General features: G+C 53.6%; 2 protein-coding genes across 2 annotated transcripts; one reads left to right on the forward strand and one right to left on the reverse strand.

Moving 5' to 3' along the window:
- Positions 1 to 30,022: 30,022 nt before the first annotated feature.
- Ptchd2 (patched domain containing 2) lies at positions 30,023 to 74,803 on the reverse strand. Its single transcript, XM_005404001.1, has 21 exons — positions 74,614 to 74,803; positions 56,015 to 57,089; positions 55,113 to 55,332; positions 46,394 to 46,530; positions 45,411 to 45,545; positions 45,033 to 45,193; positions 43,772 to 43,911; positions 42,899 to 43,047; positions 42,582 to 42,743; positions 41,541 to 41,702; positions 40,180 to 40,293; positions 39,423 to 39,559; positions 37,770 to 37,954; positions 36,211 to 36,341; positions 35,958 to 36,130; positions 35,061 to 35,187; positions 34,640 to 34,785; positions 32,954 to 33,113; positions 32,450 to 32,563; positions 31,958 to 32,124; positions 30,023 to 31,192 (listed from the first exon to the last, which is right to left on the reverse strand). The coding sequence occupies exons 2-21, from the start codon at positions 57,084 to 57,086 to the stop codon at positions 30,830 to 30,832; spliced, it is 4,155 nt and encodes a 1,384-aa protein (XP_005404058.1). The 5' UTR covers positions 57,087 to 57,089; positions 74,614 to 74,803; the 3' UTR covers positions 30,023 to 30,829.
- LOC102019702 lies at positions 56,733 to 75,290 on the forward strand. The gene is made up of 7 exons (XM_005404303.1): positions 56,733 to 56,797; positions 57,435 to 57,507; positions 60,570 to 60,762; positions 61,196 to 61,408; positions 74,126 to 74,197; positions 74,255 to 74,813; positions 74,912 to 75,290. The coding sequence occupies exons 2-7, from the start codon at positions 57,454 to 57,456 to the stop codon at positions 75,288 to 75,290; spliced, it is 1,470 nt and encodes a 489-aa protein (XP_005404360.1). The 5' UTR covers positions 56,733 to 56,797; positions 57,435 to 57,453.
- The last annotated feature ends 65,976 nt before the right edge of the window (positions 75,291 to 141,266 follow it).

The following is a 141,266-nucleotide window of genomic DNA, read 5'->3' on the forward strand; positions in this document are numbered from 1 at the left end:
TTGAGAATGATGCTGTATTGAATACGGTACCTTCTGGACCTGGTCTTGGGGGTTTCTTCAAAAAGTGTGCCCTCTGAGCCTCCGTCTTTGGGAGGCCAGCCCAGGCCCCTCCACTTTTCTGATTGGCAATTCGGCTCTCTCCTGCTGCTATGAGACCCCCAGATGTGCATGTGGACTGCAGCAAGGGCGGAAGGAGCTGGTGTAGGGGGGCTCTGCTGTGATTGTGCCCTACTTTGAGCCCTGATTTTGCCACTCAGTTATCAGCTGTGGGCCTGAGCTCCCTTAGTAAGTGGCTTCACTTTCCCAGCCTCAATTTACCCATCTGTGAAATGGGATGGCAATAGGTATCCACATCAGCAGGATTGTTGTGGAAATGACAGAGATGAGGTCGGCACTGTCCCCCTAGCCCTAGGTACATTATCCAGCGCTTTCTGAATCCATTGTGAGCTCAGTTTACCCTGAACTCAAGGTAGGATGTGATGACCCAGAGGCATCCCTGCCCAGAGGGGAAGAGAGGTCAGAGGTGTCCAGAAATGGGGTGGAAGGGAGCAAGCAGGCATGCAGACCCCAAGGAGCGTGGCTAACACAGTCCTGGGGCTCAGGCCTGGCTGGCAGGCTCCAGGCTCAGTTGAACTCCAGCAGTTCCTGCAGATTTCTTCACGGGCCCCAAGATCTGCTTGCTGAGCCGGGCACCTGGAGGAGCCATAAATCTAGGAGACCAACTGCACGATGGCCTGGGGCCAGGGGCAAAGAGGCAGAGGTACTGGGGCCCCCTACTTCCCACCCCAAGATTCCACCCTAGAAGCCTATGATGGGGCCGGGGGGATCCTGATGGACCCAGAATCCCAGCTTTCTGTATGTCCTTCTCTGACCCACAGTTTTCCTGGCTTCCTGGAGCCTTAAGAGAATTTATTTGTTTTTCTAATTACGAGATCGATCGCTGCACGATGTAGGAGGCTTGGAAGAAAGACAGGAAAACCCACACACAGGGAAACAGAACTGCTGCTCCCCGGGGGAGCGCTGGCATTGCTGGCGATTTCTCAGAGCCTTTCTTTTCCGTATAAATGACACAGACCAGCATTCCACACCGTGCAGCCCAGCCAGCTCTGCAGCTGAGGTACCCTGCCCTAAATGCTCTCCTCTGGAGGAAGTTCAATGTCAGCCCCCAGCATCCATCCCACCCCACGTGCCCACCCTAAACCCTCTCTCCTCATCAAGCTATTTCCCCAGGTTTGTTTTTTTGGGGGGCGGGGACAGGTACTGGGAATTGAAGCGTGCCCTTCACACAGAGCTATACACACAGCCCTTTTTATTTTTTATTTTGGGACAGTCTTGATCAATTGCTAAGTTGCCAAGGTTGGGCTTGAACTTGTGATCCTCCTGCCTCAGCCTCCCAGAACCCTGAGATTATAAACTTGAGCCACTATGCCTAGCTTCTTTTTAAGCTTTACTGTCAATTTTCTGAAAAAGAAAAAAAGAAAAAGAAAAAAGCCGTCATTTTCCTGCTTCCCTCCAATAGTCTCCTTTTGAGGTGTTCATTTCCTGATCCCCAAATTTAGGCTCTTGCCCCTCTCTGGCCTGGTGTGCGTGTGTGTGTGCGTGTGTGTGTGTGTGTGTGTGTGGTAGTCTAGGGCAGCCCTGTAGGATAAAAACAGAATGCGAGCCATGAATTTAAAACGTTCTCATAACCATGTTAAAAAAGCAAAAGGGAACAGGTAAAATGAATTTTCATAGCATGTTTGATTTAACCCAATTATCATTCCAACGTGTAACATATAATCAATACAAAAATTATTAATAGGCTATTTCATTCTTCTCTCTCTCGTTTTGTTCCAGGTTTTGAAATCCAGTGTCTATTTTATTTGCACTTGTAGCATCTAGGGACTAATGGCATTCCAAGTGTTCCACTGCCACACGGGCGCAGGGACCATCGTAAGGGACAGTGAACGTCTTGGGGACTTCAGAGGACCCCATGATAAACTTCAGCCACTAAGATTCCTGGAGTTTATTCTCGTGCCCAGCCCAGAGGCCTCTGTTTCATGTTACATTCTCATTTCTGCAGCTTTTCATTATTTCAGTGAAACACGGCCATTGCTTCATGTCAGGAAAATCCAAACAGCACAGAGCTGCCACCATCCACTCCTGAAGAACTGGTACCTGCGCCCTGTGTCACAGCTCCAGGTCCCTGGACCTCCTAGGAATGGGGCTGTGACCCACCAGGCTGGCACGGCCAGCAGCCCACCTTCTCTGACCGTAGATCTAAACACAAGCCATAAATGGTCCATCTTGGATCTGAAGGGCCATTCAGCTCCAGCAGTGACATGCAGCTGCTCCCCAGGTCTGAACACACTTAAAACCTAAAGCAGGGGTGCGTGGGAGCCATGTGGGCTGCAGAGGGGTAGACAGGTGGAGCAGAGGGGTGCCTTTGAGGAAATCAGGCGTCCACGATAGCTGGAGCAGGGAAGGAGCCCGGGCTGTGATGTGTGACTCTGAACAGGGCTGTGTGTGGGATTAGCACAGCGGGGGTGACCTGACTTAGGAATTTGCCAGATTCCCCGGCTGTGATGGGCGAGTCCAGAGGGCTGCTGTCTGGGGTGAAGTTGGTGTCCTGGGGCCGCTTGTCACCAAGGGCTGCAGGCGGACAGGGAGACAGCAGAAAGCGCCGCCTCAGCCCCGCGGGCTGAAGTCTGAGGCCGAGGGCCTGAGGCTGGGAGGTGGGATCTGCACCGTTGCCCTGAGAAGGAAGGGGGTTGGTAGGGGTGCCCAGGAGCCCCCGCCTTCCCAGGAAGCATCTCTCCCCTTGGATGATCCTGAGCCGCCTGGATCCTGTGATGGCCGGTTCCATGTGTGGCCTCGGCCAAGCTGTGCGCTCAGTGTTCTGCTCAGACCCATATCCAGATGTTCCTTCAAAGGTGTCTGCAGCTGTGCAATCACTGACAGTTACCTGAGTTCAAGGAAAGTAAATGACCCTCTTGGCATGGGTGGGCCTCACCCAATCAGTGGAAGGGCTCAAGGGCAAAGGCTGAGGCTGCCTGCGGAAGAAGCCGCTCCACCTGGGGACTGCAACGCAGAGCCCCTGTCTAGATGTCTAGCCTGCAGGATGGCCCATAGAGTTCGGACCTGGGCCTGCAGCACGAACCCTGGTCTGGATTTCCACCTTGCCTTGTGAAGGTCACACTTGTCAGGCCCAGCTGCACAAGGCAGTTGCTTGAGACACCCCTGCCCCTGTCTCTAACACAGTCACGCACTGCATAGTGAGGCTTCAGTAACTGGGCTGGGTGCATAGCTACTGTCACATAAGATTTTTTTTTTCCTTTTGGAGTCCTGGAGATTGAATCCAGGGCCTTTGCACTGAGCCACATCCCTAGTCCTTTTATCATTATTATTTTTTTGTTTTTTGAGACAGGGTCTTGCTATGTAATGCAAGCTGACCTTGAACTCAATTATGTAGCTCAGGCTAGCCTCGAACTCAGAGTGATCTTCCTGCCTCAGCCTCCCAAGTGCAGGGATTACAGACATGTGCCACCATGCCCGGCTCCCTAGTCCTTTTGCAAAAAAAAATGTTTTGAAAATTTGAGCTAAGGTCTTGCCAAGTTGCTCAGTTGCCCAGGCTGGGCTTGAACTTGCGATCTTCTTGCCTCAGCCTCTCAGAGTGCTGGGATTACAGACATGTACCACCACCCCCAACTACATTTGATTACAGCTCTGAATCCCTATAACCAGGTGACTCCTATGTCAGAAGGGCACATATTCCTCACGTGCTGAATCAGTGCGGGTATGAACAAACCCACACAGCCCATACAAACTGTAGTCCCAGGCTGGGGTGTGGCTGGAGGTGGCGGCCTGCCCGCCTTGGGGGTGCGCGAGGCCCTGGGGGAGCTGGGCATGGTGGCACATGTCTGTAATCCCAGCACTTGGGAGGCTGAGGCAGGAAGATCACTCTGAGTTCAAGGCCAGCCTGAGCTACATAATTCCCAGTTCCTACAATGGTGCACAGCCCGGCACACTTGGCAGTGATGACAAACAACTGGGCCACTTCGCTGTGTGTTAACTGCCGTTCTAGAGCGAGTCCCTTCTTCCATTTGCTCTGCAGGCCAATGGGGAGCAGGGCCCGCGGCGGCAGCCTGGCCCATGCGGGTCCCCTGCATCTTCTGCTTGCTCTGTTTGCTCGTGTGCTCGAGCTAATCCTGTGTTTGTGCCGGTCCTCACACTCGTGTTTGCACAGCAAAGAAGTGGGCTGCTGACGTCTGTCTGCCCACCGGCTCTGCTTCTTGGGAGAACCTGGCCCATGCAGACTTCTCCAAGCTTGCCAGAGCCCCCAGGTGACAAGACGAGGGGACAAGGTGACACGTGGCAGGAAGCAGGGATTCATCACGTGCAAAGCCCAAGATAGGCGGTCTCATGTTTGCCAGGCAGTGTGGAGCAGCGGCAAGGATTCTCTCCCGAGCCTGCGTCACTTCCTCGCTGTGTGACCTTGGGTGAGCTATTCAACATCTCTGAGCCTCCGAGCCCCGTCCTTACTGAGCCTACAGGGCTTTGCACTCAGGGTTTCAAAGATCACTATTTCCAAAGCTCCTGGTGCAGGGATCGAGTGCTCTACTACAAGTGTTAGTGATGATATTTTAAAATAACAGAAACAAACTCAAGTAAATATTGGGCAAGGAGAACAAATTTAAACCCTATTACTCATGGAATGATTGATCTGGTTTTAATAGCACTGCCAGCCCTGCTGAACCTCAGATGCACATCTGAGAGGGGTCCAGTGATGCTGGTTTTCAGACAAGAGTGTCCTAGGTTGGAGGTGACACTGGAGGCCCCTAGGCTGCTCTCTGCCTCTTCCCTAGCCGCTGTAGCTTAGTGAAGAAAGCAGTTTCCTGCCGCCCTTCCCTCCCCGAGGTCCTACCTTCCTCTCCGCAGGAAACAGCCCCACACCACTCATCTCAGTATAGGATCTCTTTAGAGATCTTTTCCTTGTGGGCTCCAGCTCTGGGGCCGCTATGCCGGGGACACTTGCCCAGGAGCTTCCTGGAGCCCCACAGCCACATGAGAGCCCGGTGGCCAGGGCCCCGTTGGCCCCAAGGCATGGCACAACCTATGACCCTGGCCAGGGCACATGGCCCTTCGTGCAAACCCAAACCACTTTCTCAAGGTAATGTAGCGCCGTCTGACAGACAGCTGTCCTGATTCATACACAAACCTATAAACACACCTGAGCAGGGCGCCCTCACCGTGCACGGCCTGCAGAGCTGCCTGTGACAATGCTCGGAGCATCATACATTTATTAATTGACTATCGCTGTACTTAAACAGTCATTCAAATGCTCCAATAATTGAAGTGACAGAGTTTCTGCTTGGGGCAGGAGAGAGTCCAGCCTTTGGAGCAAAGGGAAGAAACTGGGCCAGGGATAAACAGCCAGACGTCAAGAGACTGTTTAGAAAGGCAAGACCCAAAAGTGGGTCAGGGCTCGGTCCTCGCAAATTAGTTACTGTTTATTTAGCCACTTTTCTCCAGTGTGTGTGTCTGCACAGTTGGAGACTCAAACTCATTTGAAGATTGAGTTTGAATAGAATAACACAATTCCTTTTTTAAAAATAGCTTTCCCTTCTTAAAGGGAAACGATTTCTGTTGCACTGGGGCCTGGGGCTGGAGGGGGAGGGGACGGAAGGGGGCAGCAGGGCTCCTGTCGGGGTTTCCTGACCACTCAGAGCTCGCCCCGGCCTCCCTGCCATGGGACCAGGCTGTGGGAAGCTCTGTCCAGGCCCCTGGTGGCCGATGAGCACCCGCGAGGGGCCGTGGTGCTCCAGGGTGTGGGGCAGATGGACAGGAGGGAGGAAACAGGGACAGCGGCTGTGGTCCCTGGCTACGTCCAGAGCGCTCCCTGGACCCACTCACAGGTGGTCTGGCTCCACTGTGGCCCGTCAGAGCCAGGAGCTGTTGAACAGGCGAACCTCTGAGGTTCAGGACCAGGGCTCTGCTAAAGTTTTCTATAAAGCGCTAGAAGCTAAGTGGTTGAGGCTTTGCAGGCCTAGACCTCTACAGCTGTTACTCAGCTCTGCCCCCATTCCACAACAGCTGCCACAGATCATGTGTGAGCAAGTGCACACAACTTTATTTACAAAACCTGGGGCCTGTGTTCCAATAAAACTTTATTATGACACTAGGCAGGAACCAGATCTGCTGCATCCAAGTTTGGGTTCCAATAAAACTTTATTTAGAAAAACAAGGTGGGGGCCAGATCTGCCTTCTTGCCCAAGCCCAGGCTGGCTGACTTGCAGAGTGGAGGTCAATCAGTGAGACAATGTGGAGGACCAGATCATGGTAGAGGGTGCTTGGAGTTGAATCCAGTCTTCCTCACATGCTAGCTGACCCTGGGCCGATTTCATAACAGCTTTGTGCCTCAGTTTCCCTCTCTGAAGAATGGGCATGATATCCTGCTGCACAAGATTGTGTGAGAACGGGGTAAGGGAAGCAAAGTGTTCAATACCACACATGTAGCTCCCCTTGTCCATGGAGAACATAAGCCAGGTGCTCGGTAGTACTGAGTTCTAGAGGTGCTGTGTCACTTCCTACATACACACATGCCTGTAAGAAAGTTTAATTCCAAAATTAAGCACAGCGGCTGGGGATATAGCTCAGTGGTATAAGCACCTGCCTGGCAAGTACAAGGTCGTGAGTTTGATCCCTGGTACCACACACACAAAAAACCAAAACCCAAAAAAACACCAAAACAAAATTAAGCACAATAAGAGATGAATAATAATTAATAATAGAACTATTATAATAATAGAACTATACTGTAATAATAGTCTTTCTGACTGTCTGTCTGTCTGTCTTCTTTCTAAGACAGGGTCTCCCTGCATTGCTCAGGCTGGTCTTCTACTCCTGCATTCAAGTGGTCTTCCTGCCTCAGCCTTCTTCAAGTAGCTGGGACCCCAAGTATGTTCCACTGCCCAAGCCTTAATTTATTTCTGGAAGTTTCTATTTATGATTTCTGAGCTATAGTTGACTGCAGGCAACAGAAACCATGGAAGGTAAGACACAGATGAGGGAGAGCTGGGGGTTGGTGGTGCTGCTTATGATCTGGGGCCGGGCTGTGTGCCTTCGAAGCCAGTTCCTTGTCCCGCAGATGGAGGGCGCTGTGCTGCTCTCACCCCTCTCGGCCCCTCCCATCATGAGGACAAAGCTGACTGCTGAGGATCCCCAGTCCAGGAAATTTCCCTGGTACCGAGCTTGCCCCAGTTCTCAAACCCCAAGACAGCCCTGGAGGCGGTTTCTGCTGTCTCCAACTAGTAAATGGAGAAACTGAGGCTCAGAGACACCGAGTGAGTTGTGTGGGGTCACACAGCCTGTAAGGCACTCTGAGAGCTGACAGTCCAGGCCCCATCTGACCGGTCTGCTGTGTGACCTTGAAAAGTCACCTGCCTCTCTGAACCCCGTTTTCCTCAGCTAAGGAAGAAAGCGCTTATCTCATCAGACACCGTGACGGGATAAAGGGCTGCGCTGCCGTCATCAATCGCCACCACCCAGAGTTTACAACAGAGGAAATTCACCCTTCGGTTCCCACACTGGAGGTCCCGCACTGGCCATCACTGGGGGCTCTGTCTCCCCATGACCTTCTCCCTGTGTGTCTCTGAGCATCGGGCCACCCAGTTAACCCGGCAGGATCTCATCCCAGACCCTTTTTCCAAATAAATCTTCCTTCACAGGTTGTGGGTGGCAGGTCCTTTGGGCGTCTCCACCCACCCGCCGGAGCCATGGACAGACTCAGCGACGTGGTCCTTGTCATCCTCCGGGGCTTGGGAATCTCCCCTTCCCCTTGGAGCTCTGTTCTCCGGCTTTGCAGCTGTGGGTCTCGGGCTGAGGACGGAGCTGTCGTCTCCCGTTCGTCACCTCAGGCCATCCTGTCCTCCACTGTGGGGCGGTGGGTGGGGACCGGCTGCCCCCTTCAGGGTCACTGGGCTCCCAGGGAGGGCCTGGGCCCGGGCAGCTGCACCTCCAGCTCCTGCTTCTCCCCGCCCAGCTGTCGTCACCTGGGATGTGGGGAGGGACCAGGTGCAATGCTTTCCATTTTTAAAATAAATGCTGATGCTGTTCAAAAAGCAATTGTGCTCAGTAAGGGAAGTTGAGGAAACATAAAGGAAGAAGACAGAGGAGATCACTTTGTCCCCATCACCCAGCGGCAGCCATCATCCATATTTCAGAAAGTGTCTTCTCAGCTTGCTCTTTTTTTTTTTTGACATGTAAAGTTCATTTCACTGGGTTGATACTTTGGGTATAATTTTGCATCTTGCTTTTTTCTTCATTTATTCCTTTTTTTTTTTTTTTTTTTTTTTTTGAGACAGAGTTTCTCTGTGTAGTGTAATCTGGTCTTGAACTCACCATGTAGCCCAGGCTGGCCTCAAACTTACAGCAATCCTCCTGCCTCAGCCTCTTGAATGCTGGGATTACAGGCATGTGTCATCACATCTGGGATCCCCACTTACTTTTAAGAGTGTTTCCTTATGTATGTCTTTTTTTTTTTTTGAGACAAGATCTCAGCATGCAGTTCCGGCTGGCCTTGAGCTCGCTTTGTAGCCCAGGCTGATCTAGAACTCGCAAGGATCCTCCTGTCTCAGCCTCCCGAGTGCTGGGATTACAGGAGTGTACCACCATGCCAGGCTTCCTTATGTATGAAAAAGCCTTTGCAATATCATTTCAGTGGCCCGAAATATTCCCCAGAGAAAAGGCTGGCTCATGGCCCTGGCCCCTGGCCGGTCCCCCCCTACAGGACATCTTGGCTGTTTGTAGACTCAAGGTGTCAGGCTTGAGGTCTCAGGCCATCCAGCCAGGGCTGCGTCAGGAAGGCTGGCTGAGCTGTGCTCAGGGGCCAGCTGAGCGGCCAGGGGCCCGGCTGCCCCCGCTGTTCCCACGGCCCCCGCTGTCAGAGTCCTCTCTGCAGCAGCTTCACTCTCCTTTCTGACGGATGCGCAGCATCTGGCCTGACACTTCCGCTTTGTGTCCTTTGCGCCCTGAGCTTGTCTGTCACGCAGCTAATGGACTGTAAAAGGACACTCTGGCGCCCAGCGCCGGAGCCCTTGGGACATGCACACTGCTGCCCTTCTGCCTGTCCCTGCTGAGGACACGGGGCACAGGTGCGGGAGCCTCTGACAGCTCCTGCTTTAGCAGCCCCAGAAGCCCCTGTCCCCGCCTTCTCCACACCCCACCACTGAATGGGGCGGGGGCTGCTTTGGGGAAATGCAGATTCCCAGGCTCCCGGCTAAAGACCAGGGCACATGATTAGATGGCCAGGCTGCTTTGAAAGCCACTGGGATGGGCTAAGGACACCCCCAAAGCCCCCTCCTCAGCTGGGGCTCATGGGGCTCCAGTCTGGGATGTGGGTGCTGCTCTGCAGGGCCTGGGGAGCAGCAGGTGCTGTGGCAGCCCCCTCACCTGGACCGGCCTCCTGGCCCACGACTGCTCATCCCCATGGCTCCTTATGGCCTAGGGCCCTGCACCTTCATCCCCAGTTTACAGATGGGGACACTGAGGCCCAGAAACATTCTCTAACTCCCCAGAACCTGTGAAAGGGGGTGTAAACTCCAACCTCTCCCTTAACTGCTTCCCTGAAGAGCGAGCAAATCAAAAACCCCAGAAGCATCAGAGACGCTCATTTCTTTTCCTGCTTTGAACAGCTTCACTGACATTTGATTCACATGTCATTCCATGCACTCAGTGTGTACAATTCAGTGGTTTGTAATGGATTATAGAGAGCGTGACTGCTGCTACCAGCTACTTTCAGAGCACTGTCACTGTCCCACAAAGAAACCTCACCTCTGTTAGTGCTCTCTGCACTTCTCCCAAACCCTCAGCCACTGGCAGCCAGTACTCTATTTCTTTTTTTTTTTTTTTTTTTTTTTTTTTTTTGTACCAGGAATTGAACTCAGGACCTTGCGCTTGCCAGGCAGGTGCTTGTGCCACTGAGCTATATTCCTGGCCACCAGTACTCTATTTCCTGTCTCTATGGATTTATCTAATCTGGATATTTCCTATAAATGAGATTATGTAATACACGGTCTTTGTGACTGGATGCTTTCATGTCTTCAAAGTTCACTCATGTTGTAGAAGAAGCTGGCCCTTCACTCCTTTTCATTGGTGAGTAATATTCCCCTGTATGCACAGAGCACATCTTACTTATCCAGTCAGCAGCTGGTGGACATTTGGGTTGTTCACACCTGGGGGCTTGTGTGGTGAGTGCTACTGTGTTTATTCATGCACAAGTTTTTGTGTGAAGTCTGTTTTCTTTTGGATGTGCACTAGGAGTGGAGATGTGGGGTCTTATGGTAACTGTATGTTTTATATTTTAAGGGAATGCTTCTCAGAGTGGCTGTACCATTTTGTATTTCTACCTGATGTGTCTGGGTGTTCTCATTTCTCCATATTTTCACCAACACTTGTTGTTACTCTCTCTTTGATAATAGCCATGCTAGTGCAGGTGAGGTGGTCTTTTGCCTTTTCCTAACAACTAATCACCCTGAGCATCTTTTCATGTTTCTTGGTCCTTTTGTATATAAATTTTGAAAAATGTTCATGTAGATTCTTTGCTCATTTAAAAATTGGGCCATTTTTCTAGTGTCAGATTATAATATTATCAAGTTATAAATTCTGGATATGCGTTCCTTATCCGATATACGATCTGCAAATATTTTTTCTCATTCTGTAGGTTTTTTTTTACTTTCTTAATGGTGTCTTCTGAAGGTCAAAAGGTTTTAATTTTGACAAAATTTACCTTTTTTTTTTTGGAGACAGGGTCCCACTTGTAGCTCAGGTTGGCCTTGAACTTGAACTTGCAGTGATCCTCCTGCCTCAGTCTCCCAAGTGTGGGGATTACAGGCGTGCTCTACCACGCTTGGCTTCAATTTACCTGTTTTTAAACCTTTTATTCTTGGACTTTTGGTGGCGTTTCTGAGAAGGCTGTCTAACCCAAGGTCATGAAGATTTAGCCCCATATTTTCTCCTGGGAGTTTTGTAGTTTAGCTTTACATTTCGGTCTGCAAGTCATTTGAGGTTCGTTTCTGTGCGCAGTGTGAGGGAGTCCCCCCGCCCCTTGCGTGTGCATGTCCAGCTCCCCCTGCACCACCGTTGAAAAGGCCCTCTGCTCCCACTGAAGCCTGTCTAGGAGCAGGAAGGGGGCACAGGTCCCCCGGTGCTTGTCACCTTACACGGGAATCCCATTACCCAGCTCTCTGAGGTCCTGCAGAGATTGTGACAAGCTGGGGGGGACGTGGGGGATGGAACGGGCAGGAGGAAGACCAAGTCTAGGACTATTTCTGGGGCTGTGCTGCCCTCTCTCTGGAGGGAAGCTGGAATGTCTAGGGCTCCGAAGGACCACCAGGGATGCTTCCTGCCATGTTGAGAAGGGGACACAGGATAGCCGGAGTCAGCTCCCCACAACGGCTCCACGTGGCCTTCTGACCTTGATCCTAAGTCCCCAGGGGGCTTGTTTGTATCAGCATGGCCCTTACCCACGCCATCCATGTCCTGCCCCAGGGCCTTTGCACCAGTACAGTCCAGGATGGTCTCCCCCAGGTTCCCTGCTCCCTGCCTTCCTGGGACAGCAGAGTCCTGACACCACCAAGCCTGAGGTCTGCACACCGCATTCTTTGGGGGCTCTGCAGAGCCGGGGTGGGACTCCGGGCTTCCTCCCCAGCCACCACCTGTCAGACCCATTTCCCAGATGGAACTTCCACTGAAGCCCGTGCCTAGCAGGGGATGAGCGATTCGCAGAGTTTGAAAACGAGCTGATCTAATCCAATTCCTGCTCTTCACCTAGGGGAAGTTGCAGTCCAGAGATAGGCGAGGCCTGGCCCCAGGGGAGCTGAGTGGAGCTGCGGGGGACAAGGGTCCCCAGGTCCCTGTGCCCTGGACACTCAGGTCCCCAGGCCTGCCCTGTGTGCATTCGCCCCGCTTCCCCTGTCCTCGGCTGCCATCAAGACAGTCAAACCCTGCGGGGACAGCAAAAGCCATCGCTCTGCCGCTGGTGAGAGAGAAAGGAGAGCGGCACCCTCATCTCTCAAGCCTCTTCCGGCTTGGACTCGTCTCCCAGATCTGCCGCGGGGGTGGAGACAGCGCACCCACCTGTGCGGACTTGCCGACCTCATCACGTTTGCGCCAGGCCAACCTCCGGGTCCCCGGGGGTGTGGGTGGAGGGTGGGGTGCGCAGGAGTGGGATGAGCTCCTCGGTGGAGGGGTACCCCGCGTGACGCTGTGGCGGGGGACATTTCTGTGAGGGGCTGGCGGCTCGGAGCCTGCGTGGCCCCTTTGCTTGTGGACCTTCTCCAAGGCAGGGAGGTGTGAAACGGGCGAGCAAGGAGGCGCTGGCGGTGGGGGCTGGAAGGCGGAGTGAAATATAGATCAGGCTTTCTAAACGCTGCTGAATCGGTCACTGGGCCGTGGGCAGTGCTGACCACAGCCTGCAACTTGTCTGAGCGGATCCTGGCCATTTTCAGTGACTCCCAGCTATCCGTCTGGCCCCTCCCTTTGCAAGGTCCCGGGGGACCCGGAGAAGAGGTCTGGGGCCGGCGTGAGTTCCATTCTGGGCTGCAGTGTCCCAGGAGTCCTTCGGTCCTTCCAAGGACAGTGACAGTTCCCCAGCACAGCGCTCGCACGTGGGCTCCGCTGGCGTCGCCACCCAGATGAACGAGTGACTTCCGGGTTCCGCTCTCCCCCACGTGTTAGCACAGCGCACGGGTCAGGCTAAGCTCTGGGCTTTGTTAGTGGATGCTGGTCCATTCCTCAGCCAGTGTTTACTGAGCATCTATGAAGTGCTAGACTGAGTCCCTGTGGGCAGGATGCTCACACCCAGGGCAAAGAATTGCCTCTGTCCGGGACTTGTGTGTGTGTCGTGGGGAGGGGACTAGGCGGCCAGGGGCACAGGAAGAGCTCTGTGGGGGGGGAAGGGAAGCGGGATTTGCAGTGTAGGACCTCATCTGAGCCTCACGTCCTCCTGAGCCAGACCAGGCGGCAGTGAGGAAGAGGAGACCCCAGGGACCTGTCCTGTGTGCCCCGGAGTTGGTGGCAGGGCTGGCTGAGACAGAAAGCCCGGCAGGGAGAAGCTGCCACACTTCCTCCTGCACCTACCCACCCAGCTCTGCGCTTTGCTGCAGCCCCGGTGGCGGAGCAGGGTTGGGGTGATGGATGACGATGTCCGGGCCGGAAGCTGGTGCTGCTGGGATAGGAGGGATGCTGGAGCGGGTCCTCACCCCTCTGATGGGTGTGTGACAGGACAGGAGGGCTTCCTCCGCTGATGTCCCCGCCTACCTCTTCCCCTGCATGCTAAGGAGGGTTCTGGCCTCCTCTCCTCACTTTCTTCCACCCCCTCACCCTTCCCTTTTGGGGCCCTGGTGCCCTTCGAGGTAGTCAGGGAGACTCGGGGTCACCACAGAGAGACCCGGAAGAACCAGGGAGAGCCCATGCTGGGGGATTTTGGAGGAAGGAGGCGGGAAAAGAATCAAAGAGAAGATGAGACAAGGAAAGCGGCTTTTCTGATTATCTGCTCCTTTCACCAACTTTGAGTTATTGCTGGGCAAGGTGAGGCATGGCCATGATCTCAGCATTCTGGAAAGCTGAGGCAGGAGAATGGTAAGTTTAAGGCCAGCCAGGGCAATTTAACAACTTGGCGAGACCCTATCTCAGAATTAAAAAAAAAGAAAACAACAAAAAAAGAGGCGAGGAGGTAAATCTGTGCAAAGGCCCTGGGTTCAATCCCCAGTACTAACCCCCCCAAGTTATGAGATGTGCAACTGAAGAATTAAAAATAAATGTCGATCACATTTTGGTGGCTGGACCGTGTGTCTTCAGTGGTGGTAGTGTTGGCCGTGTGGTCTCCGGTTTTATGGGTTGCGTGCCCTAGGCACAAAAGCAACGATACTTAATAGGTAGCAAACGTTATGCTGTGCTCTGCATGAATAAAAATTATTAAACACCTCGCATCTCACTGAGTAAAAGCATCTGCCTTTTCCTCTTTCAGAGTGCGAGATCTGCCCTCCTAGGGCCACTTTCCCCCTCAGAGCTAATAGAATTCCGATATCTGGTCTTGACACTGTGGGTCCTTAGAACTGCTGGCAAAGAGATTTCAGCAAGATAAGAATAAAAAAAAAAGTCTCCACTCTCCCTGCAGCTATTAGAAAGCGGATTCTCCTCACATCAGAAATCCATCCTTGCAAACGGCGTTTCTCAGGAAGGACTCGCCGCAGAGTCAAAGCTTCTCCACTTTTCACTCCCGGTAGCTCCCGTGGACTGTCTGGCTTAGTAATTTACCCCTCTGGCAATAATACGTAAGCGATGTTCCTGCTTTCGGGAAGGTCTAAAGCCTTGTAAGGGCGGTGACGGACAAGGGTTCCTGAAACCAAACCCCGGGCTCTACTGAGATTCTTATTTCCACAAGGGTCGCAGAACCCTGGTCTCCTGTAAAGGAACACGAGCTGGGCGCAGGGCCCCTTACCTGGTTATCCTTGTAATCCTCCCAGCATCCCTCAGACGCATGCTGCTGTCATCTCTCCTTTGTGGACAGGTCAGTGAGATTCAGGGAGGCTGATGGAAATGTCAGAGGATGCACAACTGGAAGGTGGTGAGCCCAGAGGCCTGACAGCGCTGCCTTATTAATTAATTTGTTTGTTTATTTATTTATTTGCAGTACTTGGGGATTGAACCCAGGGCCTGGTGCATTGGGCTACATCTCTGGGCTTTTAAAAAATTCTTGATTTTGAGACAGGGTCTTACTAAGTCACCAAATTTCCCAGAACTTGCTATCCTCCTGCCTCAGCCTCCCAGAGGGCTGGGATTCTAGGCCTGCACTATCAGCAATCACTGCACTGCCTTCTTCATGGCCGCGCAGGGCTCCTGGGAAGGGGGTTTTATCTCTCGCTGTGGGTCGCTGGCTCAGGGAAGGAGAGGATGAGGAAATGGGGTGTGGGGGCTGGTGCAGAGCTTAAGCATTGAGAAGAGAGCGGGGAAGGAGCCTGGGGTGGGGCAGGTCTGGAGAGGCCGGAGGAAACACAAAGAGACCCTGAATCAAGTGCTCCCAGGTCATGGTTCAGGAGCCTGCGGGAGGTGGGGAAACGGGGAGTGGGGAAGAAAGAGCCCAGCAGCAGCTCCGAGGACTGGTGTGGGTCTGCAGGGTGAGAGGGCTGTCAAAGCCAAAACCACAGACAGGGCCCAGCTCAGGGGCGCCGTTGGCCAGGAAGACCAGGTGAGCGGGCAGCAGGAGCCCCTGAGTGGTGAGACCTTGCTTAGAGGCGGTCTCACTGCCTAGGAGGACAGGATTTGTAGATGAGGCTGACGAGGGCTTTGACTCTCTGCCAGGCCAGCGGGGTAGGGGAGGCCCAGGACCTGGAACGGCACTGCCATGCCTCCTGTTATGAAAGTTGGCATATTTAAAAATGGTGAGCATAGCTGAGCATGGTGCGTCTACCTGTAATCCCAGCTACTCGGGAGGCTGAGGCAGGAAGATTGCCACGAGTCCAAGGCCAGCCTGAGCTACATAGTGAGTTCAAAACCAGCCTGAACTACATAGGTAAACACTGTCTCAAAAAAACCAAAACCGAACCTGAACCAAACCCCAAACCAAAACCAAGTCAAACCAAACAAAAAATGTCAGCCCAGCAATTTACAGAGACCCTGTCTAAGGTGAAATCGGGGCCAGGGCTCTGCAAGGGAATGTCTCAAGAGGCACGAAGTGGAAGGGCCAGAAATGAGCACAGTGCCACCTCTGACATTCTCTGTTGGTGAGGAAGCCACAAAGGTCGGTCTGGCTTCAAAGAGGAAAGAGCGTAAACTGGCAGGGGGGTGGGAGGGGCCGTCGGGCAGGCTCACCAGGACGGTTCCCTGCTTGTCTGCGCTGGGTGAGACGGGACACCCCGACACGACACGCAGCAGCTTCCATGCAGCACGGACGGGCAGCGAGTGGAGAAGCCGGCACCCACGGGGGCGCACTCACCCAGGCGGAGGAGTCTCAGCCACTCGTGCCCGCTTGCACCACAGCTGGGTGCCAAAAAGTGGCAGCCAGGGTTATAAACTCCCAAGTGACAGGGCTCACGGGGCGCTTAGGTTAGGAAGGATGTTCTTTTCCAAGAGGGATGACCACGCCCAGTTGTCCCAGGGAATTTCTCCCTAACTCAAGGTATTATGTTCCCCGAAGGGACAGGAGCAGGACCGGGCTGTTTCCTCCCGATCTCAGGACACCACACTCTGGCACATTCTGCAGTTGCTCCTGAGACCACCTAGTAAGAAAGAGGCATGGGCGGGGTCAGCCGAACGTCACCCGGAGGACTGGGCTGCAGACTGTCTCTGCCATCTCATAAGAAAAGGGTGTGGGATGGAGATACTGTGGGGTCGTCTTTGGAAATTAGAGTCCATATCTTAGGCACACTTGCCGACTATAGCGTCCTTCTGTCCCTGTGCTGATCGGTCACAGTGCCCATCACTCTAGCAACAAGGACCATTTTAGGGATGGACAGGTGACTCACAGAGCAGAGGTCTGTGCCACTGCCTGAGGTCCTGGGAAGCATCGCGCCCCACACGTGGTCCTGTCCAGGGGTTTCGACCTCCTGGCGCAATGGAAAGGATTCTTTTTGTTTTGAGACAGGGTCTCGCTATTTCACTCAGGCTGGCTTGGAACTCATGGAGATCCTCCTGCCTTACAAGGGCTGGGATTATAGGTGTGCGTCACCACTCCTGGCACAACTGAGAGAATTCATAACAGTCAAGCAAGGGAGAGATGATTATACCACAAAGGAAGCAAAAAGACCGGGATGTTGAGCCCCAGTACTTATTCTTTGGAAGAGAGATTTCCTTCCTCTAGGGGAGGCACGGGGCCAGGGGAGAAACAGGGAGAATGCTTTGGGGGCGTCTCCACCCCCAGGCACATATCACCCCCATCCCTTCCTCTCTCCCCACCATGATTTTTGCCCCAGAGAATCCTGGGAAATCCTGGAAAAGAAGCAGGGCAATGAACGGCAGCTGCTTTCCACCCCAGTGACGAGCACATCACTTAACTCTCCTATAACATCTCGGATCATACAAAATGTGGAGATCTGGTGACTGAGGAAGAAATGGGCTGATGCATGCGGAAGCCTGAGGCCAGCACTGGGCACACAGCGTGCTCCTGGGGGCTGGAAATTGTCACACATGCTCTTTGGGTCGCCGAGACCCCTCTGATGTTAGCACAAGGATGAAGGTCTCAGCATCTCCAAATAGCCTCTGCTCTGCTCCGGCTTCTCCTGGTGCAGCCTGTGGAACTACTGGGAAATGACAAGAGGCTCTCTTGTAGATTTATATGTATGGGTGAGTGTAATTTCCATAACAAACAGCGTGCACAGGCAGGATGCAGATTCCTCCAAGGCCCAGTTGCTGTGGAGGGAACACCTTCTAAATCAGCACCGCTGCAAAAAGCCCTCAGTGTCCTCCTCCCCTCCCCATGCTAATGAGCTGACAGATTCCAGCTACAAACCCTGTGGCAGGGCCTGCATGATGGGCTTTGACAGTGGCCCTGAAACCAAAATAGCAAAGCACTGAAAGAGGCGGAATGGGGCCCCGGCATCTCCATAGCCCTGCACACTTGTGGATGATGCCCAGGGTTTGCAGGAGAGCTGGGGCCCAAGGGGAACCTGAGAGGTTGGGAGCAGGGGAAGGGGATGTCTGCAGGATGAGGTGAACAGAGCCTTGTGAACGTGCCCTTGCCAGCCCCCTCTGGGGAGAGCTAAGCCTCCTCTAGCTCAAGCAGTTTGCAAATTTGTGAATAGTATCTCATAGCCTTGAGGTCTCAGTGTTCCATCCTGAAAAATGGCACAGTAATACCAGACTTCTATCCTTTTTTAGGGGGATTAGGAGGACCAGAGGAGACACTTGGGGTGCAAAGAGAAATCATACAGGGCCACTTGCAGACTTACAGGCTGCTGGAGCTGGAGGATCTGGGAGCACAAACAACTTCCCTTGTTCTACCGGGGAGAAGAATAAGAGAGAGGAAAGGATTTGCCTGATATCCCTGAGTGAGTTAGTGAGCTGGAACCAGGAACCAGGGCTTCAGTACTAAGCCGAGTGGTTTTTGTTTCCCCTCATTATTTAGTTTCCTTCCTTCCTGGCAGACAGCCTGGGCTAAGCTCTAAGGTGCCAATGATGGGGGGCATTGGGGAGGGTAGAGCATGAGTTTGCTCTTGCATCTGTGGTTTTCCTGGGTCCTGAGGCTGGCCCAGGAAGTGATGCTTGTGCTGTGATAATGCTTTAAATATCTTCCACATTGCCTCTTCTGTTCACTGCATAGCTGAATGTGCATAGTCTGAGCTCATACCTCCCCCGGGCTGTGGTGAGGTTCATTTCTCAGATGAAGAGCCCTGAGGAGTGGATTAATTGCCCTGGATATCTTTCCTCCCAATGTGGTAGGCCATGAATTAAAAGAGTTTGAGAAGAACTGCACAACGGCGGCAATCGATTCTATTTCTAAATGAGCCACATGGTTTTGAAGCCACCATTCATTCATTCTTTCAGCAAGAAGTAACTAAGCTGTAAGAGGTGACCCTATGCGTGTCCTCTGGCATCCTATGAATGCCTGGCGCTGCTCTGGAGGAAGGGAGCCAGTGACTCAGAGAAGCACATTTTTAACCCTGGAGATAAAACTGCACCTGGTGGGAGGTAGGGAGGGTGGTTAGCAAGCATTACTTGCATTGCATAGTGGATTGAGTCACTGCAACAGCTTTGCTTGGTCTCCTGGCCTCCCTCCCATCACTCTGGTTTATTCTTCACTTGACATTGTGTTAGAGCTCTCCAGAAACCCAAAAATTTATATTTTAGAAAGAATCCAATATTATAAGTCATTAACTCACATAGTTGTGGAGGCTAAAAAGTCCCACAAGCTGCAGTTGTCATTCTAGAGGCCCCCAGGAGAACCGATGGGGTAGTTCCAGTTCCAACCCAAAGGTCTTAGGACCAGGAAGGCCAGTGGCAAGGCTCAGCCTGAAGACTAGTAGGCTTGAGACCCCCAAGAGCCAACATTTCAGTTTGAACCCATAGCAAGGAATAACTGAGGTCCCAGCTGAAGGCAGTCAGCAGGAGGCATTTTCTCCTTATGCTGTTAGGGCTTTCAGCAGATCGGACAGAGCCAGTCCACATGAGAGAAGGTAATATGCTTTATTCTGTCCACAGTTCAAATGCAAGCCTCACCCAGGACACATGCAGAATAATCGCTGACCAACCACCTGGGCACCTTGCAACCAGTTTTATTTGCAGACCCATAAAATTAACCATAACAGCAGCTTGAAAAGCAGGTTGTCATAAACATAAATCAGGTCATAGAGGGCCCACGTGACCAGGCTGCCTCCCTCTTCCCACCCTTATTTCCTTCGTGTCTTCCTCTCACCCACTCTCTTCCACCCACGCTGGCCTCCTCCCACACTTGGGACATACTATGGATTCCCACCTCAGCACCCCTGCAGTTGCTGTGATCTTTCCCTGGGATGAATTTCTGCTAGATCTTCACAAGTCTGGCTCCTTCTCATGGGTCAAGTCTCAACATCAACATTGCCTCCTCTGAGAGGCCGTCCCTGACCACTACTCAGGGACTAGATAGCTCATTATTCTGTTTATTTTCTTCACAGCACTAAGGACAAACCAAAATGATCCTAGGCACTGTGGTTTGTTTTCCCTAGGTATTGTTTTCGCTTTTCCCTTGTACTAGAAGGTAATTCTATGAGGAAAGAGACTTATTTGGCTCATTACTATATGTACAGCATCTGGCACACAGTAAGGCTTTGATAAAGTTGAATGAGTGAATGAATTGATGGCGGCACATATTTTAAAGGAAAAATTAAAAATGGCCTCTTTTTGCCACTATCTTAGAAAGTGTTCCTGAGTCTAGGTTTTGGGAAATAAGGTGAATCCCAGGGGTTCTGTTCTTTTTTCACGTATTCCAGTGGCAACTGCTACTAGGAGAAACCCCCATTCACCTGGGCTTTTTCCCTGGAGGTCCCTAAGGAAGCACCTGGATTGGAAGAAGGTGACAGCTATGGGCTGTAAATGTTGGGTATTTTCCAAACCAATCTTTCCATCTCACATACATTTTTAATGCTTTCACAATTTAATTTGTTGTGTAAAGCTCGGAGCGGTAGCATTGTGTGTAAATTGCTAACGATGGGCAGACGGTTCTCTGCAAAATATGCGTTGCCAAACTAGTAGTGTGTTTTGCATATAGAGTGAAGCCCCGGGTGCTGTCCGCGGTGCTGAAAAAGACGGCGCCTGGAGGGTTGCCTCTGTCCAGGGTGCTGAAAACTCGCTCCGCCTGCCTCCACGGCCAGAGCTGCGTGGTCACGGTGCCCCACCATTGTTAGGTCATACTGCAGTGAGAGCTTCTGGAAGTCGTAGGGTAGAATAAAATTTCCACTGTCATTTGAAATCTCTTGAAACTCATCCAGCAGATGCTGCCACCGTCCTATTCTGCTCTAGGGAGAGTGGAAGGGCTACAGGGATGCTAAGGCTTTTGGCACCTCCGTGGTCTGTGTTCAGCCTCAGGTGTTGTGGATCACATCTACAATGCCCCAATAAAGGGCGAGAGTGTCACAGATCTCAGTCCACAGACTCCACCTCCCATGAAACCTGCCTGTCCAACCTTAACCTGCATGGTGTGTAGTGGTACATGTGCCCTGGGAACCATGCCTAAGTATGCCCATGTGTACAGTGATGGAGAGGATCCACTTCCTTCAAGATGGAAAATAAAGAATAAGCTCTGTAAATCTTGTGTTTCTCAAGAAGCAGCAAATGATTATTTAAATTTTAGAGTGACAGAGTGACCATTTAAAGACTTTTGTTAAAAATATAATATAAAGCACATAGATTTTAAATATACAGCTTAAAAATGTGTGTAGATGTGCTTGTGTGTGTGTGTATACCCACCATTCAGATAAAAATACACATTTCCAGCATGTCCTGCTGTCTTGTGCTGACCCCAAGGGAAATAATTTCTCTGGTATCTATCATCATAAAGTAGTTTTTCTTGTTTTTGAACTTCATATAATTGAGCTTATTCAGTATGCCTTGCTCTGAAATTGATTTCTTTCATTCACTGTCTTCAAATTCATCCATGTTGTCGCATGCCAGTATTTCATTCTTCTTAATTGCTGTATAATACTCTTTTATGTGAAGAAGCCATGGTTTATTTATCCATTCTGCTGATGGACACTGGGGATGTTTCTAATCCGAAGCTCCTTGGAATAAACCTGTGAACCTCTTGTGCATGTCTTTTGATGAGTAAAACACTCATTTATTTTTGCATATATATCAAGGAGTGCAATTTCAGGATCATACTGTATAAATAAGTTTCCAATGTGGTTGGATCAATTTACCTTCTGTGGTAGTCAGCTTTGCATCACTGTGATGGAATACTTGAAACAAGGAATTTAAAAGGAGAAAAAGTTTATTTTGGCTTATGGTTTCACAGGTTTCAGTCCACGGTCACTTTGCTCTGTTACTTCTAGGTCCCTGGTAAGGCAGAATCACCACACAGAAAGGCACAGCAGAGGAAGGGTGCTCACCTCATGGCAGAGGAAGCAGACAGAGGTGGAAGAGCCAGAGATGAAGTGGCTGGGGACCACATAAAGTCTTGCCCCCACAATCTATTCATTTCAACTAGACCCCATCACCCATTTCCATCCCCTCTCAATAACGTCATAAATTATGGGCTCATCAGTGGATTAATGCACTTGGTGAAGTTAGAGCACTCAGGACCCAATCATCTTCCAAAAGCCCAGAAGCTTGCCTATGGGTGGGGCAGGACATTTCAGATCCAAAAGATAACACAGTTATTAAAAAATTAATTCCTCTTTCCTGATTTTGCCTTTTCTATGTTCTCTTGATCAGTGGAGAACTGGTTTTGGGATAAGGCTCTGCTGAAATACTTGTGGTTTTAGTTTTCTAAGGCACTTTATTGATCAATATTGATTAAATCCCTTTTCTCTACTAATCTCCGCCTGCAATTCAGAGACATTCTTCTTTCCCACTTCTCTTCTCTTTGGTTATTGCCACGGCTGACTTTGCAGCGGCATCTGAATGAGATGATGCACGGTTTAGGATGAATAACTTCTTCCTCTTCCTCCACACCCCGGGCTAGAAAATGCCTGAGAGAAGAAGCCAGCCAAGGAAAGCTAAGGGCATGGCCTCCACCCCAGAGCCCTGGGGGAGTCCTGGTGGCTCCAGGTGCTCAAAGGATGAAGCTTTTTGCTACAGGAACGTGGTGGAGACAGACAGGCAGCACGGAAGAGAGCTCTCTTCTCTTTGTTCATCTCACTTCTCACCTTTCTCCCAAATTCTGAGATCCAGGAGCAAGACAGCTCCAGCTAATGTACAGTGGTTAGGTGGTTTTAAGGTTCAAAGTGGGTCTGTATTATAGATAGCTCAACAATCTTTGGCGCACACATAGAGCACTTCCCAGGTTGTTTGTGAAACATTAATTCACTCATGAGAGGACTCAGTCTCCTTCACCTCTGGCTCTTCTCTGACATTAGTGCCATGAGATTTCCCACTACTCAGTTACTCCTCTGTGAAACCTCTGTCTCTCTCCTCTCTGTTTCTCTTTGTCTGTGTCTCTGCCTCTGCCTTCCCTTCTCCCTGTTTAATGTTCAGTTTCTGGCATCTCCTCCTCCCTTTCCTCTGGTCCTCCCTTTCTCCCTCTCCACGGCTTCTCCTCCCACTTCCTCTGCTCTGACATATTCTTTGGAGAAAAGATCTCTGAATTCAGAGCATCCAGAATGGCTGGTGCACCAAGAAATGAGCCCCTGGAGCTCTCTTCAGAGGAAGCTCAAAGATCTCCGGCTCTGTTGGGGAAAGCAGTAGAGGTGGCAATGCCCTGTGTTGCAAGGTGAGAGGGATCAGGCTATACCGGTGGAATCCCTGATCTTCCACTCTGCCTCGGGTGAGTTGTGGCCAAGGGACCTCTTGGCTGGGCTGAGAGGTAAAGGACTGGAGTGTAGGAGAAGGAGAGGGATCAGGTTACACTGCAGGGGGGCCTTGGTCCGAATTCCTTTGGCCTGGACAGTAGAGGTCAGACAGGCATGGTGGGACATGCAAAGAGGCAGTGTCTCCCAGGAATCTGGGAATATTAGAGTCTCAGAGAGCACAGGACTGGGAGTGCTGCCTGATCAAGGTGAGTCAGTTCCCCTGCCAGCCAGTAAGTATTTCTGCATCCAACCGGCTGCAGTTCGTTAGACTGTTCCAAAGCTTCTGTCCCAGGATACCTGCGGGTCATATAGGAAATGGTCTCCAAATGCGCTGTGCTGCAGGAGTCTCTCTGAGCCCAGCCCACCCCTCTGGCCTGAGGATGGTCGCTGTCAGCACTTTCCCTCCTATGCAGATCAATAGGGCCCTTGGATATGACCTCTAGTTCAATTATGACTTCAATTATGGAATAAAGAGGCTGTTATCGTACACCTACCTCTTACAGAAACACTGCACTGGGGAGGGGGGCCCGGCTGAGACAGGTCCTGGGGGAAATCATTACCTCACTAATTTGAAATCAATTTAAAGCACATTTGCTTAATGGTATGAGCATTGAGAATTATCTATAAATTGTTAATTTAGTGGAATGTCACACCAGATTTTCATTTTATAAATTGCACTTTTGGGTTGGCCGATGTGAGTGTGGGTGTCCTTCTCCCTGTCATCCTTGCTCTTGTAAAAAGGATCTTCCTTCCTGTGGTCTCAGCTTGCAGCCTTCCAGTCTTCAGAATCTGAGACAGTGAGGGCAGGAGAGGGATGCTGGGAAGAGCTTGCACACCCGTCACCCACCCCTGCCTTGGTGACACTTTGAGAAGAAGAAGGGGCGGAGCAGGGCGCGCTGGAAGAGCTGACCTCCTTCTGAGCTGCCTCCGCCTGGCTCAGAGCGAGGGGTGGCTGTGCCCTCTTCTCTGTGGGTCATTACCTCTGTCTGGAGTAGAAGACAGGAGCAATGCTGGGAAAGAAGTTTCCCAGGGTGAGTGAGCTCTTCGTGGCTGAGGGCTTGTATGTTCTCCACAGAGGGTGTCCAGGGAACCAGGCTGTTGTCTGAAGCAACAGCTTTCTCCCTGTAGATGGGGCATCTCCACCGTCAGGTATGAGGTGGCACTGGGTAGGCCCTTGTGGGCGGGTAGGTATTTCTGTATTCAACCAGCTGGAATTCGTTAGACTTCCAGGGCTTCTGTCCCAGACCTGGCACTGTGCCAGAGACTGGAATAAGGAACCTGCCCTCAAAAACATCCACCCAGACAGGTCATCACTTCCTTTTATGGAGCTCTTTGTGCTTTGATCTGCTCCCTAGGCTTACTAAATGCTTGCTGGAATACTGAATTAGAGATATCATCAGCCCCATTCAACAGATGAAATTCTGTGAGTGGCTGATTGTTTGAAAAACGTGGCCATCATAATCTTCTCCCTGTGACCCCAGCCCTTTCAACATGACTATGGGGTTCCTCCAGTTAGGAGGTAGGGATTGTTCCATGCCACTGGAACCTGGGCTCACCTGGGGCCCACAGTGACACCAGAATGCAGCAGAAGTATTGTTGTACCGGGCCTGGGGTGCTGGTTCCCTTGGGCTGCCATAACAAGATGCCATAACTAGTGACTATTAAGATTTATTTTTTTTCATAGTTCTGGAGACTGATGTCCAAGATCCTGGTGTTGCCAGAGCTGGTTTCTCTTCTGGGCTGGCACACTGTTGTTTTCTCCCTGTGCCCTCACATGGTCTCTCTGGGCTCATCTGCCCTTCACATCTCTGGTGTCCTAATGTCTTCTGATAAGGACAGCAGTCAGATTGGCTCAGGGACACCCTAACAGCCTCATTTAACTTCACCATCTCTTTCGAGGCCCTCTTTCCAAAAACAGTCACAATCTGAGACACCGGGACTCAGACCTTCAACATAGGCATTTTGGGGTGGGAGTGTGTATCATGGTTTATATCTAAAATGTTTCCCCAAGGTCTTATATACTCAGAGGTGGGGCTTTTGGGAACGTTGGATCATGGGATGCTATACTCATTGGTGGATTCCTCCGTTAATGAGTTAATAACTCACTGTGGTGGTAGGAGGTAAGGCCAGGTCACAAGAGGTGGGTCATTGGGGGTATGAACTGAAAGGGTGTGTTCTCGTCCCTGGCTCCTCCCTTCTCTCGCTGCTTCCTGGTTGTGGTGGGTTGAGCAGCTTTCCTCCACCAGCCCCTTCCATCATGCTGTTTCTGCCCCGGAGCTATCCACCTTGACTGAACCCATGGTAACCATGAGCCAAATAAACATTTCCTCCTTTACAGCGTGGGTGTCAGGTACTGCATTTTACCCCCAATGACAAGAAAGTGACTAACGGGGGAAGGGCAATTCAGCTCATAACACCAGTCATACTGGATTAGGGCCCCCTCTAATGACCTCATCTTAACTTGATCAAGTCTGTAAAGATCATATTTCTAAATAAGGTCACATTCTGAGATATCAAAGGTTAGGACTTTAACACATCCTTTCTTGGGGACTCAGTTCACCCCATAACAGAGGCCACACGCATTGGCACATATTCTCCAGGATATTGTGAACAAGCCTAAGCTAGCCCACTGCAAGGCAAGTGATGCACGGCCCTCTGACCGCGATTCGCCAGCCTAACAGCCAAGGTCCCCAAAGCAGAGCTACCAGCTAACCTACAGCTGGCTGCAGCTATACGAGGTAGTCCTGCCAGGGTTGGAAAAATGACCCAGATGCTGCAGAGTATCTCACTTAATTTTGAGAGCCCAACTTAATTTTGAGACCTGACAGAATTATGAGGTGAACACAAGATTGTTTTAAGCCACTAGAATTTGAAGTGGTTTGTTAGGCAGAAGAAAAAAATGAATAAACTGAAGCTTGATTCCTGGGGTCAAAGCAGTTCCATGGGTCCCTTAGCCTCCTGAAACCAGGGGATTCTGGGGGACATATCCTTCCCCTGGAGAGGCAGAAACAGAAGGCCAGTTTCAACATGGCCCATTTTAAGCCTTCGCTTGCTTTACACTTGCCAAATCCCTGTGGGCAACAAAGTTCCCCTGGGCAGACCCACCATCAATAGGACAAGAACACATATTCCACCCCTAGCCAGAGAAGGACACCTGGGTGGGGTGTTTATTGAGCTTTGCAACTCCAAGCACACGCACACCATCCTGAGTTGGGAGAAATCTGTTTGATAACAGAGATGAAGACAGTGATCATGGTGCAACAGGGGTCACTGTAGCCAAGGCCCGGACAAGCATTATCTCATTAAAATGCAATCACCATGCATGGTTGGTATTATTCTATTTAATGGATGAGCAAACAGGTAAAGATAGATCCGTGACTTGCTCAAGCATGTGGTGGGGGAGGGTGCTTCTGTGACATCGGACCAAGGTGGCTGCAGAGCCAACTCCAGCCTCCTGTTACCCAGGCTGCCCGTTCTAAGCACCCCACTCCCTGAGACGGCCAGCCTGAGGCACTGGATAATGCCACTCTTTTGATCTAAGGGCCCTTGATCTAAGTGTCCCGGCTCAGAAAAGGTATTCAGAGAAGTGCTGGTCCCACCAGCTTTGGTACAGAGAGCTGATGGTTGCTGATGGTACAATCCCTAGGGGGTTGTACCCCTTCTCTCCTTCCTCTCTGCTCCCCTTGCCTCCCTCCCCCGTCTGCCCTGCAGCCAGGGTGCGCTTTCTAAGGAGCAAGTGACAGCCATCTCACTCTCCCCTGCTTCCAAAAGCATCTAAAGCAGTGGTGGCGAACCTATGGCACATGTGGTACAGTGGGCTGTTTGTATCATTGAAAGCTCTAAGAGGTTTGCCATTGCTACACTAGATGATATAATCCTGCAGTTAAAACCCCGAGCGTGCAAAGCTTCAGGACAAACGCCTTCCTCTGCTATTCCCTACTATTGGACAGGCTTCCTGCTCCGCCCCTGCAGACACACATAGATAACTGCACTTCTCATTTTTCTTGTACTTTCGTCAGAATTACTTTATGGATATACAAGCAAAAATGAATATAGATTCTTTTGCCTGCCCATTTTTTTCTAAACACATAATCTAGCCTATTTTACATGGCCTTCCCAGCTCTTCTCCCCCACTTAATGCACCTTGGCAGCTTTTCCATCTTGGCACAAGGAAAACTCCCTCGTTTGTCCTTAACAGCTGCAGAGTATCTCACTGTCTGAGTGGGCCGTCACTTCCTTTGTGGGTCCCCGTGCTGAGGGACATTCGGGGGCTACAGTTCTTTGCTATACCAAAAGCCTTCAGTGAGTGACTTCTGCACTTGGCCAGAGTAAGTTTACCTGCAGGATGAATTCTCAGAAGCAGGACTGCTGAAGCAAAAGGGTCGTGTGGTTATAATTTTGATCGTTACTGCCAAATTCCCTTCCAGGGCTGCACCAGTAAACAGTCCCACAGGCAATGCACAAGAGGACCCGTTTCCTGCACCTCACCAGCTAATGTAGCTTCTTGCCAATCAAATCGGTAGGAAGTGTCCTGCTGCCTTTAAAATGCTTCTATTGTCTCTCCAATGCCCTCAGGATAAATCCCCGCTTCCCTGGGCTTGGGGTGGGCACAGCCCTGTGCTTTCTCAAGGGTCACAGTGGCCAAGAAAGAGGACAGGGACACAACTCCGATCTTTGGCTTCAGCCTTAGCAGCAGCACCGGGCATTTCCCTCCACGCAGGCTGAGGATTCCCAAGAATGACAGACAGGGCCCTGCAAGGCAGGCGCCCAGAAAATCTGGCTGTCACAGACATCTCCTGGACTCCAGGCGCCAGGCAGGGCGTCCACTCCCTTGGCTTCCCTAGTGCCCTCGGTCTCTCCTCCATGCAGGGCCGTGCCATCTTGGCACCAGGATGTCTGCACATCCTCGCAGACCCCCAGCTGGCTGCTGTGCCTGAGTGAGCAAAGAGCATCTCATTAAGCTTAGCAAAGCTCATTAAGACTGCAGCCGCGCATCGGCAGCAATCAAAGGTCAAGGTTCTCTGCATGGGAGTTGGTGCCTCTGGGACCCTGTGGCATCAGCAGTCACTAACCAGATGACGGGTGACCTATTTGTAGGTGAGGAGGCAGCCAGTTGTGTGGTCAGAGTTCCCAAATCATCACCCAGGTCCTTCCCCCGGCTTATTCCGCCCTGCTTGGGGAGGCAGGCCGGGAGTGGAACAGATCAGTCACCACTCAGCCTCAAGGGACAAGGACAAATCTGTTTGGGTGAGGAGATGCAGGTGGGAAGTTGAGAAAGTGTCTCCTCTCTGGGCCCCAAATGTAACACGCAATTCACCTCGCAGGGGTCCTGAGGATCACAGCAGCTGAGCAGTTGCCAGGGAGCCCTAGCCACTTTGGAGGACAGGGTAGTGGCAGATGGTGTGGCCTCTTCCACCTTGGTTGCCTACCCACTGTCCCCATGGCACTGAAAAGGTTAAAAGCCAAGGGGAAGGAGGAAGAGCTGTCCCTTAAAAGTAAATGGGCCAAGAGAGGGCTCTTGATGAAGCAGCTTCCTGCAGGCTGCATGCAAATGGTATGCAAATAGACCATCTCCACATCAGAGCTGGGTTATTGGGAGGGTCTCAAGACAAGGACTTGAGATGACAGCCCTTTCTTCAAGCTCTTCCTGGGAGTCCTGTCAATTTGTAGGCCCCTCCCACCTCCCCTGGCCTCCTCCCATAAGCTCCACGCTCTGCAGGGAGGGGCGGGCATTTGGGAGAGATGGGCCCTGCTAACGTGGCCCCTACACAAGGGCTGCCTGGCCCTGGGTCAGTGCTGCAAGTGCGCCCCAGGCCAGGACTGCTCCCCTCTGCTGTGGGTTCTGGGCAAAGAAAGAAAATGCAGTCTTTCACAAACATAGGGGGTTTCCTTTTGGACTTTAAGAACAGCCTTCTGGTTCTCACCACCAGCCTTGGACTGCCCTGTAATCACCGTCAGCCTTTGTGACAATTGCATTGAGCTGTGTACACTGGGGCCAAGCACGGCTCACGAGTGCCTAGCTGCGCAATCCAGGCAAGTCAGCGTCTCACGGCCTTGGCTTTGCCACGTGTGGAATGGGTGTGACAGCAACTATCCCTTAAAGTGAGCCCATGAGCTGGTAGGTGGTGAACCTGCTACGTCACGGTGCCCCCCCACGGGAAATGTTGACGTCTTTGCCCTGGCACTCCTGAACAGGAGTATGTTCAGAAACGGAGTCTTTGCTGCTGATCAAGTTAAAAGGAAGGCATTAGGGTGGGGCCTGACCCAGTGTGATTGATGCTCTTCTTCTAACAAAGGAAGAAGCTGTAAATAGAAACACAGAAAAGACGCATATGAAGGTGAAAGCAGAGCCTGGAACGATGTGTCCGCAAGCCGATGATGGCACCAGCAGGAGCTGGGGAGACCCAGAACCTCCAGAAGGAACCAGCCCTGCCAACACCTTGACTTTGGACATGCAGCCTCTGGAACCAGGAGAGGGACTCGCTTTGGCTGTGCAAGCCAACAGCTGGTGCTTTGTTCTGGCAGCCACAGAACCGAACGCCAACCCGCAGCAGAGCGCCCAGTGCAGTGTTGGGCACCAGTTGGTACCACCAATGGCTTGTTTAATTTCCTCCCCATGGAGGGTCCATAGGTCTGATATTCCTTCAACCAACACCAAGCACTGCTCCCCACCAGGTGGGACAGTGGTGCACATCTGTCCTGGAGACCACCCTGGGTTTCTTTCTCACCCTCACAGATTAGGCCCCGCTCAGTGTGTCCAGCTCTGCAAAGCTCAGAGGGCACTGTGCGCCCACAAGAAAGACAGCTATTTAGAAGGCTCATAAACAGCCCAGATGGACCCGTGAAGACAGAAGCGGCTCGCGCCCACCTCCCACGGCAGAGGTCTCCCGGGCACCTGTGACCTTGTTCCCAGGGCGGCCGGGCACACTCCCCGCTCCACACCCGTCCAAGGCCAGGGCCAGCTCCGTACCAGCTCTGGCCGGGCAGCAGCAAGCACTCAGCTCTTTCAACTGCAGAATGGGATGGAGCCAACGATGCTTCAAATGCTCGTGTTAATAGCGGCGGTCTGCAGTTTCATTTCACTTTAATAGGAACCATCTGCCGTGAGCAGGCGGCAGGCACTGCCAGCTCTCCCCACAAGGGCTGCTCCCCCCAAATCCACCCTCAGAGCCGCATCAGGCGAGATGGGGCTTGGGCCTATGGGGAAGGTCATGCTGAACCCTGCACCCCAGGAGGGCCTCAGAGGCGGCCCCAGGTTGGGGCCAGGACTGGGACATGCACAACCCCAGGGCAGTCCCTCTGTCCTCACTGGCCTGCAACAAAAGAGGGTGCAGGTGTCACCCAGCACTGGCCAAAGAGGGCGGGGAGGGGTAAGGAGCAGGGTGTGAGGTCCCCACCCTTAAGCCCACTGTGCTCTTTCTGCAGAGGCCCTGGGGAGGCCGGGGCTTGGCGGCACTGCTGGCTCTACCCTGACCCAGCCCCAGGACAGTCACTGTGCCTATTGGTGCCTCAGTTTCCACATCTGTAGAATGGGGCACCCAAAACTGCTACCCCAGAAGGCTGTGAGCACTGAACATATGAGGGGAGACCCCCAAGGCGATCCCCTGCTCCCATGGTGGCCAGGCACTGAGGCGGGCTGGACCTGGCACTGTGAACAGAGCCCAGCGAGGCGGCCTGTGGCCCAGCTGGGCATGGTGGCAGCTGGTGGCAGCTCCAGCTCAGCTCTGGCTTCAAAGACCACGATGTGGGCCACGTGGTGTGGACTCCAGTGTGGCCAGGCTGGGAACAGGTGGAGCTGGGCTGGGAAGCAAGGGCCTCTGGGGTGGGCTGGTTCCCAAACCAGGCCGAGGTGCACAAGTCAAGAGCCAGCGGGGCTATAGGGCCGCCCCGCTGGGCAGGGGGATCTTATAGCCGCTGCGCAGGAGGACAAGGCAGGCACCCAGCCCCAGGGCCCCCGCCAGCAGCACGGCGCCCAGGGCCTTGAGGAAGGAAGTCCTGGTCCGGGTGAAGGAGCCGGGGGCCATGACGCCCAGGAGGGCAGTGCTGACGGTGAGCGTGTAGAGGATGGACACTCCCGTGTTGAGAGCCACGATCTTGCCGAACTTCGCGAACGGGGCGATGACGCAGAAGAAGAGCGGCACGGTGGCGATGACGGTGGTGAGGGCGCTGGACACGATGGCCACGCCCACATGCCGCACGGCCTCCAGCGTCCGCCATTGGCGCTGCGCGCGGGGGTCCTGGGGCAGCAGAGAGTGAGCGCTGAGTACCCAGCCCCGTGGGGACCCTCCCGCCCAGCGCGCAGCCCTGCTCAACGCCAGCCCTGCCCCCAGGCCCCGATTCCTGCCCTGTAAGTGGATGACGCAGGGTGACTTCACAGAGTGCAGTGAATGCTGCCCGTTGCTGGGGTGATCTGCAGAAACGGGGGTCCTGATTGGAACTTTTTTTGTTTGGTTTTTTTTTGGTAGTACTAGGGATCGAATCCCAGGCCTCCTGCATGCTAGGCAGGCATTCTGCCACTGAGCTACACCCCCAGCCCTTTTTGTATGTTGAGACAGGGTCTCGCCAAGTTGCCTAGGGTGGCCTTGAATTTGTGATCCTCCTGCCTCAGCCTCCTGGTAGCTGGCATTATAGGCGTGTGATACCACACTTGGCTCAATTTTGTTCTTTTGGCCAAAAGCAAATAAATGTATAACTGACTTAATTTTCACACATTTACGAAAGTCTTGATACCAATGCAGTCCTGAGCTAGGCAAAAAGCAAACACACAAACAACTTCACCAGGTCTGTAGCTGGTTTTGGCTCTGAGTTCATGAGCCAGAGAGAGCCTGCTCTCTGGGGAGACCAAGGCCTGGGACACAGACTTGCCTCAGGCCCCACAGTGACCTCTGCTGAGCTGGCATTATGTGTGTCCCGGGGCCGTGCAGGTAGGCACCAGGAGCCCTTAGTCCTAGAACACGGCATGCTTAAGACACAGCTGTCCTGGGGGAGCAGCGGGCGCTCACCTCAGCCTGGTGGGGGGGCAGGTTCTCTCCAGCCAGCAAGTAGCCCTCCACCAGGTGGACGCAGTAATCCACGGAGGAGCCAACCAGGATGGACAGGGAGATGGCTTCCACGGCGCCCATCTCCCAGCCGCTCCAGTACATGATGGTCACCACCAGGCAGACGATGCCTGCAGGGGTGGTGGGGTGGTGCTTGGGACCGGCCCTCCCACATGGCCCTGGAGGGCCCCTGCGGAGTGGGTACGTCTACGGCTAAACCTCCACCTTGGGTGACAAAAGGACAAGAGCCTGGGCTGCAGGGAGGGGGCTACTTTGGAGGGACACCTGGCTCTTCTTGGGGTACACGTCCCAAAGCTGCTGTTACTGATGGCACCCAGAGGGTCTTCTTGCCTGGGTGGTGGTGGTCTGGAGAGCAGCTTGCTGACCTGAGGCCCCCAGGGAGAGCCTGCCTGTTTCTGCTCCCCCAGCCCCGCCCGTCCCCCCTCACCCACCTACCCAGAATGCTCAGCAGCACGGGCAGCAGGAGCAGGATGTGGGTGGTGAACACAGCCACTGCGGCCACACAGATGAGCAGCGAGAGGACCAGGCCGTACAGGGCACTCTGCACTCCTGGGAGGGGAGCAGGCGGCCTCAGGGGCTGCGGGGCGAGGAGCCTGTGGCCCCCCAGCCCCTGGTGGAGAGGTTGCAGGGGTTCGCAGATGGGTGGTCACAGCCAGCTGTGCTCTCTGCGCCCTGCTCTCCAGTGACCAGGCCAGCCCCCCCCACCAGAAGTTCAAGAGCTAAGGCGCGGCCTGGCACCTTAAAACGGCTTGTAACAACCTTTCAGGTGGTCACGTTCAAGACCAGGCAATGCAGCCAGAACCCTCCAAGCAGGAAGGCTCTGATCAGCAGCCGGCTGCTGTGTGATGTTTTCCCAGGGCTCTTGGCCAGGACTAAAGACAACAGCATGGCTCCGGGAGGCCACCCTGCCCGCCCCGCGCCTACCCTCCCTGTGCTCACCTATGATCTCCATGAAGATCTGCTTCCAGTGCTCACAGGTTTGGAAGCCGTGGTGCAGGGCCGAGCCCTCCGGGAGGGTCTGCAGCTGCTGCCGGAGGAAGCTCTCCCAGCGCAGGTAGTCCGAGTAGGTCTGGAAGGAGGACTTGCCCTTGTACGTGGTCTGCAGGGACAGGGCTGGTGAGGTGGCGGGGCTGTGGCCGGCCATTCCTCCCCATGCTGGGGCCCCTACAGAGCCCGTGGATTGTGGGAGTGAGCGACAATCCAGCCCCAGCGGGCTGCTCTGGCCTCTGGACACAGCACCCGAGTTTCATGGTGGGATGCTCCTGGCCTTTCCCAACGGAGCCACTTCAGCTCCCAGAAGCCCCTGCACTCCCCACCTGCAGTGGCATGGAGCTCTGCCCTGGCTAAGCATGAACCAGCCCCCCGCGTGTGTGTGTGTGTGTGTGTGTGTGAGAACACTGCGGGGTCAGCTTGGAGGTGGACGCCCTGTCCTGGACTCCCTGAGCAGAGAGACCTCCTCTCTCAAACTGAAGAGGGAAGAAGTCCTGCTTGAGCAGTCCCAGGGTGAACCCTGGGGACTTGACACTGACGAATGGGATAGGTCGGCGCGGTTCCGCTCACATGAAACATTTAGAGCAAATACAGAGAGCGCGGAATGGGGGTTCTGGGGCTGGGAGGAGCGACGGGGGAGTTGGTGTTTAACGGGACAGTTTCAGCTGGGGAGGATGAGAAGCTCTGCGGGTGGATGGCGGTGACAGTCGCAGGAGAGTTCCTTATGCCACTGAACTGTCTGTCAAGAACTGATTAAGTTGATAGGTTTGATAATGCATGTTTTACCGCAGCAAATGAACAAACAGCTATACAGAAGAGCCTGTCTGGGGCTCTGTCGTGGCCTCTGCACTAGCTTGAGGGCTCAAGAGAGGTGGAGGGTCTTGGGGTGCTTCTGCCCGGTGCCCAGAGGTTCCCTGCCTGTGTAGGGAGGGACACGGACGTCAGGAACGGAGACGGGCCGAGGGCTGGAGGAGAGGCCTCGCCTGCCGCTTGTCACCCGGTCTCGATTTTTCTTACCCCTAGAGCCTTCCCTGTTCTTTCCCGTGGCTGTGGGGAGCGGCCTTCAGGCCCATTCTGCAGATGAGGACTTGTTCAAGGTCAGTGTGCAGTCCTCTCCAGCTCAGGGGAGGGCTGGGCCGGGGTCTCGGAATGGAGACAGCAAAGACAGCCTTGCCAAGCCTCAGAGAGCAAAGCGGGGCCCAGGTCGGAGGTGTGCGTGTGTGCGCACACGTGTGTGGGTGCAGGTGTCTGTGAGAGCCCCGAGTGTCCAGGGGTGACAAAGGAGGTGGGGAGACATGTAGGGGGCTATTCTGACTTCAAGCTCTCCTCCGTGACACCTGGTGAGGCCCGTCACACCCGCGCCCTTGACCCTGGCCTCACAGTGGCGGAGGGCAGCGGCGCGGCTCCCAGCAGCCTGTGGCTTGGTAGCTGCACAACATAAACCTGGTCAAAGGCCAGGTTGGCCCGTCCCACCCATCACAACTCTGCAGTCAGAGGCTGGTCTGTCACTTGATGCTGACACCTGCTACTAACCCTGGGACCTCGGACAAAGGCCTCAGTACCCCCTTGGGTCTGAGGTGACACCAGCTCAAGACAAGCACCGCACACGGTACCCAGCGGGGCGCTCAGGCTCACCGACTCGAAGGCCATGGAGATCCACTGCACGCGGCCCTCCTTGACGCCCACCGCCCCGTGTGACAGCTGCCCCGGCAGCAGGTTGGGCTCCGGCAGCTCCTTGCACTCTGGGTGCAGCATCCGCAGGAAGGTGGAAATGCTGTAGCCTTCAGGGGATGGCGATGGGGTGCTGGTGAGAAGGGGCTGGGGCGGCCCGTCCCACCCATCACAAGTGCCGCCCGGGTGTCTAAAGTACCTGTAACTAGTGGCACACCTGCCACCCACATCTGCCATCCGGTGGACAGTGATATTTGGGGCCCTCTCAGGGACAGCCCGGTATGACCTCAGCCCCAGACCCAACTTCTGAACCTTCCCTGGAGGCTGCTCCCACCATGCATGGCCGTGGGGCCTGGCTCTAGGTTCCCAGATCCCATCCACACACCTGACGGCAGGCACTGGGCCCCGCCCGGCTTCACCAGCTCTGAGTTGCCCGCGATGGCCTTGCAGAGGCGACACAGGTGCCCGATTTCTTTGAAGAGGTCAAAGCTGCTATCATAGACGACACTGCCCTTTCCGAAGGAGACACAGATGGCCCCAGCCCCTCAGTGAGAGAGGGACTTGGCCCCAGGCTCCGCCTCCACCTCCCACCCTGGTCTCGGTCTGCAGCAGCTCCCCGCAACGTCACACGGCAGCCCTCAGCTCGTCACCCACCGTCCCCAGCTTCAGTCCTGCCGTTCAGCACCTCTTCCCATCACTGCCCACTGGACTTCCGCCTGTCCTCCCTTCGGGCAGCTAAGGCCTCCCTGGCCGGCAGCATCTGCCCTCCTCACCTCCTGGCCAGGTCCCTGCTCTGAACACGGGCAGACTCAGGACTGAACAGATGACCTCCTTACCCCACCCTGCCCCCGACCGAGGCCATGGTGGCCATCCTGTGCCACTGGCTCAACTGTGGCGGGTATGTCCACCAGGCCCTCCCTCCACAAAGCCTCAGCGCTTGCCACTGTCCTGGCGTAGCCCATGCTTCCCACAGCGTCTGCACCCAGCTCAGGGCTGGAGTACGGGCGGACAGAAGGGGACGTCATGATGTTGGGGGCAGGGAGGTAGGGCTGGGCAAGGCTGGCCACTCTCCAGGGGCAGGGCAAGGCAGGATTCTCCGTGTACCCCTCATCTCCGTCCCAGCCCCTCAGGGGCCCCAAACGTCAGTCACCCTGACTCTCCGGTGACGCTAAGCTAGCCCTGTTTGGAGGTCCAGAGGAGCCGGGCTCCCAGCATCCTGTCTGTGCTGATGGAGCCCACAGAGCCAGTGGGCTGGGACGGGCTGGGCTGGTGGCCCGCGTACCGGGTCTCCGATGACGTGGTTGTCCACCTGTCGGGTGCGGTTGATGCCAATAATGCCAAAGACCACGAAGACCATGGCCCCGGTATCCACCAGGGGCCGCACCGCCGGCTTTCCGCAGCCCGTGTTCACGCAGGGGTTGAAGCCAAACGTGGCGGACAGGCGAGCCCTGGGCACTGCAGCGGGAGCCAGGACTGTAAGGAGGGCAGCTCCCGGTCCCTGAGTCCCCAGCCCCGCGGGAGCAACCCAGGGGTACCTTTCTCACTGGGCACGTAGAAGGAGCCTTTGGTAGGCCCGTCAGGGCTAGAGCTGAGCAGACAGCCGGGGGGCGCTGTGCACACGCGCCCATGGAAGGGGGGCTTGTGGGACTGGGCAAAGTACAGCTTCCTGTGGAGGCAAGGAAGGCCAGGGCTGAGGTTGCAAGCAGGGCCGGGGGTCTGCAGACCGTCTTGTTCCACCCCTGCCCGAGGGAGAGGGAAGCAGTGTGCTCAGATTGTCCTCTGGGGGGGAACCAGGGTGCAGGTCCCAGCCCCATCTCAATTAGGAGCCGTCCAAAGCAGGGGCTCCAAGCCAAGCATCCTGCTGACCGCCAGACCTGATGGAGCTCAGAGCTTTCCAGAACGTCTCATGTGCACCCGTGCAGCCCTGGCCCCCGGCCCCTGTGTGAGCAGGGCTAGCCCAGCCCTGGAAGGGACGCAGTTCGAGCCATCTCAGCCACCCTGACTGCAAGCTGCACCGTGTTCAGCCCTCTGTGGGACCCCACAGCCTGAAGCCAGTCCCATCAGAAACCCTGGTCCCCACGTGTCATGGTGCAAGGCGGGGGTGCTGTGTGCTCTCCCGCTGTTCACTTGTTAGCTGCCTGTCTCCCCTGGGTGGCCCAAGAGCAGCAGCCGCATCTGTGTGGCTTATCCCCGTCTCCCAGCCCCACAGAGCCAGTGAAAATGACCGCTGATCTGCGAGCACAGGGCCACATTCAATGCCTGAGAACGGAATGCAGGATGGGATGCCCCAGGGAGACCCAGGAGGCAGAGAACGCAGCCTATCGGGCACTGGCTGCTGGCCAGGCCAGTGGCATGGACTGGTACACCGCAGGTGGCTACCACATACACAGCCCCTCACTCCGCTACAGCCTGGAGGGCAAGGAGTCATCACTTTCCATAGTGTGCAAAAAATACACAGTGTGGGTCAACCCTAAGAGGAAGTGCTGAAAGAGTTTACTTCCTCCTTGGGCAAGAATTTACTGAGCACCTGCTGCATGCTAGACACGGCCAGGTGCTGAGAATGCACAAGGGGCAAACCCGCCAATGTGCCCTGCAGGATGGGGACTGCTCCTGGGGGCAGACAGGTCGCAGTTGGGACAGGGCCAGAAAGAGCAGCGGGTGGTGTGCGGAGAGCCAGGCAGGTGATTCCGGGTGAGGCAGCCTCTCCCAGGAGGTGAGGTCTGGGTGACAGCTGAATCTTGACAGGTCAACCACGCAGGAGCTAGAGAAGCACTCTGGGCACAGGGGACCGCAAATGCAAAGGCCCTGGGGTGGAACCCTGACCACATAGTGCCACAGCCCAAGACCCTTGTGGAGCCATCACGGGACAGCAGTGGAACGGGTGGGCAGATTATGGGGCTGTCGTCTTTGCCAGTGTCCCCAGCCCCAGCCCCGGGCACAGACACCTCTGAATAGGTATGTGGAAATGGACAGCAGTTTCCTGAAAGTGCTGGTGGCATCTCTCATGTGAAACAGAGAGAGAGAGAGCGAGAGAGCGAGAGCGAGAGCGAGAGAGCGAGAGAGCGCTCATCTGCACCATCTGCAAGGCTGTTACCGGGTGTGCTGCTGCTCCTTGGCGGCCACGTAAAAGCTGAAGTCAAACTTCCAGCCCCGCTTGGCGTCACAGGCCAAGGTCGTCACCATCCACTTGCGGGAGGGGCTCGCGGCCTGGAGCAGCCCTACTGTAGACATACAAGCGGTCAGCTTCTTGGTGAAGTCACCAAAAGGCGCTCTATACACCTAAGCAGTGGATCGACAGAGACAAGACACGTGACTCGGGGAGGCGGCCTCGGCCCGGCCCGGCCTCAGGGTTGGGCCCCTCCCTCCGCACTCGTCCCCCAACCCCGCCGCAGCCCAGAGTCGGGACAGCGCTCTGGGCAGAGGCTCAGGAGGCCTGGGTTTGAGTCTGAAAACTGGGCAAGTCCTTCCCTCCCTCTGAGCCTCATTTCTCCCTGCGCCAAGTGCTCACTGGGTATCAACTCTGCGCCAGGCGAGGTGCCAGGCTCTAAGGGCACAGCAGTGCGTGGGACTGGGGACCTCTCCTCAAGGAGCTGGCACTTAGGATGGGCGGAGGCCCAACCTGACTCTGGCCAGGGCTGGGTTTAGAGAGGCAAGCTGGTCAGATGACGAAGGGCAGGGAAGAGGAGGGCACCGAGGAGGGAGGCCGGGCGCGACAGGGCAGTGGGAGAGGGGACATCTGTGCTACAGCCCGGGCGAGGACTCAGGAGACAGCGCCCACGGAGCTGCAGGAGACTCAGGCACGGGTCACACAGTGAAGGCCAGCTGGGAACAGCAAGGGAACAGAGACCTTGAGCCAGTGGGGGACATGTGTGGCTGTCCCCTGGGGCGTGGCATGTCCAAGGAACACAGGACCCCTGCGAAGGCAGACAGGAGTCTGGACTGGCCGGGAAGGCTCCTTAGGGCGCTGCAGCTGCTGCCGAGAATATGAAGACGCGCTAACAGCCACCACCCACTGGGTACTCGCTGTGTCCCCATGTGCCCCGCACAGGCCTTGCCTCATACCTCCAACAAGGCCAACTGGTGCTGTTTATGTCCCCATTTCCCAGAAGCGGAAACTGAGGCTCAGAGTGATGAGGTAATCTGCCCGAAGACACAGAAGTTATGCAAGGCAGAGTCAGGACTCGAACCCAGACCAGGCTGATGTGGAACCCCTGGCCATGACCACTCTGCAGGTGGCTGTCACAGGTCTGGATGACAGGGGTGGGAGGTGCCTTCATCTGCTAGTAGCAGCCCCATCCTCAAGGGCAGGGGTCCCCAGTCCTCAGCCACAGATGGGCCAGGGTTACAGCAGGAGTGAGTGGCGGTGACAGCCCTGCCCCTTGGCTCACTTGATCGCCTGAGTTCTGCCTCCTCACAGGGCAGTGGGCATTAGATTCTCGTGGGCGTGCAGCCCCTACTGTGAACGCCATGTGTGAGGGCTGTAGGTCGTGCCTTCCTTATGAGAATCTAACGTAATCACAGAAATAAAGCACACACTGAATGTAACACACTGGAACCACCCAGAAATCATCCTTCCCCTCCCCGGTCCGTGGAAAAATCGTCTTCTGCTAAACCGGTTCCTGGTGCCTAGAAGGCTGGGGACTGCTGCGAAAGGATCCTGCTTCCCCCCGCCAACGCCCACCAGTGTGGCACCCAGGTCCCCTGCTCAGTGGTGGTGGCGGCTCACTTTGCGACAGTCCAAGCTCACCTGGAAGGAGGGCACCTCTCCATCCCCAGGGGACACGGCCTGCCACGGGGCGGGCACGCTGGCATTGAGGGACAGCCTGTAGACAGCGGGGCGGCCTTTGCTCTTCACCTTGGAGATGTACACTGTGCCCACCGAATCTAGGGGCAAATGAGGATGGAGAGGAGCGGACAGTCACCTGGACAGCCTGGGGCCCAGGAGCAGCCCCGCTTCAGCTCTGAGGACCAGTGAGAGGGGCCCTGGCCGTGGACTGGTCTCCAAGCGCCAGCTTTGGTCTCTCTACTGGACCGGGTCAGTGACGACAGGAGGCAGTGTGGCGCAGATGAAGGGGATGGCTGTGAGGGGGAGCAGGTGCCCCCGATGGACGTGGGCGGTGATGGGACCACCTGGTGTTGGTGCAGGTAACGGGGACACATCTAACTGTACACAGGCGGTCAACCCCACAGCATCTCCCTGCCATCTCCCCTTGTCCCGATGGCAACCCCAGCAGGGCCCAGCCAGCCTCCGGGGCTCAGTGCGCCCCTCAGGGTGGTGGGAGTGACCAGGGCAGGTTCCTGTGGCACAGCAGGCCAGGCTGAGCCACCGCAGGGGACGCCCAGTGCTCAGGCCTCAGGGAGCTGCTGAGATGCGGGCCCCAAATCCCGCACATGTGCAGCCCCCAGTGTTCCTGGAACACAGGCTCTCGAGCCCGCAGGAGATTCAAGATGAATTTCATACCCTGCCCTGCCCCGCGGGTCCCCGTACCGGCCCCAGCACTCACCTTGCAGGGTGGCCTCAGGCCGGCTGGCCCAGGCAGCCCCGGAGCCCCGCTTCTTTTTCTCCAGTGACGTCCGGATGTTGCTCTGCAGACTGTGAGGCTTCTCCTGGAACAGACCTGTCCCCCACCGCATCAGGGACAATGGGCTTCCCTGGCCAGGCTCGGGGGCCAAGGGCAGAGGCCGGGACTGGAGGGATGGGTGTCAGGGGACTGACAAGGTCTTGGCTGAACTGACCAAGACGCGGAAGAGTGGCTGTTGTCCTCTGGGCCAGGCCCATGGGGCCCAGGCCTCCTCCAGGCGCTATCTGGGAGCTCTGAGGCTGCTTGGCCTCAGTCCCCTGCGGCCTGAAAGCCAGGCCCGAGGACAGGCGGGTGGCCTGAGGGAGCAGCAGAGACAGTGCAGTTCCACGCCAAGGCAGGGGGCGCAGGGGTTGGCTGCATCTAATTCTGGGGGACTCTGGGCGCCTCTCTGAGCTGGCACTTGGCTAATGCCGTGACATGGGCGCAGGGCCGGTTCATGGGAATCCCACACTCATCCAGGCGAGGATGGCAGCCGGTGGCTCCTCGCCCACAGATGGGGGCCTCAGGCAAGCCACCCTGTGCCGGCACAGCACTATGACACCGGGGTGCCCTCTGCAAGGCAAGAGGTTGGTCCAGACTCCTCAGAGGCCTGGACCTTCGGTGCCTCCCCTCCTCGACATCCCCACACGGCCTGCCACGCCCCCCACAAGTCAAATCACCCTGAAAAACCTCTGGACCCCACCACACCGTCACCTCGCTGGCCCTGCCCCACTATATCCCCTCCTCCTTGGCCTCCCGGCCAGGGTCCACCCTGCCTCTCCAACCTACCTCCACACAGACCCCGGGGGACCCGATCACAGCCCTTCTTTGCTTAAGCCCCTCCCCATGATCTCAGGGACAACTAGAACAAAGTCTGGACCCCTCACTTCAGCCCTCCTGGACAGGCTTAGCTACGGCTCTGCCTGCTCAGACGTGGCCTTACTCTTCCTCAGCACAGGCTCTGCCCACTGCTCAGGCCCGTCCTACCCCTCCTAGCCTGGCCAACTCTTCTCCCCTCCTCTCCTGGCCTTGAATTTCCTGTTCTTCCAGCCTTAGTGCAAATGCCGCCTCTGCCAGGAAGCCCTCTATGATATCGTGCCCCAAGGCACCCTGTCTTCCTCCAGAGCCCACACCTACTACTACAATGGCCTGTCCCTAGCACCGGAAGCTGGTGTCTTCAGCCCCTGTGTTTCCCTAGAGCCAGTGTGCAGCAGGAACCCAGCGGGTATTTGTTTAATGGAATGTGGGGACACAGCGGCCTGAGGTCACACAGTAACCAGGAGCCCTGCCTGCTGGACCCTCACCTGAACAGGTGATGCAGGAGATGCCCTCGGCACTCAGGTTGTACTTGAGGTCCAGCAGCACCTGGATGTTAGTATCAGGCCGGAAGAGCAGTGGCGCCCGGCTGGCAGGGCGGAGCCGGCTGGCGAACACCAGGGACAGGATGAGGGTAGACACGAAGAGCCCTGCGGGGAAGGATGCTGCACTGGGGACCGGGCAGGATCCGCATGGCCCAGCCTGCTCAGTCCAGGGGCAGCAATGCCGAGGGAGTGGGCAAAGGCTGAGGGAGCAGCTGGTCAGCTGTGCTTGCTAGGGACAGGTGGCTGCCACACGGAGTCACCTGGGTCTGACTATAAGCTACAAGCTGACTGCTACGGCTCGGATCCTAAGTGGCCCCTGAAAGCACATGTGTTAAAGGGCTTGGCCCCAGCTGCGGGTGCTATCGGGGTGGGGCCTCTTTGGGGAACTGGGTCCTCAGGGCTGCATTTTGTCCCTGGCGTCCTCTTCCCTGCTTCTTGGACTGGGACTGGTCAGTGTCTCGAGCACACCGCAGCTCACGACTGGAGATGCCGGTGGCATTTAGCTCTCACTGAGCACGGTCTGCACGTCGTGCACTGGGCTAGGACCTCCACAGATGCGGCTACAGCGCCCCTTACACTGCCGTGCGGAGACAACAGAACCGAAGCGTCCCGCATGCTAAGCAAACTTGACCTCTGAGCTATGGTGTCAACCCGGCAATGCTGTTCTCCATCCTCGGCTACAGAACAGGAAACCCAGCACCAGGCTGGCTTCGCCGAGGGCACAGGCGGCACGTGGCAGAACAGGATTCCAACCTCCCAGACTGCTCTCCAGCACCCAGCACTAGCACTCTTTTCCACTGCCCAGCAGGACAGGTATTCAGCGGGTGCTCACTAAGCAATGGCCCAGGCGGTCAGGGCCAGCTCTGGCCCAGGGCTCTCAGATTGCTGCTGCTCCTCCTCCGAGCCCTAGGGTGGAGCTGTGAGAAGGCGGTGGGGCTGCAGGATGGGTGGAGCTATTCAGGGGGGGCGGAGGCGTGTACTCACCCACGATGACCCAGCGGCTCTTGACCACTGACCACAGGACCCAGTGGTGCAGCAGTTCCTGCAGCTGCCCGAGGAGCTGGCCCTGGCTGCCTGTGTTGGGGGCCGGCTGCAGGCCCGTGACAGGCACAGACACCAGGGACACGTCTCCCAGCTCCAGTGACACTGCAGGGGCAGAGCAGCCGCTGGTCAGAGGCAGAGACGAAGCCAGCCTGGTCTGCGCCCTTCTAGGAGGCCCCATGCAGGGCGAGGCTCCCCGTAGGCTGCCCATCCTCACCCCCTGGCAGCGCATGGCACTGCAGGCCCGCGCCAGCTCTCACCTGGCTCCTCATCCACGTTCAGCAGGGGGATGTCGTCGTCCAGGTAGGGTATGGGGCCCTGGGCGGGGCTGTCCCCAGTCCGCTCAGGAGTGGCGAACACATCCCCTGGGAAATGCAAGGAGCTCTTCCGGCCACACTTCTGGTGGCAGCTACAGAGAGAGGAGGGGACAGGAGTGAGCTTGAGGGATGGGCACACAGGGGACTGAGGAGTTGCTCAGGAGCCGAGGACAAGAATAACAAATAACAGAAATAACAGATAACAGAAAAGGGAGCCAAGGAGTGGACAGGCTGCATGGCCTCTGAAGGTCCCACAGGCCACTGAGTCCTAGGACTACTGGGAAGGACTACTAGGCTACTGGGAAGGTAGCCCAGGCCAGGGTCTCTGTGGAGAGGATGAAAGGGTGCTCTTCTCCCAGGTACTCTTTTGCGTCATGAGACTGTCACAGAAATAGCCGCTCTGAACAGTGCAGGCAGCAGAGCCCTGGCCAGGGCAGCCTCACAACCTGCACCACCATACTGACCCTGAAGGAGTCTGCCGCAGGCCCAAGCCTGAGCTCCATGCAGCCCCTCATCTGCCCAAGTCCACCAGCCCCAGGCAGGCAGCCAGGCCCGATCCACTTTTCCAGGCCACCTCCCTTGACCTCCGGCAGAAACTCTGGGCCCATCCGCCCCTGCACACAGCCGCTGTGTCTGAGGCTGCCCCAGGAGAGCGGCTGTTTCATCTCTACCACGCAAAGCCAAGGATGCTGCCAGGGGCCAGGAGCACAGGACCCAGAGCAGGCGTTCCGGGCTCAAGTCCCAGCTCTGCCGCCTACTAAGCAGGCAACCTTGAGCAAGCTGCACACCTTCCTCAGGAGCAGCGGCCCAGCTCACCTGGCCCGGCAGGAGCCCTCCAGCGGCGCCAGGTAAAGGCTCCAGAGGCCCAGCGCGGCGGGCATGGTGAAGAGCACGGCCAGCCAGCAGCAGGACACGATGAGTGACATGAAGAGGCCGAAGTCGTGCACAGCTGGGATCTGGAGATGGGGATGAGGAAGGGATGCTCAGGCTTGGGTCCCCCCGTGGCAGGGGACACTCAGGACCCCAGGCTGCTCCAGACTGAGGCCGGAGGGGGAGGCTGGGCCGCTGGATGCCAGCACAGGCCAGGGCACCACCAGAAGCTGCGGCACTGCAGGGAGGATGCGCCCTCTCCACCCTGGCCCAGAGACACTGCTCACAGCTGTCATTTGAAATGAATGGGGATAGGGAAGACACATCTTATTTGACCAGGTGTGTTTGTAGGGGGAAGGGAGGATGACACTGCGTGACGGAAGCGGGGAGCCTGGGGACCACACGGACCTGCCCAGGGATGCGCCAGTGTGAAGAAAAAAAGACCAATGAGCAGACAAGCTTGCACTAGTTGTGAAATACCTGCACCATCATTTCCTGAATAATCCACATGTGAGGAAAGTGAGACCAGAGGTGTTAAGCAACCTGCCCAAAGTCACACAGCAGGACCTGAACGGCTTTGCCTGCTTTCTGGATGTGGTTCTCCAGGACAGACCTGGATCATCTCAGAGCACCCAGTGGTTTCTAGGTGGGCATTGGGTGAGATGCTGGGCTCAGGTCATAAACCCCTCAGAGACCTGGGCCAATCCACTGTGTTTCAGATTCTTTCAGTATCAAACTCAGCCCTTTCCCAGAGCCACACCCAGAGGCCAGAGGCACGCGGGTCGGTGAGAGGAGGTCAGTGTGAGGGGTGAAAACGCAGAGAGGCGAGGAGCCAGGGTCAGGAGATGTGGCCAGGTGCCCACCTACCTGCTGTGTGACCTGGGGGAGGTCACTTTACCTCTCTGGCCCCAGTGTCTGCACTAGAAAATAGGGATGGTATTGTAATAAAGCCTTGAGCAGTAAAGATTAGATGTGAAGGACTTTTGGAAACTATCAAATGCTAAGGGTAAAGGGAGAGTTACATAATGTCATCAGTAGTAAGCACTGCTTTTATTGCCATTTCCTACTTGTTAGGCTTTGGTGACGATGACAGTAACAAAATGGGCTCTGAGGAGGCACAGCAGGTACCTGGAGTGGCCACAGCAGGGTGGGCAGAGGAGTGGGGATCAGGGTGGCAGGGAGAGCATGGCACAGAGGCGGCTCCCACCTGGGAGAAGACGTTGGCGGCGTAGGCGGCGGCTGTGGTCAGGGAGGTGAAGAAGGTGGCCTTGCCTGCTGTCTGGATGGTGTGGATCATACGCAGCTGTGGGTCCTCCAGGTGCGTGGCCTGGCGGTACGTGTTGATGAACACGAAGACATCATCCACGCCTGCAGGTCGAGCCCGAGAGGTCACACACCAGGAGAGCCAGCTGCTCAGCGCACAATGTGGACAGACCCACCTGACCAGACACCCTCCCCTTCCCAGATCTCACCCTCCTGCCCGAGCTTCCTCAGTCTTCCTGTCACCCTCACCTCCTTCCGGCTCTCTCTGCCCACCACTCCCGTGCTAACCCCTCTGTGCTCTGACGCCCGGGAGGTGACTCACCAATGCCCACTATCACGAAGGCAGCCACCCCATTGAGGATACCCAAGTACTGGATGCCGAAGACCACGTGGTACAGGAAGAGCGCCACCAGGCAGCTGAGGCCGATGCTGGCAATCCCGAAGAAGGACAGGAACACTGGACAAGAAAGAGGCACAGGCCCTGATGTGGGGCGGACTTGTGCAGAACACTGATCCCTTCATTGCCTCTGAGCCAGCCTGGGCACCCTCTGGCACAGGCGTGGGACAATTTCAGCTTTCTATGTCCAAAACAGAGGCCGGGCAGGATGTCAGAGTGGCATGTGAAGCCATTTCTGAGACTGCCCGTGTTACATCATCTTTGAGAATTTACATTTACCACTAGCAGAGAACTATGACCATTGTGTGTATAGCGTCTGTCACCTAGGTGGCCAGCAGTTCCGTAGGGAAGGAACTGTGTCAGGTTCACGGCTGGATTCCGATGCCTTAAGCACTGCGCACATGGCTGGTGTCCAATTAGTGTTTGCTGCATGGATGACTGCATGGCTTTTCCATTTAAAAGGCATTACCATATCTTCCTGTTCACTTGGGCAACACAGTGTGCCAGGTACATGCAGAAATCAGTAAGCAGCTGCCGGTGTACACAGGGAGGGAGGTGGAGGTGGAAAGTCAACTGGAGGCCAAGGGCAGCTGACTTGGGATATAAACAGGATGCTGACTCATCTGTGACAGAGTCCAGCTCACTAATACAAGGTTAGCAATGGACAAAAGGTCCAAAGACAAAGGGTCCTGGGGTATGGCTCTCAAGAATCACCCAACAGGCCTCCTGACGGCTGCCTGCTTGCCTAGGATTGTAAGGTGATTGTTGAGCAGTCCCTGCTGCCCTGTGCCCAGCTCTGTCCAGCTGCATTCAGACTATTCTGGCATGCTTCAGAATGCAGGCTTTGACCAGACAGGAGTACACTGGCAGGAGCGATGGGGGCTACGTATGGGCTCAGGAGGCCCTACCTGAGCAGGAGGTGAGGATGTAGACAAGGGCGGCGATACAGCTGCTGCTGATGAAAGCCAAGAGCATGTCATTGTTGAAGGTCCTACGCACCTCATAGTCGAAGAGGTCTGTCCCGCCATAGAGGACCTGGACTTTGCTGGTGGAAGGGAGGACACAGAGAGAGGAGAAGCAGGAGAGGGATCAAAGTACAAAAATGTACGTCATAACTAAATTGCTAAAAAATGTGGACCAAGAGAAAAATCTTAAAAGTAGTCTGAGAAATAGAGACATATCACATACAGAGGAACAAAGGTAAGGACAACAGCAGATTTCTCATTGAAAGCAATGCAAGTAAGAAAACACTGGAGCAGTATTTTAGATACCGGGAAAACACCCCCAAATTTTATATCTAAACAACATATATTTCAAAAACAAAGGCAAAACATTTTTCTCAAGTATATCAAAGCTGAAATAATCTCTAGGAAACACACACTACAAGAAATGTTGGGTCGGGGATAACTCAGTGGTGCGGTGCCTGCCTAGCAAGTGCACGGCCCTGAGTTTGATTCCCAGTACAAAAATAAAATAAAAGTAAATAAAAGTAAAGGAAGTCCAATAACAACATACAAAAATGTGAATCCATATAAAGGAACAAAAAGCTTCAGGAATGGAAATAATATGAATAAGTATGAACATATCAACTAAAAGGCAAAGACTGTCTGATTTTTATAAATGGAAGACCAGGCCCTAATTAATTAATTAATTAATTTAGTGTTGGGGATTAAACCAAGGGCTTTGCCCATGCTAGGCAAGTGCTCAATTACTAAGCTATGTCCCCAGGTCTGAGAATCTCACTTTAAATACAGAGATAGAAATTGATTAAAAACAAAGAGAAAAAAGATAGACTATGCTAATATTAGCCAAAACAGTGGTTATATTAGTAGCAAATGAAGTAAATTTAAGTGCAAAGAATATTACCAGGGATAAAGAAGGTAATTTCAAAATTAAAAATAGGTCAATGTACCAAAAGAATGCAACAATTCTAATGTCTTTGCACCTAATAACAGAGCTTTATCATACATGCAGCAAAAACTGAAAGCACAGAAAAAAGAAATAGATAAATTCACAATTATAGTTGAACATTTCAATACTCTTATTGTAGTAACTGCTGCAATGATAAGACAAAATTAGTAAGAACCTAGAATACTTGAGTAACACAACCAACTTGATATAATTAACGCCAAATGAGAGAGTCATACATTCTTTTCAAGTGCACAGGGGACATTTAGCAAGACAGACCTTAAAATGGACCATAAAACAAGACTGTATAAATATAAAAGGAATTAAATCATATAAAGTATGCTTTCTGACCACAAGGGAACTAAATTTAACATCAGCATAAGAAAGAGAGAGAGTGAGAGTGAGAAAGGGAGAGAGAGAGAGAGAGAGACAGATGGACAGATATCTGGAAAACATGCAAATATCTAGAAACTTAACATGCTTTAAATAACACATGCGCCAATGAAAAGATCAAAAGGAAAAATAGGAAATATTTTTAACTGAATGAACAAGAAAACACAAAATTTGTGGGATGTATTAAAGCAGTTGTTCTTATAGGAAATTTTATAGTACTACATAGCTATATTAGAAAAGAAGAGGGTTGAGGATGTGGCTCAGTGGTAGACTGCTTCCATAGTGTGCCCAAGGCCCTGGGTTCAATCCCCAGCACCAGAAAAACTAACTAGATAAATAGAAGAAAGGCTTCATTTTTTATTTATTTATTTTTTGGTACCAGGAATTGAACTCAGGACCTTGTGCTTGCCAGGCAGGCACTTATGCCACTGAACCATATCCCCAGCCCTAGAGCAAAGGTTTCAAATCAGTGACTTGAGCTTCTGTTTTAAGACAGCAGAACAAGAGAAAATTAAGTGCAAAGTAGGCAGAAGAAAGGAAATACTGAAGATTAGAGAAAAAAAACTCAGTGGAATAGAAAACAGAAACACAACAGAAGAAATAAATTAAATAAAAATGTAGTGTTCTGAGAAGATCAATAAAGATGATAATGTCCCAGCCAAAGAGAGCATGATAAAAAGAAAACGAAACAAGAAAAGAGAGAAAACACACATGCCAGTGGTGAAATCACTAGTTTCTACAAGTACTGGAAAGATAATAGAATATTATGAATCTTTTATACCAACATTTTTGAATATTAATGATATAATTCCATAAAGAGCTTGAATCATCAAAGCTTAAGTCATTCAACACTGTACTGGAGGTGCCAGCCAGTGCAATCAGACAAGAAAAGAAATGAGGCATCCAAATTAGAAAATAAGGAGCAAACTGTCTTCATTAGCAGAAGACACGATTCTATGTAAAAAGCCCAAAGAAGTCTACATAAGCAAAAACAGAGCAAAACAAAAAAAAAAGCAACCCATCAGAACTAGTAAGTAAATTAGCCAGGTTGTAGAACACCAAATAAATTATATTTCTTTCTTTTTTTTTTTTTTTTTTGGTTTTTCTCCAGTACCGGCAATCGAACTCATGACCTTGTGCTTGCTAGGCAGGCACTGTTCCACTGAGCTAAATCCTCAGCCCCTATATTTCTATATAGTAGGAATTAACAGTTTAAAGCTGAAATGAAAATCACAATTTACAGTAACATAAAAATATTAAATGCTTGGGGATAAACCTGGCAAAGATGTCAGATATACTATGGTCATGAGTTCTAAGACTCATTATTAAGATATCATTTCTCAAACTGATCTATGGATTATATACAATCATCCTCAAGATCCCAGCAGACTTCCTTTTTTTAGCAGAACCAAGATGATTCTAAAATTCATATGAGAATCCAAAGGACCTAAAATAACTAAAATAACTTCAAAAAAAGAACAAAGTTGGAGAACTAACATTGATTTCAAGAGCTTATATAAAGCTACACTAATCAAGGCCATGTTATTCTAGTGTGCAGACAGAAGTAGATCAATAGAAGGTCCAGAAATAAACCCACACATAAATGACAAGGTACATCTAAGGTACAAAGGAAATTCAGTAGAAAGAGAATAATATTTCTTCAACAAATACTACTGGAACAATTACAATATTCCTATAACAATAATGAACCTCAGTCCACATTCTGCACTGTATACAAAGATTAACCTGAAATGATAGTACTAACTGTAAAACCCAATTTAAAAATGGGCAAAGATAGCCAGGCAAGGTGGTGCACACCTGCAATTCCAGCACAAGGGAACTAAAGCCTGAAGCAAGGGGATCACAAGTTTGAATCCAGCCTGGGCATTTTAGCAACTTTGCAAGACCTTGTCTCAAAACAAAAAAATACAAAGAAAGGGCTGGGGATGTAGCTCAGTGTGAGGGTCTTGAATTTAATCTCCTATACCACACATAAAAAGAATTTAAAAATCTGCAAGGAAGATACGTGGATCACCAAAGAAGTTCACCAAAGAAGATACATGGATGTAAATAAGCATGTGAAAAGATGCGCAGCATCATTAGTAATTAGGAAAATTCACACCGAAACCGGTGAGACACCGTTATACATCTAATAGAATACCTATGATGTTTTACACTGACCGTGCCGGGGGTCAGAATGCACACACGGAACTGTCACTTACTACTGCTGGTGGGAATACAAACTGATATGACCAACTTGGAAAAGCATTTGTAGTTTCTTAGAATGTTAAACATATATTTACTGTATGACTGGGTTATTTCTTTTCTAGGTATTTAAGAAAATGCAAGTACATGTCCACACAAAGGCAACTGTAACAGTTAAACCTGGAAAGAACCCAGCTACCCATCAACAGGTGAGGGGATGAACAAAACGTGGCATCACCATACAACGGGATACACCCAGAATTTTAAAAAGAATAAGAGTGAGTTGATGGTACACGCAACCACATCAAATTAATTAGGTGGACTGGAAGTGGCCAATCAAAAGAGTATATGCTGTATCATGCCAAGTACAAAAGACTGTAGAAAATGAAAACCAATATATGACAGAAAACAGAGTGGCAGCTTAGGGTGGGTGTGGGGAAGAAAGATGGACCAATTACAGGGTGACATGAGGAAACACTGGAGAGGATGGATATGATTTTGTGCATGTGTGTGTGTGAGAGAGGGAGAGAGAGAGAAAGAGAGAGAGAGAGAGAGAGAGAGAGAGAGAGAGAGAGTGTTACTGCAGATTGAACCAAGGGCCTTGTATATGGTAGGCAAGGGGTCCTTTTTGTAAGTTTTTAAAATTTTGAGATAGGGTCTTGCTAAGTTGCCAGACTGGGCTTGAACTTGTAATTTTCCTGCCTCAATCTCCCAATTACAGCTGGATTGCAGGTGTGTGCCACTGCACCCAGCCGGATGTGTTCACTACCTTGATTGCATCGACAGTTTTGTGGTATATATATATATATGTGTGTGTCAAATCTAATCAAATTGTAAAGTTAAGTATTTGCAGTTGGTGATATGTCAATTATCCTCAATGAAGTTGTTAAAAATATGAACAGGACACATAAAAGCCAAGTAGAAAAGATCTCTGGATTACCCACTTTGTTGAATTAAACAGCTTAATTGTTCTTTCATTCAAGTAGAAAACTGCGAGTTAAATCAATCATTATTCATTTACACATTAATTTGTGAAGCTTTAGAGAGTGCTGTCCAGGTTCCAAGTCTTGTCTTAGCTGTCAGCCATAAAAATACACAAGCCCAAACGTTTACTTTCAAGTAGAAAAGGACAGCTCATGGAAGGCCAGAATCCTTGCCTAGAATCACAGCTATCCCTTCCTATTGATGGAGCATTGGGCCAGAACCCCCTCTAATACCAAAATCCATGAATGCTCAATGCCCTTGTATAAAATGGTGTAGTATTTGCATATAACCCACATATATTCTTCCATATACTTGATATCATCTTATCATCTGTAGATCACTTACAATGCCTAATAATATGTGAACACTATGCAAATAGTTGTTAGACTGTATTAGTTAAGGAGTGACAAGAAAAGTCTGCATATGTTAAGTACAGATACATTTTTTCCTTAATATTTCCAAACCATGATTTATTGAACCTGAGGAGTGATGATACCAAAAAGTCAGATAAAACTCAGAAACCATTTGTGCCATGACAGTAGAGTTGCTGAAGTAATAGGAACTAGGAAGGTAAGTCTCCAGAAAGTGAAGAACCTAAGAAAGGTAAGCTGTCCTTGTATGGTCACTTTTTTTTTTTTTTTTTTTTGGTTTTTGGTTTTTCTCCGGTACCGGGAACCGAACTCACGACCTTGTGCTTGCCAGGCAGGCGCTTTTGCCACTGAGCTAAATCCCCAGCCCCCCTTGTATGATCACTTTAATCCTGGAGGCATCTGCTGCTTCTGAGCACGGGCAAATGACTAAAAATCTTGGCTGTGAGTCCAATAAATTAGCAGAATCTTGGGCAGAGACATGGAAACTAGTAGGACACATGGCTAGTTTTTCTCTCAGTACTTTTGCTAAAAGACTGGGTTGTATAGAGCATGTGGCTAAAAAGACCTAATCAGAAAGTCTCAGGAAAGGAATAGAGTGGAGTTTTGTAAGTAGCTTTGAGAAATAAAACTAAGTTTGTAACATGTCATGTAAAGGCCTCTGCAAAATACATCAGGCTGTCAGTTGAAAGTCCTGGAGAACCTACAACAACCTAGAGGTACACTGAGAACTTTCCCTGTAGTCACTGATGGGTGAAGGTGATAAGTCACACAGCTACCAACCAAGAGAAGGGAAGGGTAAACATTCTGTGGAGGAAAGAACATCACTTAGACCTCTTTGGTTTTTATACAAATTGTTCAACATGCAATACAAACTATCAGGTTTCTCACAGGCAGGGCAACATGATCAAAAACCAAGTGAGAGAACAGACTACAGAAAGAAATCCACAGGTTACCCATATGTTGAAGTTACCTGATAAGAAATTTAAAGTAACTACATTAGTGTATTTAAGAACAAAAAAGAGACTGTACAAACAAATATGAAGAATTTCACCAGCGATGCAGATCTGTAACAAAGAACCAAGTGGAATTTTTCAACAGAAAAACAGAACTTTAGCAATAAAAACTCAACAGACATTAAGTGACAGATTAGACATAATAGAGTACAGGATTAGTGAACTGGAATACTTAAACCAAAGGATAGAAAGAAAAAAAAATAGATAAAACCTAGAAAAGGACATTTACAGATGAGTTTTAAAAAGAGTTACAGAGAATAAAGGAGAAGCAATATTTGAAGTGAGAATAGGAAGTTTCTAAAACATTATAATCATCAACTTAGAGGCTCAAGAAGTTCTGTGACACAACAGGAACAAATAAAAAGAAAACTATACCAACACTCCTCATACGAAGACTAGTGAACCTGAAGACAGAGAGAAATCTTAAACCAGAGGAGAAAAGAGAATCATTTAAAAGAGCAACAGAAAGATTTACAGCTGACTTTTCAACAGAAATGATGAAAGTTAGAAGACACTGGGATGATGTCTTTACAATATCAACATTTCATCTTGGCCAAAAGGCCGAGAAGTGATCTTTAAAATATCAAAAGAAAATAACTGCCAATTTGCAACTCAGTCCAGCAAAAATAGACTTCAAAAGTGGAAATAAAATAAAGATGTTTTCTAGGCAAATAAAATAAAATTTATCATCAACAAACCTCCACTAAAAGAATACTGAAGAGAGTTCTACAACACAGAGAAAATGATCCCAGAGGGAAATGTAAAACTGTAGAAGGTGATGTAGAACCACAAAAAGGTAAACATGTGAATAAATACAAATGAATAGAGACTCTCTACAATCATGCAATGTCCTGTGAGGTCTCCAGTGTATATAGAATTAAGATGCATGCAATGAAAACACAATAGGCTAAAGAATAAATGCAGAGAAAGTATTCTAGGATTCCAGCATTATCAGGGAAGCAACACAAATAATAATTTGAATTATTCTATATGAAATCAAGTTATGTGCTGCCATCTCTTGGGTCACCAATAATATGATAATAAAAAAGACTGTGTTAATCCAAAAAGCAGCATTAACATCAAATCCACAAGGGCCTGGCTGTCACTACTGTTATGAAGCTCCAGGAGGAGAGAAAAAGCAAAGGCTGGCTTTTTTCCTAAGGGCAGAGATTGTGCTTCAGCAGCTGCACATTTAAGGCAGAAATAATCACTCAGATCTAAAACCCTGAAGATCCTTCCACCCTCTCAGCTGTCATTCCCTGAGGCACTGCTACTCATTCATTATCAGATAAATCCTGACTAAGGGGTACCTGGTGCTGTACTGAGGCTAGACCTACAGAAACAAGCTAGAAGCAATCCCAGACCTCAACAAATTCACATTCTAGTGTGGCAGATAATTAAACCAGGCCCTTCTCAAACTTTAACTTGCAAACAAATGTGGAGATTCTGAAGTTCTGGGAAAGGGCTTGTGATTCCGCACTTCTAACAGTCCTGCAGATAATGCTGACGTTGCTGATTTAAGGGCTGCCCTCTGAGTTACAACTAAAATACAGAATGACAGATGCTAGGATGAAACTGTAGCACAGCGAAGTGACACTGCTCATAGAAATGCCCACAGCTAAGCAAGGAGTAACTGGGATCTGACCCCAGAGACAGCTAACTCCAACCTCTGTGTGTGCTGTTTCTTGTCTTCCTTAGAGAGTAGGAAGGGAACAGTGAACCTAGGTAGGGTGAGCACGAAATTCCGCCTCAGGGAAAAACAGCCCAAAGCTGGATCTTAGTAGATAATCAGGCATTTACCTGTCAAAGAAGCGGGGCAGGGTGAAGGCTCCTAATGCATCAACTGGCATAAAAACTCAAGGGGTGAGGGCTCTGGATTAGAAAGCCTGCACATGAATCCCATTCCACCACAGATGAGCTTGACAGTTTTGGACAACTTAATTGTGCAGTACCTCAACATCCAGACAGAGATAATCGTAACAGCAACCATCTCATTTGGGGGGTGAGAATTAAGTGATGGGATATATAAAAGGCTGTGAATGGCGTGTGGTCCAGAGTAAGTGCTCAGTAAACGGCTTGGATTATGATAGTGGTTGTTCAGTATAATGGATGAGCAATGAAAGGATATTTCAGGTAGAATGATCTCTCCTGGGCTGGTCTGTCAGGGCTAGCACTGGAACACACTGGAGTTATTACCCTGTGGGACTGTCCCAGAGGGGACGACCTGACTTTATTCCCAGATGCAACCTCCCAAAGCACTTTCAGCCCTAAGCACCTTCACACCTGTTAGCTCATCTCTTCCTAATCACCGGGCTATCCGGTTTCATGGTCCCCATTCCACAAGCAGGGACATTGATGCTAAGGGAAATGAAATGACTTGCCCACTGTCTCCCTGAACATTAGAGGCAGAGAAAACTACTTGGCCAATGATCTTTCCAGAAAGACCTCTAGCACCATCTCACGAGAAAACCAGTACCTAAGCGCTCCAAGGCCAGAGTTCTAGAATCACCCACTTCCCTTAAAGCTGTCATGCTCACTAACTGTCAGCACAGATCAAAACAAGGAGCCTTTCGTGGGTCAGGGTGGAAACTGTGGCTCTACCTGGCTCTGGCCCTGGTTTGGGAAGAAAGACTTCCCGCGGGAAAGATTGTAGAGAAGGAGATTACGAATAAGAAGCACCTGCAAACAAAAGACAGCTCTGCCCTGGTACCCACAGGGGCAGGCACACCCTGCGGCGGGGCTGCACCTCCTACCTAGTGGACTGCTTGGCCAGCATGGCCACGTAGGTGACCACAAAGCTCTGAAACTTGGCCCGTTGCTCCTCCCAGCGGTCATCCACTGAGTAGTAGTTGGGCAGAGGTGCTCCAAACAGGATCTCGCTGCGCAAGAGGGAGCTCTTCAGGTTGTCAGCGGAGAGGCCCTCGTCCACGTACCAGTAGAACTCAGGGTGAGTCATGGCCAGCTCCAGGGAGCCTGCAGGGGCAGAGGAGGGCCCCCAACACTCAGCACCACCCTTTTCCATCACCTCATCCGTAACTAAGGCACTCGCAAACTCCCACTCAGGCTGCCTGAGGCTCCCCAGTGGGGCAGAGGGATTGTTTAAAGAACTTACAGCCTTCCAGGAGAAGCGTCAGCTCCCACTGCGTGTAAACTTTCATTCCAGTTGGAACTCCACCTGATTCCCAGTCCCTGCGCTCGTATAACTCCGCCTTCTGCGTCCTGTTCCAGTGCCCTCTCCTAGGGTTCTGCCCTGCCCACACCCCTCCTTAAAAGGTCACCCGAAGCCTGCCCCAGCTCCCACAACTGTTCTCTGGCTCTGCCCCACCATTCCTCAAACTCCATCCCTAATCTACCCACAACTAACCCGTCTTCCTTCCCCCAGTCCCTCTCCTGTCTCCCTCCGAACAGACCCCTGGTTCTTCCACTAACTGACCCCGTGCCCAAGCCCCACCCCACGCTTTCTCTCACGCTGGCCACAGCACAGCCCCCAACATCCTGCCTTCCTTTCCCCCTGCTCACCCACATCCTGCCTGCACCTCCCAGGCTTTTCCCCCTCGCCCTCACAGTGGGGCCAGCTCTCCGCCCCAGCCTGGCAGAGCTCATCTTCCAGACGCCAAAACCCACGGCCCACCGAGACCCATCCGGATCTGCTCACCCCGGATGTCGGCCAGGTCCTGGCCCATGCCGTCATAGTAGATCTTGCCGCCCCTCTCGGTAGGGAAGAAGTAGGTCATGAGTGAGCTGGGCGGGGAGCAGTAGGAATAGGAGCCAAGCGGCAGGTCTTTGAGCACTTCGTGGGGCTTCCAGCAGAACTCCCGGAAGCCTGGGTGGTCCATGATCTTGCGCTCGATCTCGTGGATCGTGACCAGCCTCTCACTGGTGAAAATATTACGCTCAGCGTCGCCACGTGCGAGGAAGATGAGCTCAATGCGCCAGTGCGCGTGCGTCTGGGTGTTGGCGCTCACATAGGCCCTGGAATAGTCCCAGCGCGAGGCACCCCGGCGGGCACGGCTCTGATTGGCTGCTGCGGCCGCGGGGGGCGGAGCGCTGGGCTGGTACCGCCCATTGTGGTTCATAGGTGGATCCCGCGAAGTATCACTCTGGTTGGCTGATAGATTCTTCGGGTGCTGGACCTCACGCCGAAGACGCCTACTCTGATTGACAGTTGGCTTTTGGTTCTCAGAGGGGTCCCAGGTGGCCACAGGCACAGCGCGTGGGGCTCTGGAGGCCTGGCGCGAGCGGTTTCCGAGATGAAGCTGCTGCAGCTGCTCTGAGATCAGGCGCTGAAGCGTCTCAGAGGTGAAATCCGCCAAGTCCCGCCTGTTGCGACCCCAGGATCCAAACTGGGACTTGAGCGCCAAAGCTAGGGCGTCGAAACGCTGCGAGGCCTCGTGGTTGCGGATCTCAAAGGCGTTGTAGGAGATGTCAATGTCCAGCGGTGGGTAGTAGAGGAACATGAAGGCCGACAGGGCCATGGGGATGCTGCAGCCCAGGAAGAGCACTAGTCCCGCGCAGCACGGGTTGGTGAAGGCCCAGCCCAGGGTGCTCCAGAAGCCGGAGGCCGGGGGCCGGGACGGAAGGGTCCAGCGCCGCCAGCAACACTGGCCTCCTGCCCCGGGCCGGGGGCACGAATTCTGGGCCCCCCTAAAGGGGTCCCCCATGGCTTCTTCCTCCTCCTGCTCCTCTAGCCACACGTCCTGCAGCAGGGGGTCATCTTCTGAGTCCATAGCCTACGGGAGAGGGAGAGGGTCACAGCTTGGAGAGAGGGCAGAGAGGAGCCTGTGGCACCAACCCTGGCACCGAGGTGCCCACTCTAAGGAGCACTAATATAGTGCCGGGGCGGCACCAAGCAGGCACCGAACGCTACCGAATTGGGCCACGTGTGCACCAAGCTGAAAGAAACACCCTCTTATTTCCCCATCACCTCTCCCAACTAGATCCCGGCTTTCAAGGCCACAGAAGCAGAATTACAGCCCAACTGCAAACACAAAAAACCGTTTCTTCCCGTGTAAGGAATATTTGAGAAGAATTTGCCTACAGACGACTTTCCAATTTTTGCTGCGTTCTGACTCTAGAACTCAAGGCCGCTGTCAAATGGGATTCCACGGCAACTGCTTTTATTTAGCAGTAACTGCAAAGTACCTTCAGGTAGGAGGTATCACGGTAGAAGGGAAAGGTCGGCATGTTGGGAATGTGACCGTCCCCAGTTTGGGTCCCAGCAGTGTCCTTCCTCACGCGGCCACGGGGTCAAAGGTGGCAGTGCCCTACAGTCTCCGGTACATTAGGTACCGGCTGCCACGGAAGCGGATTTCTTTCCTCCCCTTTGGGGACTGTAACGTGCCCAGCCTTTGCCCAGGGGTTTGTGCCAGGGCGAGGCGCCAGTCCTAGCTTGCCTCCAGGCCTCAGTAGCTCCCCGCCCCTTCTGGACGGTGCAGCTGCAGCTCCTGTCGGGCTCAGATCACTTAATATGCAGCTCCAGTACCGTCAAATCTTTGGGCATGGGCATGGGCCGGGCATCTGCCTCCCTGAGATTTGAGCACAAGCGGCAGGAGGGCCTGGCAGGAGAGGGCAGGGCTGGGCAGCCTGAGGAGTCCAGGGGGTGGCCCAAAGGCAGGGCACCTTCTGGCATCCCCGGCATGGTCTGTCCCCTCGTCCTGCCTGCCTTCTGTTTGGACGGAGAGAGGCTCATTATCCAGTTAGATGCCAGGCAGTGAGAGGAGGGAGCTAATTATACCAGAGCTGGCTAATTAATGCTGCTTTCCTATTAACATGCTCTGGGGTGCTCCATTTCAATTAGGCGGTCTACACTGGAAGAGACGGGGCTGCTGTCAGTCCAGAGAAAGTGAGGATGAGCGGGCGAGGGGAAGCAAGAAACAGGGGCGGACATTGCAGAGATTGGAGACAGAGAGAGGGAAAGAAGAGACAGGACAGCGGGGCAGCTGGGGGATGGAGGGAGACAGATGCAGGCAGGAAAACAAAAAAAGAGAGAGAGTGACCAAAGGGGGTTTCCCAGGGTAGTGAGAGAGGAGTGGTGCGTTTGAAAGACAGAGGCCGGAAGGGCCCGGAACTGCTCCTGTAATATGCAAGATTCCTATCAGTGTGATCATTCACTCCCTATTTGCTCCCCAAGGCGAGCCCACCAGCCTGCCGGTGAGGGCCTGCACAGGGGACAGGGATGGAGGGGACAGGGATGGAGGGGACAGGGATGCAGGGGACAGGGATGCAGGGGACAGGGACAGGAGGCTCAGTGTGTTAGCGCAGGAGGCAGCTCGGCCTCAGCCCATCTGCAGGGGGAAAAGCCAAGTCTGCCTGCAGGGGTGGGGGCGGGAGCCTCCTCCGCTTTGCTACGCTCAGAGGGAGGAAGTTGACGGTGATAGAGCGCAGAGGCAAGGGCCACTCGGACAACTTTTCTCGGGACGAAGTCCACCCGTCCCACCCCCACCCCCGCTTGCCCTGCAGGGAGTATACTCTATGTGCCGGTGTGCGAGGAGCCAAAGGTCAGGAGTCCAGGTCACAGCAACCTTCCCTGGGCAGTGTGGGAGCTGCTTTATCCCACTGCTACTTCTCCAGATCCTGCCGCCTCTTTCCAAAGGTTTCCAAATCTAATTTATCTTTCAAGGCTTCGCTCAGCGTCACCTCTGCCAGGACGTCTTCCCAGATCCGAGCCTCCCGAGCTGCCTGTCTAAGCTGCTTATCTCCCTTACTATACTTTACCTGGGGTGAAATTACTTTGGGAGCGGAGTGCAGCAGGCCCTTAAGGGCTGTGGCTTTAGAGGCAGGCAGATTTGGATACAAATCCCAACCAGTGTGATTTAAGGAGGCAGTGTAACCTTTCTGAGCCTCAGTCTTCCCATCTGCAGAAAGGGGACAACAGTACCCACCAGAGTTGCTTAGAAGGCTAGTGTAGACAGCAGACTGAGTGTGGTACCTGGTACATCTATGCATGAGAAAGGGTAGCATTTATTCTTCTATCCTCTACTTCTCCTGCCTGCAAAGGCTGTCAACTCCGTAAGGATTCACACAGCTGATTGCTATTTCCAAAGATGCCACACCAGCGTCTCCCGTGTCACATGCTACCTCCTGATGAGACTTTTGTGCACTTCTCCCCTATCTGGGTGGGCAGGGTGATCTACAGCTGATGTGCCATCCCTTGACCTTGAGAACAGAGCATAAAGAGAGATGCATCTTCCACCAGGCTCTTTTGGGACACTGATGCTTGGAACCCTGTGCCATGCAGTGGGAAACCCTGTGTAGAGACCACCTGCAGCGTCCCTGCTGACAGCCAGGCAACCACCCTGGGGTGTGAACACAAGAGTGACACCACCTGTGCGTGGTCCCAGCCCGGCAGGCAAGGCCCAGACAGCACAAAGGCAGTCGTGTGTCACTGCAGTGGGCACAGCAGCAGTGTCTGGGGCAGCTGCGAGGAGCCCTGGTCCATAGGAGTGAGGCCAGGCCCTGCCCACAGCACTTGGGGGACCTCCATGCGCAGTACTTGGGCACAGCCATGCCACCTTCCAGTGAAAGCACCACAGCCAGAGGACAAGAGCTTCAAGGGAGCAAGGTGTCCCTCCTTGGGGCCCGGCATGGTGGTACACACCTATAATCCCAACACTCTGGGAGGCTGAGGCAGGAGGATCGCAAGTTCTAGCCCAGCCTGGGCAATTTAGTGACTCGGGGAGACCGTGTTTTAAAATAAAAAGGGTCGCAGATGTAACTGAGTGCAAAGGCCCTGGGTTCAATCCACAGTATTAGAAAACCAAACAAAACCTCTCCTGGGGGAGGGGTCAGTGTTTGGCAGGTAGGCATTGAATGAAGGAAAGGAGATTGATGAGCTTGGGCTAGGCATCCTCAAAACTTGTGCCTGGACAGAAGGGACAGTGAGTCACCAGAGGGGACAACTGCTTCTGGGTTTGAAGGTACCTGGAAGCATATGAGGTGGTCCTGATGAGCTCTTAGTCTGTCACCCCCACACCTGCCTTCTCAGTCACCTCCTGTGATGATTGATTTATTGTGTCAACTTGAGTAAGAGAAGCGCAGCTAAATTGGCTCAGCAGTTCCACGCCGTAGGGTGTAGAAGGCCCACCCTAGTGCGGCTCCTAGCCTGTACCGTATAAACGGGAAAGGAAGGAGGACAGCAGGGCTTCTGTTTCTTTGGAGGAGCTCCAGTCTTTGCCTTCACTTTGGACTTCATCTCTTGGCTTCCAGCGCAGACTCTTCAGCTTCCGGTGCAGATCTTTCAGCCTTCCGGTATAGATTCAGCCTTTCATCGCAGACCCACAGGCTTCTTGATATGGACTCGCTCGGGACACTGCAGCGAGCTCCAGACCTTCGACTGGACTCCGGCCTCCATCATGCAGACAGACCTTCTGCACACTTCCTCATCCAACTCTGTGGGAAGCCACTGTAAGCCAATCTTGTAGAGTCTTGTATGTTTGTATATCTTGTGTTATATCGGTTTCTCTAGTAAACACTGACTGATACACCCCCAAAAGGAGGAGCTGCCATGTGGGGAGTTACACCACACTCACAGTCACTGACACATCCCCCAGCCCACCTCTGCCACTGACTTTCTGTGTAGCCCTGGTCCTCTCTTGGGGCCCTGCTTTCCGCATTTTAATGTGAGAAAGTGGCAGGCCTGCTCCCTCCTGCTGTGACATCCCTGTCTATAAGAAGCCCCAGACTCCCAGCATTGTCTCTCCCCAGTGTATGGGCCAAGAAGGGCAGGGTCATCTCAGAGGCCCTCCAGCCCGCCAGGACGGGCTGTTACTGCGCCCCAGTCACAACCGCGGGCCCCTGCAGGCAGGAGCAGATTCTAAATATGCTTTCCTCTCTCAAGTGATGGGAATGGATGAGCTTAGCGAGGCGCCCCAGCTGCTCCATGGTCAGGAACGAGGGCAGCGCTGCCGCAGCTGCGCCCCAGACAGAGCCAAGCAGGACTCCGGTCTGCGCAAGAGTGGGCTGAGATCTGCACGCTCTCTCTGTGTCTCTGTCCCTCCGTCTGTCTCTGTCTCTGCCCTTCTGTCTCTCCTGCTTCTCTTTCATGCTACCTGTGTCTCACTCTTCCTTATACACACACACACACACACACACAGTGTCAAAACTTAAACTCTGGGTATGCCTGGAGCCTGCAAACCCAAGTGGGCTGCCTACGAGGGGACAGCAGGTCCGGGAATCTGGGAAGGAAGAACTTCACTCAGGTTCAAGGCCAGCCTTGGGGTGACCTGAAGCTACATCTGCAGCAAAATCTTAATTCTGTAACAGGAAGGGAAAAAAAAAAAACCCCATATGTGTGTATTTAAATAAAACCCATTAATAGTGGTTATCGCTGTTTGGAAGGATTATGGGTGATTTTCATTTTTCTTTTATACTTGTCTGTTTCCAATTTTCCTGCAATGATCAGGTACAGCCTTACTTTTAGAATCAGAAATAAGTGTTATTTAAAAATAGAATGTGTGTGTGTGTGTGGAAGGGATTTGCTAGCAGCCTTCTACTCTTTGAGGAGTTACTATAATGGGCACGGGAGGAGGGTTCTGTCCTCCAAGGAGAAAGTCCAAGGAGAGCTGGCTTGGGTTGGAGCAGGAGGAAGCCCAGCAAGGAAGCAAAAGGACGTGGAGACAGAGAACCGGCAGATGCTCACTGCGAGAAAGAGCCTCCTGGTCCCCTGGCATGGGGAGAAGAGTCTTGAAAGGACCAGAAGTAGATCATGGCCCATCAGACTGAAAAGGACTTGGGGTGTATCTAGTCTAATGCCTTTAATTCACACACAGGAATTCATTCTGAGACCCAGCGGGGAAGAAGCCAGAATATCCCACGTCACACTGGCAGAAGTAGGGCCAGGACTCTCGGTTGGAACTTTTCATCTTCCCCCACTACCAGATTCCGGGGAGCTCTGGCCAGGCCCAGGGAGAAGACGGCATGTGCAGCCCAAGAGCCCAAACAGGAAAGCTATTTTTAAGTCTAAGGGGAAAGCATTCTACAAGTCACAAGGCAGATGGACCTGCCCATACGGACAGATGGAGCTGTGGCCGGGGGTGGTGCGACACTACCCAGGCCCCCGGGGGAGGGCCTCATTCTTTTCCTGAGTAGCTGCCCTGGATGAAGCACTAGCCAGAGCCTCTCTGCCGCCCTGTTTATAAGTTCCCTCCTTTGGAAAAGGATGCCAGAATCTTCCTTCTCCATTCCCCCATCCCAGCCAGACTATTAAAATGTAATCAAAAAATCACATTAGACATGCAGATTCAACTTAAAATACATATGTGTATATATAATTTAATGGCAATTAGGAACTAATCAGGTTTTTCTTCCTGACTCGGGGTGTTTTGCCTCCCCGGTTCAGCTCCGGTCGTTGAACATCTTGGGGTCTTTGACTCTCCTGCCGTTGGGTTGAGGGTTTTGGACAGAAGCTCCCAGTGAAATATTTTGAGTCGAATACCTCCAGTTACCCCTGATGTGCTGAAGCGGGGGACACTGGGTCTCTGCCCCCTGGTTATACCACAGCATCCCAGCCATCCCAAGTAGAGATGGGAGGGAGGAAAGAAGAGGCCTCTGTCCCTCCTGTCCTATCTTCCATCTCCTGAGGATCTGCCACCCTCCACATGCCCGCTCTGGCCCTTGCCTGTCACCTGGTATCCCAGACCCTTTCCTAAGACTTGGATACTCAGTCTCAGGCCAGGAGACTGGAGAAGTATCAGAAGCAAGGTAGTAGAATTAGTGCAAAACAACATGGGGGAGAGGGTTGAGGCCAAAAGTCCAGCGAGCTCAGTGCAGAAAATGACACTCCTGAGGGTAATTATAATGTGATACCTAGCACCCACCGTGGGCCAGTGTGCTTTATCTGTCATCTGTCACCCTCACAGCAGCTCTGCAAGGCTGGCATTGGAGCATCCGCATTTTATGGAAGAAAAATCAAAATCAGAGAGGTTAACTGACTCCTTCATGGCCACACAGCTAAGAAGATAGAACCACAGTGTACCGCTCACCTCTACTGATCCCAAAGCCCAGGATCTTTTTGAGGTTCCAGCAGCTCTTGAGATGCTGGAGAACTGAACTGAAATGCCTGGTATGGAGGAACCTATTGCTGTTTGGCAAGCCTGTGCCATCCCAACGGGACCTGAAATCACCCAGGTTTCAGCAATTCTGCTTCCAGCAGGTGACAACCCAGGGCATGACAGAGTGAGTTGCTACCAGTCACAGGAGCTTAGAACGTGAGTATGAAGGGTAATTTCACTGATGCTTTAAGTTCAAGATGCCTTGGCGAGGTCATGGGGTGCCTGGACATTGGGATAAATGGGATCTTGGGTGTGTCTGCAAGGGTGTTTGGGGAGGACATGAACATCTGAATCAGTAGGCCGAGTAGAGCATGCGCCCTTGTCCTGTGGCTGGGCTCTGGGGGCCTGTCCTCTGAGGAGCTGAACAGCACGGAAAGACTGAGACAGAGAAAACTCTTTCCACTGAGTGTGAGAGCTACGATGAGGGTCTTTCCTGGCCTTTGCCTCAAGCTGAAACACTGGATCCTCTTGGGTCTTGAGTCTGTGGCTTGTGGTCTGGAACATGGACCATAGCCCTGGTCCTCAGATCTTTAGAACTAAAAAACATTAGCTCTCTTGGGTCTCTAACCTACAGGCTGCAGATCTTGGCACTTCTCAGCATCCATAACTGCATAAGTCAGTGGTTCTAATTTCCCTGGAGAACCTAATACAGTAGGGCATAAAACATCCCAAAGAGAAAGTAGAGGTGCACTGGGGAGCCCCATCTAGCAACTGGATGTTAGGGCCATCCAAAGCCTTCTCTTAAGAAGTCCCAGGTCTTACTCAGGATCTCAGATGGAAATGGAAATACTAGAGTCAAGCAATTCCCTCTAGACCCACAGAGGAAGGGGTGAGGCTCTTGTCCCAGCCTCTTCCCAGCAAGAAGACCCTGCACCTAGCACCCCCATCCTCTCTGCCCAGCCCTGGGCATGGCTGGCTTTGTGGCTGCAGCTGGAGGAGGCACCTGCACCCCTTCCCATCAGGAAACACCATCCATTTGCCAGCAGGAAAGCCAGAGGGAGGCACAAGACCATTCCTCTCTGCACAGAAAATCCAGGAATCCAGGTGGGGTAGGCAGGGAAGGGAGTGGATGGGGGCTCTGGTGTGAGTCTGCTGGAGCCAGAGCCCTGGGTACAGAGAAGCGAGGATGAAGGACGGCTGGCCTGTCCGGGCTGACAGCTGGTGAGGAAGCTGTAGGCGCTGACTTGGAAACCCAACAGCTCAATATATATCAGCCAAACAAGCTCCGCCGCGGGCAATACATCAGCCGGGAGAGTGTCCCAGGCAGCCCAGGGGACCTCGCAGCAGTGGGCCCGACAGCATGTCCCCTGCAGGGGGCTCAGCAGGAGGAGGGGATGACCTGGTCTCCTCCACACTAAGAGGGCCTGGGATGGGGGGTGAGCTAAGCAGTGTAAATTGTCCGGCCAGACCTGGGTTCAAACCCTGACCTTGCCACGACCCAGGTGCCTCAGTTTCCTCATCTATAAAGTGGGACAGTGATCCCCACTGCCCCGTGGAATCATGCAGCTAGTTTGATTATCACAAACTCCTCAGGGAACAAGAGCCCAAATCCGGCCCCTGCTTGAGAACAGGTCCTCAGCCGGGTGGACGGGACACTGTTTCTGTGCCATGGAGGTCCCTGGCCCTGACGGTGAGCCAGAGCCACTTCTTAAAATGCAGATACCAAGGTTAGATCACTCTCGGGGGTGGTGCCCGCGGATCTATTTAAACCACCTCCCTGGGTGACTCGGTACAGATGGTTCAGGACTGTCACCCTGCAGCCCTGGCCATCCTCCCCCGCTCTCTGCAGCAGCAGATGTCATATCCCCACACACACACACTGCAGGGGCACAAGTGCCCTCCGGGAGCTCTGGGGACAGGCTCAGGCTCTTAGATTCTGGCCAGGGCTGGCTTTTCACAGCATCTCTCCTTCCACTCATAGAGTGGGAAAAATGACGGCATCCAGGCCAGGAACAGAATTATGTGACCAGGGATGGGGGCACAAAAAGGCCACCTAGAACCAATAAGCAGCTCTTCCTGCTGGAAAGGAAAAAGGCCGAAGGTTGCAAGGGCCTCGGGCAGAAAGCTTAACTTCCATTGAGCCTTACTGTGTACCTGCACATGCTAGGGGCTTTCCTGACTCAGGTCATCTAGAGTCCAGCCTTAGTTCTACAAGGCAGCTGGGAGGGGTGGGGCTGGGCCAGAGCCAGGGCCCATCCTTTTGGCCTTGGTGCTCTGCTGCAAGAAGTATTTCTGGCACCGCCCCCACCTGCTCCAGCCCCACCCCCGCCCCGCCCACCTCCCACCTCCATCTGCACAACACGGACTTGGAGGCCCAGGCCCATTAGGCCTGCCTCCTGGACTCTCAGAGCAGCCTCTACATTACAAAGGAAAAAGGACAATAAAAGCTTAATAAAACCAGCAATGCATACAGAACCCAGGAACGATCAGGCTCCCAGATGCCCTGGCCTGAAGAAAACCTCCTGAAACCTCTCCTCCCCCGTGTGCTTTGGCCAACCCATCCAGGCCACCTCTCCCACCCTCTCTCTCCACTGCTGGTCCCATGTCCTGACCAGGGCATGTGGGGCTGGGGACTGCAGCCGTGGAGCCCAGGGGACCCATGGACCCCAGCAGCCAGTCCGGCTCCCAGCCCCCACACTGCTGGGTTAATAAAAAATAAAAAGATCTCACAATATATGACCAATAACCATAGCTATAAAAGCCAAATTGGATTCCTTCCTGCCTGATGAGCTCAGGGCCCTTTTCTCTCTTGGAGACCCGATTAGCAAATATGTAAAACAATTCTCCTTGAATCTTTGGCTCCAGCCAGCTCTGCCTGTGAGCTCCCAGCTCTGGAGCAAAGGAAATGAAGGAAGCCCAGGGGCAAGGAGTGCAGACCTGCCCTGCCACCAGCCTGCTGTGTGACCTAGAACAAGTCACTCAGCATCTCTGGGTGAGCGGTTCTCCCACCTGCCAGATGGGGCTAGGAAGAGTTGCCCCCTAAATCCTCCCAAGAGGAAGGGGAGCTGGATGCTGGGGAGGGGGCATCCTTCACCCTGCACAGAAGCTATTGGGTAACGGGGGGTGGCATGTGGGGGTCCTGCTGTAGCATCTGCCAAATAGCAGAAATAGACAAGAAGCCAATAGCACTGTGCTGAGTGCCACCAGCTTCCCTAGGACACAGCAAGGGGACACCTGCCACTTCCTAGCTCTGGAAAAGACCTCAGGAGCTGCAATCCCTCCCTCACTACCCATCCCACCCAGTCCTGCGGTCCCAGGATATTGCAAGACTCTTTGGGCCCCTTACCTCCTGGAGAGGTAAGGGGAGGGGGAGCTGGCAGCTATAGAATAAGAAGAGAGCCTAACGCTCATGCTGCTTAAACCTTCCAGGGCTACCACCCCTGCTCATGCAGGGAGAGGGAACCTTAGGGCAAAGCCCTCTCCCTCTGAGAGACGCCCCTACCCTCTGCTGCACTAGGAAGGCCAGCGCCAGGTGACAGCCACAGCGCTGAGATAGTGGAGGCGGCCTCAGGCCCTGTGTCCCCAAGCCAGAGCCATTTCTTCTCTTGTCCTTGATCCTTTCAACACCGGGGACTGAGTGATATCGCAGCTCTGCAGCAACTTCCCGCTTGCAGCCCTGCTCACTTAAGGCTTCTGCTCCTAGAATGATTTCCAATTTGCAAACAAGAAAACAGAGGCTGGAGAAGCACAAGCTTTATTTGAACTTGACTTCTGATAAGCTCTGTCCTCTTCTCACTACATTATGCTTATTTGAATTTTACATGTTTGAAAATGTCCAGGCCTGGAGTTAGCCCTTGCGACCCCACTGGCTCGTGGGCATGCATGCACGTTCACGTACACGTACATGTACCCCTGGCACCAGTCCCCAAGGCATCCTGGTCACAGCCTAGACATAGCTCTGGTGCAACTGCAGGCTCCAGGGAGGGAAGAGAGTGGGAACCTGAGCCGGGGAAGCCTCTGCCATCACCCCAGATCTGGGCTCGACTGCCTCTTCTCCACCATCCCTTCAAAAGGGAATACATCCGGGACTCTTCGTCCAGGGCCAAAGCTCCCCCTCGCCAAGCTTCTCAAACCCACGGACCTCCACTAAAGAGCAGGATAGCTCCTCAGCTTCTTCCAGGGTCGGGGTAACTCTTTCACAATTGTGGGGTTAGGACAAGAACAAGGCCTTTTCTTTGTTGGTACTTGGAGACAGGCCCTTACCACATCAAAGTCCTGACTGTCAAAGTCCATCAGCCCTGTTCACAGATTCCTCAGTCTATCCACCCATGCATCCACCCATCTAACCACCCCTGTATCCCTCTATCCAAACACGCACACATCCATCCATGAATGCATGCACCCTCCCACCTACCCATTGCCTCACTTCATTCACTTGTGGGTGCTTGCTATATAAAATAAGAACCGTCGCTGTGTTCAGTCACCCTAGTCTTAACCTTGTGATGTCTTGAACTCTTCTCCCTGAAGGTTCCATGAACTTTGTACCCCAGATCCATTCTCGAGCTCGTTCATGCCCACAAATGCCTGTTGGCTGACATGTCTCTGTCCGTCACAGATCCCTGGCTCTGTTACTCTGGGATCATTTGCTCTGAGTCTTCAGGAGATCCTGGTGGGAAAGTCAGGCAGCCTTGCATCGGACAGCACTCAGCCTCAAAGCTCATCCCCAGTGAGACCGAAGGGGTCATCTCCCCCGCTGGCTGAGAATTCCCCAGAGCCTGACTTCCTTCCACCTCCAACCTCATGTCTTTTAGGTCTGGATTGCAGAGAGAAGCCAAAACCAACATCCTGCCTTTCTGAAGTCTTGAGGCAATACTTAAAACCAGCAAATATTTTTCAACCAGGAATTCCCCACACGCAATCACACCCACAGGGATGCAAGTCTCAGCTGTGTCTACAAGAGACGAAAAGGGGAAACATCTGGATGCAAGCCAGAAAAGTCCTGCTAGCCTGCCAGATGCTGCCCACATCTGGACATCTGAGAAATGATCTCTCTGGTTGCTCGCCAGTCGAGAAGCAAATGGCCAATCCCCGTCGCCCAGGACAGAACCCAAGTCCACATGCACAAATTGTCCAGATTACCGAATGATTCAAGTGCTATTTTGGCTTCAGTGATATTCATCCTTTAAGACACATGGGCCTTCATCACCGTGCTCCTGATACCTGTGGCTGGCTTGACTGGGCATGCATCCCGTCTGGCCAGGTCTTAGTCTGTCTGCACTTCATCTTTCCCACCCGTATGATGGGGATGCCAATGCCTCCCCCGTGGCAGGCAGATGGGAGGATGGAGTGTGATAATATCACTAAGACTCTAAGCCTAGGTAGCCAACATCCAAAAGGTGTTGATCATTATTATCATTTTCACTAGGGAGACCCGCTGCAGAACTCCTGGGCAAGAACATGAAATTCCCTCCAGGACAGCACGAAGGTCAGAACAGCTGGGGACACCCCAGAGGGACTATTTGGCACAACCTTCCACCCTGAGCTCTGCATAAGCTGCTTTCTCTGGAGCAGAGCAGATCACCACCTTCTCCTTCACGACAGAAACGGCTCCCTCTGGCAGGCACGTCTCCTCCCTTAACAAGCTTTGGCAAAGGATGCGCTGTCCAGGTGCCAGCGTGTGTCGGACGCCTTGAGCAGATGGCAGGGCGGGAATGAGTCTTCCCCACCGTAGCCCCCTTGGCTACCAAGACACAAAGACAGGAAGTGTGCCTCTCAGTACCGCAGCTACACCCAGGGGAGCCCTGCGGTCACCACTTCTCTGGACACGTCCTCTCGGCCCCAGACATCATCCGGGTCCCACTTTCACCTGCAGCCGGGACCGAGGGAAGACATCACTCATCCTCCGTCACCTCTGCTCCTGGGGTGAGAGCTGGTGGTGGTGTGGGGAGGGGGACTCTGCTAGGACAGCGACAGAGACTTCTCCACTTCCACATGCCCAGTTCCTGCCACACAGCAGGGCTACTCAGGCAGACACTTGGATGGGAGACCAAAGGGAAAACCTTTTCTGGAAGACAAAGTTTAAGGCCCTGGACACCATGTCCCAGGATGTCACTGCCTGGTTCCAAAGGGTGCCCTCTCTGAGGGACCTGGATGGCAGCTTTGAGTCTCTAAATGAACACCAAATCCTTCCCGTTGTCCCCACCAGCTCCTCATCCTCCATAGCTCCGCTTGCTGCACACATCAAAACCCTAACCTGCCAACAACAGCCAGTGCCAAACTGCCAGGTGCCCAGGCTGGTTCTCTAGAAAGCAAGAATCGAAGGAACGAGGTGAGATGCCAGAACCACCGGCTCGCAGGGCCAAACGCAGCGATGTTCTCCCTAGTGGCTTCTCTCTCCGGGGCTGCAGCAAACATTCCCCCACCCCAGCTTCAGTGATGTCCTCCAGTGGCTGCTCCCAGACCGCTGTCCCCGGCTTCCTCCTTCCAGGATTTGGCAGAGACACTGCTGCTGCTGGCACCCATGCCAGCGAGCGTGATGAGGCTGGAGGTGTAATATAAATAGCCTGGGGCTGCCCGTCAGCTCCTCCACCCCCCTGGCTTTGGTTCCAAGCCTTCCCCTTCCTCGAGCCTAGGCTGAAGCTGCTGGCAAGGGCTCCACCTGCCCTTTGCTAGCTGTGTGACCTTGGGCAGGTGACTCAACCTCTCTAGTCTCGGTCCCTCCCTTTGTGAAAAGGAATAAAAACACCTGCCTCCTTTGGGGAGATTGTGGGGTGATGTCAGTGCCAGGCACGGGGCTCACATCCTGTTTGCTATGGTTACTGATCATCACAGCGACTAGGGGCGGAGCCCTGTGATTCATGTCAGAGGGGATGTGCAGGAGAGGACCTGAGCAGGGACCACTAGCAGAGCTTCACCTCCGCCCTTGGAAGACAGGTCTCAGGTCTACCGCCTGCACCAGTTCAGGTTCTCCAGCGGCGCCAACTGGATGGACAGCACACATTTGAGAAAGCCAGTGTGGCCACACAGCAAGATCACACCGACCAGGCTCTGGCACCAACACGCTGTGTGATGCTGGCCAACTCACTTGGCCTCTCTGAATAATTTCCCCAGCTGCAGAGGCATCTCACAGCTCTGTTCTCTTCAGAGTTATATTGTTTCTCAAAGTCCAACCTTCCCAATGGGAGCGGGGGGCGCCCCAGGAGACAGGTCAGGCTCTCAGGGTTTGGGACAGAGCCTGAGATGCCGACGTGAGGCACCCAGTCCAGACCCAGCTCAGAAGCCTGGACACCCAGGCCAGGCCACGGGGAGAAAACTCAGGTGACAGTACTGATCCTCGCCTTTAGCTCTGCTGGCAGAGGAATGAGCATTCTTTAAAACCATCGCATAGTGGTTTCCTGACCAAAAATATTGAATGAATGAATAGCTAGAAACAAAGCAGGGTATTGTCAAAGTGGGGGCTTCTGCTTCAACCAGATCAAACTCTGAATCTGTGTGACCTTAGGCAAGTGTCTTCCCTGCTGTGACCCTGTTTTCCCATGCACTAGGTGAGGATGACAATTCTTACGCCATGAGATGGCCCCAAGGCTTAAATGAGATGACTGGTATGAATGCCTAGCACATGGCACACGGTAGGCCCTCAAAAGGTGGTGTTCTCAGCGTCCTCCATCCTGAGGCGGGGGACGGGGACTATCAGCCTTTCTACAGAGCTTGGACTAACACACTGACACAAAGTATTCGCCACCCTCGGGGGCTGCAGTGGAGCACAGCCATCTGGTCTCCTGGTGGCCGGGCAGGGAATGAGCTCTCTGGGGGAGGTAGTGTTGCCTTCCGGACTGGTCCTGGCAGTGTCCCTGCCTCTGGCCTTTGTCAAGCAGCTGGAGCGTGAGCCACACCATCTTCCCATGAGATGCAGCTTGTGGAATTTCTGTGCTTGGGTGCATGGTTCTATTTCGAGCTGACACTGCTCTCTTTATTTATTTTCCCTGGGCCCTGGCGCTCTGGAATCCAGCTCGGAAGGGTGTTTTGACAGACTTTGACATCTCTCCGGGCTCCTCTGGCAGGAAATATGCTTTGGTGGGGGGAGGGAGGATGAGCAGCGGGCAAGAGGATTCCAAATGGCAAAGGCCCTCCTCTTTGCCTCGAAGGATGGGCATCTCTGCCTCACTGATAGTACCTCAGCTTCTCCACATTTGCTGTGGGGAGGGGTACAAGTGGGGTCCAGGTGAGGAAACCATTTCAAAAAGGGGGAAGGGGAACAAACACAGTAATCACTGAGCTTTCAATTAAAATAATGCCAATGTCATTATCCACATCAATAACATTATTACTATCGACCCCAGCCTCCATCACCATACCACCATTTTTGGGTGTCTATTGTTACGACCAATGGTGGGCTGGTGATTCCCTTCAGAAAACCACCTCTGCTCTAGGCATCTCACTCTGCGTATCTGCAATGGCCACTGTGCAGCCCTCAATTCATGGGGATGTGAGAAGACGCCACTTGGCCAAATTGTGGTAACTGCCATCTTCTCCCCCAGGACAGATCTAGCAAACAACCAGCCGCCCATGTGCAGTCTGCCTGGCTGAGCCTTAGGGACTTGGGGCTAACTGCTGAGCCCCTCTGCCCTGGCAGGACCTCTGAAGTCGCTCTCTGCCAGTCCTCTGGAGCCATGTCTAACCAGCTGAGTTTGTCTCTTGGGAGGACCTTATCTGAGACAACCTTATCTGCCTTTGGGTGACTAAGCGAGTGTGTGTGGGGGATCAGGAAGCATGTCTAAACTGTTGGAGAAAAGGGCTTAAATCATGATCCCTGGGACCCAGAGCTCCAGAGATCTGAGTTGAGTCTCCACTCTTCACTCACTCCTTACTACCAGGCATCTACCAGCAGAATGGCTGGTTCATGCAGAAGATATTGTCTGCCTCCATGGAGACTGCACTTCAGCAGTGTAACCCTGGGAAAATTATTTGACATTTCTGGTCCTATTAAAGAAATCATTGGAACATCCCTAGCATAGAGGACAGGATGATTTTAGCAGTGATGGATGCTCTAAGGGAAGGGATAGATTTCACGACTTCCAGAGTCACAACTATGATCTTCAATCCTACCCAAATCAATCAAAGGATTCACTACAGAGTCCATGCTCCAGGTTACTGGGGCCAAAAAGAGACCCTCACCCACAGGTCAACTCAGGCAGGCCTGTCTTTTATACGTAGGAAGCCTGGAGCTCAGGGAAGGAAAGTAGTCTGCCCAAGGGTGCATTGGAAGCCTGTGGTCCTTCCCCCACAGGACTATGCCTCTTTCTGCCCATGTTTTGGACTTTACAGCAACAGCAGGAGAATGCCAAAGGGCAAGCCAAGGTACGGGTATCAGATTCTTCAAAGGGCCACATCTCCAGGGGTTGGGGCTTGCGGTGTTCCCTTGGAGAGACTGTGGGGGCTCTGGGGCATCCAGCCCTGGAAGATTCCCCAAGAAAGAAGGCTGAAGGTGCTGAGGCTGTGGGCCAGGGAGGGTCAGATTGCCAGAAACAGGAATAAAGGTGTCAAGTCTGCAGCCAGGCAAGTAGGGGAGAATGGGGTCAGCTGCCCTGGGGCCAGCTGTGCCAACATCAGGGTGAAGATGGTCAGGTGAGGGCTAAGGAAAGTTGGGAATCAAAGTGAGGGGAGCTGGGGAAGCCGACTGGAAAGACCACAGAAAGGGCAGGAGGATGAAAGACAGTGGGGGGTGCAGGGAAACAGCACAGGCAAAGGATGCAGACACTGCTGGGAGATGTCTGAACGGGTCTGAGTAGTAGACATAGGGGCAGGGAGCCGAGCAAAATGGGCTCTGAGCTTCAAACCAGGACTAGACGAGGCGCCTGCCCGCCGCGCTGGGCGTCTGCCCGGAGCTGCTTGGAGCCACAATCTCCTCCCTCCTCTGAGCAGATGCCTTGGAGGAGCTGTTATCTGGGCGTCTGTCCGGCTGCTCGCCCCCGAGGAGCGGGACTACGCGTGTGTGTGTTTTCACAGGAGCACGCGTGCATGTCTGTGCCCTGCAGCCTGAGTATTCTCTGTGAATCATGGGGACCTGGGGGAGCTCCGCGGAGTGGTCTCTGGAGTCTGGGGCTTCCTCAGTGTGCCTAGAGAGAGCAGCTTCATGAGGACCTGGAATGAGATGCTTCCCTGGTCCACACACTGGAAAGATCTGGGGGTGTCCACCTGCGAAAGAACCTGGGGTCTGCGTCCCAGTAGACTGTGGGTGGCTGTGTATTTTGAGGGAGTGCACTGTGAATGTGTGTGTGGAATGTTTGCGAGCGATATGTAGATGGGGTGAGTGCGCGCACGCGTGGATGGATGTGAGTACGCGTGCACTGTGGGTTTGTGTGCGCGTGGGTCGCCTGGCGCCAGCAAGGGCTGCTGTAGGGGGAGGCGGCCCTCGCGCGCTGTCCGCGGTGCTGACCCGAGGCGCGGACCTACAGGGACCTGGGCAGAGCCTCCGAAGGGATTGTGGGGGCTGGCGCCAGCCAAAAAACAGAGAGCAGCTGTGGAGAGGTAGCCTGGCTAAAGAGGCGCCTTCCCAGCCGGCTGCCGGGCTCCCCGGGGGAGTTGGGAAAAGTTCTCCCAGAGGCAGCTTTAGCTCTCGGGACAGAGCGGCTCTCTCTGGGAATCTTCCTCCAACCCTGGTCGCCCCCGCTGTCCGCCCCACCGTTACCCCACTCGCGTTCTCGGCTGGGCCCGAGGACCCTCCTGAGCTCGGCTTCCATCGCCTGTCCGGGTCCCACAGCTCTCGTCCGCCCAACCAGCTGTACCAGCGGCCAAGTCCATTGGGCCGCAGGACTCGGGAAATGTCCCGCAGAGAGCACGAATGCGCTTGGGTAGGGGTGGGTGGAAAAGGGGTCATTAACCTTTCCCGTCCCCTCCCTCCACTCAAGCCCGGCAGACAGCCCTCGGGGGACAGATTCTGAAGGACGCTCAACTTTTACGGATTGAGACATCTACCCTCCGGGATCAGCAGAGGGCCAGGGGTCAGAAGCCTGGCGGTTTCGAAGCATCGAAGTCGCCAGGGCACACGGAGGCTGCACCGTCCCCGCCCGGAGTTGGCGCGAGCTGGGGCCCGGCCCGAGGAACCCAGCTCCGGGCTCTGCCCCCCGCCGCGCTCCCGAGGGCTGGCGAGGGAGCCGGGGAACTTCACCCGGGCCTCGCAGGCCCGAGCGTGGGACCCGTCCCCTCCTCCTCGGGCGCTGCACCCCCGGCCCGAGACCGGATGGCGCCCCGCGGCCGTCGCACTCACCTCGGCCGGCCGAGCCGAGCCGCTCTGAGCTGCGGGGGCCGGAGGGCCCGGGGTCCGCGGCCACCCCGCCGCGCAGACTTATCCCTTCCGCAGACTTGTCGCAGGAGCGATATCCTCGGAGCCTCGGGAGGCCGGCGATCCCCGCTCCGCTCCGGCGCGCACAGCGCCGACAGCTCCCCACGAATCCCGGTCCTCCGCTTGCAGGCTGAGCACTCCGCGCCTCCGCCGCCTTTTATTCGCCGCCCGCCTTTGTTTGGGTCCTGGCTCCTACCATGGGGTGTGGGGGTGTCCCGGACAGGTTCTGCAGCCGCGCCGCCCCTCAGGCACGGGCGCCTCGAGTCTCCGCACCCCGGGTCCTCGCGTCACAGGCCAGCGAGGACCTGCGATCCGCTGCGAGCTGTAGCCTCCGGACCCCGGCCGCCGGGCCCCGCGCCGGGTGCTGCTTCCCCGGTACGAACCGCGCGGTGGTACAGACCGACTACCCGCGCCGGCTGGAGGGGCTGAGCGCCGCGCAGCGACCCCTGGGGGTCAGTCCCCGCCTCTGCAAACTGTCCTGGCCATGCCCCCTGCCCCGCCCCCGAGGCGCCAGAGCTCCGCCGTCCCTCCTCCGCCTTGCTCCTGTGCCTCTCAGCCCATCTGCCTGGCGTTGGCAGGTCACCAGCCTCCTGGACACTTGAGGGCATCCCCGAATGCCCTCCTGAGGGAGCTGCCAAGCCCAGGTTTCTGGCGCCGTCCCCTTCCTCCCTCCTGCTCCATTCACCTCTCTGGCTTAAGAGCCCGGAGCCCTGCCAGCCTCTAGGGCCGGCATCCCTCCAGCAACAGCACATGGTCTGCCTGACACCCGTAGCTGGAGAGCCCGAAGGAGCGGTGGCCCGGGAGCCAAGGCCACTGATGTGACCCAATCTTCCCCATCGGGGCTCAGAGGGCACTGGCACTGGTGTCACCAGGGAGCCGCCTCGGATGGAACTGGCTGCCAGCTCCTGGCTGCCGGACAGAGAGGTGTTAGTGCTGGAGAGGCCACTGCTGGGCGAGGGGAACCAGGAACGGATCCCATAGCATCTGAGTGCGTGCAGATGGGGAGACAGAGACCGGTGAGACCTAACCTCTGTCCTCATGAAGCTTCCAGCTCATGGGAGAGAGCGGGAGACAGGAGAGCTGTAAAATATAACACCAAGCCCCACGCCTAACCCACAGGGACCCAGCCCACGTTAGTCCCCCTCCCAAGCTGCAGCCCTTATTTTTAAAAGAAGGAAACAGGTGGGGTGGCCTGTAACTCCAGAGTGCCTGTTCGTTTCAGCTCTGCGGCTCACCTGCTGCTCCTGCTCTGTCCCTTGGTGCGCAGTCCCCGGAGCCGTCCACCGGCTGGCTGGCAGGTGGATGCATCGGTATTTATGACCCAGGGTGCCTCGAGAGCTCATCTATGCAGAAGCAAATGGCCTGAGCAAGTGCCCCTGCCCGGGCACTCACTTCCATGTGCTCCAATCGTCAGGGGACCCATTGCCAGCCTGGCCAAGTCTGTCAGAGCACCCCCCAGTGGCTTCACCCGGCTTTGAAGACACTGGGGTTGGGGCAGCGCCTGGTATGAGGGGTGCCATTCTGAGCTGCAAAAGGAGGAAAGGAGACAGAGACAGAGACAGAGAGAGAGAGAGAGAGAGAGAGAGAGAGAGAGAGAGAGAGCACGCAAAAGGTGGAGAGTGGAATGTTCCTGCCCCAAAACAGAGGACAGGTATGACATAGGAGTCCAGAAGGCCAGCCAGCACTGCCCTGCAAACTTCCTGTCCTGACCCCGTATCCCAGAGGAAGGCAGAGAAAGAGGGGCTGTGCGGGAGGATGGGAGGAAGGAGAACAAGGGAGAGATTTATTGAGAGCAATCGGGAGACACAAAGTGTGTTCCCGAGCCCAGCTGAGAGCAAAGGCTTGGCCTCGCTGGGTGAATGGCTTGTTCTTTTCAGTGTGTTTCAAGGCTGCTTCCAGGAGCCTCCTCAAAGTTCGCCAAGGCACTCACGCTGTTCCTTGCAGTCTGGTGAATCCACAGGACACCCCATTTGTGAGCCTGTGGTGCTGCACCACCCTCAGCCCACGCCTGGGGATCCAGTCTCACTCCCTTGGGGAGTCTTTTTAGTGGATTTGAACAGGGCCCTGATTCCCCTCCAAGGGGGCCTAGCTTCGGGCTGCCAGGTGCCCATAGCCATGGCTACCTTGACCACACTCTCCCGTGAGCCTTTCCTGGCTTCCTGGGACCTGCAAAAGACCAGAGGGGCTGGGCTGGCTCTGCTCTTGGTAAGGGACCGTCCTCAAAGGGCTGGTGCAAAGACCCATGGAGTGGCGGTGGGGTTGGAAGCTTGATACCCGAGAACACGGGAAGGATGCGGTTTTCCCAGGCCATCAGCAGGGTTTTCAAAATGCAAATGAAACCGGGCCTTTGAAATATGCCGGCCCATAAAGAGGAGCTGGATGTGGCAGCGGAGCGGGTGTGGAAAACCATGAGAATCCTTTTCCTGGAGCCAGCCTCACCCCGCCGCCAGCTCTGCCTGCAAAGCCCCATTCCAGAGCCTGGGGATGCTGGGCTCAGCCATCCCTGTCCCACCTCAGGGCACCTCCCTGAGCCCTGTCACTTCCAGGTGACCATCAGAGCTGACTCAGTGGCCAGCTGAAAGGCTGGTGTGCCCCCCCTCATTGCAGTGTTGCCTGACGGCAGTTCTTCCTAGGTCTGATTTAAATGCCTCATAGCACCAGTGAATGGGTTCCCTTATCCTCTGCCTTCATAACTAATTGAGAACCCTTCTTTCGTGAGGGGGAGTAGGAGCTGGTTTGTCTTCAGCTCCTGTGCCTTCTTTTCTCCTTCTGTCTTCTCCCCAGGTGTGTCAGAGCAGGGCCTCTGAGCTCAGCCTCTGGGTCTTTGCTTCACCTCACTGAGCCCCAGTTGTCTCATCTATGAAATGGGGACAGGAAAAGTACCTATCCCACAGTCATAGTTATACAGCTTTCATTAAATGAGATAATCCCTGTGTAAAACAATAGCATTTAACACAATGGATGGCGCACGCCAAGCTTTGAATAAATACTAGCATTTTCATGCAAAATTGATCAAACAATAGAATCTGAGCAACCACTGTGAAGATAACAATACACAATATAATGACCACTGTTGATTTCCTATTATCTTGTTTTGAAATTCTGTATCTTTTTTATTGTTTTCTTCTCTTTAAAATAAAATTTTAAAAATTTAATATTTTCTGTATACTATTAGCACTTGCTGGGCAACAGCTGATGATAATACTCGTCTTTGCCTCCTGGTGGGGGGTTGTGTGTGAATCAACACCATTCCCCCACCAGATGGTTAAGCAGCTGAGGTTGAGCTTATGGGGAGGGTTGGGAGTATTTATCCTTTTTTTTTGTTTTTTGCTTTTTGTTTTTTCTCCGGTACCGGGAATCGAACTCATGACCTTGCGCTTGCCAGGCAGGCGCTGTGCCAGGCAGGGCGAAATCCCCAGCCCCTGGGAGTATTTATCTTTAAAACTATGCAGATGAAGACATTGTCCCTGCATCAGGGAATAAAATGACTACATTTCTAAGTAGTTCCCTCATTTGTCTGCTGACATACCGGCTCTGGAGATCACCTTCTCTCTCTCAAATGCCAGTGGGCACAGCCAGGTGATCATGAGTGATTTGCAAAGATTTCTGGACTGAGGAGACTGGAGTTGATCTTTATATGTGTCTTTTATTGACTGTATGACCTAGGGCTGGTCACTTTGTTTCTCTGGGACTCAGTTTCCCCATCTGCAGAATGGGAGCAGTAAGGATCTCTGCCTCAGATGCACTTGGAATCAGCCTTTCTGCAGAGATAGGGCACATTTATAGGTACCAGTTTGATTATGAGTTCTCTATGTAATTATAATTATATAACGTTAGAAAGATAGATGGTAGAATTCTCAGTCATGTTCCAGTGATTTTCAGGGTTGCTTGCACTTCCTGTGACAGAAAGGATGTAAAAAAGCAGGACACTTGCCCAAGTTTATAATGAATGAGTTTCTGATTTGAGGTCACCTAGCAAACTAGTGGAAGAGCATGGCTTGGGTGTCAGGCCTCCCAGGCTCCAGGGCTGTGCTTCAAGCTCCATCCTTCCCCTCCCTGGCCGCCCCTTCTTGAAGCTCTGTTCAGTAGATGAATGTGAGCTCATAGGGAAAAAGAATAGAGGTGCAAATCATTCAAAAGAGAGAGAGAGGTTTGGGGAAGAGGAACAGAGCCAGGCTGGGCTAGGGGTGGTGTAGACAGGGCCCGGGGGAGGCTTGACTGGTGGGCAGCCCTCCCCTCTTGCCTCCCCCAGAATTCTCCGAGCAGCCGGCCTAGCGCTCCTTTCCCAGCCTTGCTTTTCTCCTCCAAGGAAGCAGCAGCCTGGGCCAGAGTGAATGGAATCCAAGTTATTAATTGCCTGCAACAATTAGCCCCAGTGCCTAGGCCTGCAGGCGCCCAGGCTCTGAAAGAAGGAGCCAATTACAGCTTAATCAATATTCACGCTGATGCATAATCATCTCCCAAGAAGGTGGCCCCCTTGGCCTCCATCTGTGCTTCTAGGGGCCTTTGCTGTCACCCCAATATCTGCAGAAGACCAACTATTGCTGACATCATCAAGAGTAAAAGCCAATGCAAGATCACATTTTCCGTTGTAAGGGTCAAGGCACTAGCAGAAAAGAGCAAAGCCCTGCTGAAGATCTGGACAATGTGACATTAACCAAGGACCGTCCTGTTGTGGGGGAGAGATTATAGCCTCCAGGCTGAGAATATTAAGTAGATTTCTTGAGGACTCTTACTGCAGAGGGAGGTCAGGAATGCCCCTAAAAGTTATAGTTTTAATCCCAGCTCAGTCACATACTAACTTTATGGCTTGGAGAACATCACTTCATGTTGCTGGCTTCATTTACTTACTGGTCATCTGGGGACAGAGGCTAAACCTCTGTTCCCTCTGTGGGGGATGGAAACAGTATGGTGAGTGGTACAGAGTGAGCTGGAAATCATGGCAGTGCTTGTGGTCCTTTCAGAAGAAGACTTGAGAGGAGATTCCATGACCCCCAGAGAAGTGCGGGGTGATGGAGAATGAGACAGATGAGCAGTCAGAACAGCTGGATGCCAACCTAGATTTGCTGTCACTTACTCTGATCTTGCTACCTTTCTGTCCCCAAGCCCTTGTTCCTACAAGGGACATGAAAATAGATATGCTCTCATGTACTCCAACTGGGATCTTCCAGGAGGGTTTGAGAAAATGAGATGGGTGTAGCAGGTGTAGTAGGAGCCTGTGGGGCTAAGGGATCCCCAGTTTCTCAAGGAGTCAAATGGGAGAAGTGGTAAATGTGGCAGATCGACCTGAAGAATGTGAGACCAGGTATACAAATAGTTAAGCCAAAGTCATGAATCTTGGTTCTGCAGCAGTAAAAGAAATCACATTCCCTTTATCAAGACAGAAAATAAAAATCATCTCGTCATGCAGAAGTCCTGGGAGAGGCTGGATAGAAGTCCCCAGTGTGGGCTTTGCCTTTGAGCAGAACCATGGACAGTAGCCGGTGCCCGCTCCAGTTAGCGGAGGGTAGAGGGATGGGAGGCATGAGTGGACCATGGAGCTGAAAGCTTGGAGTGGGTAGGACGCTTGGAGTGAGTGACTTGATCAGGGTCCAGGTTCAAGTTACACCCATTCAGTTACACCTGGCTTTAGAGTGCCTAGCGGAGCTGCGAAGGCCTTGAGAGTGTAGGGGGTCTGGTACAGGTCCTGCCTTGCTGCCCCTCCCCCAGGAACGCCTACAGCTCAGGTGCACAGGTATGTGAGCTTTTCATGACTCAGCATGGAATCCCAGCCCATCTTCCCCACCCTGCCCTGTTCCCTCTGGCCTTGGGGTCCTGGCACAAGCTGGCGGCTCTCCTCACCCCTGCAAGCCTGGCTAACCCACTGATGTCAGCAGCCAGGTCAGCGTGAACTCTGACTACCAGAGAGAGTTTTCCTCCCAGTTCCCCGGGCAGGATCTGTGCGGTTCAGGTGGGCTGCTTGGTGCGGGCTCCTACCCCTGCCTGTCTAGTGTGAACAGGGCGGAGGACGGCCTGTGGCAAAACCACTGTGGTCGGGGTCCCCAAGCTGGAACAAGGAGCTGGTAGACAGACTGGCAGTGACCTGGCAGTGAAAACATCTTTTTGGCAGCAAGGGATACCACTAATATCAGCCACATTATTGATTGCCAGGCCTGGTATATGCACCGTTTCACCCAAATGCACAATCATCCTTTGGCTGAGTGCTGTTCATCCTCATTTCCCAATGAGGACAGTGAGGCTCAGAGAGTCGTAAGTTGCTTCCGGTCACCCAGCAGGCACGTAGAGGAGGACATGAACCCAGGCAGTTTGATTCTGTAGCCCAAGTTCTTTGCCATGTTATTCTTCCCATTTTACAGATGGAAAACTGTAAGGGTCAGAGAGGCTAAGGGGCTCGTTTAGGGTCACAGATAGTCAGTGATGGAGAGGATTTGCGCCAAGGTTTGCCCAGTGCAGAGTCCCCAGGTGATCCCCATTCTCCGTGCTCCTGACTGTGGTCCTCAGATCTCATCATAGGTATCAGATACAACTAAATTAACCTCCCTGTTCATTCTTATGGAACTCACTACCAAGGGACGTGTTCAAAGGCAGAGCTTGAATTCCAATTGGAAATTGGCTTTGTGAGAGGAGATTCCTCCTTAGGAGCCGGATGGACCATCCTGCAGAATGCCAGGCTACTTCCCAGGGCCAGCAGGGCAGGGTAACACCGCTGCCCCTTTGCAGCGCCAGATGCAGGGGCCGGGGCTCTGGCTGCACAACATAGAGTCAGGTGATCTCCTAGCCTCTCTGTTCACAAACCAGGAGATGGAGGGCTAGAACAGCGGTCATGATGGCATGATTACCTCCTGACTGCACTGTCCTTTTGCTGAAGTTTCTGTGTCCTTCCCAACATCCCAGGTCTTCATTTTGCAGCTGAGCACATCAAGAGACAGCTGTTTTTGCTGACAACCAGGGCCACATCTGGCAGATGTGGCTGCAGAATGCAAAAGGAATGCATGAGCAGTCTGCATGGCCACATGGGGGAGCAGCCCAGGCTAGCTAGCGGGCAGTGCCCGGGAGCCAGGCTGGTGGCATCTCCTCCTCCTCCTCTTATTCTTTCTCTTCTTCCTCCTCTACCTTCTTCTTCTTTTCCTCTTCCACCTTCTCCTCTTCTTTCACCTTGTTTTCTTTTCTGTGTCTCCCCCATGCTTCCAAAAACTCCCTGCCTTCCCTCCCTTACAGACTTTCCTTCCCTTGATAATGACCATAGTAAACATTTATTGAGCACTTACTGTGAGACAAACCCTGGACCAAACATTTTACGTGCACTATCTCCTTTAATCTTCCCTACCACCTTTGGAGAATGATCACCTCCCTTTTATAGACTAGAAAAATGTAGCTCGGAGAGGTGTTTGTAAGTCCCAGCTGACTTCAAGCCCACCTTTCCTGTGCACGGCGCCACATATGGGACAAGAGGGCTGGAGGTGGGGCAACCCAACCCCTTTCAGCTTAAATGGGCTGCTTGGCAGATGCTTTTGTCAGGCTCACACCGTCTCCATATCGGACTGCACCACCTGGCTCCTTCTCTGTGTTCCTGGGCAGCCCAGGTTCATCAGGTGCTCGGCATTATGCAAAAGCAGGAAAATGCAACAAGACCACCACATGTGGGACCTGGGCATGGAGATGCCCCCTTGTCCATGGGGCTGTGATTGCCATCTGTTATGGTTTGTGTCTGAATGTCCCCCTAAAACCTCATGCAGTCATGGGCGCGCTTCTAGAGTTTTTGATTGATCCATGGTCTAAAGCCGGGATTATGGATGTGAGTGCTACTCCCGCCCCGGGCGGGTAGTTTGCGTACAATATAAGGGAGGGAAAGAGGCTTGCTCTGGACCACTCCTCCCTTTTCATTCTTGCTGCTTTTGCTGTTTTCAGCCACCATGAACTATTACCCTGTGCGATGTGCCACTCTGCCTTGGAGCCAGCTTGGTATGGACTGAAACCTCCACAAACCGTGAGCTAAATAAGCCTTTTCTTCCTTAATTCTGGGAGTCAGGTATTTTGTCCCAGCAATAAGAGAAAAGTAACCAAGACACCATCATTTTTAACCCATGAATAATGAAGGGGTGTGCGAAGCTGGCATTTGGAGTCGGGTGGACTTGAGTGCATTGAAAGCTGTGTCACTTCTGGCTTTGTGACTTTGGGCAATCACTTAATCATACTGTGTGCATCAGATTCCTCATCTGTAAAAGGAGCTCAGAGTCCTGCCTACCTCCTGGGGCTGTGCTGAGGAATCAGGGGGTGCATGGAACTTGGTAAGATCAGCACCCAGATATAACTGCTCAGTAAATGCCAACTAGTGTTACCTTTAATCTCACTACATCCTCAGAAGGTAGATATTATAGTCCTTTTTTTTTTTTACAAAAGATGTAACAGAGAGGTTAAGTCACTCGTCTGATGTCACACAGCTAGAATGTGGAAGAACTCTTTGAGCCCAGAACTTGCACCCCCGTCTGACTGATTCCCAGCCAATATGTCTCCCTCTGCAGCCGTGTCTAAGAGGTAAGAGGAGGATGGGGCATGTGGGCTCTGTCTACAGCTCAGCCAGTCCCCTCCAGCACAGTGACTCAGACGAACCCACCTTCACACCCTCACACTCCCCCTCATCACCTGCCTTAGCTGGCAAGTCACCCTTTCCCACGGAATCGCTTCGTTCACAGCATTCCTCCTTAACTCCTGCAGCCCCTGCGGGTCTTCCTAACCTGCAAACATGCTGCCTTTGCAGGGCGGCCAGGGTGTGGGGGCTACGGAGTCTGAATCCAGGCCTTGCTCTCTTCCAGGACCTGGTAGGAGGGCCTGGGGGATCGAGGAGCCGCTCCCTCTCCTGCTGTCCCCTGGGACAAGTTGGCCTCTCCAATCATCCCAGGCCCCCACGCACTGCCCACAGGACACAGCCCTGACACTGACCGTGGTTCTCCAGACCCTCTCCTCCTCCGTGACCTCCCCTGACTCCTTCCTCTGGAAGCTCCCATCCCCCACTCAGCAGGCCCATCAAGGCACGCAAAGGTGGGACCCCCGGAGCCTCCCAGGCCTTTCTCTCCTTATTCCCTCTCCTGAGATGCTTCCCCTGCTTCTCTGCCGGCCGCAGACACACACCTCATCCCCCTACTCAGCTTCTCCCTCCGCGCGGCGGGACCCCACCCCCACCCCAGAGCCTGAGACTCCCCCCCACCCTCCTCCCAGCTCCCAGATGACTTCACACACCAGCTTCTGTGCTGATGAAGTGTGACTTGTGCTCCATAGACTCTGCTGTATGTAATTGTGAGGGCACAGGAAGTCTCTCAGGGGGATCGCTTCCTAGCCCAAGGGACAGGTAGGTCGTGACCATGGAGTGCTGGGGCCACGTGGCTCCTAAAGGCCATAGGCTGGAGTCAGATGGCCTTGTTTTAGAGATGAGACAATTGAGGCTTCTGCAAAGAATGACTTTCCCATGATCATACGGCGCTTGTGGGGACTGCAGAACCCAGGGTCTCATTTCCCCATCCTGGGGACTCCAGAGTCCCAGGGCAGGGCTAGGCTGATGGACACAGAGCCTCCAGTCCTTCTCAGTCCGGCCTGTGCCACCGGAGTGCTGCACACCGAGCCACTTGCTAATCTCAGTGGCGTAGGACAGTAGCACTTGTATTTTGCATCCGGGTCTCCGGCTGGCTGGGGCTCTGCAGCAGGTTTCGAGTCTGCTCCTCGCTCCTGCTCTTGTATGTCACGTAGGGGTCAAGGCCACCTTGCTTATGTTCCTTTCCTGCTACAGTAGGAGTGCAACGGCAAGTGGGACCGCATGAATAGCTCTCAAGCCTCTTCTCTCATTGTGTCTGCTCCCCTCCCATTGGCCAAAGCAAGTCACCCGGCTGAGGCCACAGCCAAGTGGCAAGGAAGTAGTCTCTGCTCACCATGTGGCCTTGGCAAGCGTGTAAATGCAAATAGCACTCCGGGAGAGCGAAGAGTCAAGACCGACCTTTCCATCTTTCACCCTGCGTGTACGCCTCTATCTTCCCTCTTCGATTCAAAGTGCAGCTGGCGGTCCCCTAAAGCCACTGGACAATCCCTCCCCAGTTCCTTCCCTGAAGCTGCTACTTGCAGAGACTTTGACTCACTCCCCACCATCCCCATCTGGAACTTGGCCCTGCTGATTGCAGAGCAGCCACGAAGAAGAGAGGCAAAGAGAACGCCTAGGTTCAGGGAGTTGAGGGCAAAGAAAGAGTAAAGGGGTGGGAGGCTGGTTTGGCTGTGGAAAGGCAGGGAGTTGAGGGGATTGTCCTCATAGCAAAGCCACGCAAATGAGAACTCAGTCGTGATGTTTTCGTCAAATTGCTGGGAAGGAGACTCCATTTCCTGAAAAACTTGAACCTGAAGGGATACACGCTTTGTGTGGATGGCAGCCATCAAGCCGTAACAATTCCAAGACATTGTGAACTAAGGAGCAGAGAGAGCCTGGCTTGGGCTCCTGGGTCAAGCTGCACCTGAAGTCTGAACACCTGAACTTCTCTACGGCTATAAGGCCAGGAAGAACAAGATTCCTGTCACCTGCAACTGAAAGAATCCTGATTAAATAAGTTTGAGATCATAAAATTTTGCACGCCTCGAGCTACCAATACTAGAATCATCAATTTGCTGTACTGCAGAGGATTGAAGTCCTTAGAGGTTACGACTGCCTCCGGGGAACATGGGTGGGGCCTAATACCTTGGGTGTGGAGAAGAAGAACCCACAAGCCTTTGTGGACGCCCCTGGGGCTAACCAGGAGCACCTGCAGAGCGAGGCTGTTGGTCACAGAGCAACCAGGGTGAGCCAAGTACAAGGACACACAGTCCCAGCCTCCCAGTCTTGGCCACGGTCCTCTCATCCTTTATCCAAGAATATTGGAGAGACTTCTAGGCTCCAGATGAATAAACCGAGACCAAGATACGCAAGTAGCAGGTCATGGAACAGCTGAAACCCAAGTCTGTCACACCTGGGAACCTTTTAGGGCAAGAATCCTTTGCCTTCAGGGAAGAGTGGCAAGGCTGGAGCAAAGCTGGGTCCAGGAACTGAGGCCGGCAGGGCCCCCGGGGGCTGGAGGGAGTGCGCCCAATGGCAGCCCTGGCCTTGGCAGAGGGATGTGGGGGCTGAGGTCACCTGGGACAGTGCAGGCAGCACTGCTGGACGTAACTGCTGCGTGCCAGGGGCTGGGAAGCAAAGGGCTGCTAGAGGAAGAGGTAGGCAGCAACGATGTCCCTCTGAAGGGCTGCCCGGGAAGGCTGGCCCAAGCTGGACTCCTCCGAGCCAGCTGCCAGCCCAGCTTGGTGCTGTGATCCACTCTCCCTGGCTGACCTCTCAGAACAGATACGAAGGCTCACACCTCACTCTGGCTTCCCTGCCTGCACAGACCTTGTTAAAGGTGCCAATGACCGGCCTGGCTCCTGGGCCACATGCTTCTGCCAAGGCCAGGGCTGCAGCTGGCCGTGCTTCCTCCAGCCCCCTGGGGCCCTGCTGGCCTCAGTTCCTGAACCCAGCTTTGCTCCAGCCCTGCCACTCTTCCTCTGAAGGCAAAGGATTCTTGCCCAGAATGGAGTTCCCGGATGTGATGGGCTTGGGTTCTTGTTCAGTGACCTGCTACTTGCGTATCTTGGCCTCAGTTTACTCATCTGGAGCCCCGAAGTCTCCCCACTAGTGACACGCCCCACCCCACTCATGAAACAATCCTCACCACTGTATCATACAGGTAAGGAAACCCAGGCTCCAAGAGGTCGTGAGTTCATTCATTCAGATACACTCATTCAGCAGATACCAGTTTGGAACTTACCACTTGCCAGGCATCAGCTAGGTTCTGAGGACAATAGCTTATTAAGGCAAGGTCCCAACCCCCATGTGACTTGCTCAAAGTCACAGGGAAATGATCACTCCCCCTTGCACACAGTAGGTGCTCAATCAGTGCACGAATGACCTGAAATACCTCGTGGGCAACTGACAAGGAAGAATCATGAGCCGAATTGCAGGAGGGTGAGAAGAATGCCAGAGGAGAGAGGGAGATGTCAGTTTCCAGCCTGGAGGCTGGGTTTGCAAACAAGGAATCTATCATATCTGACGCTGTTTGCTAAAGACCAGAATGGAGATGAAGGGACTGGGCGGTGCTGGCTGGTGTGCGTGGCGCCTGCCTGGCAAAGCAGTGTGGGGCCCACAGGGGCCGTGCGTGGACAGCGAGCTCTGGAGTGGTTCCCACATGTGCCCCTCCCAAGTCAGGGCTCAGAGAGAATGGGAACCCTGTAGTCAAGATATTACGCTTGGAACAGGAAAGCAGAGAGAGAAGGCTTGCAAATATTAGAACAAACCATTCACTGCTGAGTTGAAATAGCTTGCAGTATGCCCAGCCCTGGAAGTGACAGAGCAGCTTTCTCCCCTCTGGGACTTTGCTTCTGGAAGTCTGGTCCCCAGACCAACAGCACTGCCAGCTCTTGGGTGTTTGTTAAACATGCAGATTCCCAGCCCCAGCCCTACTGTCTCCAAAATGTGGAGGGCAGGAAGGATTAGAAAGCACGGATGCCTAGATCCTCCCCAGAGATTCTGGTTTCCTTGGTTTGGGCTGCAACCTGGGAACCAGAACTTATTAAAGTCCAGCAGGTAATTGCAATGTGGGGCTGAGGTTGAGGCCCCTTGCTTTAACTCTGTGGGGTACGGTCTCAAGTGTTCCTCATCTGCCTTTACTGCAGCCCCAGGAGTACAGGAGCGTGCCCAGTGAAAATTGAATAGACTTTGTGGAGATGGGAAAGTGATCTGCGGGTGCAGGAGACCAAAAGGAGGGGGAAGAGAAGGGGAAATAAAAGGGATACAGATGCAGTATGCACATATACCAATTCCCCATAATGAATATATCCATTATGTATTGCAAACATTTACTAATAAGTTGTTTTTGTTTTTAAAGGAAGAAAATGAAGGTTCTCTACACCTCAGTCAGTGTAGAGCAGGGATTCTGTCACTTTCCTAGACCACTAGCAGCAGCAGCAGTGACCCCTTGAGGCTATTGGAGATGCATATCTGGAAATCAGAAACTCGCTGGGGTGATTCTGATGCAGGTTCAGGTTTGAGAAGCAAAGGTACCATGGACAAGCCTGGGGTCAGAGGGAGAGTCTGGCATCCTCCCTTGGCTCTTTGAATCCTTAGGCAAATGCCTTGTCCCCTCTGGGCTTCCGTTCCCACGTGTATAAAATGAGGGAGGTGCAAGAAACAGGTCAGCCCTGCCTCTTCCTCATGTTCCCCTGGCAGACATTGCTAATCCATCGCCACACGGCCTTGCACTGGATTGACCCAGGAGCCTTCTCAGTGACCCCTTCCTGGGAATGTAGGCCTCCTGGGTGATCCAGGGTGACATTGGGACCAAAGCTCCAGCTACTCAGTAATCTCAGAGAACCCTCCTTCTCACATCAGTGGCAGGCGCAGGCTGGGGCCTTAGAGACAGCACTTGCTCACTTTCCCAAGTGGAGAAGCTGATACATATGCAGGGTCCATGCAAATGTGACAGGGGACCAATGACCATCCAAACCTCTGCACAGGGTGTTCCCGCTGTCTGATGTGCTCCTTGTCGCCTCCTCTGGAATAATCTTATGTTGCCACCAAGGCCCCGGGAGAGGAGCACTTCCTGCCCGCGTTGCTCACCTCCACTGTCATCTGGCTCCTCCACCCCAATGTAGCAGCTCCTGGAGATCAGAGAGCATCAGGACCCCAATCCCGGAAGTCGAAGCCAGGTAGAGAGAGATGCTGAAGACAAACAGGTTTCAATGAAGTACTGGACTCCCAGTGTCCGGTACAGGGTCCTCCTATGCCCCAGGACTCTGTCGTTCAGGACGCCTGGTCCAAATGGCACATTGGCTGGCTTCCTGCTTGCCGGTCTCCATTGCAGAGTCCAGCACTGGCCCTGGGATGGACTGGGAGGAGCAGGAGCTGGCAGGAGCCAGGGTGCCCTATAAACCCCATCTGGCTGGCTCCCTCCCAGGGAAGCAGTAGGGAGGAGTAAGGGCAGAGCAGATTAACAGTGCGGTAACTGCAGTCAGATGGCGGAGCCCCGAGGGCTGGCTGTCAGCACAGGTCTGTAACTGAGCCCACACATCAGGTCAAGTTCAAGAACATGAGGCAGCTGCCCTCTCCCAGCTGACCTGAGAGCCTCCTATTCACTGTGCCCAGCCCGGCTAAGGAGGGACAGGGGTGAGGTCCATTCAGTCCACTTGTCCTGTGCACCTGCTGCTTGTTCAACCACGGAGTGGGCACAGTGGGGGACCCAGGTGAAGGCAGAGACCCCGCCATCAAGGGAAACAGGTAGGAGAAAGACCCTGGTGTACGCTGAACTGAGCGAGGCATCCCTCCTGTGTAAGGGGGCTGTGCGTTAGGCATGTACTGTTCTTTGAGGGAGAGGAGCATTTATAGGGCACCTACTGTGTGCAGATGCCGGTGAGGGGGATGGGCATTGCAGACCCACTAGGCACCAGGCTCAGAGCTGGGAGGACGGCAGTTCAGCACCTCGGTGTTTCAGAGTGGGCCTGGAGAGGAGGCTGTGGACCAAGTGCACACTGAGTACCAAGCCCTGGCTGAGAACCTCACGTGCTCTTCAACCCCATCACCGCCCCTCCGGGCAGCTGCAGGAAGTGGGCTTTGGTGCCTTTGCTTCCCTCCCCTCAGGAATCCCGGTTCTCCCCTCTGCAAAGGCCACGCTCAAACGCAGGCTGCGCTGTCTCCCACCGGCAGCTGTTCCTCCATTCGGGCCCTTTTCTCTGCTTTCCCTCAGCAGGTTCAAGCAGCCCTCCTGCCCTCCCCTGCGAGCCTGGGCACCCGGGGCTTCCTGTGCTCAGCACACCCACCCTGGCCAGAGGTGGCGCTGCCCACAGCTGCCCACCAGTACCACATGCTCTCGGTCCTCATCCGCTAGGCAGGCACTGCCGTTACACACGGTACAGTCGGGGAAACCGAGCCACACAGCCAGCAGGCGACAGAGCTAGAGCTTGACCCTAAGTCCAGATGTTCCCACAGCCACCGCATGAGCGACCCAGCCTTATCCAGGTCCCTGGGCATGGGTGTCCCCAAAGGACAGCCATTGGCCGCTGCACAACAGTAAGCTGCAGCCTTGTCTCCGGCTGGGCTCTCCCTGGGCCCCGCCTTGGCATGCAGAGGTCTTGCCCCAGAGCCCACCGGGCCTGGGGGTGACACAGTCCCCACCCGGGACACACTGTCCCTTCGGGGGAAAGGAGACCAGTCTGGAGGCGCTGGCTGCACTTCCCCTGGGGATTTGCGCACTGCCTCTGCTAGGATGCCCGCCCTCCGCCTGCACAGAGTAACTGCGGAACAGATGCATCCTGGAAGGAAAATTCCTGGATTATGGAGTCATGATTCTAAATAGCTGTTTATCTGTGTTTTCTTTCAATGCTTTAAAAGAATTTGTTAAAATTTGAGTAAGTGAAGTAAAGGCAAAGGAGACAAAACCATCCCATCGCCCCACGGACGTGGTGGGGGACGGGATGGAGAGATTGGGGAGCGTAATGGCCACTGCGGACCATCTGCCAGCATTTTGGGCCCACTCCCTACTTGCCCGGCACAACCTCCCCTGTAGCTTCTCCACCATACACACGAGGAAAAGCGAGCCCACAGCACTGGTGCTCGGGGTCTCTGCTTTGACCTGCAGTGTGTGTTTGACCAGCAGATGTGTGTTGGGCAGTGAGGCGAGACTGCAGGCCCAGGCCCCCAGGAGCCTGGGAACTGTTAGGGATTGACAGGTGTCCTCCAAAAAGGGCTATGTCCAGTTGCTCAACCCTGGAGCCTATGAATGCGGCTGTATTGGAGACGGGATTGTTGCAGGTGTAAGTAGTTAAAATGAGGTCACATTGGAGTAGGTGGCCTTTAATCTGCTATGGTAGGTGTCTGTAGAAGAAGACAGGGACCCAGGGAGGGGCAGGTCAGCTGGAGACACAGACAGGTGGCCATGTGAGGACAGGCCCGTGTGAGGATGGGGACAGAGACTGGGGACAAGGCACTTCTGGAACACTGAGGACTGCTGGCCACCACCAGAAGCCAGAAGAGACAAGGAAGAAACTTTGCCTCGTGCTTTAGACCATGCAAGGCCCTCCTGGCACCTGCAGCTTGGACTTCTGGTTTCCAGAACTAGAGAGAGCACAGTTTTCTGTTTAAGCCACCTCGAGTGCAGGGGCTTTGTCCAGGCTGTTTCAGGAAGCTGACTGGGACCACAGAGTCTGGCCGTGATCGTGACTCTGACACTGCTACCCACCCAGGACCCTGCATCACCGTGTCTGCACCTGCTCTGCCCCTCCTGGCTGGGCCCTGGCCCCTGAGCCCTTGTGAGGCCCGGCCCCAGGGCTGTGTGCTTCACTGCTGAGATCTACAGCTGGCCTTGGGCTGGTGACAGGGCCCGGCTGGACTGGCATGAATCATGTTTATCACAAACAGGAAACAAGGGGAGCAAGGGAACAAAGCCCAGGAAGAGGGGAGGAGGCAGCGGGAGAGGGGCAAGCCGTCCGGCGGAGTCGGGGGCCAGCCTGGCGCTGCCCACGCAAGGCCCATTAATTTCCTGATGTTTGCTCCAGGACCAGCGGGCCGGCGCTCTGGTGGGGCTTATCTGCGTGCCTCAGCTGTTGAGCGTGCTGCGTGCCAGCTTCTCTGGGTGCTTCGGAGCTTTCCAGGCCAGGGAGAGGCGGGGGCGTCCACAGCCGCTTCCGCCCATCCACTAGGCCCACGGAGGTCTGGCTTTCAGCACTGCCCATGGGTGAAATTGCATTACATCCCGCCTGGTAATGAGGTGTTGCCGGCCTCCGCCAGAGCCAGGGACTGCTCTGGCCAGCCACCGGCCAAGCCACCCCCCAGCCCAGAGTGGGGCAGCCTGAGAAGCCAAGGACGGGGGTAGGAGGCACAGGTACGGGGAGATGACAAAAACAGCGGGACAGCGAGGAGCCTAAGGGGAACAGGGTTTTGGAGGTGCACTGTGTACCCAGCACTGTGCTCTGCAACAAGACTGTACTTACTTCCTGGGGCTGCCACAGATGTGCCACAAAGAATAACTCCAACAAGTTAGTGTATTAGTTTCCTGTAGACTACGAGCCCAGAAGCAAGGTATTGATAGGGATGTTGCCCCAGGAGGCTCTGGGGCAGAATCTGTCCCATGTCTCACTCCAGCTTCTGCCGGTGGCAGTGCTTGGTGTCCCTGGGCTTGGGGATGCCCCACTGCAACCTCTGTCTCCATCACTGCCTGGCGTGCTCTCTCTGCATATGCATGTCCGACCTTCTCTCTCGAAGGACATCTGCCATTGGATTAGGGCCCGTTCTAATTCGGGGTGCTCTTGGTCTTGACAGCATCTGCAAAGGCCCTGTTTCCACACACCATGCCATTCACAGCTCCTGGGGACCTGGGGCTCCCACATAGCTTCCTGGGGGCACAAACAGTGCACCCCACAACAGAGACTGAATCACCACATACTGACATCTACCAATCCCCCCCCCCCCCGCCAGCTATGAGTTGCTCGTGCTTTCTGGTCAGATCTTCATAACAGAAAGTTGGGATAGACGCTGTCACTTTCCCATTTACTGATGAGGAAACAGGCTCAGAGCAAAAACGTAGCTGGCTCAGAATGTAGACTCAGACTGGGGAAGAGTAGGCTCCGGGTCCCTGGTGGGGGCTGGGTGTGGCAGGCTCCAGCTGTGCACCCTGGGGTGCAACCAACGGAACCACACCTCTCCCGGCCCAGAGTGCCAGCTCCTTCACGAAGTCCCTGGAGCCCTGCCACCAGCACCCTGCATCTCTGGCAGCCTTGGTGGAGGGGACGCTGGCCAGTTATCCCTGGAGGGCGTACCTGGATGGTCACAGGGAGAGATGGTGCCCACCAAGGGAAAGGGTACAGCACCTCAGTCCTTGTCCCCACTTGGAGCATATGTCCTCCCCGCTGGCCAGGAGCCCCATTTTTCAGCCCCTGATATTTAAGGAAATTAAGGTCAGGTCTGGCTGCTAAATATTTGTCTAAGCTGAACAGAAAATGGTGCCAAAGAAAAAGGCCTTCAATTTTATGAGCAAATAAATCTGCCGAGGGAGAGTGAGATGGGCAGAGGGAGCGGGGAGGACTTTGGATTATTTAGAGTAGAAAAGGGTCTTCCAAAGTCTGGGGAGGTGTCGGAGTTCCTCTTTTTCAAAAGTGCAGTTCCAAGACTGGGGCAGATCCTTGTGGGGTCTCACCCTCCTCACCTGGATCCACGCCAGGCCATTTCAGGCTGTCTCTCCCTGGATGGCTGCTGGTTGAGACCCTCAGTGCAGTGGTTAGAGAAGCCTGGCCTCTGGGATCCAGGGCCCCCTGAATCTGTGTCCCAGCAATATCACCCAGCAGCCCTGTGGCTTTGCAAGTCTCAGCCTCTGTGAACTCAGTTTTCTCACCTGCGTAATGGGCTGATGGCTACATCACAGACTTGTTGCAAGGGTGAAGTGTGGTGCTTGCTGCTGTGGGGGGCATTGGGATGTTTGTAGAATTCTGTTGGCAGAATGTGGCCCCCAAGCGTGTCCTCATCCTAATCACTGGAAGCTGTGAATATATTGGTAAATGGGAGTCAAGGTTGCCAGTGGAATTAAGGTTAGCAATCAGTTGACCTCGAGGTGGAGAAATGATCCGGGCAGGCCATGGTGATCCCAAAGGGAGAGAACGGCAAGAGAGTTGGTGTTGGATGTGAGATAGACTTGATCAACCTTACTGGCTTGGAATATGGAAATGACCATAAGCCAAATAATCTAATCAGCCCCTAGAAAATGGCAAAGGCACTGAGATGGATTCTTCTCTGCTGCCTCTAGAAGGATCCCAGTCTCGCTAACACCTTGATGTTAGCCCAGAAAGACTCATCTCAGACTTCTGACCTCTAGAGCTTCTGGGTAATACCTTTGCAATTTATCTACTTATTTATTGGTGCTGGGGATTGAACCCATGCTAGGCAATTGCTCTACCACTGAGCTACACTCCCAGCCCCTTTTCCAATTTTTGTTTTGAGACAAGGTCTTGTTAAATTGCTGGGGCTGGTCTGGACTTGCAACCCTCCTGCCTCAGCTTCCCAAGTAGATAGGATCATAGATGTGTACCACGGTGCCCCGTGTATTTGTGTTATTTTAAACCACTAAGCAATGGTTATTTGTTACGACAGCCAGAGAAACTTAATGTGGCAACCATTGAGTGATAAATAGTATCACCACTTAGTAGTTATTCAAGGAAAATATGTTGATTAAATGAATAAAAGAAACCCTGCCTGGCATCAGGAATCTTGGATTCTAGCCCCAGCCCTGCCCCTGATGGACTGTGCGGTGGAGCCAGCTCCCCGCTGCTTTCTGAACTCAGTGTCCTCATCTGCCAATGGCAAAGCATAGATTACAAGGACCCTCAGGGTCCCGGCCTGCCAACTCAGAAAGTTTTCTTGTTATAATCGTCCCCTGAAAGGTCCTCCTGCCCCGCCTCCAGCCCCCGCCACACCCCTTCCTCCATCGGCAATCTGCTCCCTGCTCCCAGCAGGGCCCAGCCTGGCACTGGCGGAGCCGGCGGCCCCAGAGGAGGCAGTTAATAAAGGCGAGAGGAGGAGAATCAATGTGCTCTGACGTCCCTATGACAGATTGGCGAGAGCGACAGATTTAATATCCTACCGTTTTCCTTCCCCAGCCCAGGGGCCGGAATTGATTAAATAAATTAAAGCTCTGCGGCCTGCGCGATGCTCTGGGTAAGGTCGTCCGGTCCTCCCGCCGTCACTGTCCGGCAGGGCGCTCACCCCACCCTGGGCACTGCCCAGCGGTCTTGAGCAGCCTGCGGGGGGGTGGAGTCCTACACGGCGTGCGCATCTCTGCTGAGGCCACACTGCATGCACAGGGACACCGGGATGGTGGGGGCAAAGGCAGGTTGGGACCCTGCTAACACAGGTGTGAGCCAGCCGGGAATAGCACTGCGCCCAGCCTGGGTGTGGGCCTGGGTGGTGTGGGGCAGGCAGAGCCCAGGATGGCCCAGGATGGCAGAGAGGGGAGAAGCCTGCTCAGAGGAATTGGTGGCCACGCTGTAGCTGAGCCCACGTTTCTCCTCTGGGCCCACTGGCCCCCTCTTAGTGACCAAAATGCCTGATGGTTGGGGGTGTGCGAGCTCGCCTCCATGAGGGCAGAGCTGAGAGCCCCTCTCCCCTCATCATCTCCCCTTTTCCCCTTCCCCAACCCACAGCCTTGCCTTGGAGTACCCCCCCCCACTGTCCGATGGTTAGGCCAGAGGACCTTTTGGTCACTTTCCTTCCAAGAGCTCAAGTTTATTAACCCAGTTGAGCATAAGGCCAGACCCCCAGGGTATGGATGAGGAAACCGAAGCCAGAAAAGGGGAATGGGGCTTGCCCAAGGTCACAGTTGTAGCCTGGAGCCCAGGATGCCTGTTATGTCCCCTACCAAAGCTTGTTCCACATCAGTGGAAGGACAGAAGCTAGCCAGGGGCTGGGACGGAGCAGGAGTGAGTGTAGGGCAAGGTTGGGCTGGGGATTCGGTGATAACTTGGCCCTGGTCTCGGGGAAGAATCTGGCAAATGCACTGTTTTCTTGATGTGCCAAAGATATCCCCAGCTTCCTTTAGGCCACGGTGACAGGGTGGTGCATTGGACAATGGAATAAGACAATGGGTCGAGTCCATCAGGGTTCAAGTTCAGCTTTCCTATCAACAATGGGCCCCTGAACAAGCCATCGGCTGCTTAGAACTTTTGTTTTCCTATCTGTAAAATGGTGGTGACAAGGGTACTAGCTCCATGCAAAGCGACCCGTCCAGGGCATGACAACAGCTGACAGAGCCAAGGCTTGCGCTCAGGCTGCCCGCGGCTGGCATGACCTCACAGTTCATTCACGAGTTTGTGATGTCAGTGGATTGAGCACACCAGCTCTGGACTTGTTTGTGAGCATTTGGATCGGCAGGAAGGGGCTGGGGGTCCTCTGTTTGGGCCACTTGCACAGGATGTGCTTTTATCTGCGGCAGCAATGCACTTGATTTGCTTGTGGGGCTTCAGCTGGCCATGGATCTGTCACAAGACCTCAGTTTTCTCTCGCAGTGCAGGGGGGATGTCAGCAGGCCAAAGGCAGCCAGGCGCACAGTGGGTCAGGGGCACAGCGTCTGCGCGCAGCATCAGCTCTCTGTCCAGCACCTAACCGCAGCCCGCTGGGCAATGTCTCTCCCTCGCAATTAATTCTTGCTCCAATTTAAACCCTTCCCAGGGAATGTTAAGCACCTGTCCTGTGAACAGATGGATCCCAGGAAGGAGGGTAAAGCAGGCCGTGCAGAAAGCAGGGCAGGAAGTGACAGATGGGGTAGGGGTGTGTGTGGGAAAAACAGTGGTGGCACCCAGGGAATGTGGGGGTCCCCGGTCCCACTTTTTAGACCACACTCTTGAATCCAGAGTCAAATTCAATGCCATCCTTCAAGCCAGCCCCTGTCCAACTGGTCTACCTGAGCCCAGCACCTACCCAGCTCTTCCCTCCTGCACTTCCTTTTTCTCTAAAAAATAGGGTTCCTGGTGTTCAAGCGGAAACTGCCCACCATCTCCAGTGACGACACTGACAGCAGTAGCGGCTCCCACCCTGGGGCACCCCTGGAGGAGTCTCTCTGGGCCTCTCCTTGCTCCATTCCTTGCCCTCCTCTACAGCTGATGACTTCTCCTTTTCCCTTCCACTCTGCCCTCTCCCACTGTCCCTGCTCTCTGCCTCTCTAGGGGAAGAACCAAGCCCTGCTCTTGTCCTGGCCTAGCTCAGCCCTCCCAGGGACCACACTACAGGATCTCCTCCTGGTGGCGTGGCAGCCACCCAGCCTGAGGGTGCAGCGCCTTCTCTGACCTAATCGCTGAGGACAAGTGCTTCGCCCTCTAGGTCTTGCACACCTCTTCTTCGCTGTAGGAGCGACTCACACCCCAGCAACAGCACCAGGCTCGACTATTGCTCCCGCTTTGCTAAGACACACTGTGTGTGCTGCTAATGGCCTCAACCGGCCTGCAGTGGCCACTTTGGGCAGCATAAGAACTGCTCCTGGCACAGCCTGTGCTCTGCAAAGCCAGGGACAGGTGGGGACCAGCGGGAGCTGGAGGGTGCTCTGACCCACAGCAGCAGCCAGCGCATGACCCAAGAAATGCCCTGGCATTGGCTGTAGCAGATGGCTCAGGCTGCCTGCTCCTCATTGCAGGCCACTCCGACCCCAATGCAAGGGCCACTCATGCCACCCTGAGGATGCTCTGCCTGCCAAACTGCGGCCTTCTGGCCTCTGTCTCTCTCAGCCATAGCCTGGCAGCTGCTAACCAAGGACAGAAAGTCAGAGGCTGCAGGCAGGGAGGGTGGAACCCAGATCTTCTGTGTGCAGAGGGGACACTGACTGAAGCCCAGAGAGAACGACCAGGGTCCCTCCGGGTATCCTCAGCTTACCCAGCAGATACTTTTTTTTTTTCTTTTAATTTTTTTTTGGGGGTTTTTCTCCGGTACCAGGAACCGAACTCACAACCTTGCGCTTGCCAGGCAGGCGCTTTTGCCGCTGAGCTAAATCCCCAGCCCCTCACCCAGCAGATACTGCGAGAGCCAGGACTGTGAGCCCTGGCACCAAACCCACCATGGGGCACTGGCTTCTCTGCACCTTCTGACCCCCTGCCCAGGTGGGTTGTGCCAAGTGTGGCTGGGGAGGTGTCTCCGTGGCATGACTGTTTTAAATACATTTTTTATTTTGCTTTTTGGTTTTTTTTTTGTAGTACCGGGAATCAAGCTCAGGACCTTGTGCTTGCCAGGCAGGTGCTGTGTGCTAAGCTATATCCCCGGTTCTTTAAATACACTTTTAAAAACATAATACATATATGTGATTTTTAAAAATTCAAGCAGGACCAAAGAGTAAAGGTAACTTTTCCCCTAACACTGCCCTATTCCATTTTCTTCTTTTTATTGTGGTAAATTATACAAAACGTCAAATTTACCGTTTCTGAGTGTTCTACGCAGTGGCATGAAATCCATCTGCACGGTTATGCAGCTCTCATTGTCTGGGACATCTTCAATTTCCCAGGCTGAAACTCTGTCCCCATTAAACACCAGCCCCCGGCCCCTGCCCCCACGCTCCTGGCCTCCTTTCTTCTACTTCCTGTCCCCACGATCCTGACTGACTGCCCTGGGCATCTCATCCGAGCGGGTCAGATGGCGTCTCTTTAGGGCTGGACTCTTCTGGGTCTTTCTGTGTCTCTCACCCCGCCCTCCCCTGGCGGAGAAGCCTGGAGCTGCCCCCATTTGCACTCTGAGCCACCTCCCTCGTCCCCTAACTTCATTCTAACGCAGCGAGCCTGAGCTATCTTTCTAACACATCCCCATTTATGGGTATCGCATGACCTCTTGTCCCTCGCCACTGTGACCTGATGCCTCCCAGCCTGGGGCCTGGTTCTTGGTGGGCGCGGTGTGTCTCTCTGCGGGTGCATCTCTGGGAGTGGAATTGCTGGAGCAGAGGGTTTGTGCACTGTCTGCCCTGGGAGTCACCCAGGCCGAGGCATCAAGGAACGGGGCAGGTACAGCTTCTCTGGCTTTTATAGCTTCTTCCTGCCTTGGAGGGGAGCAGGCTGATGACTCTCCACTTGCTGCCCTCAGTGATGTGTTTTCCCTCTCAGATTCTGGTCCCCAAGCCCGAAGTCCAGGCTGGCAGGAGGCTCAGCTCCCAGCCTGGTGACTCTCGGGTTCTCAGCGACCATGGCTGTAGCTTATAGCTTCGCTCCCACCAGGGAGGCCCTGGCTGAGTTACAGCTGCATCATTCCTCTAGCAGATTCCTCTGAGCACATTGATCTTGGGCCTTTCTTTCCTGGAGATAAACTGAGAAAATTCACAGCCTGTGCTTCTCCAGGGCAGGCTGGGAGCGGGCAGCATTGTGGGCATGGAGCAAGGCCCCAGGGCACAGGGGATGCCTCAGGGGGGGCTGTGGGGCAGCAGGGGCTGTGATGTGATGGGGAATGGCCCCAGCGCATTTGCTCTGCTCCCAGGAAATCAGCCTTGGCAATTAGGTCTAGCCAGGATGGCTGACTAGGTCCCGGGAGCTAAGGAGAGGGCAGAGCTTGGCCCCTCACCCGCCCAGGGCTCCAGACCTTGGCCCTTGGTCCCTGAATCCCAAGCTCTGCTTGTGGGTTGTTTCAGCCTCCCTACACTCCACCCCTTCTCCAGGCCAAGTGTGACCACTAACAGGGATGAAAGTTTCCTGACTGTGCCCCAGAGCTCCTGGCTCAGCAGCCACGTGGCCCTGAGCCCCGGCTGTGGTACTGGCTGCCATCTGTGACCAAGGCAGCAGCCTCGTCAGCCCAGGGCCACCCACCAACCCAGCAGAAGGTAGGAGTCATGGCAACTTCTGGAACCCATTCTCTGGGCCCGGCAGCCTCCTCTGCCCAGCACACACCTGGCCCAGCCTTGTGCCCTCCACCCCACAGCCCCTACCCAAGGCATTTTCTTCTTGCTAAGCAAACACAGAAAGCACAAATTGCCAGTTTCCTCCCTTGGGGTCACCCCCAGATGGATTGGGGTGTTTCCCAAGAGGCCAGACCAAGGGGGTCAGAGGTCAGAAGTCAGAGACTGGCCCAGGACTGTGGTGCTCACCTAGTAACCCCAGTTCCACGGGCTGAGGCAGGAGGGTCACAAGCTTGAGGCCAGGCTGGGCAGCTCAGAGAGACTCTGCCTCCAAATTAAAAATGAAACATGCCGGGGCTGTAGCTCAGGGGCAGAGCGCTTGCCCGGCATGCCTAGGCCCTGGATTTAATGCTCAGTACCAGGAGGTGTAGGGGGAGGGGGAGGTCAGAGATTGCCGTACATTTCCAGAGCATGAGCCATAGATGCCCTGGTCCTCTTGGGCGAAGTATCAGGGCAAGATCCCTAATTGCAGGTTTGGGTGGAGAACACGGCTAAGCCATTTGCCCCAGTCAAGCCTCTCAGGGGTCCCAGTGCCCAGTGGGCATTGGCCTCACCCTCCATCCTCCCTGCATCTCAGTTCCTCAACCCACCAGCCCAGGTCTCCACCTGCTTCCTCTTCCCTGGCCCTAATCCTGCAGTGGGCCAGGATTCATTGCTGACAATAATTAGGTCTCACAAGGATAAAACTTAAACGAGTCCAAAGCCTTCAGGGACAGCATTAGCGCGCTAACTCTGTTTGTGGTTTAAATATTAATGTCAGAGAGTAATTATCACTCCTTCTGTCGAAGGCAGTGGTTTGGAAATTGTTTCAGCCCGGCAAATGGGATCCACCCATCCCACATGGCCACGGGCAGAGCGGGGAACTGAGCATTCTGGAGAGTTCTAGAGCTTTAGAACTCAGGGCATTTAGAACAACGACTCCAAATGGACAGCCACAGGGCCCAATCTGGCCTGCCTGTTTTAAAACGCTGGCCTGCAACATATTTCAACAAAAAGAATACATTTCTGCTCCTATTCTTTGATCCATTTTGCATGCCTATATCTTGTAATCTGAGCAACTACTTTGAAGATAACAATACACAGCACAATAACATTGTTAATTTCCTATTATCTTGTTTTGAAATCCTGTATCATTGTTTTTGTTGTTTTTTTCTCTTTAAAATAAAAAAAGTTTATTTCACCTAAAAAAAAAAAAGAAAGAAGGAAAGACAGAATGAAAGAAAGAAAGAAAAAAAGAAAGAAAGAAAGAAAGAAAAAAAGAAAGAAAGAAAGAAAGAAAGAAAAGAAAGAAAGAAAAGAAAGAAAGGCAAAGAAAACCCAGGTCTGTTATTCTCCTGAGCAATGAGAAAACTTAGTCACGCTGGACCACAGCCCACATGCTCACCGGCCGGCGCTGGCTAGGTCGCTGTCCCCGGGGATGGCTGGTCAGCTCTAGCCCTTGCTGTTCCCTACAGACCCCACACAGCCCACACCTTGTCCTTTTGCTTCTGGGCGCTGGAGGGCTCTGAGTTGGCCCCTCCTGCTTTAGAATTTAACAGGAAATTAACAAGGAAATTAACAAGGAGGTTTGGAAATGAGGAAGGTCAAAACTCCAGAGCTAAGCACAGGCCCCGGGAGCCCCCAAGGGGACCAGCTCTTGCTCTGGGGGAAGGAGGACACCCGGGCAGAGGGCACCTCGGCCTTCCCCTGTCCTGCCCACACACGGACCTCCTTGGTGAGGACCCTGGTCAGCGCCAAAAGCACCCTTGCTCCAGAAAGGCAGCCTCGCCAGCCAGAGGAGGGTGGCTCAGGAGAGCCGGGCCTTGCTGGACTCCATCACGGTTCTGCTGCTCCCAGCTCACCACCACCACAGCGAGCTGGGAAACCTCTCCGTCCAGCCTGGAATGGTAAACATGGCCCCAAGCCGGCCAGCGGCTGGGCGACCTGGGCAGGCCCCCTGGCCGTCCTACATTCTGCCTGTCTTGACAATGGCATCTGTGGAATTTAGGCAGTCAAGAGGTAACCTGGGCTGGGCATGATGGTACACGCCTATAATCCCAGCACTTGGTAGGCTGAGGCAGGAGAATTGCTGTGAGTTTGAGGCCAGCCTGGGCTACATAATGAGACCAAGACTCAAAAAAAAAAAGAGGTGGCCCAAGTAGGGAGCCACTCAGTGGGCTCCTAAGAGAGGGACCTTGTGACACTCTCAGAAGGGGCTGAACTTGAGGACAGTAAAGAAGGCTTTGGAGTCCGAATGAGCATGCGAATTGAATCTCCTCTTCTCCCCTCGCCGGCTGGAGAACTTGGGTGAATAGTCCTGGCAGGCTGAGCCTGTTCTGGTCTGTAAGTGGCAGGGATGATGCCAACGTCCCAAGGCTTTCGAAGAAGCAGGTGAAGCCCCAGGCCTGGCACATGGCACAGGCAGGCACTCAGTGATACCACACAGGAGCTGACTGTCACCAAGGTCAGAAGAGCGAAGCTGCTGCCAGGTCAGGGCCTCAGAGTGAGGATGGGTGCAGCCTGGGGTATGGGTGGGGCTGGGAGGACAGGAAGACAGCGAGCAGGTGCCAGGCTGCTCTCCCTGTTCACGCCCAGAGCAAACAGGGTCACATTGAGACACTGAGGTTGCCAGGGCCAGAAATTCCCCTGGCTCACCACTGCAGAGGGGACTTACTGTGTGACTTTAGAGGTTCCTCCAAGTCAGGCATGATGGCGCACACCTGTAATCCCAGCACTTGGGAGGCTGAGGCAGGAGGATCACTGTGAGTTTGAGGCCAGCGTGGGCTATAAAGTAAGTTGAGTGTAAGGCCAGCCTGAACTGCACAGTGAAACTCTGTTTTAAAAAGACTGGCAAAAAGAAAGAAAGAAAGAAAGAAAGAAAGAAACAAACAAACAAACAAACAAACAAAAGAAAGAAAGAAAGACTCCTCCTGGAACCAAGCAAACAGGGTGAGACACTCAAGGCAGAAGAGTCCCCCTCCTTCACCAGGGAGTAACCAAACGGCCTGTGGCGGGATGGGGGGGCCACCCCCTGAGTGGGTCAGCCTGTCTTCCTGGATCCCTCGCCTGGAGCTTCCAGCTCTCTCTCCATCCCTGTGTCTCTCTGTCTCTGTTCTCCGCTGTCTCTTGCTTCTTGCTCTTTCTGTCTCTGCCTTCTGTTTCCCACAGTGCCCCGGTCCCTCTCTCTCTCTCCGTCTTTACAGCTCTGACTCTGTCTCCATTCCTGTCTCTCTCCCTCTCTCTGTCTCTCCTCCATCTCTCTCAATCTCTCATCTCTGTCCTTCTGTCTCCCCATTCTCCCTCTTGCCATTTCTTCAGCCCCCAGGACGTCCCTTTTCTGTGATGCTCTGGGTGTCCCCAGGCCTCCTCCTTCCTCTGCACACCAGCTGTCCCTCTGTCCCACGCGGAGGCCAGGTGTGGCCCTGGAAGCCTCCTCTTCACGGGTCCCGGCTTGACCTCCTGCCTGCAGACAGTGAGCAGATCCAGCCCCCGTGGAGAGGCTGTGGCACTGGCTGGACCACAGCCGCCTTCCCGCCGCCCACCGCAGTAGCTGCATGGACCAGGGTGCAGGGACTCAGCCCTCGGTGATAGCACCGTCCTCAGAGAAGCATGGCTGAGCACCGACTCCAAGGCCTAGAAAGCCTGTGGTTGGGGTCAGGTTAGCCCCTAGCTGGGGATAGTACCAAGGGCCAGGCTTTCCCTGACATTTAGGGGCATGTTGGGGCCACAGTCCAGCCATAACTACCAGAGTGGAGACAGAAATGGGTGCTCCAGGCCAGGGGGAATGTTGCCCTTCCTTCCCAGGGAATAATGGGCTCTGAGCAGAGTGCTTGTCACATGACCTGTCCCAGGAACCCCCTGCCCGGGCAGGATGGTGCGGGGAGAGGCCAGGAATGATAGAGCACCTGCCCTGGTGTGCTGCCCAGAGACTGTTCATTGAGTGACTGCATGAGTGACTGGGTAAGTGCCAGGAGGAGTTGTGACTTTTTATTTATTTATTTACTTTGCGATGGAATCTTACTGTGTTGCCCAGACTGGTCTAGAACTCCTGGGTTTATGAGATCCTCCAGCCTCAGCCTCCAAGTAGCTGGGACCACAGGTACCCACCACCATGCCCAGCTCGGAGTTGCAGATTGTAATGAAACAGGGAGCAAGGGAACTGGAGGAGCAGAGCTAAGGCCTGGCCAGAGAGCCCTGGGCCATGGGGGAAGAGAGGACAAAGAAAGCGGCCACAGGGAAAGAGGAGAGAGGGCAGGGAGTGGCTAATTCCTTTCACTTCATCTCTGTTCATTTTGGACAAATGGAGCAGAAACTGCAGACCAGGGTGGGAGGAAACAGGGCATGAAATTGCACTGGGTCTTGTAACAGCTCCGCCAGTCGGGTGGCTGCACTAAGGACCCCGCGCAGCCTCGCCAGGGCCGGCACTCTGAGCTGGGCACCCCAAACCCGGTGGTCAGGCAGTGGGGTGGAGGTGGGTCTGACCACTTCCCGGAGTGGCTGCGGAGCCAGGAGGCAGTGGCGGGGGAGCCTCAGCTGAGGACACTCCCAGGAGCCCAGGAGGGCAGCTCCGTTAGACATCAGAGCAAATCCCCAGGAATTTAAGGGATTTGGTGCATTAATAAGACCTGGATCCAGATGATCAGAAGCATTTCTTGAGGTGACTGCCTAGAAGCCACTGAAGGCCTCTAGCTGGAGCCCGGCTGTAGGAAACCCTCCCTTCTCTCTGCAGCCCCAGGGGTGAGCTGGGATCTCTGGAGAGAGAATGACGAGCAGACTCACAAGTACCTGCTCCCGCTGCCCAGCCTGGGCCAGCTCTCTCGGGCTGTGCTCAGCACCAGCAGGTGTAGGGGTGTTGGGAGTGAGACATGCTCCCTGTTGACCCATGGGGGACCGGCTTTCCAAATGGGTCTTCCTCTGAGGCAGGATGGAGTGGGACAAGGGGAGACCCCTGAGCGGCTGTGGGCAACTGGCTTGCTGGGCCCCAGCTCAGGGCTCGGCCCCCTTTGGTCTTTACAGGCTGCTTTCCTCTGGCTCAGCTCCCACCCAGGGCTCCCCTGTCTGCTGGGCCCCGCTGGCTTTTCAGAAAGCCAGATCGACCTAGGGAACCAGTGCCACCTAACATGGAGCACGTGTTCCACCCCAGGCCCTGTGCCTGAGGTGACAGACGTTAGCCCAGGGTGCCCTCAGCTCTCACATGTAACCGCTACCTTCGTTCCAAAGGCAAGAACCAAACCCGGAGTGGCAGAGATCACCGTGGAAGGTGATGGGTGAGGAACGGTGCTTGTGACCTGGGCTGGAGGTGGGCAGCGGGGCTGAGTGACGCATGGCTGACGAGCCGGTGCACTTGGGGACGAGCCAGGTTGATGGCTTGGATGGTGGGGAGGGGTGTGCTTTGCAGGACGGGATGAGAGGCCCAGGGCTGGACAGCTGGGTGGTCAGGAGGGATGGGCAGATGCTGGGATCTGCACCCTGGTCTGACCGCCACACCGCGCCTCTCTCACCTTCCTTCCCCTAAGCGCCTCCTCTCTTTTCTCTCGCCCGAGGCTCAGCCCAAACTGCGCGCCCTCTCACGCCACCATGAAAACAGCAAGCTCACCGCTGCGGCAGCCTGGGCCGCCGGGTCGGTGCCACTCGCCCTGTTGCCTGCTGTCTCCGCCAGTTAGTATGCATTTCCGGTGCAGCACCCAGTGCCCCGTATGTGGGACTGGGGATAAAGATCTGGCCAAGAGAAGGAAGCACCAGAGGCTCCTTTCCGGTGCCTCCCTGCCCTCCGTCCTGGACGCTTCAGAGATCATCTCCCAGGCAGAGGGGTGCAAGCACAGGGGCCGTAGCCCCCGAACTGTCCTGTGGGGCTCGTTCCAGGCTCCTCTGCGAGGCGCCATGGCCTATGCAGCCCCAGCTGCAGAAGACGGGTGTCTGACAGTGGCGGCTCCCTGGGCTGCACAGGCTACCGCGGTGAGCATATACCACGGCCACAGCCTGGTGGAAGAAGCCTCTGAGGGCCCCTGAGGCCGGTGTGGAGGGTGGAGGTGTGGCGGGGGTGTCCTAGGCAGCCTTCCTGGAGGCCAGAGGTCGCCCCTCCCGGGTGGCCTGCGCCCTGCCTCCTCTCCTGTGCAGGCGACTGTCAAGCACTGTCTCCTCCTGCTTGTTTACCCTCTTGCAGGGCTAGTACGGGGCACGGGAAGGAAAACCAGCCTCCCCCTAGCAAGGCAGATACTTTCCCTGCTAATTGGTATTTGCATGGCAAATCCCGGTAAAGACGTGATCATTTGCATATTCTAGGGGTAATGATATTTGATGTTGTCAACTTATTACAACCGTAATCACCACTCAATTTCCTGCTTTCCAAGCTCCCAAGCACACCGCCACCCAGAATACCCACTTCTTTGAAGCTTGTGCGGAACTTCCCAGGAGGGAGCCACGCGGAGACCCCAGGGAGGGGCTGAGTGACGTGCAGCCCCACCAGTGGCACTGCATCTCCTCGCCCCTCCTTCTTTCTGCTCAGACTTCCTCCCTTCTTCTCTCTCCTCCTCCTTTCTCTCCTTCCTCTGTTTCTTCTCCTCCTGCGTCATCCCTGCCCAGGGCTAACTCCCCACTGGGGAGTCAGCCCCAAGAGCGACTCCCTGCAGGAGCAGGGAAAGAAGTTCCCGTGATGGGACAAGCATCTAATTGGGCAGTGTTGGTTTCCAGGAGCAACAAGGCCACGTCTTCCGAAGACTACAGCAGCCCCGCTCTGCCTGTTTACAGAAGAAAGACTCTAAGTGAATGACAAACATGTACCAGGTACTGCCTCTGCTGGGCAGTGCACTTAGCAACCCCCAGCATTACCCTCCCCTGTGATCTACTCTGAGGACCGCCAGGGTCTGCAGAAGGACCTCGGGGACAGACACCCCTGACTCGCCCTCTGGCTGGGCCTCTCCTCCGCCATGAGGCCCACCCGGCCCCCACCCCCATTAAATACTGTGACTCCAGCTGCTCTGACCGTAGCATTCACTGGGTGGGGTGGGACAGGCACACACAGGACCTCCTCCTGTCCTGCTCTTCCTCCCTTGCTTCTAACACACCACACCATCAACTTACCAGGCCCAGGCCAGGGTTGGGCTGGACCACGTAGATGCTCCCTGAATATTTATCATCTAAATAAAAGAGTCCTCACAGTAACCTTTGCGAGTAAGCACAGGCCCTATCTTCACGAGGCAGATGGAGAAACTGAGGCAGAAAGAGCTTTGGTGACATGCCCAGGGCCACACAGTGCTCGAGCCCAGTCTGCCTGACCCCTCTCACCTGGCTGGACGCTGCCCAGGAGAGACAAGTGTGGGGCATCCTGTCCGGCTGGTGTCGGGATAGTGTTGTCCTGCAGACTGGATGGACACTTGCCGCCCATACTGAGCAACCAAGCAAGGACACAGTCTTAGCCTGCCTCAGTTTACTCATCCATGAAATGCACCTGCCTCTTAGAGTTGGGCGAGGACTCAGGAAAGCGACTGCAGCCCACTTTGCCCAGAGTCTACACTGGCAGGTGCTCTGTGGTGCTGCCCAGCTGGGCACCAACTCAGATCTCTGCTAGCTCCACTCGTGCTGTGAGAGTGGCCGCCACCCACTGGGATGGACTGAGGGCCTGGGGCCAGCCCAGCAGGCTTAGCACACCACGGGTCAGGTGCTGCCGTGAATGGGGCAGCTCTAGAACTCCCTTGGGAAGGAGGACCAGGACAAGTTCTGGGTTCATAGAGCCCAACTATAGGCCTAGGGGAACCTGGTGTTCTGCAGGAGGGTCACCTATCGCTGGTCCATGGGACGCTGCAGGAGATGAGCCCATGGTCAGACACAGGGCAACAGATCCTTCTGTCCTGCTGGCTGCAGCCATGAAGGGGACAGGGTCCACTCCACCAGGGGCTCCTTCCTCAGGTTCCCTCCCAGAGAAAGCTGCATGCCAGCAGCGCCCCTCCACCACCCAACTTGGGGAACTAAGCCCCTAATCACCGTCACTGAGTAAGCAATGTCCTCATTTTTTGCCTCAATGGCTCAGGAAGATGGTCGTTACATTCCCACGTGGTCATTCAAGGAACTGGCCTTGGATGCACCTCAAGTTGCTGAATCTGGGCGCACACCCAGCCCGGCTCTTTCCTGTGGATTCTCCAGCTGCAAGACAAATGCCCCAGAGGCTGCTTGAAGCCAGCAGCTCTGCAGAGCAGAGGGAACTGGGCCTCACCCCGCCGCTGCCCCTGGGTGGGTTTCCCAGGAATAGAAGACACTTTGAAGGAGGGAGGTGCTGGGGGCAGTGGGAAGGGGGCAGCTCAGAATGAATTAAACATTCACTGAGCTCTTTCGGAGCAGCTGCTACCAAAGAGGGGAAATGCTTTAATTAATAAAGCACAGCCAGGGAGAGGAAGCTATTTTCTGACGCTGGGCCTCGGGGCTCCAAGAACAGGATAAACAGAGCAGAAGCTGTTGCCTCCCCTGCCGGGGTTGAGCCAGGGAGGACCATGACGAGTCCCCTTGCAGGGCCCGCATGAAACGGCTGCTGAGCTGTCCACCCCGCGCCCAGGGAGGTAGGGTCTGTCCTTTCTTGGCTTCAGAGCCCAGACCAGAGCTAAGACCACCGTAGTGAGATGCTGGGTAAGTCATTTCCTCTCTGGACCTTCGGTTTCTCACCTGTGGTTCTTACGCTGGGTTCTGGGGAGCCATCAATTTCCTGGAAGATGTCTTGGGGGACCAGGGTACAGGCTGGTGGGGCTCTGGGCCCCAAACCCCTTCAGCCAGAGAGGCTTTGCTTTCACCATCTGATATACCAGGCTTCAAGTAAGTTGTCCTTTGAAGAAAACACTGCAGGTTTTTCTAAAAAATTGAAAGCCATTGGTTTAGATGTTTTCTCTTACCTCTTCAGGAGCCTGGGTCCCAAAGTCAAACAGTTTCCCATTGGCCAGTCAGCCAACATTTGTCACAGCCAAGCACCCAGCCTGCATTGGAAGCTATCCCTCTCAAAGGAAAACAAAGAGGCCCTATCTTAAAACCAGGGGCCTCCAATCTAATCCAAGCACAGCAGATATATATGGCACACATAGCTGTGCCTATTACTGTGCCCATGGTAGACATTACTAATCCACTACAGAGTTTGTCTGTGACCTCATACCTTTCTCAGTACCCTGCTACACTGGGAAGCTTCTACCAATCGACTGGCCCTGGAGCAGAAAAAGGAGTCCTCTCCATCCCCTGTATGTCTGTTGTAACAACAGAAGTTTCTCAATGATTCAAGCAAGAATACCACTGTTGCTCTTTTATACAGTGGGTACTTAATGAGCACCTACCATATATCACTTATTGAACACCTACTGTATACCAGGTTCTATTCCAGGAGCACTGTATCCTATAGCCAGGGAAAGAAGGAGATGATAAATGTACACAAATATAAAAATAAGAACATCTGAGAGGGTGAAAAGTGAGGCAGACAACTTGAACCTAAAGAAAAGAACTGGCTGGCTACTTGGCCTTAGGAGGAACTGCGTGATAGGAGATATCTGAATAATGGGCTGGATGCAGCCATACAAAGGTCTAATGAAAGACCCATTTCAACAAAGGGAACAGCCAGTACGGAAGCCGTGAGGTAGGGCTGGGCTTGTGTGTTCCAGGAACAGCAAAGAAGACCCCAGGGCCGGGGCTTGGGTGAGGAAAGAGTTACAGAATGAGATGGAAGAGGCCGAGTCTTGCGGGTCTTGTGGACTGTTGTCAGGAGTGTGCGTCTGAGAACTACGGGAGCCGTCAGGCAGAGGGACAGGGCCCGACTGACTTTAGACAGCTCCTTTGGCCGCGGCTGACCTTGCCCTGCTGGGCCGTGCACAGGGGATTTCCCTGGGGCCACCATGGAGTCTGCTCTTGCTGGCTCCTGGTCACAAGTGGAAGAAGGCCGCATCTCAGTCGGTCCCGCCTCCATTTCTGGAGACTCCCACCTGGGGAGACTCCTGCTACCCTTCTGCACCCCTCCCGGTCCCCTCCCAACCCCATCTGATCCCCAGCTGATCCTGGGGGCCTGTGGGACCCACATCTTTTCCAGCTCAACCACCAAACTGCCCTTGCATGTGTCCAGTCTCTTCATTGAAATCTCTGCGGGTGACAGCTAAGGGTGGCCTGCCCCAGGCCATGCAAGGGGCGGGCAGGAGGTGGGGGGTGCTGGGGAGTGACTGTAACTGAGAGGAGAGAGGATTTGGAAGCAAATCTCAGCTAACATGCTATGGTCCAGACTCATCCTTCCCTGAACCCTGACATACACTGCCGGACCCCACCGCAGCCCCTCCCAGCTCAAGTCCCCACGACTGGACCTCACAGGGGGTCCACACACACTCTCCCGATCGCCTGCGGAGCAGATGAATGATGTGTCTTGCCCACCTACATAAGACCATTTCTGAGGGTATAAAGATGCTGCTGTGATTCATAAAGGGGAAATTTTATGTATGCACGCCGGCTCAATTCATAGTCACTGCTGCCGTACTGAATGTTCGCAGTCACTGAGTGAGAAATCACAGCCGCTGTCATGTGGGACCCACGGGCCAGCTGGGCCCGGAACGGAGGAGGCTTCGGACAGCGTTGTTCATATCCAGGGTCGGGCGGTGGGAAAAGCAGCTCTCAGAGAAACCGGTGCAGTGGGAGCCCATGTTTGCAAGCAGGGAAGGAGACCACAGCACACCGCAGAGAAAGGATCCGCAGGCAATTGTATCTGGTTTTTCCTTTTGTGCTCATTTCTTTTCGCAATATTCTACCATGAGCCTTAGTCCCTAAACTGAATCACATAAAAAGAAGAGACCAGCAAGGTGGAAAAGATGGAGAGCTACAGGGGTCCAGCAGAGAATTCCGTGCGACCTCCCTGTGCCCTGCTGGGGGTTGGGGGAGCCAGGGCCTTGGGGTTGCCTGGCCTGTGCCCTGGTTCTGCAGCCAGGTGGGTAGGGATGGACGCAGGGAGGAGCGCAGCTAGGGCACGGGAGTCCCGAGCGCTGGGCTGCAGGAGAGCCCTGGGGGTTCTCAACAGCCGCTCAGGAAAGCAGGACCCCCGCCACTGTGGGGTGTGGGCACCCAGACCTCCCCAGGGGCTGGCTGCACCCCTGCTCATCTCTCTCACACCCCTGCTGGCCTTCCTGGGACATAAAGGCTTTGGCTCAGATGACAAAGAAAAAAAAAAAACAACTCTGTGTTCTCCGTTCAATCTAGGGAATGAAAGTCTATATAAAACAGCTTCTTATCGGCAGCTCCGACTCCCTCTACCTTCAATGTTCTTTATTTCACTCTGCTGGCAAATTTCTCCTGACAATTACTGCCTTTGACGAGTGTGCCAGGCTGCAGCCGGCCGGCGGTTGGGCAGTGTGTCCGTCACGTCCTGCCTCTGAGAGACGCAGCGCCTGACCTCCCTCAGGGACAGGACAGATGGTGGGAGGTGGCGGTGGGCAAGCTGAGTGTGACACCCGGGCCACCACCCACTGCCCAGGGCAAGCCCGCCTGCTGCTAAAAAGCCAGACAGGAATTGGACTTCACTCCTTGTGTCAGCTCTGGCCCGAGAGGGTCAACGTCCCCTGCTGCAGGTGCCAGAGTCCCCTTTGCCATGCTCAGCTTCTGGACCCAGGGATCCCTTGAGGAATGGATCTGTCTCGAGGTTCCTGAGCAGCAGTGTTGACTTGGGGCCTGGAAAGGGACAGAAGATGCTTGCCATGCATGAGCAGCCTCAGAGAGCATGACGGCCATGCCTTAGCCATTTGCTCTTCTCACTAGGGGGCTGGAATGGGCTCCCCAAGCCTCTGGGAGCTGCGGGAGATGCCCCTGGTGAGCAGGTGTGGCAGCGGCAGGCATAGGGCCAGGTTGGAGCTGCAGGTGGCAGAGAGGATGGCAGATGACTCGGTGATCTGTGGATGCCTGGGTGAGAGGTTTAGCCCTTAATGAATGACAGGCCCTTTGGTCTGGTGCTCAGCATCATTGCTGCGTGGGACGGGGTCCACTGCAGCCAGACCACCTCCGTCATGACCTGGGTGGCTGAAGTCAGCAAGACCCAAGGGCATGAGCTGGACAAAGGCTGGACGTACCCCCAGCAGGGACCTCACGTGATGATACAGCTGCATCTCAGTGGGGTTTACTGCTGGGCGTGCCCCATTCCCATCCTGCACTGGGGCAGGGAGGGGCTGGCCATAGATCCTGGAACCCCCGCCCCGGGGCATGCTGGGGTTACAGGGCAGGGATTCCACTCTGGGCCAACACATGCATACCTGCCCTTGCCTGGCCCCATTGTAATGTCTCAAGAGTCAAGGCAGAGGCGATGCATTCATTCAACAAATCTTTGCTGAGCCATTGCAAGGCGTTGCTGGCCACTAGGGCTCTGACCCTCCTGGGTCACCTTTCATTTGCCTGTGAGGACCCTGCTCCAGCCGCAGGGCTGGACACCCACGAGTGGCTCCCGACAAGTTTGCTAAGCAGCTGAAAACTCATCTCTCCACCTTCCGTTGCTGCTCTTCTGCACCCCAGAAAATCAAAGTAAGGCAGCTACCGAGGACCACAGCCTCTGTCCCACACAGCAAGCTCTGAAGGAGCGGGGTGATGTTTCCTTGGCCACTGTGTATTCCTGACACAGTGCAGCACCTCACCTATTCATATTTTTATTTGATATATGTTTGTTGAGCACCTGCAGTGTGCCAGGCTCTATTTTAAACCCTCGGATAGATCAATGAACAAAACAGACCGAGTTCCCGCCCTTGTGGAGGTTCATTTTAATGGGAGGGGGGAACGAACAAGTAAAATGAAGCAAGAGAAAGGAGGAAGGCAGGAGTGACAAGAAGATTCCACTAGGGTGGCCAGGGATGTACTGGCTGGGCAGGTAAAGTATGAACAAAGACTTGGAAGGAAGGAAGGCCGACCACTGGGTTATCTGCAGAGAGAGGATGCAAAGGTTTAAGAGTGGACTGTTTCAGGAACGTTGGACAGCCTGGGTTGGGAATGAAGGAGGATGAAAAGGGAGGAGGTGCATCCTTGGACCTAGTGATGGCGATCTTACTTGAAAAAGATTGGTATTAGTTAATTTCCCATTGTGAGGATAAAATACCAGACACCTACAATTTAAGCAGGAGAGGTTTATATGGCTCTTGGTTTTAGAGGGTTCGGTCCATGGCTGGTTACTTCAAGGCAGGAGTGGCATTGCAGATGAAGGCTGCTTACCTCACCGCGGTCTGGAAGCAGAGAGACAAGGGAGGAGCTGGGGAGGGAGGCCACGCCCCCAATGACCCACCTCCTCCAACCAGGCCCCGCCCCCTAACAGCACATTCACCCATGAACTCATCAATGAATCCATTTATGGGTGAGTGTGGTGCCCCCATGATCCAATTCCCTTCCAAAAGCCCCACTTCTGAACACAGGAGACTTTGGGGGGGACAATTTAGATCTACATCATCACAAGATCGTTCAGATGTAATTAAATTAATTATCTTTAGATGAGATCACCCTGGGTTAGCCAAGTGGGCCCTGAATTCAGCAACAAGCGTCCCTATAAAAGAGAGGTAAAGGGGAATCTGCAACATTCAAGAGAAAACACAGATGCAGAGAAGAAAAGGCCACAAGAAGACGCAGACAGAGAGGTGGCCACAAGCCAAAGAATGCTGATGGCCACAAGAAGCTGGAAGTGGCAAGGAGGGCGTTCCCCCTGGAATGCGGCTGGGCTGACAGACTTCCCGGCCCTGGCCTTCAGAACGGGAATAGCCCATTTCCGTTGTTTCTGCCTCCCACATGGGTGGAAAGTAGTCCCCGCAGCCGTGTTAGGAGCCACCTGCAGACACCCTGCTGGTTCACAGCCTCCAGCGGTCACCCAAGTGCAGGGCAGCTGCAGGCTGCTCCATGTCCTACCAGAGTCCCAGGCCACTGCGCTGGGTACAGCTGCGCCAGGAAGGCTGGAGGCAGACAGAAGCATCAAGAAGCTTCGTCCATTACCAAGCCAGCCCTGGATAAGCACCATCGGGAACAGACGCCCCAGGACCAGCCCTGTGCTCCCATAGCTCACCATACGGGACAGGGCACAGAGAAGGGATACGAGAGATCAGGCCAGGCAGACAGAGGGGTTCGCGTGAGGTCCAGTGGGAAGCACACAACTCAGCATCACAGTGCTGCCTGTGTTTCGTGCCTATAAGAACTGGAGAAGATAGGCACTGCTGTACCTATTCTGCAGATGGGAAGACCGAGGCTTGCTCAGGATCACAGAGCTGATGAGGGCAGGCCAAGGCTGAGACTCAGATAGGTGTCTGGAGAGGAAGGAGAGTGGGGGAAGGGAAGCAAAGAGCTCAGGCAAGGCCCCCAGAACAAGAGGAAGCAGAGTGAGGACTCAAACCCAGGATCTCAGTGGTACACAGATCACAGATTCACATGTACACAATCTCCCGCAATTATGTTCCAGGGCAGAGGGGACCAGGGGAGCTGGCCAAGGGCAGGGTAGGGGCGTCTTCTCCCAGCATGTGGGACCCAGTCTTGTGTCCGAGGCCCATGAGCAGGTAGACCAGAGGCACTCAGAAGTGACCCCCCAAATCCTCCCACAGGGGCCCCTGTTCCCCAGGTAGTTGCCCCAGTCACTTCTATCTCCTCCAGCCCCAGGCCACAGGCCAGTAAGAAGCCAGGAGCTCTCAGATGCAGACCAGCAGCCACGCTGGAGCCACCTGGGCGGTGGTGCTGACACCGGCTGGGCCTCCCGCCCTCTCCCCCGCCTCTGGATTCATATTGTCAACGCAGCCTGAGCAAAATTAGCCACACGCTGGCAGCTTATTTTTAATTGTTTCCAAATACCCATCCCAGTGATTATGCAGGTCTAAATAGGAAGTGATGGCAGGAGCAAAGCCTGTCTCAGGGACGCGGGGAGGAGGGATTACACGTTCTCAGCAGCTGCTGCGGGGACCCCCGCCCCGGGCTTGGACTCGTCTCTCCTTGTAGCTGTTGCTAATAACCACATCAGGCCAGCGAGAGGAGCGGGGAACTGACACCTTCCATAAAACAAGCGCGGAGATCGGGCCCAGGGGAGGCCCCGCAGACGGGAAGAGGAGAAATGGAACATGGCGTGGGGCCGGCGCTGAGTCCAGCCTGCAGCACGTGGCACACACGCGTGTGCCCAGCTGGGCCCGAGATGGCCGCGTGGCTGCTGCCACAAGACAGCGCGGGGGTGGGGCCAGGGGATGGGGCGGGGCCAGGGATGGGGCGGGGCCAGGGGAGAGACGCGAGAAGAGAGCAGGCGCCCCTCATCCCCCACCCCAGCTTAGAGCACTCGCAACACAAGTGCACACAAATGCACACACACTCGCATGCACACAGGGTACACACACATGCACGCACACCTAAACGAAGGCACACACCCGCACCCCCTGGCTAAGCTCACCTCAGCCTCCTTGGGAACTAACTAACCACGTAGTCAATTCATGTCACATACAAAGCAAGCCTGCGGGGAGGCCCGGGCCCTTCTGAGAATCTGACAAACACCGCAGACTCTCTGCTGAAGAGTTCGGAGTTCCCAGCTCCCGGAAGCCACGCTAGGCCCCCAGCTGAGCACTGGCGGCGTGGGGGGGAGGCAGCATTTGCTGGTTAAGAGCCAGGCTGGGAGGGCCCGGCGTGGGTGAGAGCTCTGACCCATAGTTCACGGGGAAGGGATCAGAGCAGGTTCTCTGGCCTCTCCAGGCCTCAGCAACTCAGCTCTAAGTGGGCTGGGGAGGCTGGGGAGATTGTCCTCAACACCTTGCAGGCAGAGCCCTTGACAGATGGGATGAGCACTTAGACCAGGGCTGGACACAGAGAAAGGCTCTCGGCACCTGCTGAGTGTGATTGTGATTTTAGGGACAGGACTCTGCAGAGGATTTAAGTCTCACTTCTATGCTAACTGCTGCGTGACCTCAGGCGACTTTCTGCCCCTCTCTGACCTTTAGTGTGTCCTTCCATGAGTGATATTCTTTGATCTTCTGATTCGTTGAAAGCAGGAACCTAGGCCTGTGAGCTTTTGGGGATAAAGAGAACAGAGGGGCCTGGCTCCAACCTCCAGGAACTCGCCTGTCCCAGAGCTGGGGTCTGACAGAGGGTAGGCAGAGCTTGCATCAGGAGAGGGACAGCGAGGGACACGGAAAATAGCCTCATGCCTGCAGTGGTCCCGGGGCTGGTGGTTCACAAAGCCCACTCTCTGCCTGGGGCCCAGGCCTTGTTTATTGCTGTTTCTCCAGCACCCAACGCATTCCCTGCACACAGCAGGTGCTAAGAAACATGAGCAGGCCAGGCTTGGTGGTGCATTCCTAGAATCCTGGCCTTCTGGGAAGCTGAGGCAGGAGGATCCCAAGTTTATGCCCAGCCTGGGCAATTTAGCAACTTTTGAGATCCTGTCTCAAAATAAAAAAGGTCTGGGGTGTAGCTCAGTGCAAAGGCCCTGGGTTCAATCCTCAGTGTTAGAAGAAAAGAAGGAAAGAACAAAGATAAAAAAGAAAGGAAGGAAGCAAGAGAGACAAAGAAAGAAAGAAAAGAAAGAGAAAGAAAGAGAGAAAGGAAGGAAGGAAGGAAGCTGACAGAAGGAGGACACATCTGTGTCCCAGACCCCGGCCCTGCTTCCCCGTCTCTCTCACGGCAGTGTGGATCACACACCTTCGAGGCAGAGGGGCCGGTTTGGCTGTGGGTGTGAAGAGGGGCAGAAAGTTATCCCTTGACAGCCAGCTGCAGGAGCTGGGGACGATTTCACTGAGTATTTTGTGTTACACCCAGAAGAAAAGTGAGGCCTCAGGCGCAGGAGCCCCGAAAGTTGCAGTGTGAAGACCCAGGCCTGAGGTTCACATCTCAGAGGCCGGGGTTATGGACACAGAGTCCAACAGCAAAGGATTTGAGGCCGGGTCATGGCCCAGTGCACCAGGAAGGGGGCTAAAACCCAGGCTACATCTTACCTGCATCCCAACAAGTCTCAGGTCATTTGTCAGTGTCACTGGTACAATGTGTCACGGGAGCGGGGGTGGGTAGGACTAGCCACAGGGAGGGCACTAGATGCATGGTCTGGGGAAGGTCGCTTCCTAGCCTCTCCCAGCCTCAGTTTTCCCATCTCTAAAATGGAGAGAACCTGCACTCCAGAAGGCTGAGGCAGGAGGGTCACAAGTTTGAGCCCAGCCTGGTAAATCAAGATGGTCTTATAAAGAGGGGTGAACTAGGGATGCTCAGTGTGTTTCCCCAAGACTGAAAGTCCCAGAACCCACCTCAGCCCCAGGCGAGCTGGGACGGCTGGTCACCCCTTCATAGACACCTGGCAAGGAGCAGTGTGTGGCTGGGTTGCGACCGTGACATACCTGGGATGACTGAGGAAATGGTTTCTTGTTCTTCAGTGGGCAGGCAGCTCTACCTCGGGCCGAAATTTCCAGCGACATCGATATACAAAGACTCAAAGGTGCCCAACCTCAGATGCCCCAGAAGCCACCTGTACACAGGGCTCTGTCGCTTCCCAGACCTGATAAGAAAGGGCTCCAAAGAGGGCTCCAGTGAGAGAATTTCATGGAACACTTCCAATGGAAAAGCCACATTTCTAAATCGGCACATCTTATTGTAAGTAGGTACTTCGACTAGACATACATAACTAATCTAATAAATTCAATAAGTAAGTGTTTGACTACCTTTTCCAATCATGTAGGAAAATATAAATTCAAGCTCTTGTTGGAAAATGGAGAACCCCTTGTATTCAGGGCCGTGTGCCTTGGGGTCCTCGTCAGCACCTCCCCCTGGTGACCTGGAGCTGTGGATAACTTGGATCCCCTGGTGCTGGGCAGGAAAGGAGGTTCACCACCTGCTCATGCTGGGAACTTGGGACACAGCAGGAGGGAGAAAGAAAAGGCACAAAACTCCCTGCCTTTGTGAGCAGACACTGCACTGGGAGACTCAGAAAATAAATTCACAAACAAATAAATGTATATTGTGTGGGTGACAAGTGCTAGGAAAAAAAAAAACCACAGATAGGGATAGGAGTGGCAGAGGCGCTTGGCATCTGAGAAGGAGGCTGGAGACCCTGAGGAAGGATGTTGAGAGGAGATCTGAAGGCAGGGAGATGACAGAGGCCATATGGGTTCCTGAGAAAGAGAACAACAGACAGGGGAGCAGTGAGTGCAAAGGCCCTGGGGCAGGAGCTGCCTGGGTGTTGAGGACCAGCAAGGGAGCAAGCAGGGAGCAAATAAGAGGAAAGTGGAAAGAGGCAGGGTCAGAGATGAGGGGGAGGCCAGATCCTGTGAGGCCCACAGGTCAGAGTGAAGCTTTGGTCTTTAATCTGAGACCAGAATTCACTTGAGGATTTCTAAGACAGTGGGGATCCCTCTGGCTTTTCCACAGAGAATATAGTGACAGGGACAGGGACAAGCTGAGAGAGCAATGACGAATCCATTGGCATAAACCAGGGGAGGGTGGTAGGTGCTCAGAGGGTGGAGACATGAGGGGATACAAAGTGACTGCCTCCCAGGTGTCCTCCGGAAGAAGGGCAAACAGGATGTGCTGAGGGATGAGATGTAGAGGGCAAAGGAAAGAGAGAAGTGCAGGCTGATTCTAAACATTTTTTATTTCTTTTAAATTCTTTTTTTTCAGGCAGGTCTCTCTATGTAGTCCAGGCTGATCTTGAATTTGAGATCCTCCTGCCTCAGCCTCCTGAGTGCTAGAATCACAGGCATGTACCAAACTGTTGGTCTGGGCCACTGGAAGGGGTGCGGAGAACCAGCTGGTGCGGAGAACAAGGGCAGTTGCTCTGAGTATGAGGTATGAGGTTTGTGCTGTCATTCAGCTCTCCAAGAGGAAATGTGTAGGCTGTCGGCTAGGTTAGTGTGGGCTTTGGAGGACAGTGGGGGCTGGAGACAGGAATTTGGGGCTCCTCTGATGTAGGTGGTGCCTGAAGCCCTGAGCGTGAAGATCATTTAGGGCGTGAGTTTGGGCAGAGATGAGAAAGCTAAGGATGGTGTCCGGGGGCCTATCAGCCTTTAAAGGTCAAGTTGATACGAAGAGACCAGCAAAAGAGGCAGACAAAGAACAACCAGAATCAAAGGAAGAAGAGGTGTCCCAGACCCCGGGAAAAGGACCGGTCAGGAGGGACAAAGAGCATCGCATTTGGCATTAGGGAGCCACTGGTGACCTGGACAGTTACGGGGTAGTGGAGCCTTGCGGGTGGGGGGGGCAGGAAGCCTGATGAGGAGGGTTCTTGGGAACAAAGGACCTGGGGACAGCAAGCATGGGGCCCCGCGGAAGGCAGAGCCATGGGGGGCGCGTGACAGCGGGCGCGGAAGGAGGACACGAGGGAGAAGGGACGCGCTACCGTCCTCCCGTGCTGTGTGGCCCTGGGAGTGGCCCGTGGGGAGCAGGAGCAGAGGACACAGAAAGTGACAGGAGACAGTTGCCACCCTTCAGTAGGGCAAGGATTCAAAGAGGGCAGAGGTGATGACAGCGTCCCCCTGGGGAGCGGGGACCCCCGGGGCTGCTGGGCTCATCGTCTGTGCCTGCAACATCCTGAGCACCCCGCACACACGCAGCACGCAGGCGTAGGCCGAAGGGGTAGCACCGGGCCACTCAGTGAGCAGCAAGTGAGAGTTTGTAGAAGCGGGCTGTGGACTCGGATAACGCGAGGCTCCAATCCTCGTTCTGGGCTAGGGTGGAGCGCTGGGGCCCTGCATGCACGAGGCCCTGGGTTCCATCCCCAACAATGCAAAAAAAAAAGTCTTGCTCTGCCACAGGGCAGCTGTGTGACCCTGAATAAGTGTCTCAACTGCTCTGCGCTTCAGTTTTACTCTTTAAAACAAGGAGACCGAGGAGAACCTACTTCGTGCGTGTGGAGCTCTGATCATGGAGCCTGGGAGAGCGGAAGAGCTCCGGAGGGGTTAACTATCCTCATTACCAGCAGTTCAATAATTCCCCCATTCGAGCTCATCCAGAGTCTAATAAAATCCAGCATGTAAAAGGCACCGGACAGCGCCATCAAATCGCAATGCGCGAGCCAGCGATCGCTCATAATTGCCCTGATCATTTACGGCCCACAGTGGCCCTGGCAAGGAGACAGCCCCAGGGGCTGCTCTATTCCCAGAAAAGAGGCGCCCCTGCTCCCCTGCAAGGAAGCACGGGGCTGAGTGGCAGTGATATTATTAGAGAGAGAACATTAAATCTGCTCTACGCGCTCATTTCTTTCAAAGCAAATTACTCACGAGGGCTGCTACATGGTGATGATCAGTAGCCCGCTGCTGGAACAGAGCCGAGGCTGCCCTGTACTCCCCGGGGACAGGCCACACGGCCACTTAGGAGCCACCAAAACCTCAAACCCCGCTCTGGAAAGGGGCGAGCGTGTCTGGGAGGGCTTCCTGTAGGAGGCAGCTCCTCCGTGGGCTGTGAAGATGGTTCCAGCCTCACACAAAACTCCCGCCCAGCTCAGCTAGGAGGAGGGAAGGGCACAGAGGGGGCGGCGGTGAGAAAGGAGAAAGTTCAAGGAGTCCTGGCTGTGTGCAGGGGGCTCCGGGCAGGGGGCTTTGCTGCACAGGGCCCTATTCACCCGCACAACACATGCCGGGCTGGGGACGATCCCTCCACCTTCACAGAGGAGAATAACGAGGATCAGAGAAATCAGGTGATTTGTCCAGTGTCCCACACCTAAAGGGAGGCTGCAGGACTGCACTCCAACACTTAATGTCACAGTCCAGGAATGAGGGGGAAAGGCAGAGGACAGCAGACAAAGCAGAGAGATGAAGAGCCTGGGAAAGATGCTGTGTCCCGCTGCATCACAAGAGACCAAAGCAAGATTCCATTTCCTGGTGTGGGTTCCCAAACTGCAGGGACTACGCCTCAGCAACTATATGTCAGCCAGGCGCTGTGACACAGACCTGCAATTTCAGCACTCTGGGAGGCTGAAGCAGGAGGATCACAAGTCCAGCCCAGCTTGGCCGATTTAGTGAGACCTTGTCTCAAAATAGAAAATAAAGAGTGCCAGGGATGTGGCGCAGTGCAAAGGTCCTGGGTTCAATCCCAACTACTGCCAAAAAGAAAAAGGGAAACTATGTATTAACCTTCTGTCACCATAACAAAATATACAGACTGGTACCCACGCCCTTAGCACACTTTGACTTTTAAGACCCAACTCATAACATTGTGCGTGGAGGTCAGTATTGAGAATTAAACCCAGGGCCTCTGCATGACGCTACATCCCCAACCATTTGGTTATTATTTATTTTCAACCAGTCTCACTACATTGCCCAGAATGTGCTCAAACTCGAGACCCTTCTGCCTCAGCTTCCCAGAATGCTGGGATTACAAGCGTGTGCTGCTTCCCACATGTCCCTCCAAGTATGGTTCCGGAAAGGTTCCAAATTCTCTCCTGCGAACCCAGTTAGGTTCTGATGACTGATACTCAGAGCATGTGACCCACCAACAACCCATCAGCTGTCCCAAATGGTGGGCCCACCAGACCTCAGGGGGGTGGGGGCGAAGGCCACGCCCAGGCCTGACGCAGACAGCATACTTGAGGACTCAGTTTCGGGCTGGCAGGTCTGAGGGATGGAAGGGACATCAGGGACGCTTAGGGAGTGCCAGGAAAGGGACACAAGAGAAGAAGCAGTGCTGCCTCGTGAAGATCACACGCCTGAGCTGTGCAAACAAACGGCCTGGGCTTTAATGGTGGCTCCATCTTCCCCTGGCTGTGTTGCGTTAGGCAAGGTACCTCGCCTCTCGTTGCCTCCATCTCCTCATCTGTAAAATGGGGATACAGGCACCTGATTACTGCCCCTGTACAGCTGGGATGGAGTAATGGATCCAGAACAAGGCCTGGTGCAGGTTCCTAAATGCAAGTCGCCACCGTCACATCAGAATGCGCAGGCATCAACTCCAGCACCCCATAGGTCTCCCGGCACGTCCTGCGTGGTCCTCACCGCCTCCCTGCGAGAGGGGTGCTGTTGCCCCGTGGGGTCACAAGGAGTCCACAAACACTCTGTGGGCACCTATTCAGGGCGAGGTGCCAGGCCTAAAGATACGGAAAATAATAAACTGCGGTTCTGATTCAGAGCTTTGGTGAGGGCCCAAGGAGCTGGGGAGCTCAGGACAGGGGCTCCTGCCAAGACCGGAGCTTCCAGGGGGAGATGGCACTTAGCCAAGGCCGAAGAGTGCGGAGGAGTTGGCGGGAGGGGGAGGGTGTCCCAAGTGGCAGGACCAGAGGGGCACAAGGGTGGAGGCCTAAGAGGTCGGGGACGTTCAGGGAGTGGGAAGGGACCCCTGGTGACCCAGATTGAGGGTTCCCTGGGCCCAAGGTGCTGCAGATGGTGGCTTGGTGACTTGATTCCCGCCACACAGGCGGTGAGGACAGGCCCAAGGAAGGCACCAGCCCAGCAAGCAGTCCAGAGGAGGGAGGCTGCTCCCTGTGTGCAGGGGGATGGCGGGGGGGGGGGGGGGGAGTGACCTTGATCCCTGTGGCCAAGGACAGTGCTCCGGGAGGCTCGCTGCTGTGAGCCGTGGGCAGCTCGTAGGGATCTGGGAGGACACTGCAGCACCCACAACACCCTGAGTGACCCTGGAGATGTCCCCTTTCTTCTCCGGATCTCAGGGCTCCTCCCATCAGAAAAATACAAGCGTGGGACCTACGGTAGGCAGAAAGACGTCCCCCGAAAGATGTGCATTCCTGGGGCTAGGTTCCCCTCTATGGCCAAAGAGTGCGGTGTGATTAAGGATCTTGGGATGAGAGATTCTGCCGGATTTTCTGGGTGGGCCAAGAGCGTGGGAGGACCTGTCCCAGCTGTGGTGAGAGACACACATGGCCCTGCTGGCCTGCAAGACAGACAAGGGGGGAACAGGCCGAGACATGCAGAGCCCCTAGAAGCAGAAAAGCAGAAGGATTCCCCTGTCACCCTGGAAAGGTGCGGCAACACCCTAATATTAACCCAGCGAAACCCACAGAGACTTGTGAGTCCTGATCTACAGGGCAATAGATTCGGGTGGCATCGATCCACTTGTCTTGGTTACTTTTCTCTCGTTGCTGAGACAAAATACCCAACGCCCAAAATGAAGAAAGGAAAGGTTTATTTAGCTCACAGTCTGTGGAGGTTTCAGTCCATACTTGACTGGCTCCCAGGCAGAAGACAGCAAAGCAACAAGAGCAAAAGGGGGAAAGGCAACCCAAAAACAAAAAACCAAAACAAAACGGAAGAAAGGGGGCAAACAACCTCCTTTTTGCCCTAACTTGGAAAAAAGACAACCCCAACCAAAGGGCGTGTAGCTCTCACATAATCTCCATGCCCTCCTTCCACAGGCTCAGGATGTACACAAAGCAAGCACCCTGGCTTCCTGCTGAGTCACTTAGCCAAACCTCTAGACTCCCCAAGTTGACACAATGTTTCAACCATAACACCACTATTGTGGTCATTTGTTACAGCCGCCACAGGAAGTTAGCAGGGCGGTTCAGAGATGCTTAACACGGTCTGGGGATGGCGTGTGGGGTCGGGTGAGCACCGAGCATGCGCAGTGACCCAAGTCCTGCTTTGTCCGGGAAGGTCTCCTGCCCTGCTGGAAAAGTTCTGCATCTGTGTGGACCGATCGAAGCCGCTAGCCTGTGAGGCTGCTGTACATTGGAAAGGAGACGGACACAGCAGCGGAACAAAATGTTTCATTTTCTTTTATTTTAACTTAAATCGAAAGAGCCATTTATGGCTGGTGGCTCCTGTCCGAGATGGAGTTCTGCGCGACAGACAGCGCACCTGGGGGCTCCGAGCTGAAGCCCCAAGGAAGAAACTTGAGCCCACAGCACAAGGTTTGTGAGGTTCCGAGGGCCAGATGACCCACTGCCCTTTGCTCCTCGGTGGGTCTGGCTAATTAAGTGAGGACTTCCCGGGGCCTGGCCCTGACAGAGCGCCACCCCCACAACGGGGCACCTTGGCGCTTGCAAGAGCCAGGACGCGAAGTCTTGGCTGCAGGGCGGCTGCACTGGGCAGAGGGGCTGTTAGCTACCGGCTCAGAGAAGAGGTAGCTCCGCAGGGCTTCTGCCATCTCAAAAGCCCAGGCCATCGAGTCCCTTAAAGCCAGGCTCCAGCCCGACCCAGGTCCCAGAAGAGACTGTTTCTCAGACAGAAAGGAGCGTCCCTCGCCATTAAGAAGTAGCGCTGCCCTTTCTGCGTTACCTCCCGGAACCCTCCAGGACTCCAGCGATCCTGGGGAAGGGGGTCAGCAACACCCTCAATGTCACAAGACGTTGGGGTGTGCACTTTTCTAGGGGCGCCAATAGTTTACTTGGGATTTTCAGAGGGATCTGTAACCCCCTGCAAAGTTCAGAAAGCTCTCTGCTTTCTCATAGCCTTGGAGAGATCTCAAACTTCTGCTGTCCCAGCCTCTTGTGAGTATCTGCCCTGGGATCGTGGTCTCTGCCTCCCACCCCCAGCTCACCCCCGGGAAGGAGAAAGCCAGGTATCAGAGGCACTTCCCGGGGAGATGAAGCGGGGAAGAAGGCGGGCACGTGTACAAACAGACCGATCTCCAGAAGAGAGGAATTACGTGAATTACAATTGATTTTCCACTGCTAATGAAGCATGAACCCGTGTGATTGCATCTTGAAAAGATTTATAATTATTCATTGAATCTTGGAAGATAATTAAACTTCATTAAACATAGACATGACAAGCTTTCAGAGCACGCCGAGACCTCCGTGCAGGGTTCCGATCGGTGCAGGAGATGCGAGCCTGGGGCCTGTTGGGTGGGAGACTGGGCCGAGGGGGAGGAGCAGGAGGAGGAGGTGAAGGAGGAGGAAGAGCAGGAGGAGGAGGTGAAGGAGGAGGAGGAGGAGCAGGAGAGGGGAAGGAGGAGGAAGGAGAGCAAGCCCCTGGAAAATGCAGCCACTCTTAAGTCTTCTGGTTACTCTCCCTGATCTTTGGAGACCCCCTTCCAGGGACCCCAACGTCATCAGCCTCTTCCTAGCCCTGCCTGGTCTATTCCCCCATTTCTACATCATCCACCCTCCTGCTCCAAACCCCTGCTGAGCCCAGGACTGTGGGAGAGCCTGGGGGAGGGGAGAGGAGGTTCTTCCGGATCTGTGGGTGCCCAAGCCAGGACGGGGAGGGCGGGGTGGAGAGGCCCCAGAGTGCTGTGTAGTGTGCATGCGTGCATACCGGGGAGGAGTGTGTGGGCACTGACAGCGTGTGCCGTGGCCTGCTCGGGGAGAGCCCAGAGCACATGTTCTGGAGGAGCCTGGGTAGGAGGCGCAGCAAACGCTAGCTGTGGGCGCCTTGGCGGGAGGAGAGGGGGTGGGAGCAAGGAGGGGTTTCACTCTTGCTCATAGTAAGTTCCCTTCGCGTGGACTCGCACTATGGGTGAGTCTATATTCAGTTTTAATGCATGTAATTAAGAATATTTAACCATGTACAGCCTTGATCTGCCCAGCAGCCGTGTATGACTGACAGGCAGGCTCTGTGTGAATTGTACAGGGACAAAGAGGTGCCCAGTCATGTGTGTGTGTGTGTGTGTGTGTGTGTGTGTGTGTGTGCGCGCGCGCGTGCACACATGTACACACACACGCACACAAGGGCTTACATACACCACATGGCTGGTTGGTACGGAATACCCAAGGCTGGGAGGGGCCTGGCTCTGCCCTCCTAGGTGGGCAGGACCCGGTCCCCTCCCCTTAATCATCTCCTGGCCATCTGTCCCCAGTTTTGGAGGTTCCCTTCTGAGGGCTCCTCCCACCGCTCCATCCATCCTGATGCCTTTGAGGCTTACTCCCACCCTCACAGTGGATGACATGAGATCCCTCACCTTGCCAGGTACACAGGCGGCTGATGAGGGAGGGCTGTCCCCAAGGCCCAGGGTGCAGAGGTAGGGACCGGCCCTTAGCCCAGGCTGAGACCACCCTCCGGAGGGCAATGGTCACGCAAGATGGCTCCAAATGTCACATAGTTGCTATTCTCTTCTAAGTACTGGAAATTGAGCCCAGGGCCCTCCCTCTGAGCTATGCCCCGGCCCTTTCTTTTTCTGAGACAGGGTCTCTATAAATTGCCAGGGCTGGACTTGCACCTACTCAGCCTCCCAGAGTGCTGGGAGTGCAGGGGTGCACCATCACAGCCAGCTGCAGGCACTTTTGAAGGGCCCTTATTTTGTGGTGAGTCCCCAAGAGCCAGGGCTGTGTCTCAAGGATCGCTCTCTCCCTTTTGCCTCAGCCAGGACTTGGAGCCCAATGGGGTCCTGGAAGAAGTGTTATTAGCATAACTCCACGAAGGAATGAAGAAGAAAGAAAACAGGCCATGTGGCTGACTTGTGGGCATGCACAACTGAAGTGAACACGTTCCCAGTTGGGGGTCTTCTCCGGGTTCTTGCTGTCCTAAACAAAGAATTGAGCTGGACACCCAAGAGGACCAGTGTCTTGATTACTTTTCTCTCATTGCTGAGACAAAATACCTGACACCCAGAATTAAGGAAGAAAGGTTTATTTAGCTCACAGTTTGTGGAGGTTTCAGTCCATACTTGTCTGGCTCTAAGGCAGAGTGGCACACGGCAGAGGGCAACAGTTCATGGTGGCAGAAAACAGCAAAAGCAACAAGAGCAAAATGGAGGAGAGCAGGTGTCTTTCTCTCCCTTACATATATGCAAACTCTCTGCGCCAGGGCAGGTGTAGCACTCACACCCATAATCCCAGCATTGGATCATGGGTCAATCATAAACTCTAAAAGCCCACCCTGTGACTGCATGAGGCTTTGGGGGTACATCCAGACACAAACCATAATAACCAGCAATATGGATGATTTATTAGACAGAGAAAAGACAAGAACCATTTCACAGGATGGCAACTGGCAGTGAGAAGAGCTCACAGACCAGGGGGGATTGGCATTGAGGGCTTTAAGCCTTAGGGCTTCGGGTGGGATTGAAGGTTTGGCGTGAATTAGAACTCCTGCCACCGACCAGCTTGATTCAAGCCCCTACCTGGCGGTGGAGGTTTTGACCTTTCATGGCCCTTAGAGGAACTGTCATGGTGTCCAAACTGTGGGGGGTCAAATCTGCATAGCCAGTGACATGGTAGTTAGGGTTGGGTCAGCCAAGAGGGTTCAAATCTGCATAGTCAATAACATGGTAATTAGGGTTGGGTCAGCCAAGAGGGTTCAAATCTGCATAGTCAATAACATGCTAATTAGGGTTGGGTCAGCCAAGAGGGTTCAAATCTACATAGTCAATCACATGGTAATTAGGGTTGGGTCAGCCCAGGGTGTATTACCAGGACTTATACAGAGGCTAAGTTACCTGGTTACATTTTTCCATTGTATTTAAAGCCGGGCATCCAGGTCCTGAGCTAATGTTTAACTCAGAAGGCAGATTTGGCCCCAGAAAGCCAGCTCCAAAGAGGGCCCTCCTTTTTTCTCTAGCTGTTTCCTTGGTTACCTGATGCCTCAGATCTAGCCCAGAAAGCAGGCTCCAAGACTCTCCCTTCTTTCTCCAGCCTTTTCCCCAGCTATCTCCTCCATCAAAAACACATCAGAAGCAAGTAGCTCTGAGCGTCAGCAGAAACAGCCACCACAAATCTGACTGGCAAAGATGGCAAACGCTGAATTTTCAGATACAGAATGTAAAGTACCTGTGTAAGCATTCTTATCTGAAAAAGTGGGTATCAAAAGTATGACAAAGGAAAATGAGATGAAGAAAAATGACCAGGCTGCCTTTAAAAAGGATCAAATAAAACATGTAGAAGGGAGAAGTATAATCATGGAAATATAAAACTTAACATGAACTAATTAGGATTAGACAGAGGATGAGACACAGCTAAGAAGAGAATTGGTGAACTGGAAAGGAGATAAAGATGCATTTCTCAGGAGGCGGTGGAGAGAGACAAAGAAATGGAAACTACAAAAGCAAAATCCAGTGAGATGGGGGTGAAATGTGTGTGTCATCCAAGAACCAGGAGGAGGCATTAGAATAGCAGAGAATCGAGCTCAAAGAGAGACTAGCTCAGTTTCCTAGAATCATTGCAAAGCTCCAACTCTCAAATTCAGAAAGCTCAGTAAACCCAAGCAGGCAAAAATAAAAAAAAGATTTCCACCCAAGCTCACCGTGGCCAAACTACAGAATATCATACACAAAGAGAAAATCTTAGAATCAGCCAGAGATAAAAGAGAGGTTACCTAAAAAGAAATGTCAAATAGACCGATAGCTGTGTTCTCAAAGAAGCTCTGGAATCCAGAAGACAGGAGAATAACACCTTCAAAAAGCCCAGAGAAGGTAAGTGTCACAGAGAATTCTGTAAGTTCTGAAACTGTTTTTCAAGAATGAGAGCAAAATAAAGATGTCTTTAGATAAAAAAAAAAAAAAAAAAAATGTCAGTTTACAGCCAGGACCTGATATCACTAAAGGAAATTGTGAAAAATAAATTTCAGAAAAAAGGAAGACGATCCTCAACCAGAAGGCTGGAGATGCAAAGAGAGTGAACGAAGAAAGGGTGAACAGGTGAGGAGATCTGAACAAATACTGACTAGTTGGTATGTGCTTTATGGCATTAAAACAAATGAACAAGAGAGAACAAAAGTAGGATTGCATTTAAGGTGGAAGGGGCGTGGCCAGGGTGAATGGGAGCGTAAGGGAGCAGGGTAAAGGCAGAATGGCAGACGACAATGACAAGCTGAATATACATATTAAATTTTCTAGGGTAATTATAACAGAATAGAAACAGCATTTATTATAACTTCCACATTCATAGGGAAAAATAGAATGATAGCAGACCTGTCAATCAATGCGATTGAAAGAAAGAAGAGGAAAAAAAAAAGGAGATGGAGGGAAACTGGGACCAGAGAGCTAGCAGCCAGTCCAAGCTCACACAGCAAGCTAGAGGCACCATGAGGGCTGAGTCCCAGACGCCCTGACTCCAGTTCCAGTACTTTCCCTCCCCAAACCAAGCGTCTCTCTCAGTCTCAATGGGGATTCTGAGAGCAGCGATCTAAACCCTGGCCGGCTTCCCAAGGATAGTGGAACCTCAGTGCTTGGGAAATGCACACAAAGGCCTAGGTGGTCACCAGATGCAAAGAGCAATACCTGCAATAACCAATATCTGCACGGGGACCTACAATACAGGAACCCCCTACATGCAGTAATCCACTGGATCTCACAGTAACTCTATGAGGTGGAGGACAGTAATGTGCTCTTCCTGCAGACATGGTCCCCCAAGGCATGGGACGGAGAAATAATGTCCCCGAGGACACACAGCTGGGAAGTGGCAGTGCTGGCTGGATATCGGGCTGTGCTTACCAACACCTGCCTGCAGGCTCGCAGAAGGAGGCAGTGTCCTCGAATGATCCTAATTACAGTTGGATCCAAAACAATACATAAAACAACCATAAAGGCTGCTTTGGGCTGCTAGGGGAAATTTGAATATGTTCACAATATTAGATGATATTATTGTAGCACTGTTTTGTGCCTTGAATGTGATCATGATATTAGGGTTATGTAAGAGGATGTCCTTAGGAGACAGATGCTCAAGTATGTCGTGTAGACATGTCCTGACGTTGGTGACTTTCAAATGTTTTCAGGAATGAAGTACAAAAGGAGCTATAAAGCAAATCTGACAGAGAGTCAAGCCCGTGTAGAGGATAAATGGGTACTCACGGCTGTATCAATGGCAAACCACCCACAAACTTAAAATGACAGCTATTTACAATCTCTTGCCAGGCCATGGCATTGCCCAGAGCTGGGCTTGCTCGGGGTCCGTTGACAGCTTGTGGGTGGGCCAAACCCCACAGGTCTTGGGGGACCCCAGCTTATGCAGCACAGCTCTCCTCCACAGGCCTCAATATCCTGAGGCATGATGGCCCCGGAGATCCCCATGGCAGCAGCTGGGGTCCAGGAGAGGAAGAGGACAAGGGAACACAGTGTTTCCAAGCCATTTCTTACCTCTAATGTGCTGCTATCCCATTGGTCAAAGCAGGTCACATGGCCAATCCTACGGTCAGTGTGGGGCGCTGGGGGATGAAGGTCATTAGTGCAATCAATTGGCCATATTGCATTACTATCTTAGTTGAATGATAAATATGAAGTCTTTCAAAACAGAATTAGAGCTGGACATGGTGGCCCACATTTGTAATCCCAGTCCTCAGGAGGCTGAGGCAGGAGGATCATTACAAGTTCGAGATCAGCCTGGGCTACAAAGTGAACTCAAGGCCAGCCTGAACTTCACAGAGAGACCCTGTCTCAAAAAAGACCAAAAACAAAACAAAAACAAAAACAAAGAAAACAGAGTTAGAGCGGTGACACAGTGATAAGGTACCACTGCACACCTTTTGGAATGGCCAAACCCCACAACACTAGCGCTGGCGAGGATTAGAGCAACAGGAACTTTTCCTCTGCTGGGGGGATATGCAAAATGGTACAGCCGCTTTGGCAGGCAGTAAGCAATTTCTCATAAAATTAAACATGCTCTTCCCATAGATCCAGCCATCACACGCCTTGGGATTCATCCAAATGAACTGAAAATGTATGACTACACAAAAAGCCGCACATGGTTGTTTATAGCAGCTTCGTTCATTATTGTCAAAACTTGAAAGGAACCAAGATGTCCTTCAGAAGAATGGATATGCTGCGGTACATCCAGACAAAGGAATATTATTCAGCGCTAAAAATAAATCTGCTAGAATCCTGAAAAGACACAGGGGAACCTTAAACGCATATGACTACCTGGAAGAACCTAATCTGAAAAGGTTGTGTGGTTCCAACTCTGACACTCTGAAAAGCCAAGCCACCGAGACACAAAGATCAGGGGTTGCTGTGGGGCGGGAGGGACGCCCAGGCAGAGCTGAGAGGATTGTGAAGGCAGTGAATCTACTCAGTATAACGATGGATCTGCCTCACTGTACATTTTATCCAAACCCATAGAATGAATGACACCCGGAGTGCATCCTGATGTAAATATTGGACTCTGGGTACATCTAGTGTCACAAATGGATCACCCTGTGTCGGGAAAAGGAGAGCATAGGAAGTCTCAGTAATTTTAATTTTTTTGTGAGCCTATAACTTCTCTTTTAAAAAAAAAAGTCTTAAAAATGAAGTTAGAGGGACAAAGTCTTTTCTAAAAAGCCAGTATCATCGTGTCATTCCTCTACTTCATCACCTCCATCCAAAGACACTTACAAAAGCATTCACTGTAGCTTAACTAGTAGTCAAAGCCCCAAACCACAACTTCCACTAACCACAGTGAGGAGGTATTAGTTGAGAGCTATTCCTGCCGTGGAATAGTATATAGTCATGAAGAAGAATGGTCTGCTACATGCAGCAAACGAATGAGTCTTTCTCTTACCAATGATGATGATGAGGGAAAGAAGGGAAAACTTAAGTGCTCACTGAATGGTCCAACAATGTGAATTCAAGGAGAGAGACAGCACCGGGGGAGGGACCCAAGGAAATGTTCTGGAGTGCTACGTGTGCTCTGTATCTTGATCTGGGTGGTGGTTACATGGATGTGTACATGTGAAAAAATTATCCAACTGTATACTTAAGATTTGTGCACTTTAGGGGCTGGGGATTTAGCTCAACTGCACAGCTCCTACCTGGCAAGTGCAAGGTCATGAGTTCGATTCCTGGTACCAGAAAAAAAAAAAAAAAGATTTGTGCACTTTAAAAGTCACATCTCAAAAATATAAACACATGTATATGCACCAAACCCCCAAAGTTTGATTCCTTCCTTCCTTCCTTTGTTCCTTCGTTCCTTCATTCCTGCCCGCCTTCCTGTCTTCTTTCCTTCCTTTCCTTCTGCACTGGCAAATTGAACCTAGGGCCTTTTCACTGAGCTATATCCCCTTTTTGAATTTTTTATTTTAAGACAGGATCTCGCTAAGTTGCTAAGTTGCCTGGGATGGGGTTATACTTGTGACCTTCCTGCACCGGCCTCCTTGAATGCTGGGATTCCAGGGGTGTGCCATCATATCTGACCTAAAACTCAATTTCTCGGTACTCCCTGAACATGATCTAAATCTCTTAAAACTCAATTTAATTCCATTCAATTCAATTGGGCCTATGTTTATTTTCTCTCCAATGTGTCAGAGATAGCAGGCAAGACATCCTGCTTAGCCCCTCTTCCTGCCTGGCACAGACGCTTGATAAACGTGTGTTGATCTGCATGAGGAGCTTAGGGTCCCTAGGCATCAGACAGGTGACATCTTCGGTCCCTGGGGCTCCTTCCAGGCCCTCTTCAGGGACCACGCTGTCCTTCTCCCTCTTTTCTACCCCTCACTGTTACACACTTTACAGCCATTGTCAAACATAATGATTCTTACCCTGGAGAGAAATTGGGTTCCATTTTATATTTTATGGCCTCAAAAAGGACATTTTTTACCTTCCCACAGTCTGTAGCCAGTAGGAACAGGACAATAAATTTTAGCAAAGGTTCCCGCTGAGATGGATGCTCCAGCCAGGGGACCACGGTGTCCCAAGCAGGGAACAAGAGAATAAACAAGCAGTCATCTCCACCCTGCCACCTCCCCACACGGGTGCCCTGTCCCCCACACAGGGGGCTGGAGGCTGCGGCTCCAGGGCCCAGGGCTGCCGGCTGGGAGGTAGGTGGAAGAAGAAAGGCCTGCACCTCCTGCTGTGCCCTTTCCCCAGCTCCTTGCTCCATTCAAAGACTTCTTGCCCCTGAGATGACACAGATGCTCCTCAGGTGCCTGCTATGTGTCTGCCTCACGGCTTCATCAAATGTCATTTCCAGCAGCCCTGTGACACAGAGGGGCGTGGCTTTCCATTTTGCAGATGAGAGGCCCCACGCCTATCCATGGAGATTTATCTGCAGCAGGGGAGGCCAAGCCGGACCCCAGTCAGTGCTCCTGACCATGGCATCCCTGAAGTTTGGCAAAAGAGACAAAGAGGCTGTCTTGGTTACTTTTCTCTCATTGCTTGAACGAAATACATGACACCCAAAATTAAGGAAGTAAAGGTTTATTTAGCTCGCAGTTTGTGGTGGTTTCAACCCATGATCAGCTGGCTCCAAGGCAGGGTGGCATGGTAAGGAGCAACAATTCAAGGCAATAGAAGAAAGCAAAAGCAACAAGAGCAAGAAAGGGGAAAACAAGCCTCTTTTCCTCCTTTATAATGTATGCAGGCTACTGCCCTAGGGTGAGTGTAGCACTCACACCGTCTCCGTGCCCTCCTTCTGGTGCCCTCTTCTCCAACAGGCTCAGGGTGTTTACAAAGTGAGGACCCTGGCCCCCTGCTGAGTCACTTAGTTAAACTTCCAAACTTCTCAGACTGACACAACAAATCAACAATTACAACATTCTGGAGTGTAAACAGCCACTGCAGGGCATGCTCTCTTCACCCTAGGATGTACAATTGCTGAATGACTTAGTGAAGCTTTTAAACTTTGCAAGTTGACACAATGTATCAACCATTACAGAGGCCTTGGGCCAGATGGCAGTGGAAGTGCCAGAGCCACTGCAGGACCCGCTGTGGGTCTGAGCCACGTCCTGGTGCCCACTGGAGGCCTGACCCAGAGTTCTCCCTAACCTTGGTCTCACAGGAAGAGTGGCCACTGCTCTGGTCCCTGTCTGTCTGTTGCTATGTAACTTGTACAAGCATCAAGGTCCCCAGAGAGCTTGCTACCTTGCATGAGGTCACAGGTAAAGGCATAGGCAGGATTAGAACATGAGGACCTGAACTCGGAGCCCAGGATCCTGCTTCTTACCTCACACCCTGCTCCTCACTGTCTCCCAAATATTTTCTATCATTTCTTTCTAATACACTTGAAAATGTGGGTTTCACCATTGGTTATTTAATAACAAGATTGCAGAGTTGTAAAATCTGGCACTCGTGGAATAAATCAGTCACACAATACCATAGATGGTACGATTTCCATATATATGAAATATCCAGAGCAGGAAATCCACGGAGACAGGAAGTAGATTCGCTGCTGCCCAGAGCCAAGGCAGGGGTCGGGCAGAATGGGGAATGACTCCTACGGAGGAGGTGAGAAAAGCTAAAGCTGCTCACAGTGATGGTTGCACAGCTGTGAACATCCTAAAAACCATCGAACCATGCACCGTGCACATTAAGTGGTATATAAGTTGTATCTCAATCGAGCTATTTTTTTTTTTAAATCACCAGCCTCCTTCAGTCCATTTCCCTGCCTGTAAACTAGTGATCATGAGGCTGCCTTTGCCACTGTAAGAAACAGGATCTGTTATTTTATTTTCACTAATTTACATTTAAGGAGCCACACATAGCGGGCCCCAGCCATGCTGGGCCGTGCCGTGGAAATGAAGCAGACACTAAATAACACCACTAAGGCGCACAGTGAGGACTGAGGAATAAATGCAGGGCAGAGTTGCAAGGGGACCGCAAGGGACAAAGCAAAGCAGGTAGGCAGATATGTCCACAGTTCACATCTGGGGCCAAGAAGACCCACACAGCATGGTGACGGCACCCAGGTGAGGACCCTGGTTATGTCACAACACAGCAGAGGTGCAGAAAAGGAACAGGCCCCATGTGGAAGGGCTCAAGCACGCAGAGACCTTGCTTCCTAACCAGCTGCACCCTTGAGGACTGATTTGTCCATGAGGCCAGCATCGATCACTTTCACGGGTGATGGTTGCATTAGCTCATCCTTCCCACTAGGCCCCACCCCCTTAAAGTTCCCCCCCCCCTGACACCCCGACACTGCAACAGACAGTCTGGCACTTGCTCCTTTGGGGGACAAACACATCCAAACTGTAGCAGATGCAGTAGGAGCTGCTGACAGGGGTGGTGGGAAAATTTGAATGGAGAAAAAAGGAGTGAGCCACACAGCTGCCTAGAGGAAGAGCATTTGGGCAAAGGGTATGGCAGGAGCAAAGGCCCTGAGGCAGGATATGTTTGTTGGATGTAAGGAACAGCTGAGAGCCCAGGGAGGCCGGAGAGCAAGAGATGGTGGCCCTGCCCACCCAGGGTAGTGACAGCCACCTGGTAAGGAGTTGCTGGGGTCTGTTATCCTTTGAAGGCAGAGCTGACAGGATTTCTTGATAGAGGGACCACAGGCGGTGGAGCTGTCCAGGTACCAAGCCCGAGGCTTTGGGGCTGAGCACTTTGGAAGTAGGGGCTCAACCTGCTGAGACAACAGAAGCTGGGGTGACGCAAAGGAGCTAAGATTGGATCTGTTCTGCTTAAGGAACCAACTGGGGACCTTTGACAGGAAGCCCAGGACACCAGGGAGCCCAGGCCTGGGCAGTGGAGGCACCCTGAGGGCAAAACGTGCAGACACCACCTAACTCCCCATCGGGAGGAGGTATGTGGCCCTGCTCAGAAGGAAGGGCCAGAGGACGACCACATGAGGCTCGGACAGGGGCCCCTCGGTGAAGCTTCCGAGCAGTTCCCTGGAGGTGGCCCTGGGGACAGAGGCCAGACAAACATGCACAAAGCCCACCAAGCAGGTGGCATCCATATCTTGGCTGTCAAGAAGGAACCACGCCCCTCTCCAAGGATGTCTCAGAGGCTGCCCGCTTTGTGCTGTACTGGCCTGGAGAAGGTTCTGGAGTCTCTGGAACTGGGAGAGGTGGGAGAGCGGAGGGCAGCTGCAGCCTCCACTCCATCACAGTCACCCCCTGGCTCTGCTCCCCCTGGGCCTGGACCGAGGACACACCCAGGGGCATCTCAGCGCCGCAGACCCAGCCCGCCCTCCACAGCTCCAAGGCCCTTCACTGCCGCGCATGCTGTCACCAGTCCTGTTAGATGCTGGTCACTGCAGGGGCCTGGCGCACCGAGGTACAAAAGCAAAATTCGTTCCAGCAGGAGGGGGCAGCCTAAGGGAATACACACGGCAGAGTAGTAAATGACACTGTGCCCTAGGACGCAGTGCTGGCTGCGCAGGGAAGAGAAGGAAGGCGGAGGAGGCGAGGAGGTAGAAGGGAGGAGGTAGAGGGGGTAGTGAAGAGGGACAAGCTGGTGGAGGAGGTGGCATTTGAACAGGATCAGGAGGAGGTAGGGTGAATCCCGGGCCAGGATCCCAGCCCCTCCCTCCGCTCGCCTCCCCGCACCCAGCTCTTCCTCCGGCCCTACAGATCCGCTGTCACTTTCTCTTCCACCTCTCTCTGCCCCCACTCGCTCCTCCACCTCCCCATCCTGCCCTCCCTGCTGTCCTCCTCCTGTTTCCTCTGCCTCGTTCCTGTCCCTATCCTTGCTGGGGGACAGAGAGGCGAGAACAAAAAGCCAAGAACAGCAAAGAGGAGGAAACCCCCACCCAAGGGAGGGGCGTTGCGCACCCTGGGGAAAGGGACTGGAGCCGCCTGTAGTCCCTAGGGTGGAACCTGTATCCCCAGGAGGATCACAGGGCTGTGACCCTTTTAAGAGAAGAAATATGATCTAGCAGATCAGAGGATTCACATGGCTTATTCCCCCTCGCTACTATGGCCAGTTAGAAAAAGGGAAATTAAGTCACAAAGCCTGGGCGGTGTCTGGTCAGTGGTGTCTGGCCAGCCCTGTATAGAAGGAGTGGACCTGAGGACTCAGGAACTTCATGGGGACCTCTGGGCTACCAAGTCCCCCAAGTCCAGCCCTCCCATCAGGACAGGTGACCCCCGCGGTGGAGGGTGGGGTGAGAAAAACACACTTACCCCAGCCAGCCTGTCTACCGGGACCAGGCCTGAGGGGTTGGAGCTTCCAGAAGGGACCAGAAGGGAGGTGCCTCGCCCTGCCCCCATTCATAGACCTTGGCCCTAGGCAGGACATGTCACATCACCTTCAGAGTCAGCAGGAGTGACTCTGACACGTAGAACAGGCAGGCACACCATCCTTAGAGAAGGCAGGGAAGACAAGGGCAGGCGTCTACTGCATCCAGGAAGCAGGGCTTGGAGGCTGGGGCTGTCCCACCACGCTCTCCTGCCTGCTCTGTGCAGTAGGGAGAAGGAGGACACTGAGGCTGGCAGCACGAGCACCCTGGTGGCCTAGGAGATTGGGGGGGCTGTGGTGGGCAGATGGGTGCAGTGCCAGACATGCCCCAGCGTGTACCTCTGCCAGTTCCATACTCACCACATCCTCTGGTGACCTTACTCCTCCAGGGGTCCAGGAAAGTGGATGAGTAGGAGTCAGGCCCTTGGATGTGCTGTTTTCTCACTGTGCTCAATCACTTGATCAAGCTAATGTACATAGCATAGCACTCAGACAAGCATCAGTCCCCCATGATCAGCGACTCACACCCACAAGAGTTTATGTCTCACGCACAAAAGTCCAGGTGCAGCCATCAGAGGGCTGGTAAGTTCTTCCCATCAAGACGTCAGGGCCCCAGGCTCCTTGCTTCTGCTCCTAGGAAGTCACCTCTTAGCTTAAGATGGCTGCTGGTGTTCCATCTATCACAACTACAGTCTAGGCAACAGGAAGGAGGAAGGGAGAGAGGAGAGACACAAATGAACAGTCCTTCTCTTTACAATAGACTTTCTAGATGTTCAGTATGTCACTCATGTAGACCTTTCAGCAACCAGGACTTAGTCACATGTAAGGTCCCTTGAGAGCCTTGGTTGGGCTGAGGAAAGTTCTGGAACCTGAGAGCTTGGACACGTGATAGCAGGTCCGGGTCCTGGAGCCGCCCATCACCCTTGCTCACATCACCGGCTGTGAGTGAAAGGCTCAGGCTCTGAGCCCGGCCTGCCTGACTCTGTAACTTGTGCCCTTCACTGCTACACCACACTATTTCCTGACGGCCTGGTTCCAGCGTCACACCTTACCAGCCATGTGACCCCAGCAATGTCCTCTGAGCCTCAGCTCTTACATCATAAAGTGCGAGAAATAATAGCAGCCGCCTCAAGGGAATGAATGTGGAACAAGACAGATTATTCATGGAAATAGGTCAAGATCGTGTGTGAAGCAGATCAAGAAATCAAGGACCTGAATCTGCTTAACATGCATTAAACTCCCAAGAGAGGTGCTGGGCTCCGCTTCTGCCCTCAGTGTCATCACGGACCCTTCCTGATGGAAGAGTCCATACTGCGATACGTGAGGGGTCCCTGGGGGCCCTGGAAAAGTCCACTCTACAGAACAGTGAGGGGAACACTTTCCAAAGTTCTCATCTCCCAGATGCCCATGGGCTTCCTGGTGCTTCTCCTCAACAAGATACTCAGTGCAGGTCTGGCTGGCCTCCGTCCTCACCTCCTGTCTCTGTCCGGTCGCCCCAGGCCTGATCACTGTCAGCTGGTCCAGAAAGGAGCAGACTGCAGAAGGAGGTTGCCCATTGCCATGGAAACCAGGGCTGGAACCCAGCACCCTGCAGCTCCTGGGATGGAGGATGTGCTGCCTCTAAGTCCTAAGTCCCCAGGTGTCTTGCCCAGCATGCACACACACACACACACACACACACACACACACACACACACAGACACACACAGACACACACACACACGCACACACACATGCACACACACGCACACATGCACACACTCCCAGCAATCAACCAGTTAACTTACTGGGAGCAGCTGGTGAAAGACTAGTTCTCTGGCCAGAGATACTTGTTCTGTAGCCAAGGACAGCAATGGAAAAGGCTGATCCGAAGGGGCCAGGGTAGGTCGCTGAGGATGGTCCTTTACTGTCACACTCATGAAGCCACCCACCCAGGCCAGTGAATAGCTGTGCATAGAAGCCACGTCCCAGCAGGAGCTCCTGTCTTCCAGGAGACACATGCATTTTGTAACTCGCAGAGCAAGAAAGTGACCCAGGCGAGTTCTTCAGTGGATGCAGTGAAGATGACTTATTCATTACAGAAAGGAAAAAAAGATAACTCCCAAGGGAGAAATCTAGCACACAGCGCCTTACCCACCTGATCAAATGTAAGGTCACCAAAAATAAGACAAACCGACATTGCAAGCCTCCTTAGGTAATGCAATAACGAAGACGCGGCATTCCCTATTTGGCATTCTCAACAGAGATTTGAACTGAATGGAACCACAGGAAATAATCAGATGAATTCAGTTTCTGGGGTATTTTACAAGACGCCTGACATGCACTCTTCAAAGTGTCAATTACAAGAAAGATCGAAAGAAAGATTAAAGAGACTAAAGGACTGTGACAATGAAATGCAACGCATGAGCCGTAAGTGGATCCTGAAAGGGGATGAAACAGCTATAACAGACGTTTCTGGAACAATTGAGAAAATCTGAATATGAACAGTACAACAGATAACATTATTAGGTCTGTGTTAAAGTCCTTGGGTCTGATAATTGCTTCTTTATGCTTACGTGGGAGACGGTCCTTCAGCAGAGAGATATGTGCCGATGATTTGGGAGCCCCGAGTCGGATATTTACCACCTACTTTCAAATGATCAGAAGAAAGAAGAGACAGGGGGAAACTAAAAGGGACCAGTCTAACACTGGGTGAATCTGTGTGAAGGACAGACAGACATTCAATGGGCTGTGCTTTCAACTTTTCTGTAGGTTTGAAATGTTCAAAAATCTCAAACACTTAGAAGAAAAGATTCTTCAAAGAGGAGTCAAAGGGTTCCAGATCTTTCCCAGTGTTCCTGGGCGTTTCTGCCACAGGGGGTGGAGGGGGTCTCTTCCATTCTTTCTGGTCATCTGAGCCAGCATGGCTGGTCTCTAGCCACAGGAGGTGGGATGTGACTTCCAGTTCCAAGTCCCCTTCCTACGCTCCAACCGGAGAGGGAGGCCCTCCCGTGGCACCTGATGGTGGGGAGCAAGCTCAGTGCATGTTTGGGGGTGCAGGTTGTCCCGATCAGCCCAGAATTCTTTGGCTTGATTCAGATGGAAATCGTGAATTGGCAAAGTACAGCTCTGCCAACAATCTTGACGTCACCAAATGACACGAGGTGATGATGGATACCAGCAGGTAAGGCTGGATGCCAACTGCCGCTGTTGTGCTGGACACTGTAGGTCCGCTCCACTTGGTGCTGGACACTATGTCAACTCTACCAGGTGCTGGTCTTTGGAGCTCTCTGGTGCTAACACCTCTGAATGTTTATTGATCTTTCTTTTGAGGATCACTCTGTCACCACTACTCATGCTAGAAACCACAAGAAGATTTATAGGACGTGTGCAGCCCACACGACCTGCAAACCGTGGTCAGGTTCACAGCAACACCAAAGTGAGTCCTTATTTTAACAGGGCCTGCACTGTGGCTCAGCGGGGTCAGGACACATGGGGCGGTGCACTAGACTGAACCTCGGAGGTGGCTGGGGCTGGGGAGCGCTGCTTATACAGCAGCTGCAGGCTTTAGTCTGAGCAGCAGGGCTGAAAGCTTGCTGTGAGTGCTAGGTTCGCAGGTGAGGGCCCCAGGACCCTCCCTTGCTCGTCTTAGCCACCTCAGGGTGTCCCTCCGGTCCTCAGAAGGGTAACAATATCATCTGCAGTGGCAGATGTGGGAGAGGGGTGCACTGGCCACCGGCCAACCACATCCCCCTCAGCTGGCACGGGGGGAGATGAGTCAAGAGCTTCTGTCTCACAGGTGGCTGATGCTGCAGAAAACTTAGTATTTGGCATGCTCTTCTGGAAACCCCCGTTGGTTTCGTGACACATGCACTTGTAGCCCAGCTCGTGTAGCACAGCTGCTGCTCCTTTCTCCTCTCCTCCTCTCTCCTTGCTCCTCTCCTCTGCCCTATAAAGACACTTTCCAGTTCAAGTGTCTTTCACCAGCCACCACGGGCTAAACAGCAAAGGCACCTACACAAGTTGGGCACCTAGATTGCTCCTGGTAAAGCCGTCTCCCACACTCTGAACTCCACTCTTTAAAAAGCCCTAGACCCTCCCCCACTCCAACACAGTGACAGTCGCAGCTACCACTCTTGGAGCATTAACCGTGTGCTGGGCACTGGCTAAGCCAGGCACTTTGATTACACCATGCCAAACACCGGTACCAGCCCGCGGAGGGGCACTCTGGAATTTGACACTGAAGATGGTAAACAAACCAGCCCGGGGCCCACAGCAAGGAAATGGGGCGGTTGCCCTGTTCGGGCCTTATTGGATGCCTTCCAGCTTGGCCAAAAACAGGCCAGGGATCTAGCTCAGCGGCACAGCACCTGCCTGGCAAGGGCAAAGCCCTGAGTTCGATTCTCAATACCAAAAATGAAAGAAGGAAAGAAGGAAAGAAGAAAGAAGGAAAGAAGGAAAGAAGGAAAGAAGGAAAGAAGGAAAGAAGGAAAGAAGGAAAGAAGGAAAGAGAGAAAGAGAGAAAGAAAGAAAGAAAGAAAGAAAGAAAGGAAAGAAAGAAAGAAAGAAAGAAAGAAAGAAAGAAAGAAAGAAAGAAAGAAAGAAAGAAAGAAAGAAACTTGGCCCAATTTGGCCCAAAACTGTTCTGTAGGCAGAGGCTGCGACACTTCCCAAGGTCACACAACCGCTCAGAGGGACAGTGGGGCTGGACCACAGGACACACTGTCCCAGCCTCGGCTCCGTCCTGCTGGCCCATGAGGGCACCTTCCCTCCCGCAGAGGAGGAGGGCTATGGACGGTCAAGTACAAAAGAAGCTGCAGCGGCCTCAAGCTTGGGGGAGCCAGGAGCAGGAGCTGGCAGGGAAAGTGCCGGTGGCCTGGGCTGTCTGAGCCGTACGCTGCAAGTGTTTTAGGGCCCTTTGGGTGGAACAAGCAAATGATGTGGGACAGGACTGAGACTGCGCTGGAAGGACGCTGGCAGAATTTGGAGAGGGTCCACAACCACACCTCAGCTCGGTGGCCACCACTCCAGAACACGGGGACTGGGCATCAGAAGCTGTGGGGTGCTCCCCAATCTACGATGGCCACCCCCTTCGTCATGTCCTGACCCTGCAGCCTGGCCCACGAAGTTTAGCTACCTCTGCGCCCTCCTGGCTCCAAGCAAGCCGGGCAACTCTGGGGAAATAAACTGGGAAAGAGACAGGAAATTTAATCAAAAGTAGCAACAATGATCTGCGCGCCAGAAACCAGGTGATTGAGTTGCTGAGAAGTGGAGAGGGGCAGCAAAGGAGGCCTGGGAGAGATGGGGAGAAGAGGAAAGGGCAGAGGGGCAGGTTGGGCACGCTGACCAAAGGGAAGGACAGAAGGGCCCCAGCAACTGGGAGATATTCCATCTAGACTGAGCCTGATTCCTTCTGAAACGTGAATGAAGATCCCTTCTGCCTGGGGTCATCTGAGTCATGTGGGAGGAGAGAGAAGGAATCAGGAAAAGAGAGAGAGAGAGAGGGAGAGAGAGGGAGAGAGAGGGAGAGAGAGGGAGAGGAGAGAGGGAAGTGAGAACCAATGCTTTTGAACACACTCTCCTGGGATCCACTAATTTAATGCC

Source organism: Chinchilla lanigera, unplaced genomic scaffold (genome assembly GCF_000276665.1).
Source record: "Chinchilla lanigera isolate Chin_1 unplaced genomic scaffold, ChiLan1.0 scaffold00085, whole genome shotgun sequence".
Classification (NCBI taxonomy): Eukaryota; Metazoa; Chordata; class Mammalia; order Rodentia; family Chinchillidae; genus Chinchilla; species Chinchilla lanigera.

Excerpts from the sequence above, each read along its gene's own strand:
- Ptchd2 (XM_005404001.1), bottom strand. The coding sequence starts at position 57,086 with ATGGACTCAGAAGATGACCCCCTGCTGCAGGACGTGTGGCTAGAGGAG. Across the intron at positions 40,294-41,540 it reads CTCCTGCATCACCTGTTCAG|GTCTGTTCCAGGAGAAGCCT; the intron begins GTGAGGGTCCAG and ends GGTGGGGGACAG. Across the intron at positions 37,955-39,422 it reads GAGAGGTGCCCTCCTTCCAG|GTGTATAGAGCGCCTTTTGG; the intron begins GTGAGCTTGGAC and ends TCCACTGCTTAG.
- LOC102019702 (XM_005404303.1), top strand. The coding sequence starts at position 57,454 with ATGGGATTCCACGGCAACTGCTTTTATTTAGCAGTAACTGCAAAGTAC. Across the intron at positions 61,409-74,125 it reads GCTTCTCTTTCATGCTACCT|CTGTACCAGCGGCCAAGTCC; the intron begins GTGTCTCACTCT and ends CCGCCCAACCAG. Across the intron at positions 74,198-74,254 it reads GAGAGCACGAATGCGCTTGG|CCCGGCAGACAGCCCTCGGG; the intron begins GTAGGGGTGGGT and ends CCTCCACTCAAG.